The sequence below is a fragment of the Lissotriton helveticus genome, chromosome 6, assembly GCF_964261635.1.
Source record: "Lissotriton helveticus chromosome 6, aLisHel1.1, whole genome shotgun sequence".
In the NCBI taxonomy this organism is placed as follows: Eukaryota; Metazoa; Chordata; class Amphibia; order Caudata; family Salamandridae; genus Lissotriton; species Lissotriton helveticus.
The window spans coordinates 1,205,898,016-1,206,042,194 of NC_136067.1; positions in this window are offsets into that span (position 1 = coordinate 1,205,898,016).

Below are 144,179 nucleotides of genomic sequence, written 5' to 3' on the forward strand. Positions count from 1 at the left end.
GTGATGTCATCAGTCATGTCATTGAGATGTCATCAGTGATGTCATCAGTGATGTCATTTGAGATGTCATCAGTGATGTCATCAGTGATGTCACTGACCATGTCATGAATGATGTAATATGTGACATGATCAGCAGTGGATTGCGGGTGCGCGATATATAGTTAGTACAACTAACTATATATGGAATTTCAATGGTTTTGTGTGAGTAAAATAAGGTTTTGTAAATGCTAATCCCTAACTATATATGGTCTATAACCTATGGTTTTTTCAGTGAATTTTCAAGGTTTTGTAAATGCTAATTCCTAACTATATATGGTCTATAACCTATGGTTTTTTCAGTGAATATATATATATATATATATATATATATATATATATATATATATATATATATATATATATATATATATATATATATATATATATATATATATATATATATATATGTATAGATATATATATATACACATAAATAACTTGGCTAGGAAAAAATGGCTAACGCAGAGAATGGATGTTTCAAGTTTTTGGTAGGCTGGGACAGAAGGTAGGAAAGAATAATGGAGAGAAGTAGTAGTAGGAGGTGACTGAGTGGGCACTGGGAAACACACCTTGTTTTCGGTTTGTAATGCATTAAAAATGTTGTAATTCTGAGGGCTTTTTGTCATGCACATGTTTCAGAGAACGAGCGTCTCTATTTATAGCCTGCCAGGACCCTGCCTCGGTTCCCTCCTGTCTGATTGAAGCATCTCCCTGCATGTAGGGGTAAGCTGTTCTAATGAGCTCTTCTCTGAATGTACCCCTCTGGGGACTCGAAGATTTATGGAGCCATAACTTTTATTTTTTACGACCTGTGAATTGTTTGGTCTTGTCTCCCTTTGGCCACAGACTCTGCACCGCTGGGTCAGACTATTTCCTTCAGAGTCAACACTGGAGGAGCGGTGAGTGTTCTTACGGGACAGGATCCTTTGGGTTTTTTGTCTACGAGCTCCTCAAAACGCTGTAGGGCCTTTTTAAATAATCGGCCCTTTCCTGTCTTCCTTTATCTCTAGATTCCGTGCCCTGTGGTGCTCCGGCAATTGAAGAAATAAGCAGGTAATTTCTTTTATGCCTTCATGGTAGGCGGTGGTGTAGAATATACCTTTTTGCACATTTGATAGCTAAGGTTTTGTCTCCTTTGTTTCAGATTTTTATACTGTGCATTCCTAGCCTAATAATCCGGGCTGGATCAATTCTCTAATTTGGATGGGACATGTTGGATATTGATCCATTGTTTGTAAGCGGCTTCATTAACTTGCGTCACTCGTTTGCTTAAAAGAAAAACCCAAAGATCCCTGAATTGGTGGAGCGGCCTTAATAAACTACACCTCACTGTTGCAGGTGCAGTTATCCCGCTCTTGTTCGTCTGGAGCCTATCCACCCAAGCTGTTGCAAGACCAGCCCTCACTGTAGGGCTACTTATGGTAATTTTGGAGACCTATGGCCCCTTTGCTATGTTTATAATGCCCCCTTCCCTTGAGGATATTGCTAATATCTACCCTTACTCCCCAGGTGCCCACCCCTGTATCACAGTCCCCTACGTAAGGTGTTAATGAACCTGCATCTATTCGGGGGTGAAACTACGACACTTTTCTTTGTGCCAGCATAATCAACAGAGATTGGTCTACTGTGTTTTTCTTGTCAAGCATGGCTATATAATAATCTTGGCTATATAATAATCTATACAGAATGTTGAGAACTTGTGGCGAAATGATGAGCCACTGTTTGATGTTAACCATGAATATATGATTTACACAATAATGTTACCCTTCCATACCGATTCATCCTCACTCAAATCACTGTACTTTTCCTATAACCCCCTTTCTTCCCCTGATTTCCGGGCACTTGTTTTTGTACAGTATTCAAAGATATCGCCAATCTATATTAATAGTGTAACGGTGTTATTAAATGACACTGTTTCATCACTCACTCAACGTGGTCCTTTTCAATTTGTTTTTCTGCTAATTAATATTTATCTAGTGTGTTGTTGAAATATAGCATACTGCGACCATTTTATATTGTACTGATCATTATATCATGAGCTTCCAATATTTCCTTAACCCAACGATCTAGCATATTTGGGTTCAATTTATGGTTGAAATTTCCCAATATTAGAAACATGTTGGTGCCATATTTTTCACATAAGGTATCGATGTCTTCTTTAAAATAACCCATCTCGACTCCATATTCCTCAAGGCACCCCCATTGCATATAAACATATATGAGGACCAGGTGTTCACACTTTTTGTCTTAGACAAACAGCGATATCCTACATGTAAGCAACCATTTACATTTTACGCTTTGGGACATCACATCCTTCACAATTTTAGTTTATAGTAGGGTCAAAATCCCTCCTGCTGGGCACCCAGACCTTTTTTCTTTTTGGGTCTGTGAAGTTGAACAAAGCCAACAATTATAGGGGTTTTGTCGCATAACCAAGTTTCTTGTAAGCATATAATCTCAGCACTCTGAGCTAGCTCTTTTATGCGTTCTTGTTTTACAGATCCTCCAAAACCATTTATGTTTCAAAATATGATCTTCAGGCTATGCGACAACCCATTATCCTACTCAATTTCATTTAAACAGTCATCTTCCCCATTATACCACTGGGAGGGGCCTGCGAGGCTGCTTCTTTGGCTCCAATTCCACTATAGTTTGCAGATATCTGAATGATTAACTACTATATTAAAATGTTCGTTATCTTTCCACCTCTTCCTCTAACAGCCTCACCTGCCTCTAGCCTAATCCTGCATGACACTTGAGGAACTCTCCTCCTTGTTGACTAATCTCCTCCAGTCCTCCATCTGAAATTATCCTTATCTCTTCCTTCAGTACTTCTCGCTCTGCTTTCCCAATTGCCACTTCTACCAGATCGGAGTAAACTAAGTCCTTGGTGATTTCCTTCCCTTTACAGTTATATCTAAAACCCACCTGACACAGGTCTTTAGTTCCAATTCCTCTCAAATGGGGGCATTTTGCAAATGAATGTGAGAGCTTAGACCTGTTTAGGGGTGAAATCTTCCTTAGTTTCCCCCCCCCCTTTCTCTGCTTGTACATGGTCAAAATGTAGCCACTTATATCCTACTACCTCCATTTCCACCTTATGGGGGTTTGCACTTCTCTGCCAATTGTTTTACCCGGTGCTTGCTTTAGATTTGCCCCTATCTTCTCTTATTTTTCTAGAGTAAGATTCTCTGAGGGGGTTGCTGAGATATCTAGGTCTAGTGTGGTATTTCTCATAGACCCTTTTGTCTTTTCAGTTCTCTGATTTTCAGGCTGCTCTGTACTCTTATTCAAGTTTGGCCTTGAGGCTATTACTGAACCATAATCCCAAACAGTCCCTGATCCATGACTGTTGTTCTCAATCGGATCTATCGTCAACACATCGCGATCCTGCTGCGCAAACATTTGTGGGGTTGAAGACTAACGGGGTTCTGTAATAAGGTCGTTTTGACTTGAGAATGATTGATTAATCAAAAAAGATGAACCTAATGTTTGGCCGCAGTGTTCAATTAAATTGTTCACTATCTGCTGGTCTGCCCCTACTTACAGGGGCTTCACTGGTGAATATATCCTTTTAAAGTGTTTGCCCACAAAGTCCTTTATTGACTTGGATGCTAACGTTCCCCCTTTAGTTCCCTGTGCGGCTCCAATTACAGCTTTCTTCTTTGCTTCTCTTGCTGGTGCCCTTTTTGCCCTTTCTCTTGGGCTTTCTATACTCTCCCCTGAAGCCCTATATTCCATAGAGGGCTCATTTGTTGCATGCCCTTGTCCTGTGTTCTCTTTACAGGCTGTATTCTTCTTTGGGGCCATCAGTGGTCAGCGCATTCTCAAAATAACTTAGAAATACGTTATTAAGCACATAAGTCCAGTGTAGATTAGCCCAGATCCACCAAAGATTGTGCTTATTTATATTCGCCATTGTCCTTCCTAGCAGCTTCCCAGCCTTTTTAATACCCTTCTACAGGATTAATGATACTGGATCCCGACTATTCAATTAGCCATAGTGGAAGAAGCTAAATAAGAAGGAGCCAACCACTTACCTCTGTTGTGCCTTAGACTCACTGACCTTGACTTGTGCCGTGCCACTGTAGTTTCCACCAGGATTCCTTTTTGTAGAATTGAGCAACTGTCAAGTAAAATTCGAACCCTTGTTGTGGGGCAGTCCAGGCAAATCCGGTGTGTCTGGGTCCCGAGGGGACAGGGCCTGGTACCGACACAAGCCTCCTGCCCCGCACTACCTCACAACTTTCTACATGGATGGAGGCCGGGGATCGATATGCCCCCCTCCTCCAGGCGCGCTCTTCTGCACTCTGGCAGCGGCACCACAGTCCCCGCGTTTCGGGGCTCGGCTACTCCTCCTGCGGCGCTGCTTTAGCATCGATCTGCGTCATGTCGTTCAGTCGATGCGCATGTGGGTGTGGCAACAGCAGTCAGTACGTACAGCAACAACAGAGCCTCGCTCTCTAACATCGCATAACACTCCAGTGACACAGGTTAAAAAGGACCTGATCGCTCCGACTGATGACTACAAGGTATGCCTGGTGAAGGCAATAGTTTTCCGTCAATACGAGAGTAACACTTTGGGCTTCCCTCTGAGTCCAACAAGACCACAACCTGTGAGATAAACCTATGTCATGGCACACACACATGCCCAGTGTTTGCATTATGACAACAAAAATCAGTATTAGGGATCCAAACATCAGTACAGCTGGGGACTCGGGGCAGGGTGCACCTCCATTTTCATGCAGAGGGCTTTTCCTTCCCAACACCATTCTTCCCAGTTCGGGGTCATTCTTCTTTGTAGGTGTCAGGAGAGAACTTGAGTACTGGCAAGTATATCCCTGCTTAAGGTATATGCATATAAATGTGCAATGTAATGCCAAATTGGTATCCAAGGGTGCATTAGCCACTCGGTTAACGAAAGATGTTTCAGTAGTCGTCGCTTTGGCTGTATCTTTTGACAAAACCCGAAGATGTTGTGCAGAGGTCTGTCGGGAGTGAACGGGGGCCTGTTGTCCATACTGAGCCTAGCACACGTGGAAGCTTCTGGAAGCCATCCGCGGTTACTAAGTACAACACATGACTTGTTTCTCTTCACGTGTGGTGAGCAGGCACACAGTTAGTTAACAGATCCTTCAGCAGTCTGTACTGGTGCATGTATATTTCCAATTTTTATATTTCCGATTACTCGGCCTGGTGTTTCAATAAAGATTCTGTTAAAAATATAAAAGGGGGAACTGATTAAATAGCGTTAATGTCTAGGGCTTATTTTCTGCAAGATTTCCAATGTAACAGAAAACAGCAGTCAAGCCTCGCTGCTGCTCTGCGATGACGTGTTTCAGTAGGTGACAAAGATGGAACACATAGCCTTCCCATAAAGCAACATTTATGACCGGTCTCTCTGGGCCTAATCAGTCAAATATAGAAATAGAAAGGAACAATATAAACGAGCCCCCGTCCCTGAAGCTCGGGGATCATAAATGCCAGAAACTTCAACAAATGTGAAAGAGAAAGTTCTACTGGCATGTTTTTCTTGTTTGCTTAACAGCAGTTCAGGTTTAAAGTTCACATGCCAGTGAAAAGGAAAGAAAACAGAACGCTGCACAGTGTCAGACAAGCAAGGAGCTCTAATTATCAAGGGAGTCTGCCACACACATACATAACTGCAAAGCGGACTGATGAATTGTGCACCGTGGAGCTCCTTAGATTAACTCATATTGTTGTAATTCATTTCCGACTTTTGGGGGTTTAAAAATAATCCTAAATGTAGACTAAATAATCTACAACAGTTGTTGATTTCTAATATCCCTTCTAGGCAACATGCCCTTATGCAGATATTCCACAATATAGAGCATTCGCATGAAAGTATCAAGATAAAATTTGCCAATTTAACCTTTTCATTTTCTACACACCGAAAATATATATTTTTTAAATTCTGGAGAAAACCATTCTCAACAAAGATATTAAATAGGTTTTGTCCCTTCCTTTTCCCACCATGGAGATAAACTTGCCTTCAACAGTAATACTTTTACCTCTTTTTCCAGGGTGAAAACTACCTACAAAATGTTTGTGACTATCAACAAACATATATGTTGATGAGTATTGACTGTATTTTACAGGACCATCTTTCTCCGAAAGGGTGCCTTTTTTGCCCAGCCTTAAATTTACGATCATACTTAAGAATGTCCTACTTCCCTAAATGAAATTTACACTACTCATTATTCTGTTACTAATGATGTGGAATTGTGCATATTTCTGCACACCTATATATTTGCACTTCATTTTCATACGCTAGAAGAGCATTTAAACTACTTGATAACTTGGGCCCTGATTACAAGTTGAAAGGTACTGGCGGGCTGCAAACGCCACAGATGTAGTTACCTGATTAACCACCTGCTTTGAGCAGGTGGAAAATCAGAGCAAGGAATTCTCTGTGGGGCAGGGAAAACTGGGGCGTGAATAGGAAGGTAGAGGTGGGAAACAGAAAAGTGCCACGGCAAGGGGATGGTTTTCGCATACTCCACCGTGCCATAAACAGAGGAAAGGAAGGAACAGAGACCAGGGTGCTGGCTGCTGTGACAGCCAAACCCTCAAGCGATTTTACAGCCAGACTTTCTAGCCAGTTAAACCTCATCTAGTTTTCAATGACCTGGAACAGAAAATCCATGTGCCCAAACTCTGGGTCAATCATGATCGGAGGAGTAAAATTCCACAAAGGAATTCTTAGACTCTGGTATGTAGGGCTTTAAGTGGACGGGGTCTGAGCACTGGCAGTTTTTAGGTCTCGTCGGAGCCAGCGCATGCCCTGCCCTAGCGATACTTTTAGTAAGGGCTTCAGAAAATGCTACCACGGTGGCCTAAAGCTTGCGCTTACAAGTAGAGGCGCCATCTGGCTTTCCTCGTCATGTTCATAAAGTGCATCTCTCGCAGCACGTGATCGCTTTCACTTTCACGTTCGCTGCCGCGTGGCCGCGTCACTTTCACGGCCGCGCGGCAAATGCTTGTCTTTCTCTTGCTTTTGCTTTTCTTTCTCTTGCTGTGGGCCAAAGTCTGATGGAAAAAGTCCTGCTTTTCATATATTGGGCACCGGTGCCCAGCACCTAAACCATCTGTGTAAATTAAGTGCTCCTGTTCACCAGATTATGGCCAGCTTGATGGTTAGTGTTAGCGCAAAATAAATGACAGATTTTTGAAGCACTTTCTTTTGGTGCAGTGAGGGACACAGAGCTCAGACCAGTGCAGAGTACCTCAGCTGCCAGAGGCATTCCACTGCTTTCACTGTGCTCTGGAGGGATTTACTGCGAGCTGCGCTGCTCAGCAACACGAGCAGGTGGTTACTAGTGCCATGAACCTAAGCTACTCCTAAACTACTTTAAAACTGAGACCTCCCTCTTGCAAGTTGTGCTTTTCGGTACCACATATCACCTGCAAGTTAGAGATTCCAATCGAAGTAAAGTTCTATTTTCTAGTCATTACTGATATTTGTTCGTAAATTGTAGATCGCATCTTCCTGTCTCGGTTTAGTTGCTCAAGCGTTTAACGCATCTGGTAGAGTGGAAGTACGATGGTTCTGAAAGGGTGCCTCTAAGGCGCCATCAGGTGTCCCTCCCAGCTCCGCCAGCCACTTCCCTCTCCCCTGGAGGATGTGCCAGCCGGGCGGGGAGGTGGTCGAGGGAAGGTTTGTGGTGCACCCTGACGGGAAAGTCACAGATTACAAATATCTCATCTCACCTCACCAGGGCTTCAGAGAGGCCAATCAGTCCGCATTCACTCGCCTTCACTCCGCCATCAATCTCCACACATCAGTGTGCCCTTTGCCACCCAAGTCTGCCATGTGATGCTAGGCTCCGCAGCAGGGGCGTAACACAGGCCCCCGCAGCCCATGCAGTGCGGGGGGGCCCCTAGCTCCAAGGGGCCCCATCGGCCCTGCAGTCTGGCCGGAGAGCTACTGATTGAGCCTGGAGGGGGCCCCCCTAAGTACTGTGCAGGGAGGCCCCCTCACTTTTCGTTACGCCAGTGCTCCTCTGGTGGGGATTGATATAGAGACAATACCTGCCGCCGACGCTTAAAGAGACTGGTGACAGAGGCCAGGAGTTGGTGTGCTTCCAGCGAGGTTACCCGGATCCATGAGCCTTGGCCGGGGCTGAACGGACACTGGCAATCCAAAAACGCCCTGCATCTCCCCCCCCCCAAAAAAAACAGTCCACAGTTGGGTCTCAGGCATAAGGCCATTGCTCGGTACCCGATGGGTCACTTTATCAATCTGCCCTGGCGGTCTCAATGCTATGATAGCAAAGTACTGACTTTGCCTGTGCCTGCATTGACTAGCTGTAGCCAATAATTAGAAAGCATACATTTCCAACAGCTCATCCAGCATTATTTTTCTCTCTCTAGCCTGCAAATCTTCCCTTGGGCCACAGACCCTCATAATAGTCCCAGAAAGGAATCACACTGCCACGGCGGAATCCCACTGAGGAAAGCCTTTCCATGAACTGTCTCTCCAGGTGGCAATAAGGTAGAACTGAGAATTAGAAACATCACAGGGAAAGTGTCAGTCAGCTTGAACTGTTAATGGAATAATGAGACAACCTTCAGGGGAATTAATCTGTCCAGAGGGAAGTAGCACTGCTCCAGAAATTAACAAATTATAATTGTTTTATACCTAATAGTGTCGCTTTTTTACTCCTCATTTCTTTATAAACCTTTTGGCGTTTGAAAGTAGAATCTCCAAAGCTTGCCCAGAAGAGGGTTTATATTTTTTAAGTAGGTTATTATTTTATTTCTGGATTACTTAATGTCTGGGGATTATTAGCCTATGTTCTGTCTGCTTTTAGGTCTGGCGTTTGAGACAGCTTAAACGTACTCATCAAACTTGCTTTTCAAAACAAGTCAAAAATAATATACATGCATAGAGGGGCTTTTGGTCAGGTTTCCTTATTGCTCTCTTAAAATATTATTTACATTTTGATTCACCCGCATCAGTTTGCACCATGGGACAATGGGTCATCCTACTTTATGTATTGAGTTCTTTCACTTTAAGAGACTTCACAAAGCTTGTGCATATTATTCACATTCAGCTAAAAGTAGGTTTCATCTCTTCAGTGATACCCATAGTTCCAAGTCTCTCTTTTCATTTTAGTATTTTATTTTACATTAACTTTAAAAAAAAGCTATTTATGTATTCCTACACTCCAAGTGCCCAATTTGATGGTAATTTTCTGTCTTCTTTTTAAAGTTATTAAATTGCTTTGCGACATGGTTGCTGCCTCCGACTTGGTTAGCTGGTGATGGATTCTTCTCTCATTCACAAATAAAAATGATAAAATACATGGCTCAACTGAAATGCTATTGCATAAATACTTCACTAGTAAAATGGCCACATCAGTGTACGTTTTTTAAATTTACAAATTTTAATACAAGCACGAGGCGGCCACGATTAGGTGGCCACATGTTTTCTTTTGTGGCACATTTTTGAAGTAAAAAATAAAAAGGAATTAACCATTGCACCAGCCTGTCGACCTATTGGCTTTGCTGCCCCTGCTTGTTTGTTTGTTGTGTGGTTCTCTCAGCGGCATAAACAACATTTCCTCGAATGGCGTAAGTCCACAGTTAAGGTGCTGAGTATTTCCGTTTCTACAATGTACAATATAGTTAAGCAGGACAGAGTCTTAAGAAGTATTATTAGCAATATCTACTGACACTCACTAAGCGCTCAGTGCGAAAAAGCGTTAGTGGACTCCAGCATGTGAACCTGCAAAACCTTAGGCATAAATTTAAAATGTGCTTTGTAGTGTGGTAAAGTAGACAATTTCCCAACACAAACAGTCTTTATTTTGAATATTCCTAAATAAGTTAGTTGCATTTTTTTCAGGTAGAACAATAGGAGAAAGGAAGGCAAGGAAGATATTAATTTGGTTTATTTGTTGTTTTCTATGTTGAGGGAGTGACAGCTTCATTGTTATATGTGATACCAATGGTTAATATTACATATTTTAATATCATTACTGTATACTAATATTTATAACCAATTGCATTGCCTGTGTGAAAAAACTGAATTGTTTGACCGCCCTGACAAGAGTAACACTAACACCCCTCACTATAACTTACTTTATCTACCTCAGACTGATGAAGGTTAAATCTGCCCTGCTAGTATTCATGCATGTTATGTTAAATGAATTTATAAAGCGTAGCGGTTACCCAAGGGTGTCCTTGCGCTAGGTCAATAAATCATTGGACAGAAGGAGGGTTATCGCGAATGCTGGGCCTAATTGTTAACCTCTTCGATGCGTCGGACGGCCCCCGGCCATCCGACATCACAGTGGGCATGTGCAGAGGACGTCCAGGGTCCATCCGGACCGCGCACACGTAATTTTTTTCAGCACCGCAGCGGAATGTCTGCTGCGGCGAAGAGGTTAAATAGCTATGTTTTCAGCCAGTGCTTTCCTAAAAGCAAACTGGTCAGAAGAGGAATGGCTGTGAAAGGGAAGTTGATTCCAGGCTATGGCAGTGCAGGTGATAAAGCTTCTGCTGCTCCAGTCGACTTGGTTACATTTAGGAACTACGAGATGTACCATTTGAAACTCTGCCTGAGATGACGTGGGCCACAGTCCTGTGGGGAACATCCTTTACAACGCATCTTTTACCACGCAGTGTCTTTACGACGCAACTATTACAACGCATGTTATTACAACGCATAGCACTGGGGGGGCGCTCTAGGATAGGGAATAGATTTAATTTACTATCCAACACCTTCCCTACTATCCACGGGGACTGGAGTTGGAATAGTAAATTAAACTATTCACTATCCAGCACCACTTAACGCTATGCGTTGTAACAGCATGCGTTGTAAAAACTGCGATGTAAAGGCATGCGTGGTAAAACCATGCGTTGTAATGTCATACATCCCAGTCCTGTAGCATCTTGAAGGCAGTGCAGGGAGCCTTGAATCCGATCCAATGCCTAAGCAGGAGCCAATATTTATTACAGCATCATCGTTCCCACAATAAGTAGAAATGCTACTCCTAGACCCTGCTATAATACATTTCCAAGAGTGCGGAAATTAGGTTTGATGTCAAAAGCATCCGTTTAAAAGGAAGCTGAACTCAATATAATGCCATTCTTTCCACGGTGAGTTTCACTTTCTCAGCCCGCCGTCGTTAAGTAACGCGTCTCAATCTCCCGCACCTTGCCAGCATGCACGCCACTTTGTACCCAGCTTGTTTGTTGACTGACGGTCTGTTGCAACGTCATTGAAGCTGTAAGCACGTTTTGAAAGGGGCCCTTCCACTTGATCATGGAGTTAAAAATACCGACCATATCTGGCAGTGTGCACGCAGCATTCCCCCGCAAAAGTAGTGCAGGGGTTGTGATGATATTTTGAGAGCGAATCAGACAGGCAAAACTTGGCCGCCTCTTTTACGTGTCAATACAAGGAAAAATCGTCGCTAGTAGATGAATGCAGCCAGGTCATGGTCGATTAAGATTTCATTAGACCATTGGCCAGGGCCGGACTGAGCACCAAAACCGGCCCTGGCAAAGTGCTCGGCTGGGCCCCTGGGGGTGCGACCGCGCTCGTTGCCAGGGCCGGTATTCGGCCGATTTTGTTACAGGGCCGATTTTGCAGCTATGCTGCAAAAACGGCCCTGTAACAAAAACGGCCCCCAGGGCCCAAAACCGGCCCCCACCCTCGCGGCCGACCGGGGGATTGCCCGGTGCCCGCAAAAGGCCAGTCCGGGCCTGCCATTGGCATTTTGCAGCAACGGTGAACCAACTTATATGACACGAATAACTTAGCACTGTATCATTTTAATTAACATTCATACAAAAGGTGTCCTCACTATAAACAATCGAAAGGTGTCTTAAAAAATCATAAACATTCATTAGTTATTATTGAAAACCTTATTCAGAAACAAATCATTTTGTCTTGCATGAAAGCATAGAAAGACAATTTTACTGTGAACATCCCATATAAGTCTCAAAGTGAAATACTGTAGTTCATTCATTGCTGCACCGGGGGTGTAGCTACCATTGGTGCAGCAGGTGCAGTGGCACCGGTGCCCAGAGACCTAAAGGGTCCATTGAATCCTGATAATTGCTGTAATTTACTACTCCAACAGCACTCATAGGGGTCATTTTCCATGGCTGCCTTGCTACACTACTGTTCGGCACTTGACAGAAACAAGCCTACTTGTGCACACATTTTGAGAACAAGCATTGGCATAGCCAAATTGGTCTCACCTTTGGGACATTATAAGTGTTTAGTTATGCAGCACAATATCCTTGGTGCAACAACATTAACTGTTGCATGGCTAAGCACTTATAAGGTCCCAAAGGCGAGACCTATTGGCTATGCCAATGCTTGTTTAAAGGAGGCCTCGAAACGGGTCTCTATCAGGCTCTGTTTTGTGCCATGGCACAGTCTATCCGTTTTTTCCCGGACTGCAGTGACAGCAGGCACATTGATGTGCACATGCTCACACTGCTCACTTGTGAAGGTTACGGCATGACGTCATGCCTGGTGAGTGTTGTAGGGGAAAGGAAATCCTTTAAAGAGAGTCATTTTCTCTCTGGATGTCCCTTCTCTGTTTGAAACTCAGGAGCAGCAACATTGTTGTGGTGTCACCAGGTCTTTAAGTGGAAGCTTTTTCAATATACAGGCCATAGTTTCTGTTTATTTGTCTTATGCAACTAAACCATTGACAAAGCCAACAGTCCTGAGTTCTTGTAGGTATGATGTTACTTCTTCTATCATATATCTAGATGCAATGACAGAAACAGCAAAAAACAAGTCAGGCGTTATACTGTGCTAAGCACAGAATTTTAGCTTATGTGTTTCTAAGCCACGCCCTTAATTACATTGGCCACGCCCCTTTGAGAGACCGTCCCGTTTTTTTCATCCCACTTAAAGCCCTGCTGGTATGTAATTACATCCCAGAAATTACATGGAGATACACCCCAAGACAGCCAACAGCGCTTTGATGCCATACTAAATACAGACTGCACTGTATGAAGGCATACAACATAACATAAAACATACCTATATAAATCAAATATCCAACGCAGTCCAATGTTCCGATCAAATTACAAATAACACGGATTCATGCAATTCAGTGTTGATGTGACTTTATAAATATTCGAGAAAACTAAGATAGGTTTTCTCTTTTTATCTCTGTAATTCATAGTGAAAATATTTTGACCGACTTTCAGTGTCCTCAGTTCACACTTTCCCTTTTTCTCTATTTAGATTTCTTTAATTCTGTTTATGTTGGCATCCATAAATCAACACTCCGGCCTCCCCAGTACGTTAGAAACCAGTAAACTAGATGGATATTTGAGCACTCTCGTCATTCTCGTGTTTCCTCACTTTCTAATTGCCCCCACTTGCTCACTATTTGTCTTTGGGTCGACTTTATGGCCATCCTTCCATTAAATGTGGTGATTATTGTTCCGTGGTTAAGCAAACGATCTGGGTTTGAGTTAATTAAAGATGGCCGCGTCAAGCACGGCCACACACACTGAGTATGTATTGGCACAACTCAGTCGGTCACCCAGAATACCAAAGCGCAATTCATTTCTTTAAGAACTCTCCCCATCAAAAAGCATTTATTCAAAGCCACTCCCAAATAAATGTTTTATTAGCTTCAAAATGAGGACTACGAATTTGCTCAGCTAAATTTACGCAGAAAAGCGTTTCTTAGCAAACAGGATATATTGACTGACATTTAAAAAAAAATAATATATATATATATATATATATATATATATATATATATATATATATATATATATATATATATATATATATATATATATATATATATATATATATATATATATATATATTCAAACGTAACAGGATGGACATTAGATACAACTAGCAGGGTGATTCTCCATAATATATGTTATGGGACTTGTCAGATTTTCGCTTAAATTGTACTCAGATTAACTGGTTTATGTCTTTACATCATCCTTTGAACCCTAGATTGAAATAGTAGGGTCAGTCTAAAGAGTGGCAGTTACAGTCCATTAACATTTAAAGTCTCATTCATTTGCAGAGAGTCTGTTTGATGTTGGCCTGTAGGGCAGACATAGAACCCTTTGTCGTCGTGCTGAGCAGGCATCCACGGTAAACAGAGAGCATTGCATGAGAACAATGCAGGTGTGCCTGCATGTTGTTATATTATTTTTTGCGGAGTTTAGCATGAAAACAGGAGAGAAAGGCATTTTGTGGTTATGAAATCTTCATCCAAATGTAGGGTGACCAGAATTTTAAAGCCAAAAACCGGGACATTTCACAAAAATAGAAGAAGGACTACAATTGTACTCAAGTGATGAGAGCGCTCCTCAGCAGAGAATTACAGAACAGGCAGTAAGAACATACATATAATATAATTTTTAAACCCAGTAGCTTGCCTGTTAATTAAATAGCTTTCTTGAAACAACTGCTAACTTTCCCAGCTTTGTAAAACATAAAAAACACCTCCCACCGTTTTCAGTCGACCCTCTCCAAAAACAGGGACATTAGCTACATTTCTTGAAATTTGCTGGGACAACTGGTTAAAAAGGGGGCCCGTCCTGGCAAAACGGGGACGCTGGTCACCCTATCCAAATGTGGGCCAAAGCCGGACAGCCACACACACTCACAGAGCCATGCCTTCGCTAGGCAGGAACTGCTCCTCGTCATGGAAATGCCACCATTCTTGGCCACGCTCACTTGCCACTCATTTCGAAATCCATTTAAGGGTCCAGCTGAGTAACACTCTGACGACGTAGCACTTTGTAGATGGCTCTTGACATAAATTAGACATATGTGAAATTATTTCAGCCTTCGACGATGGCGACCTCCATTGGGAAACTCAGTGCACAACAGCTTAACCACAGCATGGCACTGAGAGGCTCTATGCGGAGCGGCTCACTCATCAGCGGGGCATTGAGAGAGCCTTTGCAGTCATTGTGAATCTCCTCAGGTGCCTCCACTGTTCCTCTTCTATTGGACTGCGTGACCGCGGAGCCCTCCTATTCTATCAGGTTTCCGAAGATAGGCGAAGGAGCTGCTGCTGCCAGTTCAATAACATATGTCTGGAGGAATGCATGCTTCTCCTTCTCCAGGTACATAAATGAATATGCTCGGGATTTCTCCTAAAAATACAGGAGTCACATCTTCCTAGATGTACTTCTAGAACTCTGTACGGTTTTGTTCAAGAATTTGGCACATTTGTGAATCACGAGAATTGTATTTGCTTTATCCTTGTCCCGAGAGCCTGGTCCATAAAGCAAAGTGAGTAGTTGTGTCTTACTCCTGACTTACGTGTCATTTATTCATGGACTTATAGGAGTAAAAGACATTTCTTTGAGAAACCACTCTGCACCTACAAATGTCTTATTAATCTGTGACATAATACTGCTCAGAGCAGAGTTTAGAGGTGAAGGGATCTGTGCATTTGTCCTTCTAGAAATTGTCCTATCTACAGTGCAAATATTAACTCAAAAGATCTGTGAGTTATTGCAAGGGCTGCAGCCAACATAATATGGAATCACAAAGCAGGAATTACTTCCTTGTGTTTCCGAGATGTGCTGTCTAAACTCATGCATGAACTCAGAAATTCTTCAGTTTAATGTATTTGCTGTAGAAAGGGTAATTTTGTGAAAAACAAATGCACACACCTTATCTGAGTTGGTGTTCTGCACTGTATGGCATCACGGTATGGGTACAGGTCTCTTGGTAGACATCATGGGTACTTGTCATTTATTAAATGGGTAAAAACAATGACACATATTCTGTCTTTTTAGGACTAGTATTTATGGCACTGTGATCAGCTTAGTCTAGTACTAGTAGAAACTGTCATTTCTAATAAATGCAAAAAACGAAGGGATGTTTGCAATTTGTCTAACACTAGCAGTTACTCGGACTAGCATTCCAACACATCATTAATTTTCCCACCATGCCTCCTCAGATGAGACTCGGTCATATGCAAATCTGTCTTTGGCCTGCTACAACAGGAACAATCCAGCCGAAACTGCCAAGCCAGGTCTTCTCTGAACCACAAAAGAAGCAAACCAAGAACGGTTTTGCCCTGATTTGGGCTCATCAGTTGGGTGTAGTTTGGTGCCAGTGGCACAGTGAGTAGGGTTCCCACAGCTGGGCATACCCTTGGCCACATGGGGGGTTACATTAAACACACAAGAGGTGATAGGAGGAATGCCAGCAATTTGTCCAACCATTGACAAACGCTTGGGATAGCATTCCAACAGATCGTTCTTTTGTCACAATGGCACCCCCGATTAGACCCAGCCATATGTAAATCAATCCTGGTCCTGCATCAATATGAACAGTCCAGTTCATATGATCAAGTCAGGTCCTTTCGAAACAGGAACACAAACAACCCAAGAACTGGTTTTACCCCGACTGGGGCTCGTCAGTGGGATGTAGTTTGGTTCCAGTGGCGCAGTGAGCAGGGGATCCACGTCTTGGAATATCCTTGGCCACTTAGGGCATCACATCAAACACACAACAGATGATGGAGGAATGCTTGCAATTTGTTGGAAAACTGGAAATTGCTTGGGGTAGCATTCCAACCTATAGTTTTTTTGCCCACCATGCCACCTCAGATTAGACCAGACACATGTAAATCAGTCTTGGTCCTGCTCTAATGAGAACAACCCTGCCCAAACTGCCCACCCAGGCCTCTCTAAAACAGAATACAAGCAACCCAAGACCGGTTTCGCCCTGATTGATGCTGGAGCATTGCATTCGATGTTCACTTTTTGTCACATACTGGGCTCCAGACACACTGAATTTTAAGCAAAGTAATGACACCCAAATGTATAATAAAATGAGTACATATTTGTTAAAATAATTATCAATACAAATTCAATTGAGAGAGTTTAAATAAGGCTTTTCAGATTAAGTACATTTTAGAAGAAGGTAGAGGATGTGGACTAACAGCTAGAGCTTCGACCTCGAAGCTGGGGAAGCGGGTTCGAGTCTCAGCAATGACGCTCAACATCCTGTGATTCTGGGCAAATCACTTAGCGGCAGATGTATCATCCCCATCATTTGCGATTCCCAAATAGCGATTTATAAGGAATCGCTATTTGGGAATTGCAAATTGGGATGTATGTAGAAATTCGCTATTTTTTAGCGATTTCTTAAAATTCCTTAATTGCGATTAGCAAATTGCTAATCGCTATTAAGGAATAATTTCCCATTCATTTCTATGGGCCAGGAGGCCCATAGGAAGGAATGTGAAGTTATTCTCAATTTGCGATTCGCAATTTGCTAATCGCAAATTGAGAATAATTTCTGCTGCACCCCTAAAACTTACATGTGTGCGCATATGGCGCACATACATGCCCTAAGGGCATGTATGAGTGCCACATGGCACCTTAACAAATGCTAAAAAGTGCATTGGTAAAAGAAATCGCAAATTACCACTAACTACAAGTTGGTGGTAATTTGCGATTTCTTAATGTGGATTCGCAAAAAAAAAATGCTTGATGCGTAGCATTTAAGGAATCGCAAAATTGCGATTCCTTAAATGCTTGAGCAAAATAAGGAATCGCAATTTTTGCAATTCCTTATTTTGTGATTTTGCACATACATATCAAAACACAGTTTGCGATTCGCAAACGGCTTCATACATCTGGCCCTTAATCTCCCCGTGCCTAAAAAAGATGAATGTGTCTTTGTAAAATGCAACTTGTGCTCATGTAAAGTGCTCTGATGCCTGATACTTTTGGGTCAAGTTTACGCTATATAAAACTTTGTAAAAAGTAAAAAAGGTAGGCTAAATTCATTTCATTTTAGGAGTTATTTGTTTTTCAGTTTTTTTACTGGTGCAGGCAAATGATAAAGTAATGATTACTTTATTTTGGTCATTTGAAGTGTAAAAGATCATAAATCCTTTACATGGTGCCACACCCTCCACACAAGCTGGTCCATTACCCTTCAGGTACTATACAAACGAAACCTTAGTTCCACTATATAATACCAGTTGCTTAAAATGAGCCACATACTGACATTATCCCTCATCTTCTCATAGGTGTCCCTACGATCCTAGGTCCTGAAGAGACCCTACACTGCACACAGGGTCGAAACGCAGTCAACAAGTTGCATAAACAAACCATTGTTCACCAGCACTGATCATTGTATCTAGCGCTGTCCACTGTACATATATATGTTACTTTGTGTTCATATAAAGCATTGGAAACCTTGTATATATTTCACATATATGCCACTAATTTCCTGGGTTCCATTTTTCACTGGGACACCTTTCACTCAGAACTATATCTTCAAATGTATTACTTTGTAACAGTATTTAATTTCAAGGATTATATCAATATTTTTGATTAAAAAAACAAATCAGAGGTGTATTCCCTTCCTTCTCTCTCCAATTTCACTATAACCCAATATATTGCCATTGTGCCCATATACATTGAGATCACTTCATTAAGTGTCCACAGGAGCCTTTGTTTTTTTATAAGTGTATTACCCTGGTTCGGTGTGAGTAGGTTTCCCTTGTTCTTGTCCTACTTTTCACCAGCATGGCAGCTGAAAGTGGCTACAAGGAGAGGTGTATAAGAAAGAAAAGTTACTATTACAGTTTGGAAAAGAATCATTATTCCCTATCCTGTGTAACAAAAGAGGATCCAGACATGAGCTGACCTCTCCTCACTACACAGAGCACCATGTCTAAGAAAGGAATAAAAGGTAGCAGTGGAGCAAAGGGTTGTGATATAAACAATTTGCCAGAGGGATGCTGAAACACTGTGTTCCAATTTCAGGCCTAAAAGACGCAATGAGTTGTGCAGCAGCTTTTACATGACTTGGCATAAAATTTTAAACTAATGCTACCAAACTGCAAAATATCTTGTTATAACTTAGGTAACATTCTTCATTGATTGAGAAACGATGAGTGAAGAAATAAGATCAAGCTTATTTAACCTTTTCTCAAACATAACTAATATTTGCTGATTTGTTTTTAATATTGCCAATTATTCTAATTCATAGGATTTGCAGACGAATACTGTATAATACAAATGTACATCTTGTTAACGGCCACCTATTGTTGTGTGGACTTATTTAATGTACTTAATTTGGGAAGGTGTGGGATTATTTATACCACCTGTAAGCACGAGATTCTCTGCCAGGCTTTGTCTGACTGCTAACACTCCCCTAACTCAGAATTAGGAAAGAGTAAAAGATACCTGACAGTATTCCTTTTTCTCTAAAATGTCATAGGACCTGATTTAGAGTTCGGTGGATAGGCTCCTCTGTCACATATGTGGAGAAGTACCCTGTCAGTCAAATTCTCAGTCTTGCTGACTCATTTAGAGTCAGGCAGATCGTCACGTTCTGTTGGCAAAGGCACCCATTGGCTTTGTCAATGCTTGAGTAGGATCCGTCAGAGGAAGAGCATTACATTGCCTGCCCTATTTAGGGTGAACTTTGTAGTGTCCTTTTATTGTGTCCATCACTGCCAGGTAAAACTCCATCTGGCAAGCTTTAAATATGCCTCAGAGTTTCCTTTTAGGACAAGTTAAATCTACTGGGTGTATTCCCAATAATCCCAGGGTAACAAGATAAGGCACCTAAAGTGGGGCGTGATGGCTGAAGGCCTCTTGGGACCGGGAAACCCAATAATAAGTAATACACACAAATGTATCCATAATTGTCTGGATATATTTTACAGCCCTCCTCAGATCTGCTTCTCAACCGTTTTGTTGAATGCTTAACAGTCGCTTAGAATCTGCATAAATTCCTACTATCAATTCTAGGTTTTTCTATTCAATGGAGGGAGAAACATATGAGGCAGAAATGTAAACAGTGGATATTCCAGAAGATGTGTGCCCTGTACTTACTGCGTTTTTGACTGGCTCCGGTTTTCCATTATCAGAGAGAGAAATGATGTTGGTAGTTAGAGTTGCCCAAAATATGCAGCTGGCGTATTTTCTTCATGAATTGTAATAGGAGCAGCATCTGCAACAACCTATTCACCTGATCAGTGACAGCCGCCATAAACAAAGGGTGGTTGAGCAGGTGGACTACCGTGGGGGGATTAGAAATGCAATATGAAAGAAAAAAAACATGGCTTTTGCCGCCGGCTGTCTCCAGCGTTGTGCGTCTAGTTGCACCGCCTCTCCTCTTCCTACCTGGTCCCAGTAGCCCCTGTTCACTCCTTGTGCTGCAGAGCAGCGCAGGGATTGGTCTGAGCAGGCAGGAAAGACACCTTGCTCAGACCAGTCATTCTGTGGGGTTTCTCGAGCATGGCTGCTCAATGCAGCTGGAATGGAGAAAACCTAAGAGTGCATGTGTGTTTTGATCAGCCTGAGGCAGCCGGCCGAACACACATGAGCACTTAAGGAGAGGAGTGCACGTAGTACTACTCCTCCCCCTCCCATGCCTCAGCCAACTCTCCCAACAGTGCTGATTAAGTGCTGGCAAAAGCAAAATAAAACAATGCAAGAACATCATTTTATTTTGCATTTGCTGACTCTGAGCCAGGCAGTGGGGCGATGCTCCTCAGCCATTACGGAGGAGCCGTCACTGCACCTGATATGCCATACTTGATCGTTACAAAAAGAACAATTGATGGACAGAATGCAGACCAATGTCATACATTCACCCCAGTACAGAGATCTGGGCCTAGTCCATTGTTTTTTTGCTCCCTATGCCATTCCAGTTTGAACCCAGCCATATGCAAATCAGTCTTCACCCTGCGCCCAATGGGAACAGTCCAGCCCGAATTGCCAGGCCATGTCCTCTGTGGACTGAAAACAAACTTCCCAGGACTGGTTTCAGGATTTCACCCCTCAATAGCCAGGATAGCTTGACTCCAGTGGCATGGAGAACACAGGACCCACGTCTGGGCATACCCGTCCCACTCGGGTTACAAATGCAAAAAGAATAATTGATGGACAGAATGCAGAACAATGTCATACATTCACCCTAGTACAGAGATCGGGCCTAAATCCCAGAATGCTTATTTCCAGTCCAGGAAAGACCTGGCTTGGCAGTTGAGGCACAGGCTTAAGACTAATTTGGATATATCTTGGTCTGAACTGGGGTGGCGAAGTGAGCTAAAGAACGATAATGGATTCCATGCCGATCTATGACTGGGTGTGAGTGTCTGAAAAGTTTCAGCACTCCGTCCATCATCTCTTTGTGTTTGCTTTGTTTGCCCTAAGTTTGCCCTAAGTGGAAAGGGCATGCCCAGACGTGGGTCCCTTGCTCACTTTGCCACTGAGTTCAAACTAGCCTTGCTGATGAGGGATGTTTCCCCGAAAGCGGTCCCAGGATGCATGTTTCTGGTCCAGGGGAGACTTGGCTTGGCAGTTCTGGCTGGACTGTCCCCATGAGACACAGGGTCAAGATTGATTTGCATATAGCTGGGTCTGAACTGGTGTGGCCAAGTGAGCTACAGAACAGTGATGGGTCCAACCCAGATCTCTAATTGGGGGTGAGTGTCTGAAACATTTCAGCACTCCGTCCATCATCTCTTTGATCTTTAATCACACATTTATCCATATTGAAATAGTGAAAGGCTATTAACGTAAAGAGAGCACATGATCTTGCTTCCAGGGAGGTTACTGTATGAAACACAGGTTGTATGTTTGGGACTTTTGACATAGCCAAAACAGATATGGCCCACATTACATAAATACACCCATAACCGGGCAATGGGTCGACTACCTGGAGGAAAGACTAGGGAATGTTGACAGAGGAAGTAACAATTTACAGAAGGTGGAGGCAGTTTGCATTGTATCAGGATGCCACTATCCTAATATTTGCATGTACCCAAGCCAGTTCCATTAATTCGCTGGAAATAAATGCAATGATAGCGTGCTGCCCAGATAAACAAAATAAAATCAGTTTCTAGGTAGGTAGAAATGCCTAGCAGCTAGAGGTTCTTTATCCTCCCTTGGCTCCATGGAAAAAATCCAGATAAAAATATTTCCCTCCTCATAGGGATACTACCAAATCCGCAACAATGCTAATCCTGGGGAAGCAGATTTGCAACCCTGTATGTTATTAAGCATGTCATTCCCTGAATAGATATGTTACCCTAGGATCTGAAACAAATTTTGGGGGAACACGGTGCTTCATCTGGGGTGGACCTAGGTACGACACTGATATGTAAAATGGATAATGAAGCTGAAATAGTTCTCAGTAACCCTTTCACTGACAGTGTTTGCGCAACTCTGTGCTAGAGCTTTAAAAAAACCAGCATTTGGTTAGCAAAGCCCATGCACTTATTTGGTGACATTCTGCACCCATACAAAATATGTGTTTTTTTCCTGCACATTCCGGTTTATGTATTGATGCAAACATTGCATCCAATAAGTTAATATTTTGTGGCAATTCCTGGAACTCTACGGTAATGTTGCAATGGAATTATGCAGTCTGGCAGCAACAGATGTGTGTGGGTTTCTGGAGAGAACGTACCCTGCACAATCAATTGCGTAATATTAGTGCAGATCCCATACTATATCAATCACTGTTATGGTGCAATGTTTATTTGGTAATAGATATCAAACTCAGGACTATATGGAAAGTATAAAAACGATATTTGTTTCTTTTTAGTTCTGTACAATAGAAGGAGTCTATAGTTCTAAGGCAGACGTCTCTTGCTCTGACTAGCTTGTCATTAGAACAATCTAACCATGATGCTTTTGTGAGATTCATTTTCAAGCCCTTTAACGGGAATGTATACCAACTTTGCCCCTTTGAATATATTGGGCTTGGCGTTGCACCAGACATGTACGACTTTCAAGTGAGTATAGGGTGCCCGCAGGTGAAGAGGCGAAACATGATGTGCTATGTCTGGTAAATATTCGCCAGTGCTGGTGCAGCAGACTGTGTTCTTGAAGACCTTATAAAGAACTCAAATGGAAAAGTACAAATCTTAAGTCAGAGGCAACGGCATAAAAGTCATTGCCATGCAAAAGCCAACTTTTCTTTGAAATGTAACCTCTTTCACAATCTGGGAAATATGATTCTTTGAAAATCTTTGTAATGAGGGATGGGTCCAGACCAGTGCTTTAAATGGGAAATTATAAGTGCAGGTACTCATTAAATTGAGTTAGGGGTGTGGTAAGTCGGCGGGGTTAGAGGCGGAGCAAGACATGCTGATACAAAGACACTTCTATTGAGTATTCATTTTACCCTTGAACTGCCCTTGAAAGTAGTCTCAAACTTAAGATATGTGGAGATTAACAGGTACATATGCCAATAAAGAGTGGTGTGAAGACTTGTTTGGAACAAGCCCTAAATCATAATGGAAGGAGCTTGTAAACTAGGAGTGCAGTCAAGCCATATACAGTACTATTATCACTAGTTTCAGGCTAATAATCAGTGCGCTCAGAGCCAACAAGATGCTGGCATAAATCATTAATAATGTGTTCTACACCACTCAGACTCGCTACGACCACTGGGCTCAAAAGGCTTCAGACCCCCCTGTGTGTGTCAGCCCGGGCTGAGACAGCTACACACAGACAGTTTTGAGCTGTTGTAGGCTGGCTGGTCTGGCGTCCTTCTAATCGCAACCGCACCGAGTACTTCACAGGTCTTTCAAAGACTATTCACTTGCTAACGAGGCTTTGTTGTTTTTTACCCCTTCTTAGAACCCCTGGATCTCTACTCTGCCTATTGCTGGAAGAAGACAACCCCCCCAAAATTTTGTATTACCTCCCCCACTTCCCCCAAAAATGTGGCACTAGTTGCGTCTCTGACACCACTTGCAGGACATACCAAAACACGTGAGAAATGTATTAATCTAAACAAAACGTGTTAATGTATTACATGAAATGAAGGGTAAACACGAACCCCCACATGCATCAAACGATTTTGGAGTCGCAAACGGTGCGAATCGGAAAATCCGGCCGTTTGCGATTCCAAAATCACTTTTTGGGATGCATGAACATTTTTTTCTTAAAATGCAATTTTTTGCATTTCCTAAAAATGCGATTGCATTTAAGGAATCGCATTTGTGCGATTCCTTAAATGCAATGCATGAATGTTTTCAAAATTGCGAATTCTGAAATAGGAGGTGCAAATTAACATGAGGTTGACCCTCGTGTTAATTTGCAAAAACTTTCAAAAATGCTCAAATAAGCATTTTTGAAAGTGTCATGTTACACACACACATGTCCTTTGGACATGTGTGTGTGAAACTTGCACTTAAAAAAACATTTCAAGGGTGCAGGGGGGGGTCCTTTGGACCCCCCTCAGCACCTTTGAAATGCATCAACAAATTGCGATTCGCAAAAAAAAAATGCAAAATGGCATTGATTCCTATGGGCCTCTAGGCCCATAGGAATCAATGTAATGCCATTCCTTAATTGCGATTCGCAATTAAGGAATCGCAAATACCGAAAATTAAGAAATCCCAAAAACTTTTAGGATTTTTTGATGCATAGGATTTTGCAATTCCTAAATTGCGATTCCTTAATTTTCGCAATTTAGGAATCGCAAAATCCTACAATGATGCATGTGGCCGGAAATGTTAATGTTTCCTTGTTGTTGTAATGTTTTCAGTCTCCTAATGTCATACTCTTCCTACTTGCTTGACTTAAGTGAAATCCTTAGATCTTGTAGAGTGCACATACACACCCACAGAAACGAGCATTCCACACATTTCTTTTCAAATACCCTTTAAGTGTCCCAATTCTCTTCCTCTATGATCTAATTTCTCTGACAAACATACACAATATCAGGCAAACACGAACACATACGCAGACAAATACACAAAAGGCTCCCTTCGATTATTCCTTAGTTACTTCTCAGCGCCAGCGCCTGTGGAAATGTGATTGACAGAGCAGGCCTGGATGGGGACTACTCTCAGACACAGCAGGACGGTGAAAATCCCAACACCCGGACATCCCATATCCCGTGCATAATGCAAATGAGCCGCTGCTGAATGGTTCAGCGGTGGCACAGTTAAGAGAGGCACTTTGGATGTCAGATCGCTAATTTTTTAACTTTGATGCATTGCATTTAAGTAATCTCAATTTGAGATTCCTTAAATGCAATAGCAATTTAAGAAATCGCAATTTTGTGATTTCTTAAATTGCGATTTTTGCATTTGGGATGATGCATCCCAAATGCAAAAATACCAGTCGCAAAAGGGCAGATTCTGAGAATCTGCCCCTTTGCGAGCGGATTTAAGCTTGATGCCTCTGGGCCTTAATCCAGACATGCCAACACTCCCGATTCAGGCGTGAGACTACCGATTTCAGGGCTAGTCTCCTGCCCCCCGATTCCTGCAAGCAAAAACCCGATTCCTCTGAGTTTCAGCTGACAGCGCTTGGTGTTGTGTAAAGTTGTGTAAAGTGCCAATTCTTCCAGCAATAGTCAGAGTGACCATGCAGGGGTTCTAGAAGGTGTGAAAAATCACAAAGCGTCATTAACAAGGGAATGGTCTTTTAAAGACCTGTGAAGTACTGGGGGGGCGGCTGTGTGTGTGCACAGGAAGCTGTTTCAGCCCGGGCTGTCACACAGGGGGGCGGCGGGGAGGGAGGGGGAGCATGCACTGCCAGCAACCTGCCAGGCCAGTGCACAACACTTGCATCACCCTCTCTCTGCCTGCCATTGCACTGCATGCTTCGGAAAGGTAAAAAAAAACGTGCATTTGTGTTTCAAATGTCCAATCCTGCAGCAGCACACTTCAATGGCCAAACACATCAGAGTAACCCGATTCAAGGCCCCATTCTCCCGATTTTTTTTTTTATATCTCCCTATTTGCTCTTCTGAAATGTTGGCATGTATGCTTAATCTCCCCGTGCCTACGAAAATAAAAAAAATCCTGCAGCATTTTCTATCGAAGTCTCATGAATATAATTTAATATATGTGATTTACTTATTCAATGGCTTCTTGTAGGACATGTTCTTATGTCGTAGCAACTTGGGCCTCTTTCTAAAATGGCTGATTCTTTCCAGGAGTAACTAAAGGTACTTATCATGTCCTTGAAACATTACGATATTGTTGGTATTGCGTAGTAAAGTAATGCAAGCGATGACCAGGCCCCCCACACCCGCAGAATGTAATGACAGGGCCCCGAGGTTCCCATATTTCAGAGATATTCATTGGTTTTTGGCTAAACGGGGACCCGTGAAGGGTTGCCCCCGCCCCCACCCACCTCCAGGGTCAGCGCCTACCTTGTGCCCTGGGTATTGTATTGTGACTGGTCCTGTGAACTCTCAATTACTCTTTAAAGCGCCCGCGAGAAAAGAGCGCTGTAGATAATTTTACCCTAAGCTTCTTCGGCAGAGGCATTTCTCATCCAGCTACACTTAAGAAAGTTTACTCAAAAGAGAGTTCAGCGCGCTCGGAGCAACATTCTTTTGCAGAAGGAACAGTGTTTAAAAGAGTCAGTACAAGGGAGATCAAAGGCAGTCACTGCTAATGATGGCGTGTGAGCAGGTGCTGCTGAGGCCCTAATGATATTCAAGCACTCTCAGGCCCATTGCTTGTCTTGTCATCCCCGGAGGGGATCGTAGCACCAGCAGGAGACGAAGAATTTTAAGCTGCATCCTGTGATAGTGGTACATGATAAAAGCTGTGATCCTTTAAAAAAAAAAAAATCGCTCCCAGACTCATTAAGTTTCCTCAGTGTTTCGGTAGGGTGAGAGGGAGAGCGCCGTGTCTGCTCTCTAAAAGTACAAAGTAGTCTCTCAGAATGCTTTGCTTTGGAAGGCATTTGAAGGGAGACTTGCAAGGTAATAGAGAAGAATGAGAAGAAAAACACGTTTTGAAGCATTGGCTTCTGATTTCGTTTTCGGCTGAGTTGTGCCCGAACCTGGACTTGGCAAGTGCGATCAGCAGCTCGAAAGGGACCTCATTTATGAGGAATTGGAGTAGGGCAGCGCTGCAAGTCTTCTTGCAGCGTTGCCCTACCCCAAAGTGAAAGGGGAGGAATGCACATTCAGTGTGTTCCTGTCCTTTGGCCCTGCGTTGGTACACGATTTGCTGCCTCGCACCATCATAGGCACCCTTGTAGGCATGATTGTTTTGTGGAGGATGGGGCACCTACCTGCACAAAAACAAAGCAAAGAGGGGTTTTCCTCCTTCCATGTGTTCTGTAGAATGCAGCACACATGGAAAGAGGAAAAACTGAGGAGAAATACAACTATTTTTCCTCTTTACGCCTGCTCTGGGGAGGCGTAAGGTTTTGACGCTGCACTAGGTTTATGTGAGTAAATACATCTAGGGCAGTATCAAAATCCATGTGTTTTGCGTGGTAAAACCCACCACAATGCCCTTGTAATGCCTCCTTGAAGCAGATTAAGGTAAAGCAGTAACATGTGCCTCTTTGTCTCACTCCATATATATGAGGCCATGCAAAGCCAAGCAGAGTGACTTTGCGTCACCTCACAGATCTGGCTGACAGAAGCATAAAAAAAAGTCATGCTCTGGCAATGTGTAAACCTCGCTCATAAATGAGATTCATTGAGTAGATGTGTGAGTGGTTGTTTGGGTGTATGAGTGGGAGTATGAGTGGTTGTGTGGGTGTGTGAGTGGATGTGTGAGAGGTTCTGTGTATCATGTCACAAGTGATGTAATCAGTGATGTCATTTGAAATGTCATCAGTAAGGTCATGAGTGATGTCACTGACTATGTCATGAGCAATGTATTATGTGAGGTCATAAGAAGTGCATTGTGGGGGTATAAGTTATAGTTAGCTCAGGTAACTATACCTGCTGAATTTCAATTTGTTTGTATGAGTGAAATCTGAGCTTAACTATAACACCCCTGTAACCTTTGTTCTTTTCAAGTAATTTCTAAGGTTTTTAAATTCTATTTCCTATCTATAATGTAACTGCAACCTTTGTTTTTATAGTGAATTTCTAAGGTTTTAAAAAAATTATATTTCCTAATTATAACGCCCCAGTGACCTTTGTTTTCTTCAGTAAATTTCAAAGGTTTTTAAAACTCTATTTACTAGCTAAAATGCCCCTGTAACTGTTGGCTTTTCTCATACTTACTCTCAGTCTACCAAATGCAGTGTGGATCACATTCTCCATCGTAATTAAGGGCTCTCTTTTTTACGTGTTGATGCCCATTCTGACATTGGACCAGCAAGTTGCCTCAGACAATGTGATTGAACTTCACATTTCAGTCTCCTTCAGATAACAATAGAATTTGAATAATGTGATTCGCCAGGCATCTTTGCACACATGCAGCAGGGTGCATCGGAGACCCTATAAGTGTCATGAAGTACCAGCTTCAGGTTCCTTCTGGAAACTCTTCACTCCTGAAGTGCTCCTCCATGTGAGAGTATGTGTAAGAAAATGACTATGTAATATTGATTGTGCATGTGCTCAGAACTCCACTCTCCACCAGCACACACCAAGAAGTATCATACAGCAGAACACATTAAGTCAGAACTCGTAACATACATCCAATACAATATATTTAGAGTTTGGTGGGCTGCACTTTTTTCCCCTAATTTTTTACTATTCGCAAATTTCTCGCAAGAAATTGAGGTACGTAAATTCCGGTACTGCGGTTATTGGTGAAATTCGCGAGATTTTTAGAAAGTGTAAAAATCATATATAAACATATTGCAATTACTCTTTGAGGTAATTAGTTTACTAATATGACATGTAAAGTGAAATTTGCATAAGTAATATTATGGTTCAACACTCTTAGTCAATTTAGTGTTTTTGCTATTAAGCTGGCATTCGCGGCTATGTTCGTGTTCGCAAATATAGTCTGACTACAGAAGAAAGGGATTTCATTGGACAAGACACTTTTTAATATTCTAGAAAGGAAGTCCCCACCCAGTCGTCTTTTATTCACATTTCCAGTGCTCAGATTGGATGTTTTTATTGCAGCACCTGTTCTTTTCCAATATCGGAAATTCATCTTGCAGTTTTTTTGATTTTTGATTTAGAACTAAAATGGCATCTGGTGGCAGTGAAGAACAGGAGCAACATCCTAAGGAGCAAAATTCATCCTAGGAGTAACTCTTTGCAAACCGCTAGTCTATCGCATGGGAATTTTTTACCATCCCCTCAGGGGAAAAGAAAATGGTGGCAAAGCATGTGAAGTGCTCTTTGTGAAAGAGGACCCTGTCCAGTGGTACGTCCAAGAAATACTCCTGTGGTACAACAAGTACACTGACCCATCTAAACACCTAGCACAGCAAGCACTTGACCAGAGACCAGAGGGAGCACAGTGCAGCAGATGCATCAACATCAGGTGCCACCCAATTGCGCCAGGGGACCCTATTCCTACTGAGGTTGACCTACGTTTCCCTTAGAATTTCTTGGAGCTCCTAAAAATCGGTACGTTTTTTTAGACTGTAGTGGAACAATTGGTTGCTTCAGTTCTGGAGTTGTACAAAAGGGGGTGGTGATGGACGGAGCATCTGAACTAATCAAACACTCACACCCAGTCAAAAGATCTGGGTTTAATCCATCACTGTTCTTTAGCCCACTCTGCCACCCCAGTTCAGACATGGCCATATGCAAATCAGTTTGACCCTGTGCCTCATGGGATCAGTCCAGCCCGAACTGCCAAGCCATGCCTTCCCTGGACCGGAAACAAGCTTCCGAGGACCGGTTTCTGGCATTACAGCCATCTTCAGCCCGGCTTGCTTGAATCCAGTGGCAAAGTGAGCAAGGGACTCACGTCTGAGCATACCCTGTCACTGTTAACTGGGTGTGAGTGTTTGATTGGTTCAGATGCTCCGTCCATCACCACGCCCTTTTGTACCGCTCAGTTCTGGAGTTAGCAAAGCACCACAGGTGTTATTTTATTTTTGTTGAAACACGCTAATATAGCTAGTTTTAGGTTTTTCTATATAATGAATTTTCCAGTTGCCATTTTAGTTCTAAAAAAAAAACCCAAAATAATAATGTTAAAATACAAAAAAAGTTCTGAAAATTCACACTAAAAGTTATCAGTAGAACCACATTTCTTGATTAAAAAAAAAAGATATACTGCATGGGTGTGTATGATTAACAAAGAGTATGAATGAGTGAGTTTCTGTGCTAGTGAGTGAGTAGATGCATGAGTGAATAACTTGATGTGTAAGTATTTGAGTGAGTGGGTTTGGCAGTGGCTGTATGGGTAAGTGAGTGGGCGAATGAGTGGATGTATAGGTGAGTACGCGGGTGTCTTATTAGCTGTATGGTGAGGGAGTGGGTTTGTCAGTGACTGTTAGATCTGGGGGTCTCTAGTTGGCACAGGTAGGTACTTGTGACATATAGGGACCTTTGTCTCTAGTCAGGGTAAAGGGGATACACTCATAAAATATCCCCTGCTCACCTCCTTGGTAGCTTGGCACGAGTAGACAGGCTTATCTCAGAGGCAGTGTGTAAAGCATTTGTGACCACGTACAGTAACCCAGTGACAACACTACAAATGGACACCACACAGGTTTTATATAAAAAATAAGTATACTTTAGATAGAGTTACCACAAGACCAAGACCAATAAACGACAAAAATCCACAATACTGTACTTTTAAGATGGTAGTTTTAGCTTAGTTAAGTTTAGTTCTTAAGATGCGACACTTTACATCAATGTACCTTACGATGCGTTGCGCTTCCACAACAAGTAATGTTGCAGCGATCGAAATGCGCCAAAGTTCTGGTGCAAAGAAATAAAGACAACGCTCTCTCCTTGATGCCACACGCTTCTCGGTGATGCGACAGCGTCTGCTGCGACGTCGATCCTCTTCTCCGGTGATGCAAGACACTTTACAAGATGCGAGCCACGACCGGCCCTGCGACAAGGTTCCCAGCTATGCGACGGCACCTGCGGCGACGTCGATCCTCTCTACTGGCAATGCGAGTTGCTTCCACAATGATGCAAGTCGCGACATGCCCTGTGACACTTCTCCCAGTGATACGGTGGCATCTGCGGCGGCGTCGATCGTCTTTCTGGCGATGAGCCACGACAGGCCCTGCGACACGCTTCTCAGAGATGTGGCGGCGTCTGATGCGACATCGATCCTTCTCTTCTGCGACATGCTTCCCGGTGATGCGTCAGAGTCTGCTGCGACATCGATTCTCTTCTCCGCTGATGCAGGGCTCTTTGTGTTGTGAAGCAGCAGTTCTGCGAAACGCTTCTCGATCTTGAGTCGCGCTACCAGCTCCTTGCAACACGCAAATCCCCCACAAAGTTCAGCACAGTAGCAGGCACTTCAGGAAGACTTTGGGGAGCTGGTGGGGGAAGCCTGTTGTCCCTGAGACTTCAGCAGGAGGCAAGCTCTGTTCCAAACCCTTGGAGATCCTCCACAAGTTGAAAGTATAGCACACAAAGTTCTTTCTCCTTTCTTTGGTAGTCAGGCAACTACTGCAGGCCAATCCCCGAAGCAGCACTTCAGCTTAGGGATAGTCTCTCCTCATTTTCTTCAGGTTCCTCTACTCAGCAGACGTTTCTTCTTGTAGTCCAAAAGTGATCTAATTTCCTCGGGTCAGGGTCCCAATATTTATACAAACTGGAGTCAAGCAAGCCCGGCTGAAGACGGCTATAATGCCAGAAACCGGTCATGGGAAGCTTGATTCCGGTCCAGGGAAGACATGGCTTGGCAGTTCGGACTGGACTGTTCCCATGAGGCACAGGGTCAGACTGATTTGCATATGGCCATGTCTGAACTGGGGTGGCGGAGTGAGCTAAAGAACGGTGATGGATTAAACCCAGATCAGTTGACTGGGGGTGAGTGTTTGTATTGTCAACGCTCCGTCCATCACCACCTATGGTTTTTCTTCCCAATATTTATACCCCAAAATCATTTGTCCTCTGAGGGCAGAGGGGCCTTTGCCCAGTCCAAACCAGTTCTGGAGCACTCTGTTTACTAGACTCCTTATTTCCTTTCACAGTGCAGGGCAGAAACATCAGACGCCCGACATGAGGTGGAGCCAGCATTGTAGAGGGAAGGCCCAGCCCTATTCAGGTCCCAGGTTCAACTCCTCCCTTCCATCTAGATGCAGATCTCTCTATTCACCACTGGGCTGCCCCAGCCTGTCTCCTGGAATCCCTCAGCCCTGTCACTCCCAATCTCCAGACAAAGGAATACCCAACCTAGCAGAGGAAGGCTTGAAAGGTTAGGCAAGAAAATACCTACTTTCTTAAGGTGGTATTTTCAAACACAGAATATTAAAACCAACTTTACTAAAAGATGTGTTTATTATTCTGAGTTCAGGCATACTAAACTCAAACTCCTACCATGTTCTCTGAGTCAGTAAGGATTATAAAATGTAACAATTTTAACAGCCCATTCTGGCCTACGGAGAACAGGTAGCCTTGCAATAGTGAAACACGATATGATTGTAATTCACTATTAGGACAGGCCACACAAACCTGGGCATGTCCTACCTCATACTTACAATGCACCCTGCCCTTGGGCCTACCATAGGGGTGACTAATATGAAGAAAAGGGAAGGTTTAGGGACCGGCAAGTGGGTGCACTTGCCAGGACAGCATGAGAGTACTAGACTGCACCCAGGCTCTGCAATGGCAGACCTTAGACACATTTTACAAGGCTGCTTCTGTGGGTGGCACAACCAGTGCTGCAGGCCCACTAGCAGCATTTGGATTACAAGCCCTGGGCACCCCTGGTGCACTGTACTAGGGTCTGACAAGTAAACCAAACAGTCAATCATGGAATCACCAATTAATACATTCATTTACAATAGGGAGCACTTGCACTGTGGCACTGGACAGCAGTGGCACAGTGCCCAAAGCATCTAACACCAGCAAAAACACATGAGGCAACAGCAAAAATGGAAGGGAGACCCACGCCAAGGGTACCAGTGACTGTATGGTTAACCGGGTGTGTGAGTGGCTCAATGGGTGTGTAAGCAGTTTAATGAGTGGCTTTATGGATGACTGAGTGCAGTGTGTTAGTAGTTGTAATGGTGAGTAAGTGGGTGTGTCAGTGACTATATGAGTGTGTGAGTGGGTGCATGAGTGGCTGTATGGTTGAGTGAGTGTATGTGTTACTAGCTGTATGGGTGTTTGAGTGGATGTGTCCGTGGCTGTATGGGTGTGTGCATGGGTAAGTGAGTGGGTATGTTATTAACTCTATGGGTGAGTAAGAGGGTATATCAATGGATGTTTGGGTATAATAGTGGGTGTGTGAATGAATATAGGGTGAGTGAGCTGGTATGTCACTGACTGTTTGAAGTTGTATAGGTGACTGAGTGAGTGTATGAGTGTCTGTCAGGTGAGTTATTAGATATGTCTGTAACTGTATGGGTGAGTAATCGGGTGTGTCAGTGGTTACATGGGTGAGTGACTGGGTGTGTTAGTGATTGTATAGATGACTGAGAGGGTATATGAGTGATTATATGTGTGCATGAATTCACATGTTAGTAGCAGTATTAGTGAGTGAGTGGGTATGGAAGTATCTGTATGGGTAAGTGAGTATATGGTAGAAGCTATATTGGTAAGTGAGCCTGTGGGTTATTGCCTGGGCGAGTGAGTGGGTGTATCAGTGGATGAATGGGTGAGTGACTCAGTGTATTGTGGAAAAGTAAATTTTGCCATGTTCTGTGTCCCTACGCTTCATCCATCATATGTTATGTGTGCATGACCAATATGCATATGTTATTCCCCATGCCTGATTAATGACGCAATTCCAGTTGTGTCCACCTCTAGTATGCTATTTTCCAGTCCTCGTGAATACTACGAATATCAGGCCTATGTAAGTAATGTTGCCACGTTTCTCAGTGTGCACGTTATTCAATTATAAAGTCCCCGTTTCCAGGCCTCAAAAAGGGCCCGGACCACAGATTCAGCTCCTGTCTCCTGAAAGCCTCGCTGAGGAGCGATACAGCCCCCACCTGTATCCTCGACCCTTCACTTACTTCCTGCCTCGCAGTGCCCGGTGCAGCCCGGCTCTGCCTCTGAGTCTGCCAAAAGTATGTTATAGTTCCAGTTATCAGTTCAGTCCTCCTCCTCTGCATTCCTAAGCTACTGAACTGCATCAATAGTTTCCGTCATTTGTCTAGCCTTCTCGTCTCCATGTTAGAGAAATACTGTATTTAATGGTCATTTAGTATTCTTCATCACGCACTACATGTAGAATAATGCATGGTCCAGTCTTAGAGTCAGGTTAGCCTCTCCCCTCATGACTTCTAGTTTATATCAACATGTTCCCTAAACATTAGATACCAGATAGGGTTTAGGTACATGTCGCTCCGACCCTCCAGACTCTAGTCTCTGCTCTTAGCACAGAGTTCGTAGCCCCCAGCTTCTCCTAGTAACACGTCATTGCCAGTTTTCGCGCACCATTAGGTTAGAGGTCCCGGCTCCTTAGGTAGCCCCCTCCAAAGTTTCCGCCCATTCATGACATATTCTGTTACGTTTTGCATCACATGTCCAAGTAAACTCCTAGTTACACCTCTTATTTCTCTTATCTCTCGCGACTGCTACGCGTCACGCCTTCTACTCCACCTACTGTTACGCCTACTGCAATGTAATGCTATGTGTTTGCGCTATGTATATAAGTCAATGTTTTGTTATTAAATGTTAGCGCGCTCATCCCAGACCTAGCCCCAGCAGCTGCTGGGCCTCTTTTCCCCTGCTGGGCCCCAGTTGTCCTGCTGGGCCCTGTCATTCTGTTCCTATGCAGGTTGTCCTGATCCTGTCCTTATGCTGTAATAAACCTGCAGAAACTCCTACTACCTCGAATCTTGACTCTTATTTATTGAGCTATCTGTTATGCTATAAGTCTAGTCAAAAATAGGGTATTATTTATTTATTTACCACATAATGGCGCCCGAATAGGGACTTGCCCTTTCCCCACGCGTCGGTGAAGCCACGCCGACCCCCTGACCCTCTGCAGTCGTGACGGAACCATACTGGCCAAGTGCAGATATTTCTGCTTCAAGTATCCCTCAGGCCCACGGAGGAGACGGAGGAGGCGGTCCAGCATCCGAACGAGACGGTGGAGGAACGCGGCGAGTCCCGACCAGAGCCCAAGCCGAGAGTCCAAGGTCCGAGGTATCCGGAGGCCCACCCGTAACTGAAGTCCGAAGTCCGTCGTAGTCCAGTCCCGTTCGAGGCCTTCCGTTCCGTGCTGCCCGGTGAGTACCATTGCTGGGGTAGTGTCTAGACAGGGTCAGTCTAAATTGACTCCTGGTCCGTGGGTTGGTGGTACCCAAGCCCACAAACGAAGTGTTCACCTAGGTGGATACGGGTCTTGATGCGTTCCTTTATGGGACCGGTATGTTCCGTACTGTTACAGCAGTGCATCCAGTAACTCTAGTCTGTTCCGTTCTCGAGAATTCTGTTCTGTTTCTGTTTTCAGTATTTTCAGGTAGTATTCTGTTCGAACTGTTATGTTATGATATTGTTTAATGTATTTCCAATGTCGTGGTATGCCTGAATTGTTTTCCCAATTGTTATTGTTTTTCGTGTATTGTATTGTGTTCCGATTCAAGTTTAGAATGCCGCTCTTTTCCAAGTTACGTCAGTTAAAAACTAGAAAGGGTCTGCTGGAAGCAGCAGTTCCTGTTCCGCCTAGGGACAGTCCAGGTCACTTTATGTATCAGAAACATGGCATAAGCGCCATATTGTATCTAGATTTATGGGTAGAGTATACCAAACAGTTAGAAGAAAAGTATAGATGGCCCGTATCGGGTACATGGGATGCCGAATGTATCATGCGAGTAGAAGAAGCATTATGGAAAAAGAAAGCCAGACAGTCACAGAAAGATGCCATCGAGTTATGGCGTAAGGAAGCGCATAGAAGAACGGAAAAGGAAGTCAGAAAGTCAGAGTTAAGTAGAGAATCCCAAGAACGAGCCCAAGAAAGAGAATTAATCGAGATAGGTGAACAAGTCAAAGTCGAACAGTCAGACAGACAGAGGCATGCCCTTATTAAGGGTATGTATCCTCTCCTTGCCGAAGGCTTGCCAAAAGCGACCCCAGAGGCACCCAGTAATTTCCCGCCACCATTAGTTCCGACCAAGCTACGTCACCAACCGACCGCAGCTGATATTTTTATTTCGTCCTATTTGGACGACACAGTTCCAGAATATGCAAATCCAGTTCGCGCTCCACCTGTCCCTGTAAATCAGGCATTTCCCGTTCCTCCAGACACCGGAGTACCTGTTACGGTACCCCCGGGTCAGCCTGTCATACAAGTTCAGCCCACGTTACAATTACCGACCCTGCAAGCACGAAGAATGTCAGTCGACGATTCCAGTCTAGGGGCCGCAGGAGGAGGTCCTCCTCAAACCCCACCGCCACACAAGCGTCTATCAGCACTCGAATTACATGCTCAAGCATCACAACGTACTCCTAAAAGTAATAAGTCTGTTACAGAAATCAGACAAGCCCTTGCCGAATGTGTCTATGACACAGTCCCAGGCGAGTATAATATGGTTTTATATTCCGTACGCGTAAGAAGGGTGACCGAGTATCTAGTCACCTTACCAAATATGAAAGAAGATCTAGACAGAATATATCGTTTCATCCGTACAGGGGATGATCCAGAAAGTATTGGCGAGATTATGTCTCAAAGGAAAGCCGAGATTCAGCTCATGGTATTAAAGTTCCTGATCAATTGTCTAATAAGAGAACAAGATTATCCGTCTAAAGATCCCGCCGAAATGAGAATCTTAACAAGGTGGAGTGATAATATAGCCGAGGGTAAGCACAAGACCATTAGTGCCATGGAAAGTATGTACAAGAAAATTCGTAAAGAAATAATAAGGTTACACGAACAGCGTAAAGCAGCACAAGTAAGCGAGAAAGAAAGTATCTCTGATCCTGAAGAGGAAGACGAGAATCCCGCCAGAATAGCGTATGTAGGAAAATCCAGATTTCCAGATCGCCATTTACGTCCAGAACCTAAGTCTATTTTTCATCATCCAGCACCAGAACAAAGCTCTTTAGAACAAGTATTTCAAGCTACCGATCACATTCTGAAATCACGAGTCGGATATAGCGAATTAAGTACCATGCACGAACAAGAACTAGCCCGATCAGCAGTCCGATGGATTACTGATTCTACCACTTTTCCAGACGAAATAGTGGCACAAATGTTTCTGAAACTGCCCCCAGCCGAGCAACGACTGGTGGGTATGTATATGATCCAGCACCTCATTACCCTGTATGAGGGTCAACATTCTGATCCAGGCCCGTTATATGATATCCTGAACGAGTTACTCCAGTACAGATGGAGAGGTCTAGGTACCGATTTAATTAGTGTCATTCTAGAACAGCGCCACAAGTATAGAACGTTCCTGAACCCGCATTTTGTTCATGTCTCACCCCCAGAAAGTAAACCATTCTACATAGACAGACAGAATCCGCTACGAGAAGTCCACCCAGTCCAAGGGGCGGGTGGCGTAATGCAACGAGTGTTTGTATACACTCCGATATCAAAGATGGAACTTCTTGAAATGAAGAAATTAATCCCCTGTCACGACAAAGATCCAGCAGGGTTCCATAGAGAATTAAAAGACATGCTCCGTATGGGAGAATACACTTACCCAGATATCATTAAAATGTTAAAGGTCCTGCTACCCGCAGGGGTGTATGAAAAGTTAAAGGAAAAAGAATGGGAGGTGGGAGAGAAAAAGATCGATTGGGCAGCTCTAGAAGCTGAAGACAAGGCACGAGTACCAGGTACCGGTCTTGGAGATAAATGTAAAGAATTACCAGAATTATTGATTCAAGTTTTACCCAGATTATTGACAACTAGGAAAGAAGACTGGGATGCAATCTCAGCCTGTAAACAGAAACAAGATGAGGATATTAGTGATTTTTATTCTAGATTTGAGAAATGTTTCAGTATTAACAGTGGTCTCAAGACAAGTAGTGAGTCATACCCTCATCTTTTCGTTACCAAATTAGTCGAGAATTCAAGTCCACAAATTAAAAACCGAGTTTTGAAAGTCGAAAGCACCTGGCAAGCAAATACTCCGTCCCAGATGCTCCAGATGCTTCAGTATCACCAGAATAGAATTAGAGAAGAGCAAGAACACGAAAGAAAACGTATGAAAGACACGAAAATGAAAGTGCTAGTTGCACAGTCTATTCCTCAAGACAGTCAGAAGAGAGGTCCGAATCAAGCCAGTCACCCTGCGGCTCCCGTTAAAGGGAACTGCAATTATTGTAAACAGCCAGGTCATTTTATAAACGAGTGTGCAGTTCTGAAACACAACATAGCTACTGGTAAGACTAAAGAAAGACCACGTCCGCCGAGACAAGAACAAGTTTCACAGATTCCTCAGCTACAGAATGCACCACAGACAGTTACAGTACCGCAGCCTATTGCTGCAACACAGCATGTCACATCGCAGATGTACCAGTATGCACAGTCCGAGTATCCAGAGTACCAGTCATATTCATGAAACAGCCTAGAGAGGGAGGTAGGCTTGCCTCTCATCGAGATACCTGTAGACCAAGAAGGTCCCTATGTTCATAGTCAAGTATTAGGGAAGGACAGAAAGTTTTTGATCGATACAGGGGCAAGTAGGACCACAATTAGTCACGCCGAAGTTCCAGGGGCTCCGCTCTCAGGCTCAAGAAATGTTTCCCTTGGATTTTCAGGAAAACCCATAGTTAATGAAATATCTAAGCCAGTTACTCTAGAAGTAGGTCCATTGTCCCGTACTACTGATCTGTTACTTACTAAGTCATGTCCAGAAAATCTATTAGGTATTAAGACACTGAAAGAATTAGGTGCAGTTATTTGCTGTTCCCCAGAGGGAATACGTCTGTTCCTACGTGACTTTAAGGGTCACTATGTATTACGAGATTTTGATTCAAGATTGTCTAATGTTCCGCAGCATTTATGGGCGCAAGGTCCAACTGATGTAGGTTACATGCAAATCACACCCCATCGTGTGACTCTCAAACCAGGTGTAGTGTTACCCCGAATCAGGCAGTACAGATTGCCACCTGAGGCTGTAGCAGCCTTATCCAAAATTATTGACGAGCTCATGGCTCAAGGAGTAGTTGTAGAAACTGACTCCAACGTGTGTAATTCTCCGATCATTCCAGTCATGAAACGTACTGATCCAAATGCACCCCCAGTATATCGATTAGTGATTGATTTACGAGAGCTTAACAAATGTATTATTCCTCAGTACCCAGTTGTTCCAGACATTTCTTCCCTGTTAACAGCCATTGATTCCGAAGCCATGTTTTTCACTGTTATTGACCTCAAGAATGCATTTTTTAGTGTTCCAATTCATCCAGACAGCCAGTTTCTTTTCGGATTTTGTTTAAATGGAAGGAGCTATATGTTTACACGCGCTCCTCAAGGTTTCACAGAAAGCCCTAGTATTTACAGTCAAGCACTCAAGAGACAACTAGACAACATTCACATGCCAACTGACACTGCCCTGCTCCAGTATGTCGATGATCTACTGATCACAGCCCGTTCTGAACGTGCTTGCGAGCGAGCATCACTTACAGTTCTGTATTTTCTAGCCGAGATGGGGCACAAGGTGTCACCTTCGAAGCTTCAATTCTGTGTCCAGCAAGTGGTATACTTAGGACACTTGCTGTCCAAGAGGGGTAGGCAGTTGACACCCGACCGTATCCAGTTAATAGCGAGTCTTCCCCAGCCAAGAACCCAGAAGGAGGTACGTGCCTTTATCGGCCTTACTTCTTATTGTAGACAATGGATTCCCCAGTATGCATTTCTAGCCAAGCCACTGATACAGTTAACGACACAGGAGGCAGCCGTATCGACTGTCCTCCCTTGGACATCTGACCATACACTTAGTTTCAACGAGTTAAAGAAAGCCCTATGTCAAGCTCCAGTTCTAGCTACACCGAACTACAGTAAGCCTTTTACACTTTTCGTTACTGAACGCGAAGGTACAGCATTATCTGTCCTCACACAAGATCAAGCAGGTCAATACAAGCCCTGTGCTTATTTTTCGAGCACATTAGATCCAGTCGCCCAGGCGTTGCCTGCGTGCCTCAAGTCAGTTGCAGCCACAGCACTAGCTATCAGACAAAGTGATTCCATAGTTTTAGGACATTCCTTGACAGTACAAGTCCCACATTCAGTAGAAGTTCTTTTAAACCGAACACAAACTCAGCACTTGACAATTGCACGTTTAACAGGTTATGAATTGACACTGTTCCAGCCACACATAGAAATTAGACGCTGCAACGTTCTGAATCCTGCTACACTGTTACCATCAGTTAATTCAAATCCAGACCCACATGACTGTGTGGAAGTAGTTAACATTACGACAAAGCCAAGACAAGACCTGACAGACATTCCGTTACCAGATCCCGACCTGACACTTTATGTGGATGGTTCATGTATGAGAACTAGTACAGGAGAACTAGTCGCCGCGTATGCAGTGACTACTGACACTGAAGTTATTGAAACACACCGTATTGATACCCTGTCCGCTCAAGCAGCAGAGCTAGTCGCTCTGACACAAGCCTGTATACATGCCAAGAACCTGAAGGTTAATGTTTACACAGATTCACGTTACGCATTCGGAGTTGTACACGACTTCGGAGTGCTCTGGCAGGAGAGAGGTTTTATGACTTCTCATGGAACCAAGATTCAGCATGGTCTCCTTATTCAAGCCCTGTTAGATGCCATACATTTACCGACATCTATTGCTATCATGAAGTGCAAAGCACATACGAAAGTCACTGACATTATTTCCCAAGGTAATGATCTAGCAGACCGCACAGCCAAGCTTACAGCACAGACTCCAGACATTCCAGTTAATCAGACACAGACACATACTCCAGATCCGATTACATGCATGACAGTTAAGGACCCTACTCAAGATGTCATAGATATCCAGTCACATGCTACTCCTGATGAAATCAAGAAATGGTCTGTACAAGGAGGGGTCCAGACAGATCAAGGATGGTTAACGAAGGGTAGAGCCACATGGTTTCTCCCCGATTCTATGGTTCAAGTCATTATCAATACTGCACATAGTCCAGCACATTTAGGAGAAAAAGCTATGTTAGACAGTATCCAGAACATTTGGTTCAACAAGCATTTACGAGCTGCAGCCAAGCAGAAAGTCCGTACCTGTATGATATGTTGTCAGTTTAATCCAGGTAAAAGTGTCCCGGTGGAACAAGGTGGTTTCCAGCCCCCTGACCACCCTTTTGAGGTCCTCCAGATGGATTATATTCAGATGGAGCGATGTCGAGGTTTCAAGTATGTCCTTGTAGTTGTATGCGCCTTGTCCAGATGGACAGAAGCATATCCAGTCCCAGATTACACAGCCGCGACCACTGCCAAGCAGTTGGTTCGTGAATTCTTCCCTAGATACGGACTCCCTAGAGTCGTATATTCTGATAACGGTCAGCCATTCTCCTCAGAGTTAATGAAGCACGTTTCCCTTTTGTTAGGGTACCAGTGGAAGTTCCATTGTGTACGCCATCCAGAAGCCGCTGGACTAGTCGAAAGACATAATCAGACTCTGAAAATTCGAATTGCTAAAATATGTAAAGACAAGGGTGTGGACTGGCTAGTAGCTCTGCCAGTCGCTTTATTTTATATGCGCATGGTCGCACATTCCAGATCAGGTCTGTCCCCGTATGAGGTCGTATTCGGCCGCCCCCCTAACATGTGGGGTACTCCTAGACCCCGAAGTATTACCGATGTTTCATGTAATATGCTGACAGATTACCTAGCTTCCTTGATGTCTGCCCTCAACTCATGTCGTTCACAGGTTGCCGCCGCATTTCCAGACAATACCGAGGTGGCACCGCACGAGATCGTTCCAGGCTCCCTTGTGATGATCAGAAATTTTGACAGATCAAGTCCGCTGGAACCACGTTGGAAGGAGCCACGTCAGGTCCTCTTGACCACCCGAACTGCCGTCAAGTTGGAAGGCAGGAAGGGGTGGGTCCACCTTTCTCATGTAAAACTTTTCAAAGGATCGAAACCAGTCTTCAAAAACATTTCCAAGAACATTTCCCAGGATTCGAAGGATTGCCAGAACATTGTTTTAAAGGACTGTCCCGCACAAGACATTATTACAACCCCTCCCTTGTTAGAGAAAACTCCGCAACAAGAGTATAAGTTAAAGCTCAGGTCTAATAAGTCAGCCAGTTTGATTGTATAAGTCCTCCCCTAGGTGAAACGGTTAGACTGTTTCTGACATGTATAAAATAGACCCCCATAGTGAGAGAGTCAGTCAAAGCTCAATCAAATGTATCGTTTTTCTGAGTTTCGTATTATTCATCAGCATAATGATTTCCTGCACCAGCTATGCTTTCTATCTGTGTTTTTCAGTTCCTCATGTAAATATGTCTGCTCATGCTACAGTAGAGCACACGTTTAGTGATCTGCCTCCTCACGAATATGCATACCGCCTCGCTATGCGTAATAACACATTTATCCGTATGTTACATTATTCACACCAGACCAGCAATGCCACTAATTGTTGGGTGTGTGGTCGACTCCCCCCTTTCCAGACACCGAAGGGAGTTCTGCCACTCTTTCCTTATCCATTCTCACACAATGGTTCGTGTGGAGCATGGTCCACGTTAACGTCATCCTCAACAGATATGTCTTTTCTTAACAGTACATGTTTCCCAGACAAGCAAGGTTTCCCCCACAGAACAGGTTTAGATTTAGAAAATGAAGTATATAATTTAGGAAATTATTCGTCGAATTTCATGGTTCTGAATGTTCAGTCTGATACTACTCCAGACTCACCCGCTATTTCAGTACTACCAGTCAAAGGCGAATTATGTGTCCGTAGTTATGGTTCTGTATATATAGGTCATAGTGAATGTACTACTGTTATCCAGTATAGTGACAGTGGGAAATCTATTTTCAAAGCTTCACGTCATTCTTATTTTATTTGTGGTCAAACTGCATATGTCCGTCTGCCCCTCGATTGGGAGGGAACCTGTTACATTGCTTTCCTACTGCCACCTGTTTTTCTAGCCCCACCTGACTATCATAGGAATTCTTTCTTAGTACACACTAGACACAAGAGAAATCTCCCGATTGTCGATTATACTGAAACTGCCGCAGAGCAATTCATTGATATAGATAAAGGTGTTTTCCCTTATTTAGGTACAGTTGTAAATAGTAAGCTTATTCGTAGGTTAACAAGAACCCTTGAAGCAGTAGTAGATGAGACTGCCTCCGCTCTAGGTAACTTAACTGAAGAGCAATCCTTTATGAGAATTGTCGTTTTACAGAATCGTCTCGTCCTTGACGTCATACTGGCCGATAGGGGCGGGGCCTGTAGAATTCTCGGATCCAGTTGTTGTATTTTCATTCCTAATAACGCGCCGTCTGTTTATTCAGCTATAACCAGACTCCATAAAATTGCCCATCTGTTACACCAAGATCTAGGCACCTGGACATGGTCCGGTTGGTTCTGGAATATAATTTCCGCGTGGGGTTGGAAAGTCCTGTCCTTTTTAGGTATTGCAGTAGCGATCATATTTAGCTGCTGCCTCTGTATACAATGTGGCCCTGCGATTTGCAGCATGTGTGCTACCTCTTGTATTCCCAGTCCCAAGCCCCGTTCTAAATCTCGTTCCAAGACAATTCGAGACGAGCAAATGGTACTGTATGAAATGATAGACGGTATCATGAATATTGATGTTTCCTGATGGAAACGTAGTGACAAGGAGGGAATGTGGAAAAGTAAATTTTGCCATGTTCTGTGTCCCTACGCTTCATCCATCATATGTTATGTGTGCATGACCAATATGCATATGTTATTCCCCATGCCTGATTAATGACGCAATTCCAGTTGTGTCCACCTCTAGTATGCTATTTTCCAGTCCTCGTGAATACTACGAATATCAGGCCTATGTAAGTAATGTTGCCACGTTTCTCAGTGTGCACGTTATTCAATTATAAAGTCCCCGTTTCCAGGCCTCAAAAAGGGCCCGGACCACAGATTCAGCTCCTGTCTCCTGAAAGCCTCGCTGAGGAGCGATACAGCCCCCACCTGTATCCTCGACCCTTCACTTACTTCCTGCCTCGCAGTGCCCGGTGCAGCCCGGCTCTGCCTCTGAGTCTGCCAAAAGTATGTTATAGTTCCAGTTATCAGTTCAGTCCTCCTCCTCTGCATTCCTAAGCTACTGAACTGCATCAATAGTTTCCGTCATTTGTCTAGCCTTCTCGTCTCCATGTTAGAGAAATACTGTATTTAATGGTCATTTAGTATTCTTCATCACGCACTACATGTAGAATAATGCATGGTCCAGTCTTAGAGTCAGGTTAGCCTCTCCCCTCATGACTTCTAGTTTATATCAACATGTTCCCTAAACATTAGATACCAGATAGGGTTTAGGTACATGTCGCTCCGACCCTCCAGACTCTAGTCTCTGCTCTTAGCACAGAGTTCGTAGCCCCCAGCTTCTCCTAGTAACACGTCATTGCCAGTTTTCGCGCACCATTAGGTTAGAGGTCCCGGCTCCTTAGGTAGCCCCCTCCAAAGTTTCCGCCCATTCATGACATATTCTGTTACGTTTTGCATCACATGTCTAAGTAAACTCCTAGTTACACCTCTTATTTCTCTTATCTCTCGCGACTGCTACGCGTCACGCCTTCTACTCCACCTACTGTTACGCCTACTGCAATGTAATGCTATGTGTTTGCGCTATGTATATAAGTCAATGTTTTGTTATTAAATGTTAGCGCGCTCATCCCAGACCTAGCCCCAGCAGCTGCTGGGCCTCTTTTCCCCTGCTGGGCCCCAGTTGTCCTGCTGGGCCCTGTCATTCTGTTCCTATGCAGGTTGTCCTGATCCTGTCCTTATGCTGTAATAAACCTGCAGAAACTCCTACTACCTCGAATCTTGACTCTTATTTATTGAGCTATCTGTTATGCTATAAGTCTAGTCAAAAATAGGGTATTATTTATTTATTTACCACAGTATGATTGGCTGTGTTACAGTCTTCCTTGGTATAGAGTTTCACTACACTAGATAGTGTGATTCATCTGTTTCAAGGCAAAAAAGAACATGGGTATAAGTTAGTGTTACTTCTATACAAAAATCTACAATAATTTTCTAGTTTCTGCAATAGATAAGTTCATAGAATAATCAAAACAGTTGTCTTTTTATGCTGTAATAGAATTTCACACTATAGAAAACCATCCTGCTTTTTTATTGTTGTCAGCTTTTGTACTTGTACACAATAATGAATCTACTATATAAAGATGCCTCCTTGAACAGTGGGGGAAGTCAATCATAACGATTACAAAAAACAAAAACCTTTGTTCCCAAATAATTTCTTTTTCTAACTTTAATTTTGATGCTATTACATCATTAGCAAATACAATAGCATCCGGTGGCCGTGGGGATCAGATGCCATATTCTGTTGAACACAGTTCTGTAGAGGAGCATCCCCTAACAAGGTAGCAATCAATTGAATGGGAGTTTTTCACCATCCCCTCCAGGAAAAAGACAGTGGTGGCAAAGCAGGCAAAGTTCTCTTTATGCATCAAGCCCCTCTCCAGGAATACATCAAATATATATTCATGTTGCACCATGAGTATGTTGACACATCTAAAGATGTATCACTCCAGTCACTGTTAAAAAAGAAAAAGAGCATGAATATAAGAAAGTATTATATTGACAAAATTCCAGAAATAAAACATTGCACATTACATATGCTGTAACATTATATCACATTATAGTTAAACATTTAATTTTCCTTTTTTCTGTTCTCAGCTTTTATATGTGTACACTATACATGTTGCACTGTATAATTATTCATCCTTGAACAGTGGGGGAAAACATTGTATAAATTGTTAAAGAAATAACAAAACTGCACAGTATAGCACTATAAGTAAGTGGAACTACGTATTGAATTCACTACAATTGTTTTACCTACATATGCTAAACTAATATAAATAAACAAATGCTAAATATATCTCTATTTTATTATAACTGGTACAAGACGACTATTAGATATAAAGAACACTTACATTTTGGAAACCAATCTTTTTTACTTACTGGATTACATTTTTTCCAAAAGTCCTCCTTATAACCTTGGTTGAAGAAACAAAAGGTAAGAATTAAGAAGTTTGAAAGGCAGTTTAGGTTTGAATTTAAGATTGCAGTCATTACATTCCATCCATCTAGTTTCAGTTTTTAATTAGACAGTGTAGTGTGCAGATGTTATAGGAAGTCCTTTGTGAAAGAAAATAGCCAAAGTACTATATGTTCTTCCAGGAATTGATATTTGTCCAGCTTTGAAGTTTGTAATTTCAGTAATATAGATCCATATGATCTGCATCATTTTATCATTAATCTACGGTATTTTCCACTTCTTCATATATGCAACGTCCAAATAACATCTGATCTACAATTTGGCCAGGTCATATTTTGTTTAGCCTTTTTGATCAATCTGTCTAAAGGCACAGTTTTGGAATCTGGTAATATTAAGCACAGAAATTGCTCAGAATTGAATTGAGTGGTAGATGTGAAAGAGTAATCTTCAAAGTCATTGTTAGAAATGGGGGTCTCTAGTTGGCAAGGGTTTGCACCTTTGTCCAAATAGGGACCCTTCTTCCTAGTCAGGAGAAGGGAGTTACACTCCTATAATAAGATTACACAAGGTGACGCAGCACACTTCAACAGTAAGTAACACAATATCAATAACATTATACATATAGTTCCATTGATTTTCCAATCGTTCTCCCAAGAATTCCAAAGTCAGATTTCTTCAGTAAACAGATTCTTTATTCACAAATGATACTTAAAACCAATAACTCCTATAATAAGCCCTGCTCACCCACTTGGAAGCTTGGCATGAGCAGTCAGATTTATCTTAGAGGCAGTGTGTAAAGCATTTGCACATAACCAACAGTAATACAGTGTAAACACTACAAAAGGACACAACACAGGTTTAGAAATATATCCAATATTTTTATATACTTAAGACAAGACCAAAAACATAAAAAAATCCACAATACAGTACTTAAAAATGTTCAGTTATCAAAATATGCTTGAAAAACAGTTCCTTGATGTCAATAGCTCCATCCAGGGCTATCACGGCGTCAGGAGCAAACAAACCCAAACAGTTCTGGTTGACCGCGGCGTCGTTGGCCAGCTACGGTGTCGGGAAGACCCAGAAACAGTACCTTTTAGAAATGCAGGATGTCTGCGACCTCTCATTGAACTTCCGAAAGCACAGCGTCCACAGGCGTTGGTTCCAGAGGTCGGTGCAGGAGTCGTCAGGGTCCACGTAGTCACACGTGTTGCAGATCGAACTCCTCTCTGTTGAAGTCAGGAGCGCTGGGTTGGCAGGCGTCGGGTGTTGTGATGCAAAGTGCAGTTGTGCAGCATGCGGTGCCCTCAGGTCGCAGTGCAAGCAGCGTCTTGGTGGCGACGTTAGATGCTGTCGTCGGTGAGACCAGGGTTGTGCTGAGAATTGAATGTTGTGCTCATCGCGGTGCTGGCAGGTCGCGGTGCAAGTAGCGGCGTCGTTGTTGCTGAAGCGCAGTCATCAGCTGACACATTGGAGCCTGGCTGATGAAGGGTGACATACCCTGATATCGGTCCCAGGATGCTTGTTTCCTGTTTCCTGGCCTGGCAGTTCGGTCTGGACTGTTCCCATGGGGCACAGGGTCAAGACTGATTTGCATATGGCTGGGTCCAAAATGGGGTGGTGTAGTGGGCAAAAGAACGAAGGATTTAACCCAGATCTTTTGACTGGGGAAGAATGTTTGTATTGGCAGCATTCCATCCATCATTTGTTTGCTGTAATACTTTTCACCCTAAGTGGGATGGCTATGACCAGATGTGGGTCCCTTGCTCACTATGCCACCGGATTCAAGTTAGCCTGGCTGAAAAAGGGTGACTTACAATGAAATCAGTCTCAGGATGCTTGTTTCCGGTCCATGGAGGATCTGGCCTGGCAGTTCGGTCTGGACTGTTCCCATGGGGCACAGGGTCAAGACTGATTTACGTATGGCTGGGCCCAAACTGCGGTGGCGTAGTGGGTAAACGAACGATGGATTTAACCCAGATATTTTGACTGGGGGAGAATGTTTGCATTATCAGCATTCTGTCCATTGTTTGTTTGCTGTAACACTTTTCGCCCTAAGTGGGATGGGTATGCGCAGACATGGGTCCCTTGCTCACTCTGCCACTGGATTCAACCTAGCCTGGCTGAAGAAGGGTGATATACAATGAAATAAGTCCCAGGATGCTTGTTTCCAGTCCAGGGAGGATCTGGCCTGGCAGTTTGGTCTGGACTGTTTCCATGGGGCACAGGGTCAAGACTGATTTGCATATGGCTGGGTCCAAACTGGGGTGGCATAGTGGGTAAAAGAACGATGCATTTAACCCAGATCTTTTGACTGGGGGACAATGTTTGCATTGTCAACATTCTGTCCATCATTTGTTTGCTATAACACTTTTCGCCCTAAGTGGGATGGGTTTACCCAGACGAGGGTCCCTTGCTCTCTGTACCACTGGATTCAAGCTAGCCTGACTGAAGAAGGGTGATATACACTGAAACAGGTCCCAGGATGCTGGTTTCCAGTCCAGGGAGGACCTGGCCTGGCAGTTCGGTCTGGACTGTTCCCATGGGGCACAGGGTCAAGACTGATTTGCATATGGCTGGGTCCACACAGGGGTGGCGTAGTGGGCAAAAGAATGGTGGATCTAACCCAGATCTTTTGACTGGGGGAGAATGTTTACCTTGTCAGCATTCGGTCCATCATTTGTTTGCTGTAACACTTTTCGCCAGTGTCGGTAGACAGAGGCTATGGTGCTGCATGAGGGCAGTGCGTCATGTAACTTTACGAGCGGTGCCCTCGAACCAAGGTGGAAGCAGCGGCATGGATTTTGGCATTGAGCTGTGTCATCGGGGATACCATGGTGTCATCGTGAAGCGAGGCGGTGCGGAGGGCAGTGACCACAGGTAGCGGTGCGAGCAGCGGCATAGTGGCGGCGTCAGAAGGCGTCGTTATTGAGACCAGGGTCACGGTGCGGCATTGCAGTGGTGCCCTCAGGACACAGAGTAGGCATGCAGCGTCATAGACAGCGTTGAGTTGTTTTTTCGTCTGTTGCAGCACACAACACACAGTCCCCAGTGCTGAGGGCAGAAGAGCTTGAAGACTTTGCTGTTCCTGAGACTTCTTGAACAGGGGGCAAGCTCTACCTCAAGCCCTTGGAGAAACTCACAAAATTAGAGGGCAGAAAGTTCAGTCCAGTCCTTTCACTGCCCAAAACAGAAGCAGCCACTGCAGGCCAACACAGCAAAACACACATAAAAGTGGTAGTTCCTCCACACAGCTTCTCCATCCCTTCTTCTTGGCAGTCTTCTTGGTCCAAAGAGTTCTAAAGTTCAGGGGTCTGGGCCCCAATGTTTATATCCCAAAACCCTTTGATCTTCTAGGTAGAGATAGTTTGTGCCCAGCCAATACCAGTTCTACCTTCTCTGGTGTGGCTTCCGTTCAGGAGGTGGAGACAGCATTGTCAGAGGCATACCAGGCCCATTCAGGTGCAAGGAAATTTGACCCTACTCTACATGCAGCCCAGGTCTATTCAGTCTTTTCCAGACCCACCTAGACAATCGGAGCCACTCCTGCTCCCCAGCCTCTGTCATCCAAAACCCAGACAGTCAATCCACAAACCCAGCAGAATCACACTGGATGGTTAGGCAAGAAAATACCTACTTTCTAATTGGGGTCTTTTCAAACACAGAATGTAAAAACAACCTTCACTAAAACTTGCATCTTTAGATTCTGAGTTCAGGCACACTCAACTTCATTTTTCTATCTAATTCCCAGGGCCAGTTATGTTTAAAGATGTTATACACAAATTCCCCATTCTGTCCTATGGGGAACGATTAGCCTTGCAATAGTCAAAAAAATAATTTGGCAGTAATTCACTATCAGTACATGTCACTCACACCAGGGCATGTCCTACCTTTCACCTACACTGCAACCCGCCAACAGGGTTACCTTGGACCTACTTTAGGGGTGGCTGACATGTAAGAAAAGGGAAGGTTAGGGCCTGGTAAGTGTGTGTACTTTATAAACAAAATAAAGTCCGTGGGTCTAATACACTGCTTCAAGGATCGGTCAGAAGCACATGTAGTACAGACAAGTAATGTAATGTTAATATCGCAGGAGTCCTATTTAAGAGGACGGAATCCCATCCCCCACCGAAGTGACATGGTTCATCATCTGGGATCTCCTCTTAGTTGCAATTCCGAATGCAACCAATGGCTGCAAACCCCTCACTATGACGGAGGAGCTAACATATGTTTTAAAGAGGCACAGTTGGTCTGATCTCCTAAAATCTATGAAGCATGTGAAGTGTTTTTGTGAGGTGGATGTTTGCAGTGCAAAAGAGTGATATGGTAAGTGATATTAAAATTGACTACCAACCGTAAAACATTTTCTTTTTTTGTCAAAGGTATTTTTATTGACAATTTTTGTGTGTTAAAACACAAAAGAACATGCGACAATCCCGCACATCGTCCCACGCAGGGGGTAGCATTGATAAGCAGCCTGAGAATAGCATGATAAGCCGGAAGAAGCTCCTTGTGGTCAAACCTCTAGCATACAGAGTAGTTCCCTAGGAGGTGCAGTCCCTGACATGCATAAGGAACACCATCCGTCTTGCACTTTAGGCGGAGGATAGCTGAAAGTCCCGGGTGTGTGAGATCACAGCAATTCGATCGATCGCCCAAGCCTCCCGGGCTGATCTGACAACCGTCCCCTTACATTAATTCCAGCGGAGCCATCCGCGGGCAAGTGCTTTGGCATGCAGTGACATAAAGGAACAATATGGGGAACGTCACATTGAAACACAGAATACGAACAAACCCCCCCCCCCCCTCCCCCCTCCCCAGTGGTGGTAGCATCCTACGGAGAGCAAGGGTCAAGATTTGCAGTGGCAAAGATTCACAATTGAAACAGGTGGAGGGCTCGAACGCTAGGGGAACACACTGGGGATGGTAGGCCCCTGGAGAGGAAAGCGACCAGCGGGCCCCAGCGGAACTCAAAGTTCTTAAAATCATCTAGAAATATATCAGCCATCCTCTCCATACTCAACAATCTCCATAGTCGCGAGTGCCAAAGGGAGGTGGCCGGTGCCTCCCTCTTCTTCCACGCTGCGGCCAGGGTAAGCTTGGCCACCCCGATGCTGAGACACATGATCCTCTTGTCTGCCCTAGTCTGATGTTCGAGACAAGGATCACGGAGACCCAGCAAGGTAGAGGCCATTGAAGTAGGTATGGGGTATCCCAACATATCTTTAATTTGGGTGAGAATTTCCTCCCAGAACGGGCGGATAATGGGGCAGTCCCACCAAATGTGCTGAAAGTCCCCTAAGAGCCCACATCCCCTCCAACATCTATAGGACGTTTCAGGGAAGATCATTTTCAGCCTGGCAGGGTGTAGGTACCAATCCATCATGGTTTTCATGTGTGCCTCCCTAAGCTCCACTGAGTGATTACATTTGGCAATGTCTGACCATAAGTGTGTCCACTCGGTGTCTGAAATGTCCTGTTGAAGGATCCCCTCCCACATGGCCTTGTATCGAGGCCTAGGGGCAATTGCAGTGGAAAGTAGGAACCCATATAGAAAGGTGATGACACCCTTCATGGAGGAAGTCTTGGTCAGGAAGGCTTCGAACCTAGTGAGAGGCCGAGTAGCCGCCATTCTCACCTGGGGAGAGAGCGCCCAGTGAAGTAATTGAGCATGGTGGTATCGTTCAGTCTCCTGGACCCCGTAGTCCCTTCTACAGCTGTCACAGGTGAGTGGGTCAAAGTTATGAAATAGGTGCGTGAGTGCTAAACAACCACCCTCCTTCCAAGCCCCAAAAGGCCCCTCGGTCAATGCGGGGGGAAGGTGGGGTTAAAGTGTATGGGTGTGAAGGGGGAGGGGAAGGTGGTCCACCTGTCATCTTTGGAGACTGAATCCCAAACCTTCCGGGTGGTGCTAGTGGGGTTACTGATATAGGCATTCTTGGGCCTGTCTTTCCTGGGCTTCCATACTAAATCCCAGATCGTTCTCCCTGCAACGCTCCTATCCATGTGTAACCAATGTTTTTCTGACTCTTTTTTTGACTCTTGTTGTGACCACTCTACTAGTACACGGAGTTGTGCAGCTTTATAATACAAGTGAATATCAGGCAACCCTACGCCTCCCTCTCTCCTCGGTCTACGCAGGATGGCGAAGGAGAAGCGGGCCCGACCTCCCTGCCAAATAAAGCACAGCATCATAGACTTCACCCGCCAGAAGAATTCCCCGTCAAGGTCGATAGGAAGGGCCTGGAACAGGTAAAGTAGCTTGGGGAGAAGGGACATTTTAACTGCGCGAATCTTCCCCAGCCAGGAAATAAACATGGGCTTCCATCGGGCCAGGTCGGCCTGGATCTTGGCTAGGAGCAGGGGAAAGTTGGCAGAGTAAAGTTTCCCCAGCGTGGGGGTCAAGTGGATCCCCAGGTATTGAATAGAGGAATCGGCCCATGGAAGAGGTGTTAGCGACTTGAGATGGAGAACTTCGGACTGGGGGATTGTGAGGTTAAGGACGTATGATTTGTCATAATTAATTTTGAACCCCGCCCCACCTCAAAGCGCTCCAGATCTGCTTGTACGTGAGGAAGGAAGTGGGCTGGATCAGAGAGGGAGAGGAGGACATCGTCCGCAAAGAGAGTAATCTTATGTGACTCCCCAGTGAAGGGTAGGCCACGAATATCGGGGCTGGCTCTCACCGCTATTGCCAGCGGTTCTATGCTAAGGGCAAAAAGTAAAGGTGATAGGGGACACCCCTACCTAGTTCCCGTGAATGTACAAAGAAGGAAGACAGGTGTCCATTCACCGCCACTCTGGATCTGTGGGAGAGGTAATTCGCCCGGATCATTGTTAAAAATTTGGAGGAGAAGCCGAAGGCGGCCAGTGTGTGGAATAAAAAACCCCAGTCCACCCTGTCAAACGCCTTCTCGGCGTCCAGTCCTACCAGAACTGCCGGGATTTTAAACTTATTGGCCTTTTCAATCAGGTGTATCACCCGCTGTGTGTTATCATGGGTCTGGCGCCCCTTGATGAACCCTGACTGGTCAGGGTGTATGAGTGCCGGCATCAAATCATTGAGCCGCTGAGCAATGATAGAGGAGTAGAGTTTCGCATCCAAATTCAAGAGGGTAATCGGCCTATAGGAGGCACATTTACTATGGTCTTTCCCAGGTTTGGGTATGATAGATATTAGAGCCTCAGCCATCGTGCTCGAAGTCTCGCCCTCTTCTGCCATGCTGTTGAACAGCCGGACTAAGTATGGGCAGAGTTCGGAGGCAAATGTCTTACAGAAAATAGCCGTTTACCCATCCGCCCCCGGGGCCTTATGGGGTTTCAGGGCCTTAATGGCAGCTAGTACTTCTTCCCCGGTGAGGGGGGCAGAAAGTGCCTCATTCCATTCCGCTGACACCTGGGGCAGCACTATTCCCCGCAGATAGTCATGTTTCGCAGTAGTGTCAAGGTTATCCCTCGCATAAAGGGTCTTGTAGAAGGCCCCAAAGAGCTCAGCCGTCGCTTCATCCTGGTGTGTCAATATCCCCCGAGTGTCACGGATCCCCCCCAATGTATTCCCGCTCCCTCTCGTACCGAAGCTGCCTGGCAAGGTGCCTCCCTATCTTGTTACCCTCGGAGTAAGAAAGACTTCTTAGTTTTAGCAGGGTGTATTCGGCCCTGTTATTGTAGTGTGCCCGGAGTTTACCTCTGATGGCCGTTAGTTGCCACAATGCTAGTCTGGAGGGGTTCTCTTTATGCTCTTTCTCTAGAGTGGAGAGCTTCTCCTCTAACTGCTCCCTTTCCCGACCACGCTGCCTATTAAGAGCAGCATTCAGGGCCATGCAATGCCCGCGAAAACAAGCTTTAAAGGCGTCCCATGTAGTGAAGATAGAGGTGTCCCTCGGGTCATTAAGCGCAAAAAACTCGGATATAATTCCTCGCAGAGTGTTACAGGATGATTTGTCCCAAACCAGGGAAGCCGGGAAATACCATCTAGGGCTGTCCCTATTCTTCGCGCCCCAATGAAGGCCCACCGCGAGCAGGCTATGGTCGGAAACAGACAGTGGGAAGATCTTGGCCTCGCGGAGGTCCCCACGGAGGGACTGACTCAGGAAGAAATGGTCAAGTCGAGAATAAGAGCGGTGGACGTGGGAGAAAAAAGTGTAGTCTCTAGATTGGGGGTATAGGAAGCGTCAAGCATCAAAAAGGCCGATGTCAAAAATCTTCTGTTGTGTGTCAGGGGAAAACGTGCCCATGTCGGATCTCTGTGAGTGAGTGCTATCTAGGTCCTTCTGCCACACCTGGTTAAAGTCCCCCATGATGATCAGTGGCCCTTCAGCAAAAACTATGACTTTCCCCAAAAGGATTTGGAGGAAGCCATTCTGGCCAGTGCTAGGTGCATATACCACGAGAAAGGTGCAGAGTCTGCCACGCAGGAGGCCCTTCACCATAACCCAGCACCCCTCCCTGTCACTCTGTACACCCATTGGTTGGAAATGCAGGGTCGAGCGGAACATAAGGGCCACTCCCCTCTGTTTCGTGGAGGTGGAGGACCTATATATAAGCGGAAACAGCTTGTGCTTAAGGCGTGAGTCTTCTTGTTTGGCCAGATGGGTCTCTTGAAGGCCAACTATATCTAACTGATGATCAATGATATATTTCCAAATCTTTTGGCGCTTCTGGGGAGAATTCAGCCCTTTAACTTTCCACGTCCCTAAAGTTAGAGGCATCATTGGTAGCTACTTCGACAGTGCTCCTCAGGGGCCACCCGCCCCAACCATCTGTACTGAGTGGTCGAACGGCTGACTCCCCTATCCTCCATCTCCCCCAGCTCACAAGTGTATCATCCGACCGCCCAATCATACTAAAACCCTCCCGCTCCGTGTGGTCCATCTGCCCCTCAGGCCCCCTCCCCCCTCCACCGGTCCACCACTCATGTGAGTACCCCTGAATCAGCTCTATGCCGTAATTGATCAGTCCCCTGCTACCACCACTACCCCCCCAGCCTACCCCCCCTCACCTCCCCTCACCCCCAACACCCCAAAGAGAAAAACATAATACAAAAAGCAGAAGAAGACAAGTCCCAGGGACAGGGGGACATGGCACCAGTCAATTGTCCTCCAGTTCGTGACATCGATCTCCCTCACGAGCAAGGACATAAAGCACAAGTGTTACCTCGTAGGGGTAGCCCCCTCCGGCGCCTGCAAGAGGCCCTCTCAGTCTCATGAGGCCACCTCACCGTCGTTCGTCGCTGCTTCAGTAACCAGGGCCACAGAAGCAACCGCGGCACCTCTCTCCTGCATGCTTGCTGATAGGTCGGGCCTCCCCGCCGACACGGGCTTGCCCACTCTCTGCCACTCTGCAGAGGGTCGTCGTTGTCTGCCAGCTGAGCCGCCACCTTCAGACGAGAAGTCAGGCCGCTCCAAACCCAGAAGTTCCAGGGCCACCGCCAGGGAGGGCACCTGGACCAGCTTGTTCTGCCATCGGAAGATGAGACGGAATGGATCCCCCCAGGAGTAGGGCACCTTTTGCTCTTGCAGGTATGCAGTGACAGGCTTGAATTCCCGCTGTTTTTGCAGAGTAAAGGCCGCCAGATCCTGAAATAACAAGGGGCGATGATCCCGGAATTGAAGGGGAGCAAAGTCGCGTGCCTTACGGAGGATCCGTTCCTTCAGTTGAAAGTCATGCACACACACTAATATATCGGGGGGAGCTTTGGGGCCTCGCGGTAAACCAACATGGTGGACTCGGTCCATTCGTATGGCTTGCAGGTCTTCCTCATTCAGGATGTGCTTGAAAAGGGCCTCCACATACTCCCGCAAGTCCGACCCTTCAGCTTTCCAAGGCACTGAGCGAATCCAGATGTTGTTGCGACGGGACCTATTCTTCAAGTCCTCGGTATGGGCTTGTAGATCGAGGTTCTGCTCCGTCAGGCGAATTACGTCTTGTTGAAGTCGATGAATGTCCTCCGCCGTCCCCACGTCGTGCTCTTCCAATGTTGCGACACGCTCCCCCACTCCATCTACGTCTCTCCGCACCTCACGCAGGTCAGAAGCCAGTTGATAGTGCAGCTCCGATATGTCTTCTTTAATGGCCGCAAAAAGTTCAATCATGAAGGCCTTGGTCGCGGGTTCCTCGTTCTCACCCCGTCTCGGGGACTTTTCGGGGACTGGCTATGTAGGTTGCGTCGCTCCCTTTGACATCCCGTCTTTCCCAGGCTTATCTTTTTTCAGTCTGGTGGTCGCCATAATGGCTGCCGCTCAAATCTGAAACCAGATCTCGAAAAAGGTATGGGGGGTTCACCACGTCCGTCTAGTGCCTCTCTCGCTTGACACTGCAGTGAGGGTCTTCTGAATCATACAGCCGGTGCCGCCCAAAGCCCAGTGTCCAGGCCCCTCGCAATAGCCCAGGCGCTGCCAGCTGTATTCACCTCACACCACTTCTTCCTGCGCCCGCGTGCCAAGTCAGAGGCTCTCGTAGGGGGCCCCGGCAAGCCCAGACCAGCTCCAACTCGGTATCCCCCCTCTCTGAGGGTCAACAGTAACCGCTGCCAGCCAGCATCAGGGGTCTGCCCTAGCTCACCCCGCGGCTCCGCTGTGTCTCACCACTGCTGCTCTACATAGGACACCATCCGGTAAAGTTGCCCAGTAGGGGACACTGTGTGGGGCAATATGGTGGGGTCTCCACAGGTAAGGGCGCTTCTGTCACTAGGGTTCGTGCTCAGCATGGGGTGCATTCACTCTCCCCCAGGCCTCCCGTTTGCGCGTGACCCCCAAGGCTCCAGCCAGGCAGGGGGGCAGCAACGAACAGACAGTCAGTTCGCTTCGCAGCACTCCCCAGAAGCGGGCATGCACCGTCCGCCGACAATGCGGACCGCTAGTAGCGCTCCCCGGCTCCACTCCTCACCTTTCCTGGGGCCTCAACCAATGCCCGGCGCAGTCCAGCTCCGGGTGAGCACCACCCCGTCTAGGCCACCGGTTTCGCCGCCCCCGCTCTACAGGCCTCACCGCACTCCCCACTGCCGGGGAGGTAAGGGCCCCGCTCACAAGCCCCTCCGTGGTTCACGGCGCGGACGGTCCCACGCCGCCCAGGCTCCTACAGGCGTTGCTGCTGCAAGGCTCCCACGCGGTAGGCCTCCCCGCTCCCAGGATCACAGGGGGCTCAGGGTCCGCTGTTAATGACAGGCCACGCCGCTTCCGAATGTCTCCCTGCTTAGGCCGCAGCGTGACCGGGGTCTTCGGACACACCCCCGGCCGGGTCACAATGCTCACCAGTGAGTGGGGGGGTCCGCACGTTAGGCCAGCCGGGGCCCGCAATCACTCTCCAACCGTCGGGCATCGCACACCACTACAGCCGCAGTCCTTCTCTTTCCTGCCGCTGGGCCTAGATCACCGCCCAGGCCGTGCACGGGTGCATGCCGCACTTCTGATGGTGCCGCTTCCACGGTCCGCCGGGACAAACCAGCGAACCGGACCTCGGCGGGCATCAACGGGGCACCGGGGAACCCGATTCCGTGTCCGGGTAGGTGCCGAAGAGGGTGCTATACAAGGCGGTAGTACACAAGGTGCCAGAGGGACTGTAACGCATGTCCTACTCTGCCGCCATCTTGGCCACGCCCCCCAAAATATTTTTTAATGGTTATCGCCTAGTGTCAAATGTTAAAAGACAGTGCAAACGCGATCTGAATTAATTGTCGAGCGCGTTGGTCTAGAAAGAGATTCTACATGTTTCAGCCATGACGATCAGACTTCGATCTTGGCCTTCCTCAGAACCTAGATGGAAATGCTACTGCATATATGTGTGTGTGAGACAAAATCAAATAATATCACGTAGGTGGAAGCTTATAACCTACATTCACTTGTGGTCTTTTTTGCAAAAGATCGACAGGATTTGGATTGACACAGGCGAAAAAATAAACACAGTGACATCCTGTTCCATAATAAAACAACAATCATCTCAAGTTGAACTAGAATAAGTGCTCAAAAAATAGGAACATTATCACAATTTATGCTCCTATCATATATCCTGTACATTTCTGCATTTGCAGTATTTTATTAAATTCTTTTCCTTATCCGTAAATATACGGGTGGACTCCTCATCACTCCTGGCAACAGCTCAGGGCGTGAGGCACCGTTCTGTTGGAAGAAAAAGCTGGATTCATTGATCTGGTAAGTATGCTATCAAACACTTTTTCATTAATAAAAAATTGATTAGAAACAACTCTCAAAAATCCCAACTGGACAGGCAACTGTAGAATTGGTAAGATAAGTATGCAAGGAACTGGCGAATGTGAACAACATTCAGTGAACAGTGCCCATTATTTGAAAGTACTCTTCCGCTGTGTATTGCTCAGTTTAATCGTGAAGTTCTAAGCCGATATTCTGAGGAAACCTCTATCTGGAGTGACATCCATAAGTGTGCCACTGAGCAGAAGAGGTGTGCCTGTTTCGTCTGAAAAATGTGACAGTGAATTAAAGGCAAGTCTTGTAATATCAATTCACCCCGCTAGCTACAGCGTAATGATCTACAGAGAAGGAAGGGCTTACGAAAAAGTTTCCACTGTACTAAAAGGCATTTAATTTTAAATTTGTTGTACAACAGTTACAGTCCTCTCTGCTTACCTATCTGTCGGTACCCAGGACCATCGTCTGGCTGTCATGACCGATAACCAACAGGAGAGGACACACCCAATTTAACCCTGATCAATGGATCAATTGGAAGCAGGTGTGTGCACTTTGCAGCTAATCGAGTCGCGTTTTTTTGGCGCGTCAACGCGCAACTACAAATCTAATGTGGATTCATGGGAAGTGAAGTGTCCCATATCGTTTTAGGCGCGTCAACGCGCAACTACAAATCTAATGAGGATTCATGGGAAGTGTGGTGACCCATATCATTTTAGGAGCGTCAACGCGCAGCTACAGGTCTAGTAAAGACTCATGGGCAATGTAGTGTCCCATATAAGATGTCGCTAGAACTAGCGATAATTTCACCCACATCAACATAAAAAAGCATGTGTTCTTATTGCAAATCATCTTTATTGTATTCATGTGTTTATATTTAGAAGCTAATTCTGTATTTTGAGTTACCGTATACTGTTCTTAAGCGCAACGGAGGACCACAAATTTAGGTTAGAGTAATGGGACTTGTAGTAACACCTAATCTTAGCCCTCTTGGAATTATGGTAACTATAGTTTATCAATGGGCTTATCACGTCGAAGCATTCACCTTTATCAAAAAGAGAATGTGTGCACCCAGAATATTAACACCTGTTTGGTCTTTATAAACAGTTCTTGTTTTTCTGATGCAGCGCATTTTTTCACACTTTCATCTCATGGCTGTAAATTAGATTGTACACAATGGAATTTGTAGTTCCACTGTCAATCAAACTGAGTCATAATAAATGTAGTGGGTCACAAGATTATCATGTCGAAACCTGACAAGACAAAAAAGAATTAAATATTAGGAAAAGAATACTTTATAAGAAAGACTCTTCTGTCTTGAGGGTATAGTCAATACTTTGGTATGAACAGCTGAACTCGTCTCTTGTGTTGTTAAGCGATGTACCTTGCTATAGCAGTGTCCACGGAATGTCGTCCTTCAACCCAACAGTTTCGCTATGAAGTTTAAAAACCCAACATTGCTCTTTACCAAATAGGAATTTCGATATATCCTCGATGTGGGGAGGGACAAACGGTTGTTCAAGGACTGTCTATATCATGTCGTCTGATTTGTGTTGCCTTTCTAAAAAGTGGTTTGTCAATCTTGTAGATTGTTTTTGCACCGAATCATGCTTTTGTGTTCCAAAATACATTGTTTGACTCTTCTGGTCATCATCCCAACATATTTCAGTTAGCACGGGTAGCTGATCGGGTAAATCACTTTTTCGCTATTGCAGTTTGTATGTTTTACCTGTCGCCAAGGTCTGGCAGTGCCTATGTCCACTTCTGTTGTCTTGTTTTTCGGACAGACCGAGCATGTGCCACAGAGATGATGCCCTTGCACAGCTGGTAAATTCTATAAGGTCTCTTGTCGCCTTGATATTTCTACTCTGGGTCTAGTATGTACCAGGCTATCAAGTAAGTTAGAACTTCTCTTAAAAGAGAACAAAGGTAAAGGAACAGTTTCCTTTCCCACGTTCAAAATACGCCAATGTTTGCGCACGCTTTTCTGAATCTTCGTGGACAAAGTACTGTAGGTGTTAACACAAGTCAGTCTCATCATTGATGGTTTCATTATAGGGAGTTCTAGCAGTGCATCGCGATTGTTGTTTGATGCACATTTTTTTGACTGCTGTCTCAATCTTCTTGGGTAATTTCTCTCCTGTAGCTTCCGAGACAAGACACTAGCGTGATATTCATAACTTTCTTTCAAGGAACAGTTTCTGCGTTTTTGAAGGAATTTCCGAATGGTAAGTTTAGGCGTAGCGACTTGGGGTGGAAACTTTCAAATGTTAGTAATGCATTTCTTGACATAGGTTTGGTATAGAGATCACTTTCCAGACTTGTGGAGGACGGAAAATTCTGAAGATCCAAGAAGGGCGTATTGTCTTTGCTGTACTCCACCGTGAAGTTGAGAAATTCATTTCTCATATTCAGCCAAGTATGGAATGTACTGATGGTGTCGGCAATGCCTCGCCAGACAACGAAAATATCGTCAATATGGCGTTTCCATAATACAATGCGTTCATGGAAAGGGTTGTCAATAGTCAGTATATGCTATTGTTCAAAAAGGTGGACATACATTTTAGCTAGACTGGGGGTGAAAATGCTCCTCATTGATGTTCCCGATGTTTGTAGGTAGATGTTTTCTTCAAATTTGAAGAAATTCTCAGTCATAGCTAACCTGGCGCACTCCATGGTAAAATGGACAGGTGCATTTGTCTCCATGTGTCTGTTGTTCAAGAGTAGTCTTATGGCATCCAGAGTCTCATTTTGAGGGATACATGTATACAATGATTCAACCTCAAATGAGACTAGGAAATCAGTTGCAACATCAAACTGTATCTCAGGAAGCAATCTCAGGATGTCTTTAGTATCCTAATGATATGTTGGCATCTCTTTTACCAATGGTCTTTCAAAGTGATCCATGAAGGTAGAAAGAGGGTCTAATAAAGAGTTTATCCCCGAGATGATGGGCCTCCCTGGTGGTGTCCTTTGTGCTTTACGGATCTTAGGTAAAGGATAAAAATATGGCATCAGCGAGTGTGGAGTTGTGAGAAAACTCGCCTCTTGTGCAGTTACCCAGCCTTCAGTTTTGGCTTCTTCTACGAGGTTGCCAATTTCTTTGCTAAATCTATCTGTTAGATCAATTCTGAGTTGGCGGTAAAACCGGATGTCTGAAAGCTGTCTAAGTACTTAGTACGATAGTCAGAGGTGTTCATAATGACTATCGCACCGCCCTTGTCTGCTGGTTTAATTGTTATCGAAGCATCCTTTGTGAGAGTTTCAAGTGCTTTCTTCTTCTTCAGTGGAGGATTGTAATATTGGCGATTCAGTGCTGTACTCAACATCGAGATGTCATGTCTAACTGCTTTCTCGAATGTCAGAACTTGGTCCGGAACAAAGTGACTTGGTGGATTGAAAGTGGTCAGTGGTTTAAGGCTGGAGTTAGTGCAGTCTGTCTCATAAGAAATTCTGTCTCCAACTTTACCTTTGAAGAGAAAGTGGAGGCGAATCTTTCTAAAGAATTGAGCCAGTTCGCACTGGATTAAAAAGGGATTGCCAATATTGGTAGGGACAAATCCAAGTCCTCTGTTAAGGATTGCTTGTTCATCACAAGTCACTGTATTACCACTAAGTTGTCCTTTCTCTGCTGGTCCCTGGTTGTTGGAGGCCTTTCTTTGCACTGCACATGCTCTGTGAAGACGGTGGTGGAATCCAATGTACCTGTGCCTGCTGTCCTCTTCTCCGTCCGCGATACCGTCCTCGGCCCTGGCCTAAAAAAGGCTGGTTCGGGAAGAATTGTGGTTGCAGACTATGAGGTAACATTTGTGGGTGAAACAGCATATTCTGGAAATTCCATGGAGCAGGTGGCCTCCGCTGAGACTGTTGTTGGCCTCTAGGTGCATTCTTCCAATGTCGTCTGTTGTTATGACCTTGAGCCCTACTTTGTTGTCCACTTTGATCTGCAGAGTCTGAGTCGCTTGACCAACCATCTGAACCAGAGGAGGCGTAATTGGAGCCATAGCGTTTACCCCTCTTGTTATATTCTGGTGGCACATAGTTCTCATTTGTGTATGGATACACTCTTTCGAAAGAGAAACATTCTAAATATTTCTTACATTTCTCAATCTTTGTCAGAAGGATGGAGTTCTTAAACTCCTGGTTTGTTTTATTAGTTTCCTCTACGTTCTTCTTGTATGCAGTAATTGAACAGGTTGTTTTAATCTGTCCCTCTAATGTCTGTATTTCAATTAGAATGGCGTCAGCAACACGCTAGACCGTACTGATGATCAAAATTAACCAGTCGTGCGTGCAGCACCAATCTATCATAGACCAGTCTTTAAGAAACATTTTATCTTTTAGAAAGAGTATAGGAGTATTCATGACAATTAAGCCAGTAGGAGCACAGTTGCCACAAAGATACTCGGTCATGATAGCTCAATGAATCCCAGTGCGTGTGTGTGATTTTTTTAAAACCAGAAGTTTAGATCAATCATTCCCCTTGTTAGTCACATGATTCTGTATTCTATCAATGATACTGGGAGTGGTGGTTAATATAGCGTGGGCCATATCTTCATGAAATGCTAGGCCTGTCAGTTCTGCCATTTTCTGGTATAGGGAAAAGGAGAGTTGCTAGAGCTGAATCATGCATAACATGGCAATCCTAAACTCTCCTTTTCCCTATACAATGGCGATGATTGATCTAAACTTCAGTCCTTTCATTTGAGCCACATGCAAAAAAAGTAGCCCTTCTTGGATCTTTGGAATTTTCCGTCCTCCACAAGTCTGGAAAGTGAACCCTACACCAAACCTATGTCAAGAAATGTATTACTGACATTTGAGAGTATCCACCCCAAGTCGCTATGCCTGAGCTTATCATTTGGATAATTCCTTCGTATTTGCAAGAACTGTTCCTTGAAAGAAAGTTATGAATATTACGTTAGTGTCTTGTCTCAGAATCTAGAGAGGATGAATTACCCAAGAAAATTGATACAGCAGTCAAAAAATTGCGCATCAAACAATAGTTGTGATGCACTACTAGAACTTCCTATAATGAAACCACCAATGATGAGACTGACTTGTGTTAACACCTACAGTGTTTTGTCCAAGAAGATTCAGAAAAGCGTGCGCAAACATTGGCGTATTTTGAACGTGGGAAAGGAAACTGTTCTGTTACCTTTATTCTCTTTTAAGAGAAGTTCTAACTTACGTGATAGCCTGGTACATACTAGATCCAGAGTAGAAATATCAAGGAGACAAGAGACTTTATGGAATTTACCAGCTGTGCAAGGGCATCATCCCTGTGGCACGTGCTCAGTGTGTCCGCAAACAAGAGACACAACGGAAGTGGACATAGGCACTGCCAGAGCTTGCGACAGGTAAAACATACAAATTGCAATAGCGAAATAGTGATTTACCTGATCAGCTGCCGGTGCAAACTGAAATATGTTGAGATGACCACCAGAAAGGTCAAACAACGTATTTTGAAACACAAAAGCGGATATATCGAAATTCCTATTTAGGAAAGAGCAACGTTGGGTTTTAAAACTTCATAACGACACCGTTGGGTTGAACAACGACATTCCGTGGACACTGTTATAGCAAGTTACATCGCTTAACAACACATGAGACGACTTCAGGTGTTCATACTAATGTATTGACTATACCCTCAAGACAAAAGAGGCATTCATATAAAGTATTCTTTTCCTAATATTTAATTTGTTTTGTCTTGTCAGGTTTCAACATGACAATCTTGTGACACACTACATTTATTACGAGTCAGTGTGATTGACAGTGGAACTACAAATTCCATCAATCACGATCTAATTTACAGCCATGAGATGAACGTATGAAAAAATGTGCTGCATCAGAAAAACAAGAACCGTTTATAAAGACCAAACAGGTGTTAATATTCTGGGTGCAAACGTTCTCTTTTTGGTAAAGGTGAATGCTTCGATGCGATAAACCCGTCGATAAACTATAGTTACCATAATTCCAAGAGGCCTAAGAGTTGGTGGTACTACAAGTCCCAAAGCTCTAGACTTAATTTGCGGTCCTCCATTGTGCTTATAACAGTATGCGGTAACTTAAGAAACAGAATTTGCTTCTAAATATAAACACATGAATACAATACAGATGATTCGCAATAAGAGCACATGTGTTTTTAAGTTGATGCAAGTGAAATTATCGCTAGTTCTAACGACATGTGGGACACTACATTGCCCATGAGTCTTTACTAGACCTGTAGCTGCGCGTTGACGTGCCTAAAATGATAAGGGACACTACACTTTCCATGAATCCTCATTAGATTTGTAGTTGCGCGTTGACGCGCCTAAAACGATATGGGACACTACACTTCCCATGAATCCTCATTAGATTTGCAGTTGCGCATTGCCGTGCCAAAAAAACGCGACTCGATTAGCCGTAAAGTGCACACAGCTGCTTCCAATGTATCCATTGAGCAGGGTTTAATAGCGTGCATCCTCTCCTGACGGCGACCACTCTTGAGAGCCAGACGACGGTCTGGGGTACCGACGGAGAGGTAAGCAGAGAGGACTGTAATTGTTGTAATGCAGCACATTTACGATTGTATGCCTTTTGGTACAGAGGGGACTTTTTCGTAATCCCTTCCATCTCTTTGGATCATTACACTGTGCCTGGCGGGGTCAATTGATATTACAAGACCAGCCTTTAATTCACTGTCACATTTTTCTGGCGATACAGGCACACCTCTTGTGCTGCTCAGTGGCACACTTATGGATGTCACTGCAGTTAGTGTTTTCCTCAGAATATCGGCTTAGAACTACACAATTAAACTGAACAATACACAGCGGAAGAGTACTTTCAAATAACGGGCACTGTTCACTGAATGTTGTTCACATTCGCCAGTTCTTTGCATACTTATTTTACCAATTCCACAGTTACTTGTCGGGTTGGGATTTTTGAAAGTTGTTTCTAATCAATTGTTTATTATTGAAAAAGTGTTTGATGGCATACTTACCAGATCCATGAATCCAGCTTTTTCTTCCAACAGAGCAGTGCCTCACGCCCTGAGCTGTTGCTAGGAGTGATGAGGAGTCCACCCGTACATTCACAGGTAAGGAAAGGAATTTAATAAAATACTGTAAATGCAGAAATTAACAGGATATATGATAGGAGCATAAATGGTAATATTGTTCCTATTTTGAGCACTGATTTAAGTACAAATTGAGATGATTGTTGTTTTATTATGGAACAGGATGTCACTGTGATTATTTTTTCGCAGGTGTCAATCCAAATCCTGAAGATCCTTTGCAAAGAAGACCACAGGTGAATGTAGGTTGTAACGTTCCACCTATGTGATATTATTTATTTTTGTCTCACACACACATATTTGCAGTAGCATTTCCATCTAGGTCTTCCTGAGGAAGACCAAGATCGAAGTCCGATTGTCATGGCTGAAACATTTAGACCCTCTTTCTAAACCAAAGCGCTCAACAGTTTATTCAAATCACTTTGCACTGTCTTTTAACATTTGACACCTGGCGTTAACTATTACAATTCGTTTTTACGGTTGGTGGTCAATTTTAATATCACTTACCATATCACTCTTTTGCACTGCAAACACCCACCTCACAAAGACATTTCCTATGCTTCATAGATCTTAGGAGATCAGACCAAGTGTCCCTCTTTAAAACATCTGTGAGCTCCTCCCTCATAGTGAGGGGGGTGCAGCCCTTGGTTGCACTAGGAATTGCAACCAAGAGGAGATCCCAGATGATGAAGCATGCCACTTCGGTAGGTGATGGGATTCCATCCTCTTAAATAGGACTCCTTCAATATTAACATTAGATCTCGTGTTTTGTAAGGGGGTGTACTTCACAAGTCAACATGGCAGTACCAGACTGCACACAGGCTCTGCAATGGCAGGCAATGGTCACATTTACAGGCTGTTTGTCTGGGTGGCACAATCCAGTCCTGCAGCCCAACAACAGCATTTGATTTACAGGCCCTTGCACATGCAGTGCACTTTAATAGGGACTGACACATAAATCAAATAGGCCAATCATGGAAACACTAATCCACAACACATTTTACCACTGGAGCACTTGCACTTCACCCCTGATCAGCAGTGAGAAGAGTACGCAGAAACACTAAGTCAGACAAACAGAGTCAAAACCGGGAGGTTGGAAAGCAAAGACTCAGGGGAAACAAGCCAAAATATGCCAAGTCTAAAACATGTCCCCTCCAGCTGAAAGTAGAGAGAACTACCCACCCTCCTGGGAGTTCTCTTCACTAAGGCGGAAGAACCTGGACAGACCATCTGCATTGGCATGTTCTGTGCCAGGATGGCGTTCCACCGTAATATCAATTCCCTGTAGAGAGATGCACCACCTCAGCAGTTTTGGATTCTCACTCCTCATTTGCATTAACCATCTGAGGGGCCTGTGGTCTGTCTGAACCCAGAAGTGAGACCCAAACAGGTAGGACCTCAGCTTCTTCAGTGCCCAGACCACAGCGAAAGCTTTCCTTTCTATGGCACTACATCTCTGTTCCCTGGGGAGTAGCCGCCTGCTAAGGAAGACTACAGGCTGGTCTACGTCCTCTTTGTTCACTTGTGAGAGCACTGCTCCCACACCATGCTCTGAAGCGTCAGTCTGCAAGACAAATTCCTTGGAGAAGTCGGGTGCCTTGAGCACGGGCGCCCTGTACATGGCGGACTTCAAGGCATCAAAAGCCTTCTGGCAGGACTCAGTTCAGAGCACCTTCTTAGGCTGCCTCCTAGAAGTCAGCTCTGATACAGGGGCAACAATGGTGCCATACCTCTTAACAAACCTCCTGTAGTACCTGGTGAGACCTAAAAAGACTCTCACCTCTGTCCGGGACTTAGGTGGTTCCCAAGCCAGAACGGTGTCAATCTTGTGTTGTAGGAGGACCACCTGACCGCTTCCTACCTGGTGTCACAAGTACACCACAGAACCCTGCCCGATCTGACACTTACTGGCCTTGATCGTGAGGCCTGCCCTCTGTAGCATCCTCAACACTTCCCTGAGGTGCTGCAAGTGATCTTCCTAGCTGGAGCTGATCACTGCAATGTCATCCAGGTAGGCAGCACTGAGATCCTCCAGCCCAACCAACACCTGGTTGACCAACCTCTGAAAGGTGGCAGGGGCATTCTTTAACCCGAATGGCATCTCGCGGAACTGGTAATGTCCTTCTGGGGTTGAGAATGTTGAACTCTCCTTGGCCCATCAGTTAAGGCCATCTGCCACTACCCGGTCAAATGAAATGTGATGAGCAAATTGGAAGCTCCCAACCGATCAATGAGCTCATTAGTTCTGGAGATGGTGTGTGCGTCAGTCCTGGTGACAGCATTGAGCCCATGGTGGTCCACACAAAACCGCAGTTCTGGAGTGGCAACCGGGTACAGCAGCCTTTGAGATTAAGACCACTGGGCTGGCCCAAGGTTTGTTGGAAGGCTTGATCACCCCTAATGCCAACATCTTAGAGACCTCCTCTTTAATGCTGTCCTTGACCCGGTCAGTCAACCTGTAAATCGTGTGCTTCACAGGAGGGCTTTCACCGGTGTCCATGTCATGTGTACACCAGTGAGTAATACCTGGGGTCAGGGAGAACAGTGGGGCAAACTGTCCCAACAACTGGTGACAGTCGCTTTGCTGCTCTGGGGTCAGTGTAGGGGAGAGGATCACGCTTTCCACTGAACCATCATGCTCCTTGGTCAATAGGAGGTCAGGGAGAGGTTCACTGTCCTCTATCACCCCATCATCTGTCACCAAGAGCATGCTCACTTCGGACCTCTCGAAGTGGGGATTGAGGCTTTTCATGTGGAGGACCCTCAAAGGGTTCTTTGGAGTCCACAAATCCACCAGGTAGGTGACATCACTTTTGCGCTCCACCACCTCAAACGGCCCAGTCCACTTGTCCTGCAAGGCACAAGGATCCACTGGGCCATGACCCACAATATCTGCCCAGGTTGAAATTCGACCAGAGTGGCATTCTTGTCATACCACTTCTTTATTTCTTCCTGGCTTGCTTCTAGGTTCGCCTGAGCAAGCTTCCTGAAGCGGGCAATTTGGTTTCTGAAGGCCAGCATGTAACTAAACACATCCTGGGGAGTTTGCCTGGGAGATGCCTCCTTGCCTTCCTTCATCAAACTCAGAGTTCCTCTCACAGGGTGACCATACAGAAGCTCATGAGAACTGAACCCAAGATTCCAATGTCACACTGGCAGTTTAATGAGGGGTGTTTTTGAGGACTTAGCCTTCTCTGGGACACACCCATCCTTCACGATTTTAGTACTGGCCTTGAGACCCTGAAATAAAGTGTTCTGAGAGGGTACCCATGAGCCAGTTTTAAGCACTTTATTTGCTGCACCATTTCTATCACTGTACGCAGTCGCTGGTTATAATACACTCAGTCACTAATTTGTTTCACTTTTATGATGTTTGTCTTCCCCCTCCCTATGCTCCATCCTGTGCGTGGCTACACCAGGGTGTTTTGTAAACAGACCCGATGATGAAGCATGTCACACACATTTGTGTGTGAGTGAGGGCAGTTTTCAAATACACAATTCGTGCCACTGCATGTAAATCACCTTTGTCTTCTCTCTACCCCTCTTGGTGTTAACAGTACCAGACTGCACACAGGCTCTGCAATGGGAGGCCTAAGACACACTTTACAAGCTGCTCTGGTGGGTGGCACAATCAGTGCTGCAAGCCCTCCAGTAGCATTTGAATTACAAGTCCTGGGCACCCGCAGTGCACTGTACTAGGGTCTGACAAGTTAACCAAATAACCAATCATGGAGTCACTAATCCATACATCAATTTACCATAGGGAACACTTGCACTGTGGCACTAAATAGCATTGGCACAGTGCCCAAAAGCATCTAAAAACAGCAAAAACATAAGAGGCAACAGCAAAAAATGGAAGGGAGACCCACGCCAATGGTTCCAGGTCTAACAGTAATGGTCTGTGATATGGTATTAGTGTACACGAATCACTGTAAGTCAAGTACAAACGCAAGTCCTATCCTCACCACTGACAACCAATGTTAGAAATGGGGGTTTCTAGTTGACAAGGGTTTGCACATTTGGCCACATTTGTCAAAATATTTCTCATAAATGGGATGCTCTCCTAAATGAGAAGCATATGTGCTTCTTCACCGATTGTACTCTCTGACACAACTTGAATTGGCACTAACTTTCCTATCATCACAATCAATCAAAAATAAACAAGACAGTATTCTTAAACAAGATAATGCTACATATGATATACCTTTTCTAAATACAGTCCTCCCAATATTCATAAAAGCTGTGTCTACATTTAAACCTTGAGATTTATGCATAGTTACAGCATACGCTAGAGAGAGTAAGAGCTGCTGCTGCCGGACATATAAGTTCTTTAGTAGCAAAAAATGTACAACGCATCGGGCAATCTGCTTCACTCCATTAAATTGATCACATTTTTTGGCTAAGTATTCAACCTCATCCCTATGTGGAAAATTAATGAAATCAACACATTCCTGTCTTGCTTGTTCCATTCCACTTTCCACCTCATGCATGGCAATTGTGGCTTCATTTTCAAAAATTGGTGTCCCTAGAGGATTCTGACCTTTGGCTGCTTTGTGAACTATCCTTAGCTAACTAAGCAGAAATAGTGTCTTCCTGTTCAAGCTCATCATTTAACATTTGAAAGTAGTTTGGAAATGCTGAACACTGTATGTTGAAATAATCTTCTTAGCTGTCATAGTCTCCACATAATTCTGATTCAGCACATCAAGGGTCGAAGAGTAGTAGAAGTGCCAAATAGAACATCTTTCTTTTGTCTGGAGTTTGCCAACTAAGTTTTGCTGTGGTTTTAATTTAATTTCTTTTTGTATGTCTCACCAAACAACAGTCACATCCAACTAGTGCATATTTCCCTTTTTCCGTGGTTTCTGTTACATTGCTTCTATATCTGTTGTTTATAATTCTATTTATTTATGTATACAGTGCAGCATTCATCCGTGTGGCTATCACGGCGCTAAAGGAGAGTGGGGCCTTAGTGAGTGTGGTGGGCTGAGAGAGGGTCTCTAAGTTACTGATCAGACCCTAGGAAACAGATGCATTTTAGTTGAAATACTTTATAAAGGTGCATGTTTTCTAGATGTGGACCCCTTCTTGGATAGTATGTGTCAGACATAGTTGATTTCAAAATGTCTGTACTTTCCAGATCAAACTCTGCTTGGTACTGAATTTCCAGCAAGACTCTGTTTAGCATGCTTGCCATGCCCAAATTCACCCAAACAATTCACCTTGACTTTGAGACAATCTGGCTATGCTCAACCAATCACAGCACTCATAGGACCATATTGCTCTATGGGAAATCATTTTCAAGCTGAAACTGTACTCTTTCTTGGTTAGAGTCTTTTCTGCTGAAATCTCTTTCCAAATGTCCTTCATCTCTGTCGGCTCTGATTTTGTACTATATAAAGTGACATTACAACAACAGCAATGGATTTGTCTGCAACAAAATGTATTTCCATATTAGCAGTCCACATTTTGAGAATCACAGGATTATAGTCATGAATATAATTGGATGCCTCTGCTTTTCTGAAGTTGTATTGCATCTTGTGTTAAATTTTCCTTTGCATCTATATTTTTGACTACAATGCTTTCCACATCTATGTGTTTAAAAGTGCAGAATTTGGTGTCTCAGGCCTTTTTCACCACCGTTTTTCGGTTATGTGCATGGCACATACTGTTCTATGAAAGAGAGTACAGACTTATCACTGTCTGTTCCAAATTTCAGTGCATCTTTTATCCATAAAAGCATGTGAATTTGAGGAGCACCTCTTGCTTGGTACTCTTTACGCCAAAGATATCAGTTACTTCACCAAGAAATTAAAGCTAGCCATTAGATGTTCTTAATTTGTAGGTGTTACTGGATTTTTACAACTGTTACGTGTTACAGTGCTTAACCTATGTACTTAGTACCATGTTGGTTGTTAAATCACCATGTTTTTTAACTTATAATCAATTTCTATTTGCAGGGAACACAGAAGGAGTACACGTAGTGAGCACTGTTTTGGGAGTTAGTTTATTTGGATTATATTCATTATATAGGTTAAGCACTGTATCATGTAACAGCTGTATAAATCCAGTAATACGTTCAAATCAAGGACATCTATAACATGTGGTTGTATTTCATTTCATTATAGTTACCCCTGAAGAAGGGGAATAAGTGCCTGAAATGCATTGGGTCAAGAACTTTTCACGTTGAATTATATATAATTTTGAACCTCTGTGTGTCAAAGCCTGGAGGGCACTTGTTGAACTGTGAATCATGAAATTATTTAAACTGGGATAATGAATGAACTTGGGATTACTTTGGAATAAAATGGATTGGAATTTGGAAGAAGATGTCTGAACTTTATTGGACAATATAAGTACACCCCCTGTGCATCCTGGGCTTGGGGCCCAATGAGGTTCCAAGTGTTTGCACAAGGAGTTTTAATTGCCAACTCGAACTTTGGGAAACAATGCACACATACTCTGCAGTAGCAGGCCCAACACAGGCTTAAAGTAAGACAGGGAGGTAAACTCCACTCTGCTTGTAAAGTTTGCGGAATTTGTGCACTCCGTGCTCCACAAGAGTGAAGCTGAAGTTTTTTCTCAATTGCGCTCAAGTTTTCTTTTAACTCTCATTCACGAGCACCAAGGGTCTTGGGCTGCTTGTGAGCCCGCACGGGACTTCTCATACCGCTAGTGAGCTTCAGCGAAACTTCACAGTTAGTCGCATGGCTTCCAGCGACAGCGCCAATCTAGTATTCCTAATACCGATCGCAAATGGAGTACTCAAGCAGCTTTTCTGGTGAGAGGCATTAGGAGGGGATTTTCTTCTCAAACTGCCAACTGGAGTTATTTTCTTTTGTGCAAAAAAACATTTTTTCAACTTTTTTTCAAACAGAAGGAAGTGCCCCATAGACTCTACCTTCCTATTCCTGTCCAGCAGGCTCCTCCTAGTTCTTTGCCCCTCTGCTGGTCACTTTCTTTGCGATTTAGAGCTGGAAGGATCACTGTCCTTGTCTGCTACATATTTACCATGGGATTTAAGGATATTGTTTATGAGTTATCACAAGTAAGTTGAACAATTGGTGTATAAGCGTGTTGTTTGTTTGATTATGGGCAAGCACCTGGATTTAGTTTTACTTTTATTCAAAATTTTAAAATGTATTGTGTTGGGTGGCCTGCAGTTTTAGTAGGGGCCTAGTCATTTTATTGCATTTACTTTTTCTTCTTTTGTGAAGCAAAAATGTTGCACAGTTCACTACATTTTCTCCACAGTTTTTAATACATTTGCAATATTGACTTAATTCACTTTGTGGCCTAGTCTGCCAATGGGCCATCCAGCCAGGAGGCCCTGTACTATTCATGGGTGCATGAAAAAACTGTTGCTGTGGTGTCTGTTGAACTAAAACATCATTTAGGCCATCGATAACATTGGATTCAAACACAAAATGTGTTTGTAGTGGCATTTCACTTTATTTTCCTACAAACAGTGTATAGGTGGGGTAATGGCTTTGAAAGATGTGTGCTGTTGTAAACATTTTTAGCCCTGTTAATTTTATGCTTCTTTTCTCTGGCCAGTGTGTGTATCTTTGTTTGCCAAAGGCCCCATTTGCCTTTGTTGTTCCCCATGCCATGTGGCAAGGTGCCATTTTGTATAGTCAGTGTCCACCATAGACCTGCATGTGTTCTTTGTTTTCCAGGCCTCTTTCTTGTTGTGACCATGTGACTGGCAGCCATTTTGTGTAGCCAGCCAGTGTGCTTTTGCCAGAGGCCTGCATGTCTTCTCTGTTTGTGGCCATGCCTTCTCGCTGGTTGTTGTTGTTCTGATCATGTGGGTTGGAGGCCATATTGTGCAGCCAGTCAGGGTGCTTTTTATTCCCCATTGGCCTGCATATCTTCTCTTCTCTTTTGGCCATGCCTCCATGCTGGTTGTTGTTGTGACCATGTGGCTGGTGGCCATTTTGTGTAGCCATCCAGAGTGTTTTTGCCGTAGGCCTGCATGTCTTCTTTGTTTGTGGCCATGCCTTCTTGCTGGTTGTCGTTGTTCTGACCATGTGGCGGGCGGCCATTTTGTGTAGCCAGCCAGTGTGCTTTACCCATAGGCTTACATGTCTTCTCTGTTTGTGGCAATTCCTCCTTGCTGGTTGTTGTTGTTCTGGCTGTAGGAGAGTAGGATCTGCTTCTTATAGTTACCCCCACGTTTAGCTGATGTTTTACTGGTTTTCGACTTTAGTCTGACTGGGGCCCTGCTATCAAGGACCCCAGCCTAGCTGCTTCCTCTCTGAAATGATTGCATGTACTTCAAGTACACCACAGATTGAATTCTGGGGTACCCTTATAAGTCCCTAGTATATAGTATCCTATATACCCTGAGCATAGGTACCTCAGAGGCCTCTAAGGGGCTGCAGCATATATTATGCCACCCCTGAGAGACCACTCAAAATGACACCACAGGTCTGCTACAGAAGCCTATGTAAGGTGGTGTATGCACCCCATATTTAGATATAGGATCCCTATATCTACCTTATATCACTACACACATAGATCTATCAGTCACCCCTATGGCAGGCCTTTTCAATCCTGAAGGCAGGGTACTGAGTTTTGTGTGAGAGGGTACCCATGCATGAGTAGGACCCCTCCACAGCCTTCAGAATCTATTCTCTGGGGTTGTTCTGTGATGCAGCCAGACCATATACTCTTAAGTGCCTTATAACCTTGCGTTAAATGCTAACTTTGGAATGGCTGCAAGGAAACATGTAAAAAAAAAAGTCAAAAGCACACTTTATTCGGTTTTAAAAAACCCATAAAAAGCACATACAATACATATACATACATTAAAATCACAGTTCATTTATATACAAAGTCAGTGAGGGCCATAATTAAGCTGTACTGCACCTAGTTTGGCTCATAGAATTAAAATCTTTAAAACAATACCATATTTACAATAAAATGTTCAGTGGTACACGTTTGTTCCTAGTTCTAAAAGCTTCCGCTAGAAAGCTAGCAACACTAAAAGTAATGTAGATATTGCCCAACATCTGGAGGTAACATGTGTTTTTTCCTAGCGGCAGTATAGAACCCACAAAACATCATAAAATGCATGGTATCTTGCTTTGAGAAGTTATCACACTCGCAAGGAGGGGCATCTTCTGGTATTTCCCATGATGGGTAGCAAACTAAAGAGAATTGAATCAGATTAAACCTGAATCTTACTAATAGGAGTCTGTGGAGAGGTCTTGTAACAAATTTCAGGTATGGTTCCAAAGAGGGAGTAGTAATTAACATAGAGTGTGTTCTTACAGATGGTTTCATTATTTCCACCTCCTCTCTGTTAAGACGAACTCTCTCCAAAAAATGGACCTTGATCCACTTTACATCTTCTCTCCTGATATTAGATGGAGATAAGAAAAGTTCAGGTCTACCTAGAGCTGAAAATGTGTTTTTTAAATACTTCAGCCACGGTATTTTCATGGCATGGTCCAAAGAAGTGACATCCTCCAGAATAAGATGGTTCAAAGTTAACTCTGGATTTAGCCATGTCTTTGCCCAGACTAGAAGGGGTGCCAGGTTCAACTTATCTGTAATGTATGGCAGACCCACTTCCTCGTGGACGGAAAAGGTAGGGGTCGATTTGGGGACTGAGAGCAGTTGTCTAATTATCCCGTTTTCTACCCTTTGGATCTTATCTTGGGTAGCGTAGCCCCACAAGGCGGCCCCATAGGTGGCGATGGGAATACACTTGGTGTTATAAACTTTTAAAAGCGCTTCCATCAGCCTGGCCCCCAACCTTTTTGTAAAACCCATCAGTGCAGATGTCGAGCGAGCCAAGGACAAACTCTTCACCTTTATCTGGGGGACCCAGGACCCCCTTTCATCAAAGAGGACCCCCAAGTAAGGGAAGACCGGAACCCTTGAAACCACCTCGCCTTTACATATAAAGGTTTTGGATTTAAACTTTCCTCTCTGTTTACCCACAATCATAGAATGAGATTTATTGGCATTTACCTTCAGGTCAAGGTTTTCCATAAAAGAACCAAAACGATCCAATAATGTCTGTAGACCAGTACCTGTGCGGGCAATCAGTACGGCATCGTCCGCGTATAGGAGGGTCGGAACCTGCAGTCCTCCCACACGCGGAGCGTCTACCCCCCCCTCCTCTAGATGTTTTCCCAACCCGTTTATGTAGATGGTGAAAAGGAGGGGGGCCAGGATGCACCCTTGACGGACCCCTTTCTCCGACCTAAATGTGTCCGGAAACATGTCATATTTAGTGTCAAACACCTTGGAATCATACCTCCCCACCACCAGTACTGATGGCAGAGGTATGATTCCGCCCTCCTAGAGGGAGAAACATGGCCACACCGGTACACCTGGTACCAGCTTAACAGAAGCCTGGCATCACAAAATGGATGCTGCAGCCACAGACACGAGTCTGGCCTCCTGCTGCTGGAGGAAACTCCGGCAGGGGAGGCCTGGACAATAGGTTTCCTGTCACAGGGAAGATGTAACCACCTCCCAGACAGGCTTTAGTGTATTGGGGGTGAGCGGATACACTCCAAGAGTGCTTTGAAGTCTGCACAGGACACATTAGGTGTCCCTGTGCATAGCCCAGTTCCAACCAGTTGCAGGGGCTACCAGCCCCTGCTCTGGTGCGAAATTGGACAAAGGAAATGGGTGTAGCCACTCCTCTTTCCAAACCCTCCCATAGGTGGGTCCCTAGAGTTTGTCCCAATCCTTCCTTGGGTATAAAGTAAGAATCCCTGACTAAAGGACTTTAGATTTACCTGGTCGAAACTATGATACATAGTCATGGAACTTCGACGATCTACAAGGTGCTAGATGACTGAAGAATCTCCCTTGGAGTAAAGGAGTTACTCCCCTGCTTGGCAGGCACCTAAGACACATCTGACTGGTTTGCATCTACGAAGCTCCTGCTGGAGTCCGAAGAATTTGAAACACAGGAGGTGGGTTCCCAGACTTCCTAGAGGCCATCCGGAGCTCCCAGCACAGCTGAGACCAGTAGCCCTCGGGAGGACCGTGGAAACGGAACCCCTGGACACCGTGCACATTTGCAAGTGCACATGCTTCTTGGTGATCCTCAAGGCTGTGCATTGGGCTACTTGTAGTCCAAGCCCAAGCAGCATTTACACCGAAGATTACTGGCCTACACTCTCTGAGTGTCCCGTGGACTGGTATTGTGTGATTCCTCTTGGGGTCCCCTCGTGATCCATGATTCGTCAACTGGTGGGTCCCTGTGAAGGCAACTCTCACTTTCAATGGGCTTCCCTGGTTGCTTCAGAAGTGCCCTGACTCTCCACCACTTGGGGAGTCACCTGGACCTTGCTCGTCCACAGCAAAGCACCTTTTCTCTTCCTGCATGGATTGCTGTTGCCAAGGCTTGTTGGCTTCAATCCGAGCACTGATACCGCAGCACTCAACATTCTTTGTGGGACAGCTCGAATCCAGCTCCTGGTTGTTGTTGACACCTCCTGGTCCTCATGGCTGCAGAGTCAACCTTCACCTCTTCACACCCGAAACACCCAACATCGGTGGGCATTCGTCTATTATGCCCCTGGTCACTGGCAAGTGATCCAGACTCTGTCGCCTCTGCTTTCAGGTTCTTCACATCCTAGATACAGGCTAGGATCTCTCTGGACACTTTCCTTCTTCATGGCAGCAGCACTTTGCAGCAGGTCACCATTGAAAACAACGACGCGACCCGACATCATTTGACACCTATGCACCCGGCTTCCCTGGGTGAGGTAACTCGAGTACTCTGGTGCTCCCATGGGCGTTGGCTCTAGAACCCCTTAAGTCTTTTTTTTTAAGTTTGAAAAACCTTTCTTAAGGGTACAGAAATATAAATCACAGCATACTGCCTACATCCCCAGGTGGGCCGGCATTGCTTTACGACAATTATGAAGGTGTTATATCTGACAAGTGGGGAAATACACAGCAAGCCGCCTACAACCTCACCGGGCTGGTCGCGTCAGGTGAAACATTTCACTCGGTGGGCTGTGGCATCATTGCAAGCATGTAATATCAAACATTAACAATAACAAAAAATGGAAAGTGACGTTTTCCACTGGTGCACTTCAATCAGATTATGTATATCTTAGGTAATGACGCACTCAAGTCAATGGGGTATAGGGTGGTGTCCCTTAGTGTCCCGTGCTCTTTAGTAGGTGATACGTGTGTGTGAGGGTGGGGGTCCCTTAGCATCATGGCAATTTTCACTAGGGTGTTGTGGCGTCTGAATCAGTAGATTGCTCCAATAAATAGGTTTGTAAGGGGGCCCAGATGTGTTTGGGCGTGATAAAGGGGGTTGGAGATCCACGTATGTATGTAATTGCTCCTGACAGTAAATTAGGTCTTGGAGCCAGTCCTTAAATTTAGGTGCTCTCCCTCTTCCCCACTTGCAGGCAATCCTCCTTTTAGTGAGAAGGAGCCCAAGAGAGGTGTATTTATGTACTTTGGCAGCAATAGGTTCGGAGTACCTTAACAGTGCAGTCAAAGGGTCTTCAGGAATGTGTAGGCCTTTCATGAGATCTAGTACTGTGAGAATCTCCGACAAGTAGCGATGGACGGGTGGACAGTCCCAGGCTCAATGTTTAAAATCAGCGCCCTCCCCTCCACAGCAGTCGCAGCTGTCATTATCCCTAAGACGCAGGCAGGACAGTCGCGCCGGCGTGTAATAGAGGCGAAATACATACTTGCAGTGTATTATTCTTAATCTGCCGCTGGTACATATATCTCCCATTTGCCTGCAGCAGAATGTCCACTGGTCCTCAGTAAGGGGGTGATCTAATTCCTCCTTTCATCTGCCATTGGCCAAGGGGGGTCATATTCTCTGTTAAATTGTACCGTGCGGTATAAAAGTGAGAGCACATGCGAGGGGATATCCTGCTGCAACAGTGCGTGTACTGGGGGCATAACGGGGGGCTCAAGTGGGAACTCAGGTGTAATAGCTTTCACATTCTGGTGCAGTCTAATAAAATACAATCGTTCTAGGGGGGTAGGGTTTATGTCTTTAAAAAATGTGTCACTTGTGTGGAATTTCCCTCCTGTGTAGCGTTGTCCCCAGGTTTGTTTTGATAGCAACGGAATAACTGCCGGCATCCGCCCTCTTGCATAACCGGGACATCCAATGAGGGGCAGTAGCGGGGAGTACATGAGTGAATATTGTGTGGCCTTAGCTAATTAGTGCCAGGCGCTTTGGGTGCATTGGACAGTGGTAGATGCAAGGCGTCAAGACTGCGGGGGTGCTGAGGTAGGCTGTACAGGGGTGGGGGTCATATATCCATCCTCTATTGCGAGGTGTGGCATGTAGGGGGGTGGCTTCATCCAATATGCGCCATAGTGAGCTTGTGCGCAATAAAAGTATAGCTCCACATCTGGTATAGCGAAACCACCTGCACTGAAAGGGCGTGTGAGGGTGTCCTATCATAGTCTAGCCTGTTTTCCTCCCCAAGTGAGTTGTATAGGCTGAGTCTTAATGGCCGAGAAAAAATGGCAGCTGGGGGCAAAGGGAATATTTACAAATAGATACAGAAGCTTGGGTAAAATGACCATTTTTATGAGTGCCGCCCTACCAGCCATTGACAGGGGCATTGCAATCCATCTCGTGATTATATCAGTTATTGAATCTAGCGCCCGGCCATAGTTGGCCCTTATCAGCTCTTCTCGATTGCGAGAGATGATTATTCCAAGATAGGTGAGCGTGTCGTCGCATCATTTGAGGGGAAATTCCGGTGTGAACTTTAGAGTGGATTCAGTGGGAGGATATATCTGGGATTTACCCCAGTTAATGTTAACTCCTGATAACTGCCCAAAGAGAATGAAGAGTCAGAGGACAGGGTTCAGACTGTCCTCCGGGCGCCGTAAATAAAGGGTGAGGTTGTCAGCGTATAGTGAAATAAGGATTTGTCTTTCTGGACTCCCGATAGTGCTGTCAGACCTTAGCGACAAGGGGCTCTATAGCCAGGGCAAAAAGGAGGGGGGACAGTGGGCATCCCTGCCTGTTGCCTCTGACCAGCGAAAAAGAGGAGGACTGCATGCCATTGACCATCACTGTGGCTCGGAGGCCCGTATACAGTAAGTTAATCGAGGCTAGAAATGGGGATGGGAAACCGGTGCGTACCAATATGAAAGATAGGTAGTCCTACTCCAGGGAATCAAATGCCTTATTGGCGTTGAGGAAAACGGCCTCCTCAGGGTCAATATCTTGGAGTAATGCGAAAAGAGTATGCAGATTATGGGCTGTGCTCCTAGTCGGGATGTATCCCAATTGGTCCGGAAGGACCAGCACTGGCATAAGGGGACTAATGTGGTTTACGATGAGTTTGGCTAGAATCTTGGCATCTACGTTTATGAGGGATAGGGGCCTGTACGAGTCTAGTTGCGTGGTCGGTTTGCCTGGCTTGGGTAGGGAAATAAATAGCGCCTCTTGGATTGTTTGGGGCAAAATGCCGGATTCACGGGCCCTCTCAAAAACGGGCCGCAATATCGGGATTAGTAAATGACAAAATATTTCTTAAAATTCTGCCGGGAGGCCGTCTGGCCCCGGAGCCCTACCTGATTTTAATTGGATAATTGCAGAGATAATGTCTTTTAACACTCCCCCGCTTTTTGCAATGCAGACTCCTCGCATGGTGACCTTAAAGGCCTCCCATATCATAGTGTAGTGTGTGACTGAGCCAATATTGCAGAGGAAGAAGTCTGACAACTCCTGCTCAAGTTAGTCTTTGAAAATGGGGTCTAGCAGCGATTATGGGTTGAGGCAAGGGGGTTCTTCATGCGGTGGCATAAGAGTTAATAGCAGGGGGAAATGGTCTGAGTATGTGCGAGGGAGATAGGACGCATGCGCCGCCCAGGCTGCTAGTTCTTTGTCAACCAGCCAGTAGTCTATGCGCAACGATGTGGAGTGGACGGTGGAATAGCAGGAGCCCTGTCGAGTTAACGGGTGGAGAGTTCTCCAGGGGTCTACTAGATCATGATCTTCGACTATATTTTTGAGGGTCTGTTGCGCATTAGTGTAGTGGTGGGATTGGAGGATCGACCTGTCCAGACTAGGGTTAATGTTAGCATTAAAACCCCCCCATAGTAAATATGTGGATCCCACATCCTGTATCTTTCCCCATAATACCCGAAAAAATTCCGGGTTGTCCGTATTCAGCCCATAGCTGGATGCCATTGTTACAGATTGTGCGGAGATCCTTTCCCATAAAATATGGTATTGGGCCTGTGGGTCTGCATAGGAGCTGATGGGGGTGTAAGGGAGCCAGTGCTTCACCAGAATTAGGGTGCCTCAGGCATATGAGGAGTAACATGAGAGGCCTTTGTGCCTAGCGGGTAGCAAAAGTGGGGAGTGAGCTGGAAGCCAAGTGTGTTTCCTAGAGCATAGCACAGTATACAATGTGGCGATCTGGATAAGCGAGGATGTGTTTACGCTTGCGGGGTTACCCCAGACCTCGCACGTTCCACATCAGAAAGTTAAACTGAAGGGTTCTGGGATGGGACTCCGTAGTGTGTGTGGAGAATGATGTTGGTGCTGAGTGCGGAGCATGTGATAGTAGAGGACATCACCAAAAGTAGTCAAATTGGTACAGTGCAGGAAGAGAATGTCAAAAACAAACTCCAATCCCTCCCCCTACCCACAACGGCTGCCCCAACTTGCAGTGCCTTGTACCTCCCCCCCCCTCCCCAACACTCTGTAGTAATCAGGTCCCACACAAATATGATGTAAAGATGTTTATTTGAAGATATGCAGATAAGATGGTAAAAACCCCACCAGGAGCATCCAGCATGATGCTCAGCCCAATGTCAACTGAAGACCTCAGCCCACAGAATCCCAACATTCTCTTGCACATCATAGCTGCAGCATTCTACAAACTGGACTAATAGTGGAGAAAGCATGTATAACATATAAACAAGATGCAAGAATACTACATTATCCCCTTTCTTCCACAATGAAAACAAAATGGTAAAAACACTGATCAGATAGAACCAAAGAAATGAAAAACATACAGAAGAACATACCCATCCTCCTTTCCATTAATAACAAGAGAAAGACAAGAATCCAACAAAAGGAAACAACAAAGAGGAAAACTAAGCTTGAAAATACCGATGACTAACCGACAAACACACCTACTGGACAGACAGGCATGCAAGTAGGAAAGACATAGTACATGTACGAAATAGTTCAACTCTCAGAGATATATATTAAAATACCACATTACAAGACTGTGAACAATTTAAAAGCATGAGAATATGGATAAAATTACAAGAACAAAGGATGTCAACAATACCCATCTTCCCACCAGAAAGATAACAATAACCATAAAGATAGAAACATTTCCATGTAAGAACAAGGAAAGAGGGACTTTAACCCAAATTCCTGCCCCAAAAATGAGGGACTCTAATCCAAATCCTGCCTCTAAAACAAGAGACAGTGAATGTAAGAATAAGGATAATGGGACTTTAACCCAAATCCTGCCTCTCAAACAAGAGACGCTGAATGTGAAACTGAGGATAATGGGACTTTAACCCAAATCCTAAAAATAAGGATATTGGGACTAAAAACCAAATCCTGCCTCTCAAACAAGAAACGGTGACTGTGAGACTAAGGATAATGGGACTGTAACCCAAATCCTGCCCCTAAAAGGAGGGACGGTAAGTGTAAAACAAAGGATAATGGGACTTTAACCCAAATCCTGCCCCAAACGAGGGACGGTAAGTGTAAAACAAAGGATAATGGGACTTTAACCCAAATCCTGCCCCAAACGAGGGACGGTGAAGATGCTCCCCATGAAGAGAAACTCCATGTAAAACTGAGTCTATGGGACTAAAACCCATTACTAGAAACGTAGGTGGGACTAACACCCCCTAAACACTGAGTATATGGGACTTACATCAGTAAAAGTGGTAGGTTAGTTGATCCTCGTCACCATAAATAATGTAGTAATCAGGTCCCACACAAAGATGATGTAAAGATGTTTATTTGAAGATATGCAGATAAGATGGTAAAAACCCCACCAGGAGCATCCAGCATGATGCTCTCCCCAATGTCAACTGAAGACCTCAGCCCACAGAATCCCAACATTCTCTTGCGTATCATAGCTGCAGCATTCTACAAACTGGACTAGTAGTGGAGAAAGCATGTATAACATATAAACAAGATGCAAGAATACTACACACTCTCATACACCCCAGTCCCAACTGGGGAAGGTGAAGTAAGCCGAACATTTTACTAAGTTTAAGATGTAGGGTTCACCTAGTAGGCGGCAGCTAAAGGGCAGCCAGATTCATCTCGCAAGGGCTCGGGTGCTCGGGTGAAATGGAAAAAGTCCATCGTGACATATTGTCTGATGCGGTACCCCCCCAGTTGAGGTTCTTACATTAGTTGATAGAGGAGCGCACGTTTCGTTACAGGCTTGTAGGGTCCGTCACATATCAGCGATGCCTGGGTTTGAAGCGGAGAGTCTCCACTTAATCTGAGCACATTGCGCTATATCATGAGTAGTTCAGGTGGTGGCAAAGGAGAGCAGCGTGAGCGGTGCATACAAGGGGACACGGTTGCGTTTGGTAGGAGCGGGCCAAGTTGTGCAACAGCAAGGGTCGCTCTGCAGTGTGTGAGGCTCAGGCCTCGTTCCTCATTAAGTCCTTGTTACGTGAGTGGGGCCTCAGAGCATTTATCACAGTCCGCAGTGGTCGTGGGGACTCCACAGAGCCGCCGCGAAGGCGTGTTGTCATGGTCAGTAATTGCGTTGTCTTCTGAGGAGGGTGCTACTTAATGACCAAGGCGCCTCCGTTGTCTTCCAACCAGCGTTGAGGGGACGCCCGGCCCACCGGCTGTTTAGGTAAGGTTTTGATGAAGTCCTGGGCATGTTGCGGGTTAATGAAAAAGTGCTGTTTGCCTTGGTGCGTAACTTTAAGGCGGGCCGGGAAAAGTATGACATACAGCATATTAAGTTGTTGTTGATGTTTTTTCTTGACTTGGAGGAATTTGCGTCTCTGCTCTTGGACAGCCATGGTAAAATTGGGGTAAATTGATATCTCCATTCCTTCGTGTTTGAGGCGACCTTTCTCTTAGGAGAGTCGGAAGGCCGTGTCCCTGTCGCGATAGTTCAGCAGTTTTGCTATGATGGGGCGTGGTGGGGTTCCGAGTGCAGGGCGGCTCGCCAAAGAGCGGTGCGCTCTCTCCACCACGAGGACTGATGAGAATTCCTCTCTGCCGAATAGTGCTATAGGCAGGCGTTCTACATACTCCTCCATTTTCCCAGTGGCCCTCGACTCCTGTACACCAAGGATTCGGAGGTTGTTTCTTCTTGGGCGTGATTTCAATTCCTCATTTTTAGCGGCTATTACCTTTAGGACTCTGTCCATTTTGAGCGTGTGAGTACTGGTAGCGATTGATGTGTCTCGCAAGTCAGATATTCGCCTCTCTGCCTCGGTTAACCTGTCATCATGCTTCTCCACTCTATGAGTAAGGCCATCCGTTCTAGCAGACATGGAGTCCGTTTTAGATTCTATTGACGTCAGGCTCGACTGCATTACTAGCAATAGTTCTTTCAGGTCCACTGTAGATGTGCTGGGAGCATCGGCGTGATCCTTGTCGGGCTCCGTCTTTGGAGCAGGGGGTTTTCCGAGTGTCAAAGTTAAGTTTTGGCTGCTTGCCGTCTGGCTTTCCCATGGTGGACCGATGGGAGGTCCTGAGATTCAGATGGGACCCGATGGGATCCGTCTCCTACTTCGGATATGTGCGTTCAGTGGATTGCGGCGGGGCAAGCAGCGCAATACACAACGGCAACAGAGAGAGCAGGTTCCTTTCAGCATGCTGTCCTCCGCAACAGATGTCTCTGCGCGTCGTCACTAGTACAAGGTGGTAGGACAACCCTTCTACGCGCCCCAGCCGGCTTTTGGGATTGCCGTGATGAGGTTGGGTATCAGGCCAAGGGTTTCCACAGGACGGCAGCTGGTCAATCAATGGGTTCTTCTCAGGCTGCTGCCCCAGCAGGCGCAGGAGAGGCTGCTCAGGCCCGGCTTGCGACAGTCAATGGCCCCACATGTGAAGCTATGGGGTGTGCACTTTCTCGGCTCTAAGGCCCCTCTGGCAACTTTGGCGGCGGAGGGGGGCACCCACTACACCACCTCCTCCCCCTTCGGTGGGCAGAAGGGAAGAGGCGAATCCCAACAGTGATTTAGCAGGTTCTAGGCCATGCCACCGCCACAGCAGGGCACCCGGGAGACAGCTCCAATTAAAGAAAGGCCACAGCGGCAGCCCCATCACAACAGCATATGAAGGGCAGCTTCCTCCCCAGGACTTTAGGCAGGCAGCTTGTGTTTCCTCTTTCCCATGCAGAGCAACCCAGCAGGGGACGTGCACGTTAGGCCTCACACCAGAGGAGCCCCCTTTCCCGGCCCACCTGGCCGCCGCAGCCCGCTAAGTAGGGAAATATAGGGCAGCATGTCACGCCGCACTGACCCTGGAAAGTCATGGGCGTGTCAGCGGGAGCGGCCAGGGTCCCCAACATGGCACGAAGCACTCACCGCGATGATCCAGCGCAGTCTCCTTCTGGGACTTCAACTCTACGGTCCGCCCCACAGCGTCCCGTCAGCGGGCCTCGGGGACCTCAGCGGCAGCAGCGGGCGGTCTCCTACCCTCACGTGTGTCGGTCAGCTGTCCAGGATTTACCCGCCAATGAGGGCAAGCCGCACAGCACGCCGATGTCTTCTCAGTGTGCCAGCGTCACAGTGGGAGCTCACCAGTGTCCCCCTCCGGCCTCCCGAGCGCAGCGGCCACCATTTAATGGACAAGGGCAGCGGGGATTGGCAAGCGAGTAACTCGGGATCAGGGCAGTATATCCTCTCACAGCTGGCCCCCCGAGACGCTCCACGATCAGGGTGATAGATTGGGGCCTTTCAGCAGCGCAATAGTCGAAGGATGGACAGGATGGATGATGGATAAAAGCCTGGGCAGCAGGAGCCTCACACAGGTGCAGCATCTTGCCTGGCGCCCCCTAGTACCCCCCCAGAACCCCTTAAGTCTAAAGGGGTTTGCTCAAAGTCCTCTCCTAAGTGTCCTTAAACTTTAAAATTCCAACCACTACTTTCCCCATAGAAGCTAACGGAGCTTGTGACTGTGTTCTCACTCTGCACACGTCTCCCATGGGTCCCCAGTGTCACTACCTTGGGTGGTTCCTTGGGATCCCAGAGATTCTACGGGCTCTGGTCACTGTGTCTAGTCAAGTCATGGTTCTTATACCACTTTCTTAATATATGGTTTGGGCTCCCCCTGGGGCCTATTGTATATTGTGCTATTTACTGCGTTCTCAAGTATTGATATTGTGTATCCTGTTCTCTAATCTCATAAAGAGGTTAGTAGAGAGTGTTTAGTAATAAATACATATAATTTATATATACCTGGTGTGGTTCTCCTTTCATTTGGTCATTCAAGAGGTTATAATCTGGTAAACCAAGGTGCTTTACACTCCTTCAAGACTTAGCCTGAAGGCTGCTCTCCATAGCTACCACTAGGATAGCTTTCACTAAAGGTTGTCTTTAAACCTATCATCAATAAGATTTTTTGGACTGGTGCCAGGCCAACTTCTCACATTGGTGTGCAGCAATTGGATTCAAGCTTTACCAGATAATATCATTTGAGATGCTTCATCATCGCAGCAGGGGCCAGTTTCAACCGGACCACACGCCCCAGAGTCCAGCGGGGCAGAGCGTGCAGCGGCAGCCCCTCCATTCACGATCAGCCGGTACTTAACTGTTTGCGACTCCCGTTTCGCGGGAGACGCTTCATCATTGCATCAAGGGCCAGTTTCAATGCGGACGTCATGCCCCAGAGTCCAGCGGGGCAGAGCGTGCAGCGGCAGCCCCTCCCCTTAAGTCACCGGGAAGATATAATCAAGCAGCCTCTCCCGCACGGAGGACGCGCGCGGGTGCTGGGTGAAGCCCGGGCCAAGGGCGGGCCCGTCTGAGCCTGTCCGAGACTGTCCAAGGCTGGGCTGGGCCATTGCCCTTGGCTTCTATTTTGGAAGTGACATATAGGACAAGCCAAAAGGATAGCGAGTGGTTGGCCTGCTCAATATATTCAAGCATTTTCCTTGTGGGTAAGGTCTTCCTATAGCTTTTATGGACCTTGATTGACTGTTGACTGTAAGAGTAGTATATTGTTCAACATATAAGCTTTGTTTTTGCGGTTCATGTGATCCTATAGTTTAATTAGATATTTTAGAAAATGTCAAAGCGCAAGGGAAATAAAACCCCTGCCGAGCATGCGGGCGCAACTATTTATACCTATCTTGTTAAAGCAGTGTTAGACCTGACATCATTGGCGTGAGTCTCCCTTCCATTTTTGATGGATTGCCTTCTCTGTTTTGACATATTTTTGCTGGTTGTATGTTTTGGGCCCTGTGCCACTGCTAATCAGTACCACAGTGCAAGTGCTCCCCATGTTAAATTGATATACTGATTGGATTCCATGATTGGCTTATTTGATCTACTGTCAGCCTCTAGTACAGTGCACCATGTGTGCCCAGGGCTTGTAGAGCAAATGCTGCTGGTGGGCTTGCAGCACTAGTTGTGCCACCCACAGAAGCCGCTTGTAAAGTGTGTCTCAGGCCTGCCATTGCTAGGCCTGTGTGTAGTCTGTGACTACCATGTCGACTTGGCCAAGTGCACCCCCTTGCCAGTCCCTAAACCTTCCCTTTGCTTCATATTAGACACCCCTATGGTAGGCCCAAGGGCAGGGTGCATTGTAAGTATGAGGTAGGACATGCTCTGATGTGTGTAGCATGTTCTAGTAGTGAATTACAGCCATTTTCGTTTCTCACTATTGAAGGCTACCTGTTCACATAGAGTAGAATGGCAGTGAAGATTGTTACATCCCTACAATCCTAACTGACTCAGGGAACATGGTAGAAATTCGCGTTTAGTATGCCTGAACTCAGAATAATAAAATACATCTTTTAGTAAAGTTTATTTTAATATTCTGTGTTTGCAAATGCCACTTTTAGAAAGTAGGTATTTGCTTGCCTAACCATTTGAGCCCGCCTCTGCTGACTTGTGTATTCCTTGTCTGGGTTTGTGTGTGACAGGGCTGGGGAAATTCCAGGAGACAGTCTGGGACAGCCCAGTGGTGAATAGGGAGATTTACCTCCAGATGGGAGGGGGAGAGTGCACCTGGGACCTGAATAGGGCTGGGCTTTCCCTCCACAATGCTGGCTCCACCCCCTGTGGCTTGTCTGATGTCTCTGCCCTGCACAGTGAAAGGAGAAGGGGAATCCTGTCAACAGAGTACTCCAGAGCTGCATCTTCCCTCCCCTGTGCTGGCTCCACCTCCTGTGGGGCGTCTGATGTTTCTGCCCTGCACAGTGAAAGGAAGAGAAGAGTCATGTAAACACAGTGCTCAGGAACTAGTTTAAACAATCTCTGCCTTCAGAGAACAAAGGAATTTTTGGTATAAATATTGGGACCCAGTCCCACAGACTTTAGATCACTTCTGGAACAAGAAACCTTTCTGCCAAGGAGAAGAACCAAGGAAGCTGCAGGAGTTTGGACTGCCCCTCTGCCAGTGTGCTGTTTGCTGGGTTTACCTGCAGTGGTTGCTTCATTGCCAAGGGAAATGAGGAGGAACTTTGTAAGGACTTTCATCTACAGAATATTCTCCAAGGGCTTGAACTGTGCTTGCCTCCTGCTGAAGTCTCAGGGCCAAAAGACTTCACCTCCAGCTCCCTCCTGAATTTCCTGACTCCAGTCACTTGCGTGCCGCTGGGAGCTGGAAGCGTGACGCATCGAGAAGAAGCGTGTCGCCGCGCAGCTGAAATCATCGCGACGCCGGAGAAGCGAGAGTTCATCGCATCTCCCTGAAAGCGTGTGTTCATCGAAGCTGTCTGATGTCGCATCGCCGGAGAAGCGCGACACATCGAGAGAGCTGTCATCGCATCACCGGAAAAGCGCATCGCAGGGCCTGTCGCGGCTCCAAAGTACAGAGTCGTCGCAAGGCTACCAGGGCGTCATCGCATCGTCATCGCATTGCAGCATCAAGGGCGCCATCTTCTCGCATCGCAACTGGATCATCGCATCGGCATCGCATCAAGGCGCCATCGTGCGCACCGCAACAGGTCGAGAATCTACGCATCCCCTCCGCACCGGTAAGGCTCACGACGAGTCCCCTACTCTGCGCAAGCATTGAGGAAGGACGCAACCGTTCCCCCGGGTCACTGAACCGACGCATCTCCCCTTCGTGCCGCATCCAAGAACTTTGCTGAGAACTTTGTCTCATTTACCATCAACTTGAATTAAGAGACTTTATCATCTTTTAAGTAACCTTTATTATAGTATTGGGGATTTTTGTCGTTTGTGGTCTTGTGTTTAAGTCTATATAAAGAACACCTATTTTTATAAAACCTGTGTTGTGTCCATCTGTAGTGTTATCACTGTATTGCTGTGTATATTCACAAATGCTTAACACACTGCCTCTGAGATAAGCCTGTCTGCTCGTGTCAAGCTACCAAGGGGGTGAGCAGCGGTTATTAAGGAGAGTTTCCCCCCAGTTTGGGAATATTTTACAGTTAGCAATAAAGAGGAGCACATTAAGGCATGAACCGTTTGCCACACAAGTGTTTGTCGAGGTAAGCCAGTTGCATAAAATGGTACTGGAGGCTAGACGACCCGTATGAAAAAACACCACACAATCAGGTGGCAGGAGCACCTTAAAAAAATTGCCGAACGTGGTGGTGGGGATAACCTGGGAACATCAGCTACAAGGAAGAAGAGGGTGACATCTTCACCCAAAGCAGCCTGTCCCCAGCAGATTCACCCAACTTAGCAACTTCACAATGGCACAAGAAAACTCAGAGTGAGATGGAGACACCATGACATACAGTGACTGCCCCACCACCACGATGCACATTGAGTCTATCACTAGCATCTACTTCTCAAAAGACACCTTTGTCAGTGCCCCAAGAATTGAAGGAAATTGAGTCTTCTTGATACACTCCTCACAAAGCTTCCCTTCCTTCTGTCCTTTTCCTAGACTATAAAATACAGTTTCTCTTTTACAATTTACGTTACTTCTTCTAGTCTCTTTCAAGAATGAAAGGCGAAAGCTAGCTGACCTCAACGACACTCCTGCTTACCTACTGGACCAGTGCAAACAGGTCCCAAAGAGTGGACATTCCCGAGGAGAATGCAGATTCAACATCCAAATTTGCAATACAGTATCAGTTTTCTTTTAACAATCGTAATAACTAAGGGGCCGATTACAATGGCGGGTGGACAAAGTCCACCCGCCATCGTTGGTGCAAAGGGACCGCCCACCATAGGTGCGCCGGTCCCGCAAAATGAATTAGGATACGCCCACCACACTGGCGGGCGCATCCTATATGTTAACATTGTGGCAGGTGGCAGCACCCGCCACAATGTAAAAATACATGTTTTGCATTTGCATGTACAACGTGGCAGGCACCGTGCTGTGCCTGCCACCTTGTACATGCAAATGCAGGGGGTACCATAGGTACCCCCCACGTGCAGCACCCCACCCACCTGGGGGCCCGCAACGGGCCCCGAAGGCATACTCTGCCTGTCTTTTTGTGGCGGGAACTCTGCCGCAAAAGACAGGCATCATAATGCCTATGGCGATGCCTACACGGCACCACCTCCATTGCCCCATGATACCGGGTCCCAGAAGGCGGGCAGAAAAGGACCGCCTTGCGGGACCACGGCGGATGGTCTTTCGATCCGCTGCGGTACCATTCGCATTCCCACCGTTCCCAATTCGGCAGAGGGAATATTGAGGTTGATGGCGGGAAGTCCGCCACCGCCGGGCCGGTGGTCCTCACTGCCAGCCCAGCGGTGGCTAACTTCCCGCCATCTGTCATTCTCATTCCTTTGTTTTCTTCCAACAACAGATTGATGGTGAATTATGTGCTACTGCTTATTGCCCAGATGCATGTTGTCCTTGCGTTGTAGTGTTTGTCCTTGTAAAACATTTCCCCAAATCGCCTTACCTATCCATTTATCAATCCCCAAATCCTTTCCCCTATGCAGTGTGATTTTTTGAGGTGTGGCTTAAATTACACCATCAACTGATCACACACTCGGTGGGGTGGAAGTGATGAAAGCAACGCCAACTTAATGTGGAATCAGTAGCCCACACCAGCCCATTATCAACTTGCTCATTATAAATGATCTATATTTTAGATATAGACTGAAGACCATCAGTAATCAGCATCATAATTCAGGCCTTTTGTTACCTTACCGTTAACGCCTAACCTAAGCATGACCACTCCAGACTTTGTGTCAATTTTTTATAATTTGAGGATTTCACAAATAATACTGCTAGCTCCATATTATCCAAAACTTACTAGTGTGCTTTCTTGTCTATTTTCGCACAATCAGGCATTCTCATTGTGTTATTACATAGTACGCAGGTGATGTCAATTCTTTGTAAATCTTTATTAAATATATACACTACTAACTCAGTCTTTTTACTTCATTTACTGGCCTACGATGGATAATCAACCAATCATTCAGATCAATCCTACAGTCGGAGCTTACCTGGGTGAAACTGGAAGTGGGACCTTGCTTGTGAAGTTGTGATGCCTCCCCTGTTATTGCTACATGTATATTCAGGTAAGACAACTAGTATGGATGAAATTCAACTTAGTAAAAAATAAATTAGCTGCTGATGTTTTTTATCTAGATAGTTGTACACAATATAGGTCCTCATGGCAGCATTCTCAATAATGGTCAAGATACTTAGAGATGTATAAGGCTAGACTCTATAGCTAAATACTACACTATCTCTTAAGTTACAAGCAAATAAACAGGCTGTGTAAAACTACTTGAAGGCAGCAGTGCAAAAGTGAAAGTAAAAGAAACTACTTCATGCAAGAATTTAAATACCATAAAATAGTTTTCCTCTTTATTTATTTATGAAGAAACCCACCCTCTCCACCCAAACAACATGTCTACCCATCTGTCCAAACAAAACTAACCCAAGCCCCAAAACTCAAACTGTCCAAGAAAAAGTCTCTCTAGAGTCCATTCCCAACTTCTTTCCACCGCTCTCCACTCATTCCCCAACAAACAACAAACCCCTCCAAACAAGGCAAAAAAATTTAAAAAAGGCTAGAAGAGGGCATTATGGATATCGGTCCAGAGCTTGTCCAGGTTTTGCTCCTTCATGGTGAGCTGGCCCTCGATGGTGTCCAGCTGCTGCAGGATGCAGCTCAGCAATGGCCTGTTGCTAGTGTGATGGGGTGGCAGCAGTTGGCTGGCAGCGGCGATGGGATGGCCGGAAGGCTGGAGGTTGAGGGGGACCGGCTGCACTGGGGCCTGGCTGTTGTGCGTTCATTTCCTCCTCTTCCTCCTCTTCCAGAACCACCAGCTGGTAGTATTCCAGCTGGATACATTTCAGCCTTTGCCGCCGTTAATGGGCCTATATCTGCTGCCTGTTGGGTGGTCTGGCTGGATCAGCAGGAGCAGTTATATTGAGAAAAACAAAATAGACAAATTGTAAATAATGCTCTGTGCAAACAATTGCTTTAAATTCCTGGGTGGCACAGTGGCAGTGCATTGCTGGTCCCCTAGAACCTTTGGAAAATATGTGATGTGATTATTATTAGGAGGCTAACAAAGCCAATTTCTTTTGTTACCCACACATGTTGCTGGACATAATAAAGCACTGACTGTGTGGCAGGAAAGTATTAACAGGCTGAAAATAACATCACAGGATTAAAAGAACATAGGGGCAGATTTGCAAGCCCCTTGCACCACTTATGCTTCACTTTTAACATGGAAAAGTGACTCAAAAGTGGCGCAAGGCTCTTGTAAATCTGCTGCAGAAATTGTATTAATTTTGTTTCTTCTAAAGGCTTTTCAAGTAACTATAAATAGAGTCAAACACTTTGAGATGAAAAATGAATGACTTCTCATCCGTGAGTACAGCATTATGTACTATGGAGTACAAGTTGTGCCTGATGCTAAAAAAATTAAAGCCATGCTCACTGCTAGCCAGCACCTTGGCTAGTTTGATACTGTGTTCAGCAGTTTAATTCCAATGGCTCTGCTCTTTGCCAAATGCATTTCTCTTTATACACTGTCTCCAAAGAGGCTCATGAATAATAAATAATTTACTACATCACACACCTCATGGATGAAATGTGGATAATAATATATTGTCCTGTCTGTCGTAAGTAGACATTGAGGAAAATGAATCTAATTGACTGCACTGCAGTTAAAGGAACAGGCTATATAGATTGTATTTGGCACATTCGTCACTATCTATGTCATACACCAAACGTATCATCAAATCATGTGCCTTCTCCCACTTTACTCGGTGGCCTCGCCTGCCACCACGTATTTCCAACAAACTCATTTGCTGGGCAGTAACCAAGGAAAAGAAACTTGACTTTCTCTACTACAGGGGGTAGGGTAGAGGGAGTAGACAGGTAGGGTAGTGCTTTTTTTGTATATATAATAGAAGGGCAACTACACTGATCATGGATTCATCAACTTTGCCTTATTCAGTCACAGTACAATTCAAAAGGGAACAATATGAACAAGTGTAAATTAATTCTGTTATGGGAAACAATGAAATGTATTCTGAACATCACTTCATGTGAGTATTGCATTAAATGTGGCACAAGCCACAACTGGATTTTCCAATTTGGTAGGCTGGGAAGGAAGAACTTAGTACACAATAAAGGAGTGAAGTACTAAGAGATGACTGAGTGGGAGAAGGGACAACACACCATTTGTCTTTGGTTTGCAATGCATTGAAAACATTGTAAATGCCACATTCACTGAAGCAGACGCATAATACACAGCCAACACTGCAGTCACTAATAGATTGACCCATACTGCGCTTTCGTCATAGTTGGCAAGAATCCCATGGACGGGAGGGGGGATGATGAATGATAGGTAGGATAGATCTGGCTCACTTACAAATACAGTGAGTCAAGGGAGTAGAACAAAGTATAAAAATAAAGAATCCCTGTTTAGAACCATAGATTTAAATTATATTGTTAACCCTACATAAACCAAGAAAGCAAAGTAGAAGAGCAGAATTCTGCTCATGAGAAGAAGAGCAGCCTTGCGTGTTCATCCAAACAATAATAATATTCATTCATCTTTTCATTCTACTTCACCCATAGCCCCCATGATTATGCTTTACTGTCTTCCATCTAGTCTTGCACCAAAATTTCCAATACATTATCCACCCATTCAATAGAAACCCTTTCTTCAAACCATACTTTTGCCCATCCATCCCTTTACCCACCCACACACCCTTTCACCCACCCTTTCACTCATATTCCTTTCTTTTAAGTTACCTTCCGTTCTTTCATGTCTCTCTCAAGCCATCAAAGCTCAATATGTGGGATTTTTCTGCATTGCCATAACAACTCAACCCCCACTGTAGCTGTAAAGCTCGGGGGAGTTCACTTCGCTGTCATTTTTTATTGTGACGAGCGACCCCATGGCAATAGCTAGTGAGCACAGTAATTGCAAGAAATGATGTGACTTACCTCTGCCTGTCCCTGCTGTTGCTTCTCCCTTTCCAACTGAACAGTCTCCTCCTGCAGAGACACTGGAGCCGGCATCACCGATGTTCTGTGTGGCTAGAAAAAAACATTACACATCATTTAGATCCCAGATACACAACCCCAAATCCAACTGCAATGCAGCACTACAGCTCGGCTAGCACATCAGTGTCTTCCAAATATCACTCTGGGCATTTAATTGGCTGCTTCACAAAGTTAGACAAACCAGGTGTGGAATAATGGTCAATGAAAGACGAATGGCGTAGGTTGGCAAAGGCAATGGGAGTGGGACCTCATTTTTTCCCATCCTCTCTGCACTGTCATTGGAAACTGCTGGCATAGTGTAACTATAAATAAACAAGTCTGCAGCACACTACATTGGTGGGGTGGGGTGGTCCAAGATTACCATGGCCACTCTCTCATGAACTAATTTGTTTTAGAGCTAGGCATAAGCAGCAAAAGGAAAGCCTTCTCAACAAACATACATGGTGATTTTTATTTAAAACGCTAGCTTACTTGGGCCTGCTATCTGAATTTTTAAGATAAACTGCACCACCATTACAATACCCCAAGATTCTACCCTCAGATGTCCACAACAATCATAAAAAGACTTACTGGGATCAGCAGAACCCTTGGCAATGGCGCTGGTGGTCGGTGCCGGCTGACCAGCTTCTCGTGGACCCTCAGAAATGTCCATCTTCTTTCCCTTGGGTGCTGATGAAAGAAATTAAGATACATAAAAATTGATTAGTGATTCAGTTAATAATCTCCACAAAACGTTTCATGAAAAGCAAACACAGTTGCTAAAACTAATCTCCACTGGTACTACTAGTTTTGACTCCAGTCAATCGACTGTCAAGGTTCAAGGTTTTTATTTAATTTGATTTAGACCTCGACTGAGGTCAAAAAATACAAAACAAATTGATATAAAATAATTATTATATTACACCTTCAAAACAACAAAAAAACTCTTTAAAAGTTTATACAAATTATAACAGAAAAATTCATCAGGTGGCAATTTTCATAGCGTAATTAGACCTTGTGCAGAGGAGACATTGTATCTAAAAGATATGGGCTTTATATATCGACACCGTGTCTCTACCCAAATTGAATTTGGACAAACTAGCAATACGTGAAGTAGATCTTGCACTCCTCCATCGCACAAATCGCAGACTCCTGGTGTATTTTCTTGATTATTCCATTTGAATGTATATTCTTGTAATGGGAGAATCCCTAACCGCAATAAATGAATACAGTGCCGGACTCTATGTTCTAGTAGAAAGTATATGTATCTCTGCGGAGATTTATATTCTATACTTTCTACTTGTTGTGCATAATGATTTAATTGGGAACAGTTTTCTTTGTCCTGATCGAAGCTTAATCCCTGGTGTCAAATTCTTTAGAAAAAGCTTGAAATGTGCTGGTGTCCAAGACTTTAAAAGTGCTACTGTGCAATGGGACAAATTGAGAGCTATACTAAGATTCTTATTTAAAGTATATTGTGAGGACTCATCTCAAAAAGTCTCCAATTTTAAAATATTCCTTAGAGATCCTGGGTCAGCATGTAAGAGATTTTATGCCCAACTTATTATGTTGGAGATAGCTCTAGCATTATAATTAACTAAAGATAACTCTACGCGTGATGCTTGGACCGGCACAGCATGATTAACTTTTAACAATTTACTTAAAAGGTTCTCTTCTCTCACTATTACTGGTTGCCAAGTATTAATCAATATATATTCTAGGGCATAAGATAAAATAGAAGGAATTTTCATGCGATAAACCTCTAGCAAGAGTTGGAATTGTAGAAGAGTATAGCCTCTGCAATGCACCAGCATGAGTGTCTGCCTTATGCCCTATGTGTTGAAAATGGGAGGAATTTTGTAAGGTTTGGGAAAACAATTTCCCCATGGAAGTATATTCTTTAACGATCTCGAAGGATATTCCTCCCAATGCCCATTTAAAAGGATGAAATTGCTTTTTTCCTCTAATGGGTAAATCTTTGGTTTTCGATGTATTTGGGTCCAAGAAATGTTCTTTTGCACAGCAGTTTAGTACATATAAATTTCTTTGTAAACCTATTGGTGCAAAAAATAGAAATACAATGTCACCGGACTACATTAACTTAAGAATATTACTGACTGCTAATTACAGTCGGGAATTGTTGATTTGCAAAAAATGCTATGGAAGGTCACTTATATAGAGGGAGAATAACATAGGGGCTAGAAGGCAACCTTCTTTTCATCCATTCATTATGGACATCTATTGAGTTAAGCCCTTTTCTCCCCTCATTTGCACTCTATACCTTGTTGTTGTATGCAAAGAAATTATTATTGGGAGTAAATCATGGGGTATCCCTAGACTCTCCAGCTTCTTCCAGAGTGTAGGTCTATCCACACTGTCAAAATCAGTAGTAAAATCAATAAAAACACAGTAGACAACCTGTAATATCGACAATGCATATTTGTCAATGACCGTTTGATGAACAGGAATATTGTCTGTTACTGAAATTTTGGACGAAAACCAGCCTGTGTCATATGGATCACTCCTTTAGAGAAGGCCCAATCCTTCAGATGGTCCAGGACATGGGCTGTAAAGCTATTGTCAGTAGCATTCAGTAGTGCAATTTGTCGGTAGTTGTTAGGGCTTGTTCTGGAGCCTTTTTTAAAGATTTAGACGACTATACTCCCAGCCATGATTTCGGAATTTTTCCGGTTGCAAAGCAATGGAGAAATAGGGGGGTTAAAAATTTACTCAACTCTTCAGGATTAGTTTGGCGAACTTTAATCAGAATTTTGTCCGGTCACATTGCTGCAGAAGATCTTGAGGCCTTTATATAATGGGCTATTTCTTTAGCTGTTGGGGTTGGAATGTAAAAAATCTTTTGTCCTTTCCTGTGGAGCAGCTGACCCAATTTTTCCAAATTCTTTGGATTTGATTTGTACAAGTTATGAATATATTTTCCCAGTCAGATGATGATACTGAGGATGCTTATAGATGTTTCCTTGTACCCATATCCTTGGCTACTATGCTCCAGAATGCCTTATCATGTTTGCCTTATCGTTTTTGCATTTTTGCTGCTGTTGGATGTCAACACACTTTTTGTCTTTTTGCTCTTGACATTTGTTCTCTGTTTTTTTGTTGGATTTTTTTCAACTTTATAATTTCTTTCTGTCTGATCCCAGAGAAGTTTTGAAATTACAATCTAATACATCTATTTAGTTTTGATGATTAGAAATCTGTACTCTTTTCTTTTGGAGGTTTCGTGCCCTTATCTTACCCATTTGAAAATTCCTGGAGGATAGCCACAATGGAGAAAACTGTATTTTCGTAGCTTGTTAGAAGGTCCTGCTTCATTGTTAAACAAATCTACTTTTGAAGAGAAAATTGCGGTGTTCATTTTATTGATTGCTTTAGAATTCCAATGTATCAGACCATTTTTTGGTTCTGCTTCGGCAAGGCCATTCATAGAACATAAAGGAGAGTAGTGGGAGAGTAGATTGCAATAGAATTTCTATTCCCAGAGACAAAATTGCATGGTCACTTTCTTGTGTACTTTCTATATTCAAATATTGCACTTTCCTGATTAAATCCATACTACAGATTATGTAGTCTAGGATTGAAGAATTGTAGGCACCTATTCTCACAAAGGCAGCAGGGATATCACCTTCACCTCTTCCATTTAAGATGGCTCCATTCATTGTGGTTACAGAAGTAAGAAGTGATTTCCCTCGCTTGTCAGCTTTTATCTTTGTTGGGAACAAAGGAATTGGAACAGACAAAGCTGTCTCTTGTGCATGAATCCCCTAGTTAGCCAGTAGATCATTTGAGATTTTTCCATTAAAGTTCCCAGCTATTATTAGTTGAGGGTACCCTTTAGATTCTATACTTGAATATATTTTCTCAAATGATTTTTCAAGTAAAGAATCATAGGGGGGTCCAGGAAGAATGTATACATAAAAAATGTATACATCTTGAATTATATCCAGACATTGTTTCCAATGCTAGATTTTGATGCATTAAGCATCCAAGAGAGGCATATTAACTACTTCCAGATCCCAAGAATTACTCCCCTTAAGAGAATTGCAAGGCCTCCTTTTGGGTGACCCCTGCTCACTGCCTCTACTGGGATATCATACACAAAGTAATCTTGAACCCTAAAAATACCCCTTTACCCAAAAACTAAAAACTGACCCTGAACCCTAAAAATACCCCGTTACCCAAAAAACAAAAACTGACCCTGAACCCTAAAAATACCCCTTTACCCAAAAACTAAAAACTGACCCTGAACACTAAAAATACCACTTTACCCAAAAACTAAAAACTGACCCTGAACACTAAAAATACCCCTTTACCCAAAAACTAAAAACTGACCCTGAACCCTAAAATACCCCTTTACCCAAAAACCAAAAACTGACCCTGAACCCTAAAAATACCCCTTTACCCAAAAACTAAAAACTGACCCTGAACCCTAAAAATACCCCTTTACCCAAAAATTTACATTAAAAAAATTATTATATACTTACCAATACTTACGTTGTAATGGTATGCATATATTTTTTAATTAACAATTAATTAAATATTACTAGCAATTATTAAATTTACATATTTAATTAATTATAATTAAATTACTTCCCACCCTATTCCCCTATAAACCCACAACCCGCTACAGGAAATAAATTATTTAAATTTACATAATTAGCAATTAATCAATTAAATTAAATTAATTACCAATTAAATTTTAAATAATTAACAAATATTATTTAATTACCAATTAGTTAAATATTACTACCAATTAATAAATTTACATATTTAATTAATTATAATTTAATTACTTCCCACCCTATTCCCCTATAAACCCACAACCCGCTACAGAATAAAATTACACAATAATTAAAAAAAATCATTAATTAAAAATAATTATAACATAAAATGACACTTTTCACACATATTATAACATGAAAAAACACTATAAATAATTAAATATTATTTAAAAAACGATATTTTTTACTATCTAGATTATATACTTGGATATTTTCACTTTCTATATTATTTACAGTCGATATTACTTCACTTACCTTAACCACTTGGATGCTAAGCTTCATGCTTCACTTCAATGCAATTTCCATTGAAATCAATGGAAACTCCATGACGAGCTGGGCTCGTCATGAGCGTCGAAGGAGTTAAAAACGATATTTTGGCTGTCTATATTCTGTCCTGTCGATATTTTGTCCAAACGATATTTCAAACTCGATATTCTGTCCAAACGATATTTTGGAGTCGATATTATGTCTGTGCACCCCAGAAATCACCCGTCTTTATTGTAGGTTACTGTAAAAGACCTTTTTTGTCCCCCACTGTTGTGGAGGTACTGGCAAATCCTCTGTATACCCCCAACGCTGGCAGTGTCTCTTCCTTGGGCCACCCTGACTTCATACTCCTCAGCAGCTGGATAGTGTAACCACACTGGCACCTTCCCGTAATCCACAAGGCTCCTCTCCCTCTTACCAGTAGAGCTTGGCTGTTCTTCTATACTCTTTCAAGCTTCTTTGAATGTTTTAATGTATTCAATAGGGAACAGGCTGAATAATATAGGCTAAACGTGGAGATATAAGGGGAGATATAGAAAACCATTTCCCAACTAGGATAATTTGCAATGCTTTACAGCCTTAAAAAGGTCATGCCACTTGCCCCTGCTCTCTTTGTATTTTCACCGCCTCTCCCCCATAAACTTAACACCGACAGTGGAGTAACCAAAACTTCCAAGGGAGCAGGGATGAGAACTGTGAAGGAGAAGAGTAGGAGGGATGGAAAGGAAAAATAACAAAAAAGACAGGAGCAAAACAAAGTTGTGATGGGGGATGAATTGATGCGCCCCTCCCGGTGTGCAAGCCGCACTGGTGTAAAGCCGGCCACTTCCACACTGCCGAGAGGCACCCGCTCGATTCCTCTGTTCTTGTCCCATCCTGTCTCTCTCCAATGTTTGCCGGCTTCTCTACTTCACCCCCTGTGCCGTATCCCGCAGTGCTGACAAAGTCTGGCTCCCGGGGACTGTGCGGCCACTTCAGCTGCACCACCACCGCTCAGCTGCACCACCGCGATCCACTTGCTCATCTCTTCTGCTTACACATCCTCACTCCTGCCTTCGAAATTTTCCTCATCACTTACTTGTCATGTCCATATTCCATGGTAAGGACCTTTCAAACCATGTACATTATTATAGCTCCATGTTATCTATCAAAGGTTGACACTTCCATAATACCCCAATGCTTGGTATTCAACACGTATTGACCCCTGTTGCTTTAGGGTATCCTCAGGATCGAGACGTGAGTACAACTTTTAATCAGACTTCTTGTTTCAGCACCAGGTCAGCTCAGGCAACAACAACCTCATGTCCTTCTCACAGTCTATCGACTTTCGTTAAATGCATATTCCAAATCTCCTTAACAAAAACTGCATTTGGAAATGATGTATAGCAGTGAATGATCTTTGATTGTATTTATTCCTATTTCTCAACACCCTTGATGAGCCAACTCAGTCTCCCTTTTTTGCAATGCATAGATGCATACTTCACATCACTGTGAATTCAATTAAATAACCTGGAATTGTACAAGCTAGATAAACAAAGTCACAGTGAGAACGTGCTACTCAGTGTTTCACTTAAAACATAACTTACCCTGAGAATGGGCAGCATGCTATTCAGATTTTTTTTTTGCAATGTAGAACACAAACACAACAAATAATTAATACTCACTGAGCCCTGGAGTCTTGACGCCTAGAAGGTCATGCAGGTCCAGTTCCCAGTCCAGAATGTCTGACCAGATGTGCTTCAGCTGCAGGGTGGTGTGCCAAACCTTGCTGGTGCATTGCACGCACTGGCGCACCATCCCTCAGTACCACTGATGCTCCCACAGGGGGTAGCCGCTACTGGGTCTACTGCCAGCATAGAGGGGAAGTGGCACTGCACAAAAAAACCTAATGTTGCCACCTAATCCTTGATCGGGTCTGCACACCTGGCGGTGGCACCGCTCACAACAAGGAAATCGTCCCTCTTCATGGCGCTGGGTGGGTTAGAAATTATAAGAAGGAAAAGGAGGAAAAAGTAAAGCAAAAAGAAAGAAGGAAAAAAGGGAAAATACAGTCCAAAGTCAAAAAAAGACTAAAACATTTACCTAACAACATAAAATACACAAACACAAAAACACATACTATTATAAAAAATAAAAATTAGGGGTCGAAAAGTAATAACGGAGGAGGATTACAAATATTAAGTACAGATAAAATGTAGGCACAGCACCATGACAGAGAGCAGAAATACAAGATGGCCATGCCCATTTGGACCACGTGCTGCTGTTCACGCCCGATTTGGAAAGCAAGAACACACTTGAAAACCACATAGTGCCACCAACATGTGATTTTGGAGTGTGCAGATGCATTCCCCATTACCAATGCAACACGAAACGGCACCTCTGCTCGTATGCGGAACTCCGCATGGCTTAGTTTTTTTTTTACTCCGCGGAATTCCACTTAGCAGGACTCCGCCCACCCCCACGTTATGATTCGATCAATCCATTTTTTTGGGGAGGCATGATATGCCACATGTGATGTTAGTTGTAACTTAAGCATATTATTGATGACAACATGTAGAAGTTCAGGTTTGTCTGATAAATATGTCTCTCCTTTCCAACAGATAACATGTCCTCTGACCAAGAAAAGGTATATGACATTAGGTTGGAGAGATACTAAAACCTCAGGCATGCTGCCCGGGACTACATATGCATGAAAGTACGAAGAAGGGAAGGCAGCAGGGACATGGAAGTCTGCACCTCAGGGACAACAAGAGTTGGATAATCCAAGCAACAATAAGAAAGTCGATGTGCCCCCTGGTAGTGATCCTGTTTCGGTTCTGGCACCCTCTACATCTCAGCCTGCAGTAGCACCATGGCCTGTGAGCTCCATTCCAGGACGGCCAACAGAGTTTGAGAAGCAGGCCTTTGAAGACAATTCTGACATCAAGCTACATCTGGCCTAGAACTGCAGGTTGCCACACTGGTGAGGATGGTTCACACTTTGCAGCAGTCAGTGGATCACATAGCAGAACAGTTGTAGGGCTCCCTCAGACTTAGATAGCATTTTAGCATTGGTTAGGAAAGGGTGTAGCATAGGGATAGGTTAATTTAGTATTAGTGATTTTAGAATGTTATTAGTGATTTGTTGTTAGGTGGGGATGTGGGCGGGTAGGTTATTAAGTGGATGGGGGTTGGTGTTTAGGATATGTAAAATTAAATATATTAAAATTAAATAAATACAAAAAATATATACTTGTTCAGGTTTTAATGTTTATCTACTTTGTGTATATGTGTAGTTTGTGTTGGTCTTGTATGCAAACGTGTATTAAGGGGCTGGGGTAAATGTTTAACATGTCTGGTGTGGTATCTGTTTAGAGTAGTATAAATGAATTTTAGGTAGGTTAGGTAAGTTGTAAGTTAAGGTAGTGTAGGTTAGTAAGCATATGTTAGTTTAGGCATAATTTAGATAGGATAAGTTAGTGTAGAGTAGTGTAGTGTAGGTAGTTATATATTTATAGGTTTTTATATGTTAGTAATAAACAATGTTTTACATGTTCACAACTGCTTAATGATTAACTGCGTAGGAGTTGTCATATCTGCTTTCGCTGTGTTAAGCACATGCTGTAGGATTTCCATGCAGTGTTTGTATACATATATAACTAGGTGAAACACCTATGGAGAAGTCCTGTCAAGTTTGTAATGGAGTCACTAAGGTATATTCAAATATGATTGTGCATGGTAAGTGGCACTTTTTCTGTAAAGGGACACAGAGCCAAAAACGAGTATTCACGTATGTTGCAGAGTGTGTTTAAGTGATGCTACATGTATTGTATGGACAATTACGTCAAACCATTCTGACTAATCAAGGATGTGTTGGGTCACACACTGATGCCAGGCACTTGCACACTCTCCCTTGCACCATGTTATTGTCACATCAGTGTTGTTTGATGGCTAGTATCTATGGAGGTAGCCACTACCTGGGCAGGAAGTTCATTCAGCCTTATCATTGACTGACTGTTAATTGTTGTACTTTATGCAAGTGTCCTTGGGTATCTTCTTGCTAGTTTAAATGCACATAGGGTTCCCATTTACTATTTCCCTTGGCCTTTTCAGATTTTTCCATGGGTCTATGAAACCCTGATCCATGGGTACCTTCACTTTAGAGTCTGTAGAGTCTTTAGGGTCAGCACATCCAACATGGAGTACTTAGTACAAACAACACCAGACAGATAACACGCAGGTTAAAGATTGTGCATTCATTTACATCTGTATAAATGTGAGGGATCACAGCAGCAGTTCTTGCAACAACAACCCCAACAATGTTTGAAAGGTGTCCAGACAGAGTCAATAGTGAGGAGGAGGTTCAAATTGCCACTAGAGAAGATAGGTCCCATTGACAGTCCACAAATTGTTAGGATTAACAAGTGGGAAGGCAAATAGGGTACAGTACCACTTCACAAGTGCACTGACATGATCTTAAACACAGGTCCAATGAAAAAATGGCCATGTGGCTCAGACAAATATTACGGGGCAGTTCTTCTCCAGAGAATGCTGGAGTCCACATCTGAGTTGTGTGATTCCTACCCTGAGAGGGGTGTTGGTGCCAGTGGTGACAGAAGCACACCCACATTAGCTGATCTTAGGCTGGAACATGGGGTTGGTCTGGCGATAGCCGAATCCTCTGGAGTCCATGCTACATTGTTGGCCCTTACCGCAACCAGAGATGGTGTATCAATGGAGGCCAGGATTTCCTGGAGGGTGTCATGGTCCAGATTTGAAAAGGGTGACTTTTCACACATTGCAACACAGTTCCACAGCTTGCTGGGCCTGCTATGCCTGCATGGGTGATTTGAGGTATGGTCCATATCTGCCTGGGTAAATAGCCTGTTTTTTCATGATGGGTCTACTGATTGTGCTTTGACGTATTGACACTACTTCTGTGCACATTTCACCAAGTCTCAAGGGTGCCTGCATTCCTTGTGGCCATACTCAGCCCACATCTCCTGTGAAGGTGAAGTGGGTTTGGGACTGTACTTGATTGGATCCTGCAGTCTGCCTTTCACACAGTACCCCCACACCAGCCCGCCTTATTGTGCTGTCGTACATGTTCATTGTGCATTCATGTGGCCCAGGGTTCAGTTTTTCACAGTCATCCACACAGCTCTATCTACACCACCACCTACCTTGCACATAGCAGGAATATACCTTCCATGCGTTTCCTATGTGTGTGTACTCATGATTTCCTTTCATACACAGTTGGCTCCATAGTTGTGGACAGTGGGCACTGTGTACTGACTCAGAGGGAATAGGCCCAGACAAACTAGGTAGATTGCTGAAACTGGCACTCACCCCACTTCATCACTGCTCAGTGTTAGTGATCTGCAGAGTTTCACATATCGCTTGACTCAGGCCCACTCACCTGTACTTGTGCATGTCTCCTCTGGCAATCCGCATTTAGGCACAGGGACTCAATCTGCTGCCACACAATGATGGAACGCAGATCATACATTGACTCTCATGTGCCTAAAATACCAACAATTTATCTGACCATATCCAATGGAATGCAATAGCTGCCCGTATTTGAGGGCTTTGGGTTAAGCTGTATCCCGCATGCTATTAGTGCTGGAATTGGTGACATACCACTGCACTGTTTTGCAACACAACTAGGCCCAACCACATCACCATCCAACCCTACCTGACTCCTGCCCTTTGTGGTGGCTATCTATTTCATACTATACCTTCTCAGATCCCTTTTTCACATCCCCCTACTTTGACATATGTGGCATGGTGAGCCATTCTTTCTTTTGATGCCCTCCTGCCACCTGCAATATCTTCACAAGTGTGTCACTGTCAGACATAGCAGTGCAGGTGTTTTGGTCTGGCAATCTTGAAGAACACATGTACCCTCTCACCTCCTTGCTACGCAATGTCTTCCCATTCAGACACAGTGCCAGTTCAGCATGCTCAACCAGGAGACACACAACATATTTTCTTACAACACACGTGCTTCTATGGTGTGCATTACTTTAATTCACCCCACCTCCAGTTTGAGTTGGTACATGACAGGAGTTTGGGTGGTGCCTACCATGACAGGCGACACCTGTGTGTTCTGAGCCCACATTGCAGGACAGTTGCGTGGTATGTAGATTCATGCTGGTGGCTATACACATGGGTCTTTGAAATTTCCTATGTGTTGATATTTGACATGCCCCACACCTGAGCCCACTCTCAGGTGAGCATTTTATCCTCTGACAAGCCCAATCCATTCCATTGCATTGCAGTCCTGATTTGGATGCATGGGCCCAAGTAAGTCACACTAGATTTATGGTGCAATGTGGCCTGCATTGTCACAGTCAGGTTGGATAGGGTTCAAGTGTCAACGCATGATGTGTTGTTCAAGTCCATGTTTTTGCCTTTGTACGAGGGGACTTGTAGTTAGACCTGAATGGAGTTTGCAGAACTCTGCTATGTGGAACTTCCTGAAGTGACCCAAAAACTCGGCTGCACTACACAGCAGAGTGTGTTTGGTCATGCCGTTTGCATTGATTTTCAGCACTGGTTGTTTGTCCTGCATTGTAAAATTAGTGTGAATGGCACCATGCGTAGCACAAGATGGCACTGCTTCTTTTCTTGCCGCTCATGTAGATTTCTACCTGAGCAGCTGCTTTCTCAACGCAAATGGAAGGTTTCACAATGTAAGTAGTCACGACCACCCACGTTAATAAATCTGACCACTCACGTTGAGAAATCTCACTGGGAGGAAGATTTATCGTGCTTGCACTCGCCAACTTGACGTTCACAAGCAAGGAAAAAAGTCTGCTCCGTGGGGCTGAGTTTTTCGGACCTCTACAAGCTCTACGGAACGATAGTGCAGAAAACTATGCAAACTCCACGAACGGAGCAGAGTTCACCACTCAGGCCTGCTTGTAGTTCTGGTGACTCATGGTCTACATTCCTCTACAAGTCCCAGAATGCAAAGGTGAACCTGGCTGGTGCTGCACATTACAAATGGAACAGACAACCTTGACAGAGCGGTGCAACATGTAACTGGGCTGGGTGACTTATATTTTAGTGTTGTCTAATGGTACATGAGACAGATTCCTACCCTTTGCCTTGCACATAGCACAGCGGGCACTGAGACATAGCTAGGTGCACTGCACCACATGTCCTTTTTGCCCACATTGTCCCTTGTTACGACTTACCCTGCAGGTCTTGTTAATCCTCATTGACAGCACTGTCAGGCCCAGGTACTCCTGCACCAACTCTGCTGGGATGACAGCGGTCACCTGCTCTCCCAAGAAATCAAGCTCCTCGTGGGGCGTGGTCCTCCACCTCTGGTCTACATGGTAGCCTTCAGGTTTTATGCCACTTTCACCTTCGTCCTGTGCTGACAGTCGTGCCAACTTTTCTTGATGTCAGTGACTGTCCTCTTCGCTTGTCCCACACTGTTGAAGTTGTCCGCTATGGCCTACCAAATGGCTTCTTTCTTCTCTAATGGCAATATGGAGGTGACAAAGAGCTGGTGTTCCTGCTTTGTCACCTCAGTGATCAGGATGTCATTCTTGTTCTCACTAAAATTGCACTTCCCCTTCATCTACCCCTGGGAGTCTGTCTGGACATCCTGGCTGGTGCTAGGGATGTTTGGGTAGTTTCCCTGGCCCCTGCTCTCTGCTCCCTGCTCTGTCGGCTTTCTGTGAGTTTAATGCATTATTTTTTTATTGTTTTTTTATGCTTGATGCACTCAAAAGTGATGTAAAAGTGCTTAGTGTTAATTTAAGTGCCACAAAACAACCTTACATCAGTTTGTCTGCACATGCTTCAGTTTTCATTAAACATCCCTCCCACAGAAGCATCAATTTTTGTTGACACAAGATCTGACCCACGCCATGGTGTTCTGCTACATAAAAATGATGCTTCCATGGAGTTTTAAAATTATGTAACAAAGCACAACCTTTTCTGACGCATTGCTGCTTTGATGCAGGGTTGTGTCAGTTCTTGTAAATGAGGGCCTAGGGTACTTATTTATGAGAGGCTTGCGCAGCTGGAGCATCACTGTTTTTGATGCTCTGGTGGGACAAGCCTCTCAATCATATCTATGAGGCGACCCAAAGCCCCTCTGCTTGGCTTTGCATGGCCTCATAGATATGGAGTAAGACAAAGCAGTGCAAGTTACTGCCTTTCCTTACTCTGTTTCAAGGAGGTGTTCCATTGGCATTGCAGTTGATTTTTCCACACAAAACCCATGGATTTTGACACTTTCTGCAGGTCATCGTAAACACGTAAACCTGTGGCACAGTCAAAATCTTATGTTTCCCCATAGCAGGCGTAATGAGGAGAAATAATTGTATTTCTCCTCCTTTCTTCCTTTTTCCACGTGTGCTTCATTCTGCAGCACACATGGGAAGAGGAAGACACCTCCCTGCATTGCTTTCAGCAGGAAGACGCCCTCTCCTGCACAACAACAATCCTGCCTGCAATGGAGGCACACTCCATGCATGAGTGCCTCTTTGGCGCTAGGCAGCAAGCTGTGCGCCAGTGCAGGGGGAAAGGCAGAAATGCACAGCATTTCATAAATACAGTGCATTTCTGACCTTTCACATTGGCTTAGGATAGCGCAGCAAAAAGACTTGCTGCACTGCCCCACGCCAATTCCTCATAAATTAGGCATTGGGAGTAATTGGATATTAGAGTTAGGATCTGTGCATTTATCGACCAAATTAAAGATTGATGTGATGGAGCATGTTCCTGTCTACCCCACTAACACCCTACTTGCTATTAGATCGCTGTAGGCTGTGAGCATCATACAATTCCTTTACACATTATGTGGCATTAACATACAAGTATAAACCCATTACAATATTAAATGACAAAAAAATAAACTTGTTCCTTTCAAAAAATATGTTCCTTAACATACACAAAGTTAAATGCATTACATTTGGAACCTCCTCCTGCTTCTACAAAGATTAAATCATTTTTGGAGAAATGTATTACTGTTCTAGATAAACTTCCAAACGCTGCTAAAATGTTAGTATTTTGGAATTCCCTGAAACTAAGCTTGAAAAAGGCAATCCTTATTCCAGATTTTATTGCAAGGAAACTAGGGACTACTGCTAACATTGTTTTCCATTCTTCTTCTTAATCAAGTGATAAATCTTCAGAAGTGTCCGCTTAAGAAGCAGGAGCCATAAATATCTCATAAAAGCCATAAAATATAACAGAATATTGGAAGCCATAATTTTAATGGATGTATCAGGGCTATAAAAGGCGGCCCTTCGGAGAAAGACTAACTGAGACGCAAAGTTAATCCATCTGGAAGTCATAAATTACCCTGCATCCCAGGTGTGATATATTATCCAGGGTTGCCTGGTGATTAAGAACACAAAGGTGGGAGTGTGGCTGAAGCCCAAGGAAACACTAGCCAATTAGTGGTAAATGGAAAATGTCAGCAATATCTGTGCGAAATCGGCCCGAGCTTGGTTTTGCCAATTAAGACAAACGCGCAATTCCAGGCTGTGGAGAAGTATTGTAACATAAAACAGAGTCAAACGACAGAAGTGCAGAAATTATAAGTGTCTACTCAGCCATTTCTTTCCCCTCAAGTCGTAGGTTGTATATGCATGTGAAAGACTGGAAATGTGCTAGTCTTTGTCGAGCACAAAATAACTTTTTCATACTAATATAGAATCGAATATTGTTCTTTTTGGCCAGATTCAAACTTAAATACTTTCTGTCAATCTCTCTCTCTCTCTTTCTGTCTCTCACACAGACACACGATTATATACATATATAAAGTAGCATTATAGTAAGGTGTGATTAAAAATATCTTTTTGTTTTTACAGAAAATGTGAAATTCACGAACAAAAACAAAGGTTAAAGTAACATTATAGTTGATTGAATATGTCAGTAACACCATTAACTTTTGAACAAAAAAAATCCACAGAAATTGATGCTAGGAAAGAGCAAGGGCCAGAGCCAAAACTGCATTTCTTGGGTACTGATAGAATTAATCATAAGGGTTCTAGAGGTAATGAGTGAAGAATGAAGACAAATTTAAGAGCATCTAATAAATATGACTCCGCCGCCTTTGCTCATCTGAAAGAGCAGGCGGGAACAGGAATCAAAATGGCACAACACTCTAATGCTTCAGAGCTTTTCATTGTGAAAGTCAGAATATCGAGTTGGAAATGTTGACTTGCACTAATATCGAGTGCAAAATATCAGGATACAAGAATATCGAGTTTAAGGTAATAAATATTGTTTTCTAAAATATCAAAGTCATTAATATCGTTTGCAAAAATATAGCTGTAAAAAATATCTTTTTTAAGTTAGTGTTATGTATTTTAGTATGAATTTTAACTGTATGTGCTCCATTTGTTTGTTTAAATATAGAATTTTTTTTAATATATGCGTTAAATTTTCAGAAGTTATTAATTATATTTTAAGTACATTTTGCGTTTTAGTTCCATAGCGGGTTGAGGGTTTATAGGGGATTAGGGTGGGAAGTATTTTAATTATAATACATTAAATATTTTTATTTATTAGTATTTATTTATTTTTTATTTTAGAGTGTTAATTGTGGGAATTAATCTATAATTATTTAATTAATGATTGGCAGTTCATTATGATTGATTAATAAATTGGTAAATGTGTTAATTGTGGCTGAGTGGTGTGGCTCACTGGTTAGAGGCGGCAGACCCAGAAGCAGAGGACGGCCCGGGACCAGGGTTCAATTCCCGACGCGGCAGGGTCGTGGACCAGGGTCAGCGGACTCGATAATTCTCACCTCGGTGCCTACTCTAACCAGGGATCACACTCGGCAACTCTGGGCATTAGCTTGCCTCATCTCCACAACGGCCCCCCACAAACGCCGGGGATGCCTGGTTTCACCTTGGAGATACCCAGTAGGGACCATCTCACAGGGAAAGCCAGGATGGGTTCCCCAGCGGTCTATAGCGCAGAGATACTCCTTCGGGAGTCGATTCTAGCGCTTTAGAAACCCACAATTAATTAATTAATTGTGATATTTGTTTAGGAGCGGGTTGTGGGTTTATAGGGGAATAAGGTGGGAAGTAATTTAATTATCATTAATTTATAAATATTTAATATTTTATATTGTTAATTGTGGGAATTAATTTATGAATTGGTTGTTAATTATTATTACTTAATTGGTAATTATGTTAGTTATGTCATTTGTTTTGGAGCGGGCTGTGGGTTGATAGGGGATTAGGATGGGAAGTAATTTAATTATGATTAATGTATTAATATTTTTTTATTAATTCATATTTATTTATTTGTATATTTTATATGGTTAACTTTGGGGATTCATTTATCATTAATTATTTATTAAATGGTTGCAAATTATTATTAATTAATTGGTAATTATGTTAATTGTGTTATTTTTTTAGGAGCGGGTTGTAGGTTGATACGGTAGTAGGCTGGGAAGTAATTTAATTTTAATGCATGTATTAATATTTTTTATGTAATACATTTTTATAGTGTTAGTTGTGTGAATAATGTATTCATACTTATTAACAGTTTGCTTGTTAATTGTTATTAAAATGATTGTGTTAATTAATTATGTTAATTGCGTCATATTTTATTAAATTGGTGGTGGCATTTATAGGGGAATAAGACAGGAGGTTATTTATTTATGAATAATTAATTATTTGTTAAGTAATACTAATTAATTAATTAAAATGTAAGTATGCTAATTGGGTAATTAATTACACAAGAGTCAGAATATCGAGTTGGAAATGTCGACTTTCACTAATACCTAGTGCAAAATATTTTTTTTACACTCTTTTTATTGATGATAGGGAAAAAGTAAAAAGCTGTTGCAAGTTGAAGCTTGATAAACATCTCATGACTCATCTCACATTGACATAGGCATGACAACAATACAATCAATACAGTAAGTTTGGTAGAAAGTTTACAATCAACCATTTCTCACCAACCTTCCTCAGTCAGAGTCTGTGTCAGATGCGATTAGTGGCAGTATACAGATGTTCCCCCTGTACTTGTTCCAGGCTCCCCATACTTGCTCCCACTTTTTGGGGCATCCTCGGCATGCATACGTCGCCTTTTCTGCCACCATGGCCCCATCCAAGTCCCTGCACCAGTCGTGGTGTGTCGGTGATGATTGCAAACCCCAGCATTTAGCTATATTACGTTTGGTGAACATCATTCCAAGCGTCTCCCAGTCCTGTAGTGCGTGATTGAGATCAGTGGGCTCCCAAATATATAGGAGACATCTTTTGGGCTCTGGCAGAACTGAGACTCCACCCACTCGAGTAATAGTTTGCAAAACTGTTGTCCAGTAGGGCACTATCTGTGGGCACTGCCACAGTGTGTGATAGAACGTACCCTCCGCCCCACAGTTCCTCAGACAAAGCAAATTTTCAGCCACCCCCTATTCTGTGTAGGGTAACTGGTGCAGTATGAGCGATGTGGTATTTTCAGTTGTACCAGTCATAGTTTGGAGGATATCGCTACCTCGCGCGGGGACGAGAGCGCTCCTGCCAGTCTGTGTCATCTAAATCCCCAAGTTCGTTGGACCATTTTTCACGTAGTGGTGTCATGGGATCTGGTAAATTGTTAATGAGTTTGCGGTAGGTGAGGGAAGTGGCCTTCTTGTCCATGTAGCCTGTCAATAATATATCCTGCAGGGGGATCCATCCAGAAGTGTGGTATCAGCAGGTATAGCTGCCATGAGAGGAAGCCTAATCTGTGTGTTTCTTAATATTTCAGAGGGCGCCAGTTCATACTGTTTCTGGAGCTGAGCAAAAGTAGCCACCTCACTCTTGATCCATAAATCACCCACAGTTGATATTCTGATGGAGTCCCAGTGGTGGAAACCCTTACTATTTTGATGCCTTCCCAGTAGTTGTGTTTCCGAGAGTGGGGTGAGCTTGGTTATGACACCGACCCAGCCCAGTTTCTTAAGTGCTATATACCAATTTTGGACTCTGTGTGTCATGGGTCCAATCAGTGGGGTAGTCTGCTTTCTAGTGTATAATGCCCGCATTATCCCCCCCCAACCCATGTCTGTACGCTCTAAACGCGGGGTCTGTTTGCAAGGCGTGAATCCATTGAATAAGTACCATCAACTGGGAAGCCCAATATTATAGCTGTATGTTTGGAAGTGCTATGCCCCCATCGTACCATCTTCTGACCAATTTATTCATGGTGATACGGGCCATTTTTTTTCCTAAAGGAAATTGGAAACCTCTGTCGCTGTCGCCTTAAAGTAACTCAGTGGAACAAGAAACGGGGTATTCTGCAGGGCATAAAGAAATCTGGGAAGCGACATCAGCTTAAAAAGTGCCGCTTTCCCAAGCAGTGTCAACGGCAGGGACTGCCAGTGTGTCGCATCACGTTTGAGTCATTCCAGAGGCAGCATGAGTTTTTTTGGGATAAATTATTCCGATAGAGGTGTGATATGTATTCCTAAGTACTTAAAATTTCCCTTTGTTATTTGTAGATTACACCGCTTCAGGAGTTGCGGTGGCGGGCCATGAAGGACATATAGAATCGACTTGGTCCAATTGATGCTGTACCCAGAAACGTGGCCATATAGGTCACAGATATTCAGGAGCACATGGATGAACTGTCTGGGAGATGCCATATACAACAACACATCATCAGCATATAAGGATATGCAGTCCTCCCAACCTCCGGCTCAATGGAGTCATCTGATAGTCAGTTCCCACCTAATCCAAGCAGCCAGTGGTTCCAGAGCAAGGCCAAACAGAAGTGGTGAGAGGGGGCACCCCTGACGTTACCTGAGCTAGGGGTTTTGAGTACAACAGCTGCACCCAGGCACAGAGTTTGGGACCAAGTCCTATATGCTTCAGGACTGCGAAGAGGAGGGGCAACTAACCCATATCAAAGGCCATACGAGCGTCTAAGGAGAGGATGACAGCTAACTCCTGAATGAAGGGTATATGCGAAATTACACGGTGTAGACGTATCAAATTAAGGGCCGTATTCCTACTCGACATGAAGCCGGATTGGTCCGGGTGTATTAAGGCGGTGAGATGGGGGGGGTCAATCTGGCTCCTATGAGTTTAGAGAGTATTTTGGCCTCTGCATTAATGATATCAGTGGGTGTGATGTACATTCCTCAGCAGGCTTCCCTGGTTTATGAATCATCACTATGGTGGCGGTACGCTGATCTCATGGGTGCTCCCCTGCCTCTAGGCTGGCCACATACATATGTAAAAGGGGCAGAGTGATAGTGGTGGCAGTTTTTTTGTAGAGTTCAATGCGTATACCGTTAGGTCCCACTGCTTTCCCCAACTGTATTGCTCCTATAGCTAGTTGCAGCTCATCTGTGGTGAGGTCAGCTTCGAGCGTCAAGGATGCCTCCGGCGTCAGTGTGGGAATTTTGACATCTTTAAGGAAAGCGTTATCGCCTGTGCGTAGTAGTGCGATCCACCGACTGGCGTGCTCTCTCTTATCGAGCCAAGTCAGACGTTTCCGCACCTTAACACCAACCTCATATATGTTATGCTGTGTAGACTGAAGTTTGGACCTAGTGTCTTCCCCTAGGTGTCAGGTATATTCCTGTTGTTTAAGATTAAGAGCTTGGGCTGTCTCTCTAGTTAGATTTTGGGCATGGAGCCCCTCCGCGAGGGCCAACTTTATTTCTAAGGTCTCTCTCTCCTTCTTCTTTTCTTTTTTGTCACCTGTAATAGATGCTATGGCCTGGCCCCGGAGGACTGTCTTATAGGCCTCCCAAAGGTTTACTGGGGAAGTGACTGAGTGTTCATTTTTGCAAAAATAGTGTTGTGTTGTGGTAGTGATGCTTTTAAGGATTTTGGGGTTATGTAGATATTTCGGGTATATGGGGTAGGTACAGTGTCCGGTCGCAGTCCGGCATGCATATGTCAGCACCACAGGGGAGTGATCAGAGATGCCTCTTGGTAGCGTAGTAATTTCCAATAAGTTCCCCATACTGTCTGCTGACATTAGAATGTAATCTATCCGGGAGAGACTATTGTGCACCCCAGAATGAAAAGTGAACTGTCGTGTTGAGGGGTAGCGGAAATGCCAAGTGTCTATGAGGCCGAGCAGCTCCATGAACCCCGTGAATCGGGAGGCCCCACTACCCTGGTGTCTGGGGGGTTGGCAATCCAGAGCACCACCGACTATGGCATTAAAATCTCCACCAATCAAGAGTTTCCCCTCTGGAAGGGCGGGCAAAAAAGTGCTAAGGGCTGGAAAGGCTTCCGAGTGAAGTGCTGGAGGGATATACACTTAGACTATGTTATAGGCTCGTCCCTCCCACTGGCATGTGGTCGCTGTGAAGTGGCCTTGCTCATCAGTCCATGTCTTTTTAATTACAAGCGGAAATTGTTTCTGCACTAAAATACCAGCTCCCCGTGACCCTGAGGTAAACTCGGAATGCACAACCATCGGAAATCCCCATCAGTCCATAGTTTTACAGGAGGAGCCCACTAGGTGTGTTTCCTGAAACAGGGCCACTGCCGGGGCGTGTCGTTTCAAGTATTGTAAAACCAGCCCCCTCTTAATCCTATCGCCAAGTCTGTGAGCATTCCATGTGAGCAGTGATAGAGGGGTACTCGAAGTGAGGGGAGGTAGTGGTGGATCAGTCGCTTGCTCAAGCTGCACTATCGTGTCTACCATGACACGTACGGTTGTCGCTGGAGATGTAGTGGCAATGTGTCAGAGGCGCAATGCATAAGTGGTGATACTCAACCGCTGCCCGTTTGGAACTTTTAAACAAGAAAAAACATAAACCAATTAACTGTCCCTCCCTGCCCTCACACCTCCCTGCCTCCCTGCATGACGGATTTAAAACTACCCAACTGCGCACAGTGCTTAGTGCCCATCCCCGTGATGGAGGGGAGAGCCGTCCGCAGCCCTTTATAACCTTCTCTTACTTCCTTGTGTACCTTAGTGGCATAGTCAGGTTAATAGGCAATACAATAAAGATGCATTGTTAAGTAAGGCGTTCAATGTAACATGGTATATTGTCTCAGAAGTGTCTTGTGTCCCCTCAACCTTCTCTAGAGAGACGGTCCACCACAGTGTCACCCAATCGGTGATTGAGTTCTGGGTCCGGTATTACAGAAAAGTATCTGTGCGATTCCAGCCACCCCCCCAGTGTCATTGTTCATTGTTCGTATGAGCTTGCTTACTCTCAGCTTGCGGTAATCTTCCTGTTGTTTCCATCTCTCCTGACCTTTCCAACGATTCATCCCGCACACGTTGTCCATTACCTCTGCCAGTTCGATCGGGCCTCGAGATCCGGCTCCATCCCTTCAGCCACTCCTGAGCCTCTGCTGGCATTATAAAAAAACATGCTTTGCTCTCAGCCTCTACCCTCAGTTTAGATGGGAACAGCATTGAGTATTTGAGGCCCCGGTTCCGGAGCACCTTTTTTACCTCGAGTAATCCATGCACCTGGTTCGTTACTGCCGCCGTGTAGTCCTAGAAAATTGTGATCGTACTTTGCTCAAGACGCAGTAGAGGAGCGATACGTGCTGTCTGTGTTATCACGTCTCGATACCTGTAGTTGAAAATACGGGCAAGAATGCGTCTTGGAGGTGCTCCCGGTCTTGGTTGTCCCACCGGGACATGGCGCGCCCTTTCCACTGAAAACTAGTTGGAGAGACCTCGCGGCTGGAGGTGATTGTTGATAGGGTCTTTGACAAATAAATCAAGAGCTGGGGCACCTGTCCGTTCTGGCACGCCTATGATTCTAATAATATTCTGCCTCAAGCAGCCTTCTTGGTCTTTGAGTTAAGTGGCCATTATTTTGTTTTCTGCCTCGAGTTGGCGAACTTGCTTATTGAGAGCGGCCTTGTCGCGCATGAGGGTCATAGTAGTGATTTCTACCTCCGACACTTTATTAAAATCACCCCAGATCAATGAAAGTTCAGTTGAAAGTGACCCAATACGAGAATCTAGGGAGGTATGGACGTTATTTAATGTGGCCAAAATGTCCTGCAACGTGACCTCTGGCTTCCCTGTTGCCGTAGGGCTTGTTGTCGGGTTGGTGCCCAGGTCCGTAAGATCCAGCTGTGTCTTGGTGTAGGCATATTTCTCGAGTTTTGCTTGTTTTGGGGCCCTTTGGCCTCTGCCCCCCATTGCAGCCGTGGTCAAGTTTACTCACAATGTTCCGGGCTGGGGTGGTACTCACCGCTGCCTGCCAGTGCGCTATCACAGCACACGCAGTCTTTCGGGTTTTCCATCCCAGGCCTGTCATAGGACTTGTTCGTCACCAGTGAATCAGACAAGCAGTAGGGGTCGTGTGACTTGTCGCTCCTTGCCATTTCTCTGTGAGGCTGTATGACCAGTGGTGGGCCCACTGCATGAGTATTGCGAAGGATTGTAGAGTTTATGGGCCCCTTTCCTGCTTGTCTGTATCAGGTCAGTGCATCTGACATGCACTACATGCAGCCGTGTTCACGTGTTGTGGAATTCCCCCTCGCGGTCAGGCCAGTAGCGTGTTCCCTCACCCTCACCTTCACCCCGGAGCTCCTGGATTTAGTATCCATCCCTGGGGGGAATGACTCACATTTTTAGTAGCAGTATGAGAGTGTAAATAGGGCACTGCAGTGTGTTTGCTCAGCACATTCTGTCAGGACTGCACCATATTGCCCCAGACGGGTCGTACCATTCCCAGCTGCCCCTGACCTCGTTCCGTGTGGGCTCGTGCAACAGGATATCCGCTGGCGCCGCTTCTGGCACGTTGTAGCGCCCTGGGCCTGCAATTTGGTTGCTAGTCAGTCCGATTCTCTGCAAGCACCCGCAGTGTTGCAGAGTTTGCTCTGCTCCGTCTCCCCTGGTATGCTCGGCCCCTCTCCGTCGTGAGAACTGACTTCACCTCATCTCCCTGCCTGTTGGGCGCCATGTCGGAATCTTGCCAGGCCACCGTCCTCGTTTGTGCTGCCAGTTCCGCCCCCACCCCTTGGAATTCTGCTTTGCCTGCCGCGATCAGCTCTGGGCCAACTCCAGTCCCCGACTTGAGCTTCAAATGTAGGCCTCACTTCTCTTTCTCAGTGCCGTTTCAACAGGGCGTGTCCAAACGTTCTGGACCAAAAGCATTGGATCAATGGGTCTTTCCGACCCCTCGTGTGCTTCTTTAAGGTGCTGAATACTGGCGGATTAATGCTTGGATCTTTGGGGAAGGTAGTGGGGTGACGGAAACTCCCTAGGCTGCGGCCATTTTCCTCGGCTGCTAGTCACACCCCCTACATTAATTTATTTGTATATGTTTTGTTAATTTTTATATATGTTTTGTTTTTGTTTTTTTAATTATACTTTGTATTGTAGTTGATATTTTGTTTGTTTTTAAATGTGAATTTTGTTCTTTTGGAATAGTAATTTGTATACCTTCGCTATCCAACATTTTCCCTACTGTTGCATTCGCAGGAGTGGGAAGAGTAATTTATACCCTTACGCTATCCAACACTTTCACTTTTGTTGCACTTACTGGAGTGGGAATAGTAATTTTTACCCCTCCGCTATCCAAAACTTTCCCTACTATTGCACTCATTGGAGTGGGAATAGCAAATGAATACCCTCCACTTTTCAACACTCTCCTTACTGTTGCACTCATTGGGGTGGGAATGCTAATTTGTACCCCTCCACTATCCAACACTTTCCCTACTGTTGCACTCCCTAGGGTGAGAATAGTAAGTTTATCACCTCCACTATCCAACACTTCACCTACTGTTGCACTCGCTGGAGTGGGAATAGTAATGTTTACCTTTACGCTTTCCAACTCTTTCCCTACTGTTGCACTCTCTGAAGTGGTAATAGTAGTTTTTATCACTCCGTTATCCAACACTTTCACTACTGTTGCACTTGCTGGAGCGGGAATAGTAAATTATTTCCCTCCGCTATTCAACACTTTCCCTACTGTGGCACTCACTGGAGTGGGAATAGTAATTTTTATCCCTCCGCTATCCAACACTTTCTCTACTATTGAACTTGCTGGAGTGGGAATAGTAAAGTAAATAATACTAAATATTTTTTAAGTAAAATCTATTATTTATTTATTTTACAATAATGTTTTATACATATAACAAAACAATATTTTGTACTTCAATATTTTTAACAACATTATTTTTTTTCGATATTTTTGTACTTGCCATTATGAAAATAGATGGTCGATATTTTTGACAGCGATATTTATGTCCCGATATTTCTGTAGGTCAATATTAGTGTTGTCAATATTCTGTCAGTGATCCGCAGTGCACCCCAGTGCCCCCGGTTTCTCAGATATTGAACACCACACCATATATGGTAATGAAACACAACTCTACTTGAAAGTCTCCTCTGGCACAGATATCCATGTCATCAAACGCTGCCTGCTCTTCAGCCAGACCTGGATTTCCAAGACCTACCTTAAGCTCTGTCATGTATTCCTATAGGTTCTGAATCGATCCCCCTATTCCTGACCCTATTCTAGTTAAACAAACCAACAAGTTAACTAGCAGTCAGCCCATGAGGCAGAAAACCCCCATGATGCAGATACCGTTATCTGACGCAGTCACACTACGGCACAGGAACGTGTTATCTGATTAGGTCATAACGCTTGCGATCTAATTAGACAAGCGATATTCCTCCAGCCCCTGATAAGGCATACGGAGTTCTCATAACAAATCAAACCTATGACAACCTGGGCAAAACCCTGCGGCCATTGTTTTGATTTCACCGAGAACTTCAGTAAAAGAATGTGCTAACGAGCAAGTCGTATGACATCCTTATTGACGTATCTATGTCCATCCTTACGTCAATCTCGGCACCTTAAAGGTATAAATATTACCGATCTTGCCCTATGCAAACACACGCGTGGTGACGAGACGGAGCAGCCATACTTGCCGAAGCCAAGAGCAGAGCAGACCCCGCTGGCAGCAGCCCCGCCTTCCTGACGCGCTGAGAGACGCGCTGCTTTCTCCTGCCGAGAATCCAGCACCGGCGTTTCTGGGTAGCCCTCGCAGGCAGCCTGGAATATCGAGACCAGAGAAAGAGATACCATTCCTCATTCATCCTAACTTCCAGGTACAGAACTGAATAACCCCTCACAGAGAATTCTTTAGTTATTCACTTGGCAAAAACAAACTTAACTTAAACTGTAACTTTCTATTCCCGCCCACGTATTAGGCTTAGGTCAGGTACACGGGGTAGGCGTATCTAGAAACACCAGTTGAGCAAGTTTAGTCAAATGTATATGTGTATGTAATATATTTTATTCATTTTAAAACATCTTATGGCTTAGAAACCATATCAATGTTTTTACAGTATTATTTTATACTATTGCTTTTAATGTATGCACTTTACTTAGCTATAAGTATTGCAATAATATCGATCCATTTCTCTTGTATGAGAAAAGAGACTGATCAATAAATAACACCTTTTTATTGAACACGCCCATCTCTTCCTTTTCTCTACATTCTGATGAGACTAAGAATGCACGTACTGACTGAGTAAAATAAATTGCCTTTTGTTCACACGACTCTCGAGATTTACTCTTGATTAGGGGAGAGCAAAGTTGTCATGTTCTATGGTTGTCAGAAACTAAATCCCTTCTTGTCTAATCAGGGAAGTTAAGTCCTCCTTGAACATTCGAGAAAGTTTCTAGTGAACTCTGAGCTAAGCTGGCAAACCCAAAACTTTAAGTCTAGTATCGACAGTAGTAGACCTAGTTAACGTCTGGCCTAGGCCTTTACTGCTGTAGGTATTATTCCAATGCGCAGAGCCTATTGGGATGATAGGAACTACACTACAGCTCAACACAACTAAAAGAGAAATTCAACTATTTTCCCAGGTCAACGAGCAACTTCCAGTCCAAACCTCGCTCAACAACAAGGATCTGGATGTGAACTACAGTTTTCATTCGATTTAAAATCACTTGGATTCACCCTTAATACTGACTTCACCCTCAAGGAACACATTGCGAAAAAACCAAGACAGCCTGCTACTAACTCACTTCTTATCAAAGGTAATCCATTCTTTGCAGGAAAGGGACCTCATAGTGAAGCTTTTTTATGACCAGTCCCAGCTCCATGGGCTTCCAGACATCACACAGGCTCCCCTTAAGGACAGAACGACTTATCAAGAGCTAAAGGAATATTACATCACCTCTACCCTGCTGGAATCCCACTGCCTTCTCTAGCCCACCCGCACTGTCTTCAAAACAAGAAGCATCTTCTCCAAATTCATCATGATCAACATCTCTGTCCGGCTGGAAACACACCATCTCCTGTACCAAGGACACCATAATGCTGAAGGCGAAAATGAAATATCAAGGCAGCCAATCTTCCTCATCTGTGAGAAACTGTGTTGTTGGTTGACTGGGGTATGAACCCAGGACAAGCAACAGCCATAAAACCTGGCAAGCTGAACAACAAAAAGGAACCAAATTAACCTGTCCTTAACCCTAGGTAACTTGGCTCAAAAAGCAGTCAGGCTTAACTTAGAGGCAATGGGAAAAGTATTTATGAAGCAGACAAACAGTGATAAAGTGAAAACACACAAAAAGAAAAATTACAAACCATTTTAGACAAATGGAGTAAATTTTGATACATTTTTTGACATTAAAACAGCAAAAATCCAATCAGTAGAACCGGAGTTATGAATTATTAAAGGCTTAAGTAAAAGCTAGCACCTGAAAGATCAAAGCACCAGCCACGGACATCTTGGTGTGAAAGGCTGGGTCAGGTGGAAAAATATTGCCTACCGTGAAGGAGCACAGTTGGGATGCGTGTGCAGTGTCTAAACACACACGTGAGTTACCATAGGGATACAATGGGAACGTAGAGATTACAAACTAGTTGATTTAGGACACTTACGGATGAACTAGGAGAAAGCTACTGAAAACTAGGCACTTGGATAGTCAATACCTACAGGAGCACCGGAGTACTCGCGTTACCTCACCCACAGGAGCCGGGTGCATAGGTGTCAAGTTGTGTCGGGTTTTGTCGCTGAATCCTATGGATACCTGTAAAAAGATGCTGCAGGCAACCAGGAGAGAAGTGTCCGGTTGGATCCAAGGGTGGATCGAGGATGAAGAGTACCTGAAAGCAGAGGGGACAGAGTCTGGGTCACTAGCCAGTGACCAGAAAGGAACCAGGCGATGTTGCGAAGCAATCAGGTGATGTCATGAAGCTTGTCTCTACAGCCATGTGGACCAGGAGGCATCGGCGACGACCAGGATCGGAGTCAACAGGCCTTGGCAAATACAACCCACGCAGGAATCAAAGATGGGCATCTGTTCAGACCAGCAGGGTCTGGGGGGCTTCTCCGTTTCAGGGAAGCAGGAGCAAGCTTGGAGCAACCAGGCAAGTGGTGCAAGTTCAAAGGTTTGCCTTCACAGGGGCCACTAGCCAACGCGCAAATGACCAGAAAGGTGCGTCAAGCACAAAAACACAAGCAGGCCCCCACGCGGCACTCAGTGAGTGTGGAGGGCTGTGCGTCGGTGCAAAAGGTGCACGGGGCTGGGGCTTCTCAATTCCCAATGCACAACTTCGAGGGTGCCTTCGAAGTTGCGCAATTAGCAATCAGCAATCAGCAGGTTTTCCAAGTTGTCCGGTCCCACGTCTCTCATCGCCTCCACGGGTCTCAGCTTTGCTGTGACTGTGGATTGGGTCAGAGAAGTCTGGAAGTCCAGATCCTGTCTGGCTCTGTGCTCGGGCTCCGGCGGGAGCATCGACAAAGCAAACTGGCAAGTCGCTGTTGGTGCCTGTTTGCACAGGGTGGTCACTCCTTGGCCACAAGGGAGATATTTCAGTCTTCTAGTTGCAGTAGAATCTCGAAGGTCCAAGTTTCCGTTCAGGATAAATCTAAAGTCTCTAGACTCAGCTCCTACCTTTATACTAATCAAAGGGGCTGGATTACCTGCTAGGTCCCTCCTATGGGTGGGACCACGGAAGGGGGTGGTTACACCCCTTTCCCTTTGTCCAGTTTCACGCCAGAGCTGGGGCTGGAGTGCCCCAGCAACTGGTTTGAACCGGGCTATGCATGGAGCACCTTGTGTGCCCCAGGCAGTGTCTCATTTCATTCAGCCCTCCCTGCTCCAATACACTATGGCGTGTCTGGGGTGGTGCTAGCACTTCCCAAGACAGGAAACCTATTGTCCAAGCCTCCCTTGCTGGAAGGACTCCCAGCAGCAGGAGGTCAGACTTGTGTCTGTGGCAGCAGCATCCATTTTGTGTTGCTGAGGCTCTGGTTAACTTTAACCGGGATTAACAGGAACAACATGTCTTCTCCCTCTAGAAGGGTGGAATGCTACCCCCCCCCGCCAGAACTGGCGAGGGGGTAGTATTCCAAAGCGTATGACACCTTACACGACATGTTTTGATAAAGCCAAACCAAAGTTAGCAATAACCGCAAGGATTATAATGCCCTTAAGAGTATATGGTATGGCTATATCGTAGAACAGCTATAAGGTCATGGTTCCGAAAGCTGCAGACAGGCTCAGCTCATGCTAGAGCCTCATCTCACATAAAACCAAGCACTCTGCCTTCAGGATTGTTAAGGCCTGCCAGAGGAGTGACTTATATGTGCATATGTGTCTATATATAAGGTTAGATATAGGAATACTATATCTAAGCAAGGGGTGATTACATGACCTTGCCCCAGCTGAGTGAGCAGCTAGTTGTGTAAATCTGGATGGCCAGCCAGGGGTGGCATAATACATGCTGCAGCCCCTGGTAGACCTTGGATGCACCTATGCCCTATGCCCTGGTACACTATACAGGGGCTCACAAAGGTGACCCAATTTCCAATTAGAGATGTACCTAAAGTACATGGAGTCCATTTTACAGTGAGAGCAGATAGCCTGGGGCACTGATTAGCAGGATCCCAGGCCAACTAAGTCAAAAACCAGCTAAACACTAGGCAAAAAGTTGGGAGTAACCATAGTCAGGTATCCATCCTCCTACATGTGGTATACCAATTTATTTATGCTTTAGGGGAGTGAGCACAAGCACTTTAGCACTGTTTAGTTGTGGTAACGTTCACTGAGTCCTACGGCCAACTAAAACAAATTCAGCATAAAAGTGAAGGGTACAAGCAAAATGGTTTGGGGTGACCCCATAGAGAGGGCCAGGTCCAATGACATCTGTGCACTCACTATCTAGAACAGAATCCCCATATCCATCAGCCACACCCCAATCAAATTTTGAAAAGAGGCAAAGACGCAGTGTTAGACCTGACAGCCTTTAGGGTGGTCTTCCTCCAAACATTTACCTACCTCCTCCTCCTCTTTTCTGACCTCATTTTTCCTGGCTTTAGAACTCTGTGCACTTTACCACTGCTAACCAGTGCTAAAGTACTTGTGCTCTCTCCCCTAAATATTATAATATTGATTTATTCCCCATTTGCATATTTAATGTATTTAATAGTCCCTAGTAAAGTGCACTACATATGCCCAGGGCCAGTAAATTAAATTATACTAGTGATCCTGCAACACTTGTTGTGCCACCAACTTATGTAGCCCTATAACTATGACTCAGACCTGCCATTGCACTGTCTTTGTGCTCAATTTACACTGCCATATCAACCTGGCACGATACAACTCTTGCTAGGCCCAGACCTTCCCTTTTTATACATACACATCACACCTAAGGTAGACTCTGGACAACCTAAAGGGCAGAGCTCAATGTATTAAAAAGGCAGGACATGTACTTTTATGTTTAACATGTCCTGGTAGTGAACAACACTCACATTTTTGTTTCATCACTGCAAGGTCTATCTCTCCCATAGGCTAACATTGGGATTCGTTTACTACATGCTGTAAGTATAATTCACAATTGTGAAGAGGTAGACTTTCCAAGTTGGTGTCTCTAGAATCATAAATAAATTAAAACTACAATTTATGGCAAAGTAGTATTAAAAATTGTAGTTCTGAAAATACCACTTTTAGAAAAGTGTGTGGAAAACTGCACACCAATAGTTTAAAAAAATACTAAAGAACAAATAACTCTGAGAGAAAGAACACTGTGAGGTTAGTATTCTAACTTATGCGTGCTCCATAGTATTGGAGGGCTACCAGTCCCTCCATGTCACTTGAAAGTATGTGGTCAGCTAAGCAAGATAGCCTGGACTAAACTATGTGCACAGCCAAATGTCTGTGTTTCTCCGTATACATTGAGAGTTGCCAACACATTTAACAATTGGCACACAAAGAATTGCAATGAACAACTAACGTTTATTCAATTAATCAATATATTTGTTGATACATGAAACAGTTTAACTTAAACACTGTTCATTGATCCAATGGCAATCATATTTTGTCAACATTATAGATGTGTAATTGACAATTACACAACTGTATCAATAATAATGAATAAAGTCGCCAAACGTTGCGTATGGTGGTGCTGCGCCCAATGCATTTCTGGACCTTAAGCCCCTTCTTCAGGGGCACTGTGAAATAAGCACAAAATAATATATCTTAACGGTTAAAGTTAACACATCGAGGTATGATACAAATTGAGCCACCTCATCCAACACATCCACACAGGTGAAGCAAATAGAAGCAGCCCTGCCACAACCGGCAAAACATTGAAGTGAAAAGCAACAATGTGAATCAAGTTGATCTACCACTATGTTACCAAAGGTGAAAGCTGGTGTAAATGCTATACAGTGTAGCTTCAGACGGCGTGCCACCTAACAAAACATTAAAGCCGCACATCAAAGGTGAAAGAAAGAAATGTGTATCCAACTCACGCGATAGCGAGTGTAAAGAAATGTTACTCACTAGTTGCAAGAATGTATATTTGAGGCAACAACCTATTCATTGTGCAACAGATAAGCTGTAATACAAAAGGGAAAAAATATGAGTATGGGGAATGACAGAACTCCAAATGTGAACTATGCTGAGCACCACAATCAGTTACCTTACTCAGATCTGTTTAGCTCGCAGACTCCTGCGAAAATTAATGTGTGAATACATTGAATTTAAACCCAGGAGCACTTTCACATCACCAGTATCACCTACAACCATAGACTTGTTTGAATCTCTGGTTTTACAAGATTTAAAAAAACTAAAATTCAAACCACCAAAAAGGACCAACCTAACTAAAACAGAAAGAAGCATTTTACATCAACTTTCTAAAGACAATTGACTCAGAGATAAGGGTGGAGGGTGAATCAGCTCCCCGGATTTCAAATTCTGATATTGGGAGTGCATTCCAGGATTTCTTCCAGGCTATTTATAAGGGAGACATCAGTGAAGATTATATAGCAAGAAACTCTTGGCTTGATAAAATTTCCATGCCTAGACTTTCATCTGAGCAAAGTAGGCGTTTGGAGGTAGAGATTTCGGAGGAAGAAGTGAGTAAGGTCATTTGACAAGTTAAACGAGGGAAGGCGGCTGGCCTGATGGCCTACCCGGGGAACTTTATTGGGTTCTTAGTGAAGCTGTTATTCCAACTCTGGCGACTCTCTTTAATACTATCCTCTTGAAAGGGGAGGATCCTCCAAATTCATGGAGTGATGCGACGATAGTTTTGATCCCCAAACCAGGGAAAGATCCAACAGAGTGTGGGTCTTATCGCCCAATTTCACTCCTCAACACTGACTATAAAATTGTTGCCGCCATTATGTCTAACAGGTTGGGGGGTGTAGCAGACTCAATTATACATCAAGACCAAAAAGGCTTTATAAAAGGGCATCAATTAGCTGACTTTACGCACGATCTAGTCGGGGCCATAGACATCGCCTCTACCTTCTCTCTTCCTTTGGCCACCCTCACTTTGGACACAACCAAGGCCATTGATAGGGTGAACTGGCCTTACCTGGTTGCGGCCATGAAAAAACTCAATCTAGGAGACAGTTTCTGTCGAGTTATAGCACTCATGTATAAGGCCCCAACAGCTAGATTGCTTGTTAACAACGTTTTGACGGAGGCCTTCAAAATTACAAGGGGCACAAGGCAGGGCTGCCCGCTTTCCCCCTCCTCTTTAACCTTTATATCGAGCCTTTTGCTCAGGTTCTTAGAGAGGAGTCTAATATTCCCTCTTTTAAATTTGGATATTGGGAAAGGCGGGTAGCCCTCTACGCAGACTCCATTCATATTTTTACATCTGACCCTGATCTGGCGCTTCCTACAGTTATTAAGAGGGCGGAGGAGTTTGGCAAGGTCTCGGGTTACAAAGTAAACGCAAATAAAACTGAAATAATGGCCTGGAACATCACTAATACACAACTCGATATCTTGGAATTAGAATTATCCAGGAGGTTGGCAAAATCGCAGAAAACAACATAGATCGGGTCTCTAAAGAATGTCAGAAACAGTTAAAGTCTTGGGCCTACCTCCCCTTATCCATCTTGGGGAGGATAAATTTAGTGAAGATGTTTATTATCCCTAAATATACATTCCTTTTTAATACTATCCCCTTGGCCTTTGATACTAAACAGCTAGATAAATGTCAACAGGTGATTAATTCCTTCATATGGAAATATAGAGCCACTAGATTAGCGTTGAAGAAGTTAAGGCGGAGGAGGGAAAAAGGAGGGCTGGCACTACCTGACCTGCAATATTATGCATGGGCCTTTCAGCTCTCGCACTCTAGAATGCTTTTGAAATCACCCTTTAATACATCGAGAGGAGGAATGTTTTGGGCCATGCTAGAAGGTGCTGATCTACCAACTGACGGTTTTCTGTTTAAGTTCGGGACCAACATTTTTTCAAAAAAGTAAAATTAAAAATTCTCCAACCTTTGGCTAGAGCTTGGTCATTAATCAGAAAGAAAATAGGGCTTTGCTACTTTTCAAATCTTGCACCTTTGTGGGACTCTCCAGGTACACCATCTTGTCTTCAGGACAGTCTGGCGATTCCCGTGAAGGACGCCGGGATTTTTAGGTGGCGAGACTTGCTGGCAGGAGGCTTTATGTTGTCTTGGGAAGAGTTACGGGAGAGAGTAGGCCCTGGCCTATCGAGGTTTAAACATATGCAGCTTAATAGTTGGGCTCTGGCTCTGTGTAGAAAAGGTGTCCCCCTGGGGAAAGTTAGTAACTTGGAAAATCAGCTGGTGGTAAGGCCAGGGGGTGGCAAAGAGGTTTCACTTTGGTATTGGATGATTTTGAAGGAGATAGATGGGGATTTCAAACTCCCCGATGAGTTGTGGGGAGGTGAGTTGGGCTTTCAATGCGAGCAGTTGTGGATGGATTCATTCATCCTTCTGCATAAAATAGTTAAACCAGCATGGCTGAGGCACAATCACCTCTTCACGGCACATCGTGCTTATCTCTCTCCCTTAAAACTATCAAAATTCCAGCCAGGCAAAACATGTAACAAATGCGACTTGCCAGAAGCATCTGACGTTTATATGTTTAAAGACTGTCCTCCTATTTGTCCTTTTTGGGAGGAAGTGAAGGCGTCGCTGGACTTTATTCTTAATACTTCATTGAATATTACCCTTTCATTAATTATTTTTGGCATTGATGAAAATATTTTCGGCCATGCAAGATCTTTTCTTTTTTAAGCACTCCTTTTGGCAAAAAGACAAATTTGCAAGTTTTGGGTAGACACTGCTGCACCAACACACTCAGGCTGGCTGACGTCCCTATATGAACTATCTAAAGTGGACTTGGCCAGATCTTGCAGCAAAAAAAACTAGCATTTTGGGACGTACTGGTACAGTGGAGATAGGTTTCCCAGGTTTTAGTTTTTTTCCCGGGTCCTATGATTATGCCTTCTCTACTCCATGGACCTTTGTAACGGGTCCCCCAGGTCAAAATCATTGCCCAACAGGTTGTAAGATACCTCGATGGAGTAATCTAGCTAGCCCTCCATCTTTCTTTTGGATGCTTCTTCCGCCAATTAGTCACTCGTGTCCTAGTATGAGGAACAACTCAGATTCCTGGGTTCGTCTACTTAAGACACGTAAAGTGTACAGTGTTTCCTAAAAGAGGGTAAAGGCAAATGAGGACAAAAAAAAAACCAGGTGAAAAAATATGAGTATGGGGAACGACAGAACTCCAAATGTGAACTATGCTGAGCACCACAGTCAGCTACCTTACTCAGATCTGGTTAGCTCGCGGACTCCGGCGAAAATTAATGTGTGAATACATTGAATTTAAACCCAGGAGCACTTTCACATCTCCAGTATCGCATACAACCATAGACTTGTTTGAATCTCTGGTTTTACAAGATTTCAACAAACTAAAATTCAAACCACCAAACAGGACCAACCTAACTAAAACAGAAAGAAGCATTAGACATCAACTTTCTAAAGACAATTGACTCACCTTGCAACAGGTAGATAAAGGTGGCACACTCATAATTATGGATACTGAATATTACCACCACACAAGTACGGGATCATCTAGTGGGACGAATCCACTTACCTAAAACTAGATTGGGATCCCACAAATGAAATCAAACTGACTTTAACAAAAATGTTGGAACATGCAGTTGAAATGGATTGAATTTCAAACAATACTAAAAGTTTTTTTAACTAAACACTTCCCTAAACAACCACATTTATATATGCTGCCAAAAATGTATAAGGATCCAGTCGACCCACCACTCAGACTAGGCTCCCCCGTATGCAAATATTTTTTTGGCCGCCTTTGAGGAAAAGTACATCTTGAAAAACAACGAATGGAACAAACACCAAGGCCCACATGCATCATTGTAGGAATTTGCGATTCCTAAATTGCGAAAATTAAGGAATCGCAATTTAGGAATTGCAAAATCCTATGCATCAAGAAATTGCAAAAGTTTTTGCGATTCCTTAATTTTCTTTATTTGCGATTCCTTAATTGCGAATCGCAATTAAGGAATCGCATTACATTGATTCCTATGTGCCTAGAGGCCCATAGGAATAAAAGGGAAGGCATTCTCGTTTTGCGAATTCGCAATTAAGGATTTGCAAAATGAGAATACAATTTCAAGGGTGCAGGGGGGGGGTCCAAAGGACCCCCCCCTGCACCCCTGAAATGTCACGTAAGTACATTTTACTCACACACATGTCCCAAGGGCATGTGTGTGTGTAAAATATAAGTTTAAAAATGCACTTTTGTGCATTTTTAAAACTTTTCGCAAATTACCATGAAGGTTTACTTCATGGTAATTTTCCCCTTCCTAATTGCGAATTCGCAATTTAAAAAAAATCATGCATAGCATTTAAGAAATCGCTAAATTTGCGATTTCCTAAATGCTATAGCAATTTAAGAAATCGCAAAAAATTGTGATTTCTTAAAATGCGAAAAATTTTAAAAAAAATGATGCATCCCAAAAATGGTTTTTGCATTCGCAAACGGCCGAATTTTGCGATTCGCACCATTTGCGAATGCAAAAACCAATGATGCATGTGCCCCCTTGTGATGTTCAGTCGCTATATTGACAATATATTTTTTATTTGGTCTCACACCAAAGAATCCTTAGAAAACAACATCAAGGAACTTAACACAAAAACAGTAGAATACAATTTATTTATACTATCAGTTCTAAGCAACTGTCATTTTTGGATGTACTGATTGACAAAGATCCACAAGGCATTCACACCAGTGTCTTTTGTAAAACCTACCAATTGTAACAACTAAGCATGGGCGGATTTTGCGTATTGGCAATCCGCGGATCTGCGGATTTTCGTATTTGCGTATTGCGACAATACGCAAAATCCGCGGATCCTAGCGTATTTTTTTTTTTGCTTGTTCGCACGGGTTTCTGCAAGTTCGCGAGGGTTTTATTGTACAAAACGCTCGCGAACGTGCAGAAACCCGTGCGAACACAATGTGCCTACTCATGGCCAAACGGACGGGGGTTCCATGCGAGTGCACATGCCTCTTGTGTGTATAAAAGGTCAGAGGCCGATCAGAGCAGCAGATGAAGATACAGAGACTCCTGGTCACAGGAACAGCACAGGCATTGTGCTGCACATGCCTCTTGTGTGTATAAAAGGTCAGAGGCCAATCAGAGCCGCAGATGAAGATACAGAGACTCCTGGTCACAGGAACAGCACAGGGATTGTGCTCGTGAAAGTCAAGGATGCAAAGGCCTCTATCCAGCCTCACAGCTGACTTTCGACGGTAGATTTGGTAATAAAGAAGGCACATTGCCCAGCCTCGACGACGCTCTCGATTGTTTCTGGGCTGATGAATGAGTCACTGCATTTGAGCTTCAACTACTTCCAGCGACCATGTGTGTGTTTACAATGGCGCCAGCAAGCTGCCAGCGCCGTTGTAAAATAGTTACAAAGTTAGCTTGCACAGGAAGCACTTAGATAAAATAAAGCAGCACCTGCTTCGTTTTATCTAGTGGTTCCTGTGCAAGCTAACTTTGTAACTATTTTACAACGGCGCTGGCAGCTTGCTGGCGCCATTACATGAGTGGGTGGGGGTTCAACTTTTGAACCCGTTACATCCGCTGATTTTTTCGGATTTTTGGGAAAATACGTAAAATACACGGATTGCGTATTCACCAAAAATCCGAAAAATCCGCGGACGTAACGGATTTGCCGCCCATGCTTAGTAACAACACACTACTTTTTCAAAGCTTTCATTCTCCATCACTCATCAAAATGTGAGAAGTTGGCCTGGCATAAGTTGTCCACTATCTATAGTGGGCACCTTGCACCAGTCTAATAAACCCCTTAGAGGTGATGGGTTAAATATGACCTTATTGAAAGCTATCCTAGTGGTAGCTGTGGAGAGCAGCCTTCAGTCTAAGTATTGAAGGAATGTAAAGCAGTTTGTTTTACTAGTCTATAATCTCTTGAATGACTAAATAAAAGGTGAACCACACCAGGTATATATATAAAAAATATATGTATTTATTTTCAACACAACCTACTTGTCTATTTATGAGGCTAGAGGTCAAAAAACTTAAGTTACACTTAATATCACACAGTAAATTAGCACAATACACGTTGAGCAATAGGGGCATGCCAAACCATATGCTAAGAAAGTGGTATAAGAACCATGACTTGACTAGACACAAGGCATAGAGCCTGTAGAATCGCTGGGGCCACTTGGAACCACCCAAGGTAGTAACACAGGGGACCCACGGGGGCGCGTGTAGTGTGAGAACACAGCCATGAGACGCGGTAAGTTTCTATGGGGAAAGTCGCGGATGGAAATTTAAAGATAAAGGACACTTAGGAGAGGACTTTGAGCAAACCCCTTTAGACTTAAGGGGTTTTAGGGCCAACACCCACAGGAGCACCGGAGTACTCAAGTTACCTCACCCAAGGAAGTCAGGTGCATAGGTGTCTTTTGGTGTTGGGAATCGTCATTGTTTTCAATGGCGATCTGCTGCAAAGTGCTGCTGCCATCCAAGTGGAAAGTGTCTGTTGTGATCCAAGCCTGGGGTGAAGATGAGAGGAACCTGAAAGCAGAGGGGACAGAGTGTGGGTCACTTGCCAGTGACTGGGGGCACGATAGTCAAATGCCCACTGATGTCGGGTGATTTCAGGTAAAAGAGGTGAAGCTTGACTCTTCAGCCACGAGAACCAGGAAGTGTCGATGATGACCAGGATCTGGAATCTAGGTGTCCCACAAATGTTGTCGAGTGCTGCGGTGTTGGTGTCCATGTTGGACCCAACAAGCCTTGGCAACAGCAACCCATGCAGAAAGTAAAGAAATGCTTTGGTGTAGACCAGCCATGTCCGAGGGACTCCCCACGCAGTGGGGAGTCAGGGCACATTTGGATCAACCAGGCAAGCCAAAGGAAAATCAGAGTTGCCTTCGTAGGGACCCACCAGTTGATGGACCAGAGATTGCAAAGGAGCCTCAAGCTGAAATGCAAGAAGTGGGATCACAGAACCCTCGTGGAGTGTAGGCCCAAAATCTTCAATACCCAAGGTGCTCGGGGCTTGGGCTACAAGTAATCCAAAGCACGACTACAAGATATGTCAAGAAGTCAATGCACTTGCAAAGGTGCACGGTGTCTAGGGGTTCTGGTTCCACATCACTCGTGAGGGCTGCGGGTCTCAGCTTTGCTGGGGTCTTGGGTCAACCTCTAAAAAGTCTAAAATCCTCTTCCTGGGCTGCAATTACTTCAGAGTCTGGCAGGAGGTTCAGAGATGCAGATCGGCAGTTGCTTCATTGGTGCCTACAGAGCGGGTGCCTACAGAGCGGGTCTCCCTTGACCCCAAGGGAGATTCTTCAATCCTCTAGTCTTTAGTAGAGCATTGAAATTCCAGGATTCTGTTTCAGGGTTTCGTTTAGGTGTAATCTAAAGTCCTGTTGCCAGGGGTTCCTTACTTATACCTAAGAAAGGGGTTGGACATACTCTGGGGACCCACCTATGAGAGGGTCTTGAAAGAGGGGTGGTGACACCCATTTTCTTTGTCCAGTTTCGTGCCAGAGCAAGGGCTGGTAGCCCCTCCAACCGGTTTGAACTGGGCTATGCACTGGGACACCAAATGTGCCCCCAGTGCAGACTTCAAAGCACACACAGAGTGCACCCACCCAGCCTCAATACACTAAAGCCTGTCTGGGAGGTGGTTAAACCTTCCTGTGACAGGAAATATATTGTCCATGCCTCCCCTGCTGGAGTTTCTGTCAGCAGCAGGAGTCCAGAGTCATGTCTGTGGCTGCAGCATCCATTTTGTGATGCCACAGCTCTTTTAAACTGTTACCGGGTAGACCAGTGTGTACATGTCTCTCCCTCTAGAAGGGTGGAATTCTACCCCCGCCACCAGGACTGGTGGGGGGGGGGGTAGGATTCCAAAGTGTTTGACACCAAACACAACATGTTTCCATGCAGCCATTCCAAAGTTAGCATTTACCGCGAGGTTATAATGCACTTAAGAGTTAATGGTCTGGCTGCATCACAGAACAGCCTCAAAGAATAGATTCCGAAGGCTGCAGAGGGGTCCTGCTCATGCATTGACGCCCTCTCACACAAAACCAAGCTCCCTGCCTTTAGGATTGATAAGGCTTGCCATAGGGGTGACTGATAGGTTTCTATGTGCAGTGATTTGAGGTAGATATAGGTAACCTATATCTTAGTCAGGGGTGTATGCATCACCTTACCCAGGCTGCAGTAGCAGTCCTGTGGTGTCATTTTGGAAGGCTTACCAGGGGTGGCATAATACATGCTGCAGCCCCTTTTAGGCCTCTGGGGTACCTATGCCCTTAGCACCCAGTGTACCATATACTAGGGACTCGCAAGGGTACCTCAGTAACCAAACTGGAGTGTACCTATAGTACATGCAATGAATATAGAGAGGAAACAGCTAGGCTGGGGTACTGGATAGCAGGGCCCCAGCCAGACTAAAGTCGAAACACAGTGAAACATCAGCAAAAAAGTAGGGTTAACCATAGTAAGCAGATCCTACTCTCCTACACAACCCCCCCCCCCCCAACGCAGGGACTTTAAACTAACCTTGACCAGTTGAGTCTTCATGTTCTGAGTGGAAACATCTGGAGAGTCCATCTGAATTGGCATGGTTACTCCCAGGTCTATGTTCCACTGTATAGTCCATCCCCTGTAGGGAAATGGACCACCTCAAAAGTTTGGGGTTTTCACCCTTTAACTGTTTTAGCCACAAGAGGGGCTTATGGTCAGTCTGAACAGTGAAGTGAGTGCCAAACAAGTATGGCCTCAGCTTCTTCAGAGCCCAAACCACAGCAAAGGCCTCCCTCTCAATAGCTGACCAACGTTTCTCTCTAGGGGTCAGCCTTCTGCTAATGAAAGCTACTGGCTGGTCCTGACCTTCATCATTCAATTGTGATAACACAGCCCCTACCCCCAACTCAGATGCATCTGTTTGGACAATGAATTCTTTGGAGTATTAGGACTTTGCAGAATGGAAGCAGTGCACATGGACTGCTTCAGGTCATCAAATGCCTTTTGACAGCTAACTGTCCACTGAACTTTTTTTGGCATTTTCCTGGAGTTTATGTCATGCAGGGGTGTCACAATGGATCCATACCCCTTGGCAAATCTTCTGTAGTACCCAGTCAGGCGCAGGAAAGCTCTGACCTGAGTATGGGTAGTTGGAGCAACCCAGCCCATAATGGTTGAACCTGGCCTCTACCTACAAGGTGGCCCAGGTCCCAATCTGACTCTGCCCTATCTGGCACTTAGAAGCCTTGATAATTAGGCCTGCTTTCTGCAGAACCTCCAAAACATTTCTCAGGTGGACCAGGTGATCCTCCCATGTGGAGCTAAAGACAGCATTATCATCTAGATATGCTGCACAATAGTCTTCCAAGCCTGTTAGGACTTTGTTCACCAACCTTTGAAAAGTGGCAGGTGCATTTGTCAAACCAAAGGGCATCACTACAAGTTGATAGTGCCCACTAGGGGTAGAAAATGCTGTCCTAGGCTTTGCATCATCAGCTAGTCTGATCTGCCAGTAGCCAGCTGTCAGATCAAATGTGCTCAGAAACTTAGCTGAAGCCAAAGTATCTATAAGCTCATCTGCTATGGATAGTGGATGGGCATCAGTCCTTGTGACTGCATGGAGACCGCTGTAGTCTACAGAAAACCTCATCTCTCTCTTACCATCCTGTGTATGAGGTTTAGGCACCAAGACCGCTTGACTAGCCCGAGGGGTCTCTGAGGGTTCAATAACTCCCAATTCCAACATTTTCTGGATTTCAGTCCTGATACAGTCCCTAACATGGTCAGGTTGCCTGTAAATCCTATTTACAACAGGCAGACTGTCCCCAATGTCCACTTCATGAGTGCACCAGGTAGTCTGACTTGGAGTCAGAGAGAATATATGTCTAAACTGATTGAGCACCTGTCTGCAATCAGTTTGCTGCTGAGCAGTGAGGCTGCCTTCCAAGGCTACACCATTCACTGACCCATCATCAGGGTTCTGTGAGAGCAGATCAGGGAGTGGATCACTCTCTTCCTCCTGTCCCTCATCAGTAGCCATGAGCAAGCCCATGTCTACCTTGTCAACATATGGTTTCAGTCTGTTGACATGAAGCACCCTATGGAGGCCCCTGAGAGTTCCAAGGTCTACCAGATAGGTAACCTCTCCTTCTGTTCAACAATTGTATGGGGGCCACTCCACTTGTCCTGGACGGATGCTGGGGCCACAGACTCCAACACCCATGCTTTCTGTCCTGGCTGGTAAACAGTCAGCACAGCCTTTTGGTCATGCCAGGCCTTTTGCTATTCCTGGCTAGCCTCAAGGTTTTTAGTTGACTATTTCATATACTCAGCCATCCTGGAACGGAGACCAAGTACATAGTCCACAATGTCCTGTCTAGGATGTTTGAGAGGTAACTCCCATCCCTCCTTTACCAGACACTATGGCCCTCTTACAGGATGCCAAAACAGAAGTTCAAAAGGGCTGTAACCAACCCCCTTCTGAGAAACCTCCTTATATGCAAACAAAAGGCAGGGCAGAAGGATGTCCCATCTGTGCCTAAGCTTTTCTGGGAGACTCTTGATCATGCCCTTTAAGGTTTTGTTGAACCTTTCAACTAAACCATTGCATTGCGGGTGATAGGGTGTGGTGAATTTGTAATTCACTCCACACTCCTTCCACATTGCAGTCAAGTAACTAGACATGCAGTTTGCACCTCTGTCTGAAACGACCTCCTTAGGGAACCCCACCCTTGAGAACACTCCCAAGAGGGCCCTTGCCACCACAGGTGTCGTGGTGGTACTACGGGGAAAGGCTTCTGGGTACCTGGTAACATGGCCCACCACCACCAGAATAAATCTATGCCCAGAGGCTGTCTGAGGATCCATGGGACACACCATGTCAATCCCCACTCTTTCAAAGGGAACCCCCACCACAGGTAGTGGTATCAGGGGGGCCTTTGTTGTACCACCTGCCTTACCACTGGCTTGGCAGGTGACACAGGACCAACAAAACTCCTTGGTGTCTTCAGACATGGTGGCCAATGAAAGTGAGGGACAATCCTGTCCCAGGTCTTGTTTTGGCCCAGGTGACCTGCTAAGGGAATATCATGGGCTAGAGTTAATAGGAAGCCCCTGAACTTCAGAGACATAACCAACCTCTTGGTTGCACCAGGCATGGGGTCTCTACTTTCTGAATACAGGAGTCCATCATCCCAATATATCTTATGGGTTCCACTAGCATTCCCAGCAGCCTCAGCAGCAGCCTGCTGTCTGAGGGGTTCAAGAGAAGGGCAGCTCAGCTGCTCCTGGCTCCGATCTGCCTTGGAAGAGCCCCCTGTCCCCAAGAACTCAACCTGATCAGGCTCAAGCTCATCTGGGACAGTTTTTTTTTTTTTGAAGTTCAAAAAATCTTTATTAGCGTACATACGTAAAGACACAGCTAATCGCCAACAACCCTGGGGCCGGCAGCGTATTGTCATTCACCTATATCTGGAGTTACACAGCCTTTCAGCCGACAACCCATGGGTCCGGCGGCGGCTACGAGTTAAGCATATTAGGCATGTCTCTAGAACAGTATCTTTCCAGTATAAAGCAGTGGTAGAGAACTTCATTTTCATAACATCCCACGGTTGTGTGGGAAGGGTAAAACAAACACAACAAAAGATAATTAAGCCAGAACACTTCTGCATTCTTCATCCATGAGTGTGTATCATGATCAATGAAACCCATAGTGACATTAGGTCTTGTCTGCCTAGGTACACCATTGTAGGCATATGCCCAGACACGGACACCAGTAGACAGGTGAGGAAACTATTAACAACTAGTGTTCCGTGTCTGTGTCGGCTTTTTGCAAGAAATCTGTCAGATAGCACCAGTAATCTTTAGGACGTGACTTGGCTGGCAGTTCTTCTTCGTAGGTAAGTAGTCTATCCCTGCAATAGGCCATATCTGTAAGCCACTGCTTAGGAGTCGGTGCGGTTCTGCCCCCCCAACATTTAGATACTTGCCGCTTGGCGATTAAGAGGGCAATCGCACAAAATGTACGCTTCCCAGCCTTGACATTCGATAATATACCCAACAGGCACACCTTCATGGAGCAATCGATGCCCACACCCACCATAGTACTCAGTGTATCCGTTACTTTCACCCAATAGTCTTGAATTTTGACGCAGTGCCATGCTAAATGGGCAAAATCCGCCTCCTGGGCCCTGCACCTCTTACAGTTGGCGTCCTCCCACATCCCATATTTATGTAGTTTCAATGGAGTATGGTACGTTTGATGCAAATATTTTAAATGCGTGATGCGTAAGTTGCCATTAGGTGTTAGTAGTTTGAGCAGTGTGCATGCTGCAGACCAATCTACCTCCGATAGCACATCCGGAAGAATCGCATTCCAACGCTGCATTGCTTTAAGTGAGGTATATGAGATTTCACTCTGGGCTGCTGTGTACAGTCGTGATACTAGGTGTGAAGTGTTGTACGATGTCAGAATTAGTTGAAGCATGTGTAAGCTGGGCGGTTCTCCTGGGTAATCTGGGTAGAAATCCTGGTTCGCCCTCTGCAACCTATAATAAGTGAAACAAAACAGCAGTGTGGGGTTGCTGATGTAGGATAATTCATCCAGTTGACGAAATGTCCCGTCATTATATAGATCTCCGAATGTGTCCACCCCGACTTGTCTCAGAAGGTCCATACCGACCTTTTCAGTGGTCACTGAAATCTCCGGGTGATGTTGAAGTGGGAGTGCAGGTGCATATAGTGGCAACTTGTGTGCCAGTCGTCCCAGTGTATGCCATGCATGCGTGGTGGTTTCTATGGTGTTGATATCCGCTGAGTGCAATGGGGGTCGCTTGTGTGTGATAATTGCAGTTAATGGTATCGGAAAAGCATCTCCCTCCTCGACCGCTGTATGTGTGAGATAGGGGGTGGGATGGTACCAGTGTGCCGCATATTGCGCTTGTGCGCACAGATAGTAGAGGAAGAAGTCTGGGACACAAAATCCTCCCTTTTCGTAGGGTAACATCAATGTGCGTAGTTCTATGCGGGCTTGTTTGCCTGCCCAAATTAATGTCAATACCAAGGAGGTTAGGTGTTTGAATACCGCCTTCGGCAGTGGTATCGGTATGTTATTAAATAAATACAAGAATTTAGGGAGGACATTCATCTTTACTATTGCGATATGGTCAGCTAACGATAATGGGAGTTGGATCCATCGACTGACCTTCTCCTCTAGCTCAGAAAGTACCCTGCCATAGTTAGTACGTATAACTTCCTCAGGGTCTCGGCTATACCAGATCCCCAGATACCTAGTGGGTTCTGTCTGCCAGCCGAGTGGAAAGTCCGGGACATGGGGCGTCGTGGTATCAGTAAGGGGAATAATTAAGGATTTGTCCCAATTAATTTGTAGCCCAGAGTGTCGACCAAATTTGACATACTCTCTCAGCAGCGGACTTAGGGTTTGGTCAGGATCGCGGACGTATAAAAGCATATCGTCTGCATATAGGGATATATGCAATGGTCGCCCAGGCAAGTGGAGTGCTGAGTGATTGTGGGTCTGTCGGATGATGCAGGCCAGAGGTTCAAGGGCAAGGGCAAATAGCAGCGGGGACAGCGGGCAGCCTTGCCTCGTGCCTCGCGCTATGTGAAAGGGTTCTGATATGTAGCCATTCACCCAAACCCTCGCCACCGGATTTGTGTATAATAATGTTACCCAAGTTATGAACCGTATAGGAAATCCCATGCGGTGCAGTATCGTTTGCAGATACGACCACTCAATGGAATCGAAGGCTTTGGCTGCATCCAACATCACCGCCGCTGCCTTGGTGTGGGGATCCAGATAGTGAGCAAGCGCAAAAAGGGTTCTCGTGTTATGTGATGTGGCTCTCGTTGGTATGAACCCAGCCTGGTCAGGTAGAATTAAATTTGTCATCAATGGTTGCAATCGCAACGCCAGGAGTTTGGCCAGTATTTTTGAGTCTACGTTAAGTAAAGATAAAGGCCGGTATTACTCGCATAATTCCGGATCTTTACCAGGTTTCAGGAGAGTGATCAGTACGGCCTCACGCAGTGAAGGGGGTAGTGTTGCCTGATCGAATGCATCACCGTACATGGCTACAAGATGAGGGGCTAGGAGGTCTGCATATGTTTTGTAGAACTCACAAGTGTACCCATCAGGCCCAGGCGCTTTTCCATTAGGAAGGGAGTGGATGATTTCAGTCACTTCCTCCACTGTTATGGGTTGTGCTAAGTATTCCCTTTGGCGATCGGATAACCACGCGATGGCGATGTCATGTAGATAGTGAAAAGTGTCTTGTGGGGGCGCTGCCTGTTGGTATTTATATAGGGTCTCATAGTTATTTACAAAACTGCGCAGTATTCCCTCAGGTTGAGTGTGTAGTGTGCCTGTCTCATCACACACTTGCATTATGGTTTGAGGGCCTTTTCCTTCACATATTTTCTGTGCCAACACTCTACCCGGCCTCCCCCCTTCACCAAACTGTCTGGCCATCGGTCTTTTGGTTACATATTTCAGTTCATCCGCCGCATAGGACTGATGTTCGGTGTAAACCTGCCTGATCTCACCCAGCAATGCAGTATCGCCTGTGCGTCCATATTCCATTTCCAACTCCTTCATTCTGTTTTCTAGCCGAGTAATCTGAGCTCTAATATCTCTCAGGATCCCTATAGTGGTACTTATGCACACTCCTCTCAACGTGATCTTGAACGCCTCCCAAAGTGTACCAGGGTCTTCAACTGTATTAACATTTATTTGGAAGAACTCCATAATGGCTGTCGAGATGGCCTCCGCATATAACGGATCTAAGAGAGCCTTCGCATTAAATCTCCAACTGAAAGGAGGGGGTGTGTAATGAGGTCGTCGCAGTGCTAATAGAATCGAATTGTGGTCAGACAGAGTTCTGGGTAGTGTGTTTATCGTCGTGGTCCATAATACAACGTTGTCTGACCCCAACCAAAAGTCTATCCTAGACCAACTGCCATGTGCCATGTTAACGTGTGTTGCACCCGATACAGCTGGATGTTTTACCCTCCATATATCCTTGAGAGACAATTCCACCATGATGTTACACACTTTTCCCCTCGCTCTCCTATGAGGTTCTGAGGACTCCGTAGAGCGATCAAGAGCATTATTTAGTGCTATGTTGAAATTCCCACCCCAAATGATATTCGTGTCTGTGAAGTCAAGCAAATGAGACCATATCTCTTGAAAAAACTCAGGGGAGTCGACATTCGGCCCATACACATTTACCAAGGTTATACTCTGTCCTCGCAGCATACCAGACACAATCACATATCTACCTTGCGTGTCCATGATTGTGCGGTCAATTTTGTAATTGATGCCCTTCTTTATCAATATCATAACACCCCTTGAGTAAGACGAATATTCAGCAGAGTGCCTAGATTCCGCCCATCTCGCCCCGATGTTCCTGCATGTGTGTGGAGCAATACGAGTTTCCTGCAACATCGCTATATCCACACGATGCCTGTCCAGGCTAGCGAATATTTGTCTAATTTTCTTGAGATTTGTAAATCCCCTCACATTCCACGTTAAAAGGTGTAGACTGTCTTTACACGATGTACCTGTACCTGGTCACCATATACAGTTGGTCACAGTTCCACATAGTCACATATGACCTAGTAAGGTTTGACATAGCCCTGGTAGACTTTGACCCATGTATATGCACCACACAATGGAGGTCAGCAATGCATCTTAAGTGTCCTGGCAGTACCATAAAACGTAAACCCCAACTCACCCCAATCCCACCCACTCCAGCATCCCAATTTTGCCAAAGCCATGTTTCCCTTTGAACGTCAACAAGAAACATAACTGTTTGGGGACCACCCATTAAAAGGTCCGCCGAGGGTACACTACACCGCCCCAGTGGAAAGGACGGGGGCAGCTGGATATGTAATTTGCAGATCACACATGGAACAGATTTGATTAGTAGCAAGAAGTGCGACCGATAAGGGGTCCTTCACATATTAAAGTTCAAGAGTTCAGTCTCAAAGCAGGAGGGAGCGGTGCATGTTCAAGGCGCCTTTTACAGTGCTTAGCTTGGGCCCTACCCTCCCAGATTTGGCACCAATGTGAGCACTGCGTGACACCCAGCTAATAGAATATGTGATGTATATCGTAGCCCAGGCAGTGGCTCAGCAACACAACAGTGCAGTAACTAAAGGTCTCCTTATATCTCCAACAGTCATTGCACGATGTCTTGCCAGTGACCAGGCCACAGGACAAATCGGCGACAGAATAGATCCACGGAGCCCTCGAGGTACACATTATTGGTGCATTTTGCGCTAAGAGCTCTTACCTTCAGTCCGAGTCTGGTTTTCTGTCTCTCCGTTCCCCCCTCTTACCCTTGTTCGCAATTTTCTTTATGAAATCCAGAGCAGCTTTGGGGGTAGCTAGGAACACCGGTTTGTCCTCCCATGTTATTTTCAGACGTGCTGGGTACAGCATAGCATATGGTATGTGTAAATCACGAAGCTTAGCTTTGACATCGTTAAATTCCCTTCTAGCCTGCTGCACTGCGACTGTGTAATCTGGGTAGAACTCCAGTTTGTTTCCTTGATGATGGATGTCCCCCTTTTCACGTGCCAGTCTCAGAATCTGATCGTGATCCCTATAGTTCAGAACCCGTGCCACTATCGGCCGCGGCGCAGCACCAGGCGGCGGCCTCGGGGCCAAAGATCGATGCGCTCTTTCAATGATAAAGATGGGGGAAACTGCATTCTCACCAAATATATCCTTACATAGTTGTTCAACGTAGATCTCCATGCGGCCAGTGTTGGTGGATTCCGGCAGGCCAGCTATGCGTATATTATTGCGACGCGATCGTCCTTCCAACTCCTCCGCCTTCGCTTTGATCACATCCAGAACCTTCTCCATCCCTGCGCATTTGGCTGTTGTTGTTTTAGACTCATCCTCCATATTGGATATTCGGGTTTCTGCCGTATCTAGTCTCTCACCTTGTTTGTCAAGTTTGGCAGCCATGGTGTCCATTTGCCCTGTTAGGGTGTCGAGTTTGCCATTAATTTCTTGCAGGTTTGCTTGTATGGCTGTAAGAATGCTCTCCAGGTTGCCACCTGCCGCAGAGTTGGCTGTTTGTTTGTCTTCCGTGGGCTCACTCTGACCCTTTGGCGGCTTACGCGCTTCAAATTGCAGCCGTTTTTCAGGAGTGAGTGTAAGTGTTGACAGAGCGCCAAAATGCGGCGTCCAGAACGCACGTGGCCCTGGAGTGCCGAGGCTAAGAGACCTGAGTTCGTTGTCGTGGGTCACAGTTCCTCAGTGCGGTAAAACTGTAAGTACACGCGTCAGCGTGATTACTAGCATAGAAACGTGTTGGTGAGCTATGGAGGGGTGTCTGCCCGGGTATCGACTATTACAGTCAGCATGTAGTCACAGCGGACATTGCAAGGATCCCTGGATGGATTTGCCACCTCGGAGCTCTTCCCCCCTCGCTGCACATTGATTTCGGCGCACTGCGCGATTGGCCGGTAGGACGTCACTTGGGCGATCGAATGCAGAGGAGAGTCGGAGAATCAGGATTCACAGTGCTCCACCCTCGATGCAAGACAGTGGCAAAAGCGTACTTCACCCGTGGCATGGAGCTGGCATGTTAGGCGACCTGTTACCAACCTCACCACGCGTCCGTGTACCTGGTTTCAAGGGCGCCGCCATTTTGGCCCTCCATCCCCGGGCTTAGTGCGTGGTGGCTCAGAACCGAAGCGAGAGGGCTGGGAAATGCAGATGTCACCCAGCATGCGGTATGTACAGGTATGGAGGTGCGTGGGCCGGGGGAGCAGTTGGAACAGTCTTCACACCGGATGGCAGGCATAGACTGTGAGGGGTTAGTCCGTCAGTAGCCACTCGGCGATGTGGGCGCCGCCATTTTGGGTCACGGAGCTCGCTCGCATGAAGTTGCCCAAATCCGCTCCACAAGCGAGAGCAAATACCCGCTGTGACAAGCAATCACCCGTACCTTCAGTCCGGCAGAGGAGTTCCGAAAGTCGTACTTCGTGCGTTATTCACCGGCCTCGGCAGGTCACTGCGCTCCTCCCCGAACTGGCCGAGGTTTCCGCCGCCATGCTGCTCCGCCGCAGCCACCACGTCCACGTAGTTATTGTAGTGGTTAGCATGTCTTTACCAGCGCCGATCGATACTCCTGGCATGCAGCACTTCTTCCCATCAGCAAATTTATGTTTCGTTCCTGTCGGCGATCTGTTTATGCCATTATTTTCGCTATGGGTCCAACTGCCCGGCGGAGCCGCTCACCTAAGCAGCCATCACGCTGTGCACCCCCTAGCGCCTCCCATATGGGACAGTTACTTCTTCAGGACTGTAATCATCTCCCTCAAGAGACTGATCTGCATTGTGAGTAAGGGGGAAGGCTCTGCCTTAACCCTACTGCTCCTTTTCTTGGTGGGCACCTGGTCCATTCTTCCAGAATCCAGGTCCTGTTCAGCTTTTGACATTTTGGCCTGTGACCTAGTCCCAGCAAACACATGTGCAGGGATTCTTAAAATTTCTGCATGAGTCCTGAGCTCCGCTTCAACCCAAGCTGAAGTCTCTAAATCATTGCCAATCAAGTATTCAACAGAGAGGTCTGCACTTACCACAACCTTCTTGAGGCCAGTTACCCTTCCCCAGGAAAAATAATAACTGGCAAGGAATTGTCAGTCCTGACATTGCTAGCATTGGTCACTTGGTACAGTTCACCAAGTATGATCAGTTAAGGAGCCACGAGGTCTTGTATCACCATTGTGACACTTGCCCCTGTGTCCCTGAATACCAAAGCCTCTTTTCCCTTTATCAAAGGCTGCTGTCTATATTTGCCCAAATTACTGGGACTCACAAAGGAGGACATATCCATGCCTCCATCACAGATTAGTACAGCCTGAGTTGGAACTCTGACTAGGCCAGAGTCCATCTCAGAACCAAGGGTGAACCCTACTACCCCCTTATTCCGGGTACTACCACTTGGAGCTGAACTAGGGGGAACAGTTGCCTTAGGGGCAATGGTGACTGGAGTTGAGTATTTGGGCCTAGTACAATCACTCGTCCAATGGGTGTTCTGTTTACTGACTTTACACCATGGTTTCTTTTGGCCTTTTCTTTTGGATGATTGGAATTCCACACCAGAGGCTGGTGGTGTAAATTAGATAGCGCTACCATGTTAAATCTTTTCCCTTTCTGCCTGTAGCTTTTCACCCTCTGCTTGTACCATTTTCTCTCTGTATGTATTATCTCCCTCTCTGTGTGCCCCATCTCCCCTCTGCATGTAACATTTCTCTCTCTGTTTGCAGCATTTCCTTCCTGCTGGACCATGTCACCCTTTGTGTGCATTATCTCTGTGTCTGCCTGCACAATCTGTCTCTCTGTGTGAACCATGGCCCCTCTCTTTGTTTTATCTCCCCTCTGCCTGCACCAACTCTCCTCTGCCTGCAGCCCTGCACCATATATTGTTTTTGGTTGTAATGGTGTCAAAAAAAAATGCAGTACATTTAAAATGTATTTGAAAATTGAGTTAGGATTGTTAATTGAAATGTAGTGGTCATATACATTGAATGTTTTCAGTCAGTTAAATGTTTTAGGGTGGGAAA